This window comes from Echiichthys vipera (assembly GCF_963691815.1).
Source record: "Echiichthys vipera genome assembly, chromosome: 5".
NCBI classification, from domain to species: Eukaryota; Metazoa; Chordata; class Actinopteri; order Perciformes; family Trachinidae; genus Echiichthys; species Echiichthys vipera.
Genome location: NC_139830.1, coordinates 15,590,036 through 15,716,885, shown reverse-complemented (window position 1 = coordinate 15,716,885; position 126,850 = coordinate 15,590,036). Strand labels below are relative to the sequence as shown.

At 39.7% G+C, this 126,850-nt stretch overlaps 5 protein-coding genes across 5 annotated transcripts; 4 read left to right on the top strand and 1 right to left on the bottom strand.

Moving 5' to 3' along the window:
• The first annotated feature begins 242 nt into the window (after positions 1–242).
• chchd2 (coiled-coil-helix-coiled-coil-helix domain containing 2) lies at positions 243–3,713 on the top strand. Its single transcript, XM_083914336.1, has 4 exons — positions 243–384; positions 1,431–1,689; positions 2,688–2,892; positions 3,330–3,713. The coding sequence occupies exons 1-4, from the start codon at positions 335–337 to the stop codon at positions 3,338–3,340; spliced, it is 525 nt and encodes a 174-aa protein (XP_083770462.1). The 5' UTR covers positions 243–334; the 3' UTR covers positions 3,341–3,713.
• Positions 3,714–4,019: 306 nt separating this feature from the next.
• LOC310947060 (phosphorylase b kinase gamma catalytic chain, skeletal muscle/heart isoform-like) lies at positions 4,020–14,864 on the top strand. Its single transcript, XM_083913700.1, has 10 exons — positions 4,020–4,242; positions 5,715–5,862; positions 8,843–9,021; positions 9,689–9,743; positions 9,835–9,900; positions 9,997–10,160; positions 11,697–11,787; positions 11,995–12,148; positions 12,273–12,398; positions 13,615–14,864. The coding sequence occupies exons 2-10, from the start codon at positions 5,780–5,782 to the stop codon at positions 13,879–13,881; spliced, it is 1,185 nt and encodes a 394-aa protein (XP_083769826.1). The 5' UTR covers positions 4,020–4,242; positions 5,715–5,779; the 3' UTR covers positions 13,882–14,864.
• A 4,685-nt stretch (positions 14,865–19,549) lies between these two features.
• psph (phosphoserine phosphatase) lies at positions 19,550–22,420 on the top strand. Its single transcript, XM_083914543.1, has 6 exons — positions 19,550–19,607; positions 20,623–20,766; positions 20,879–21,013; positions 21,453–21,598; positions 21,823–21,971; positions 22,081–22,420. The coding sequence occupies exons 1-6, from the start codon at positions 19,564–19,566 to the stop codon at positions 22,189–22,191; spliced, it is 729 nt and encodes a 242-aa protein (XP_083770669.1). The 5' UTR covers positions 19,550–19,563; the 3' UTR covers positions 22,192–22,420.
• Positions 22,421–22,613: 193 nt separating this feature from the next.
• Positions 22,614–30,564, bottom strand: LOC310947659 (protein NipSnap homolog 2-like). Its single transcript, XM_083914542.1, has 10 exons — positions 30,430–30,564; positions 29,271–29,410; positions 29,135–29,180; positions 28,639–28,733; positions 28,353–28,423; positions 28,087–28,227; positions 25,939–25,970; positions 24,703–24,797; positions 23,875–23,958; positions 22,614–23,696 (listed from the first exon to the last, which is right to left on the bottom strand). Exons 1-10 carry the CDS (start codon positions 30,519–30,521, stop codon positions 23,632–23,634), a joined length of 861 nt encoding a protein of 286 aa, XP_083770668.1. The 5' UTR covers positions 30,522–30,564; the 3' UTR covers positions 22,614–23,631.
• A 36,985-nt stretch (positions 30,565–67,549) lies between these two features.
• elna (elastin a) lies at positions 67,550–124,322 on the top strand. Its single transcript, XM_083914208.1, has 62 exons — positions 67,550–67,792; positions 81,447–81,515; positions 82,317–82,364; positions 83,514–83,612; positions 83,927–83,953; positions 95,711–95,776; positions 95,938–96,009; positions 96,878–96,907; positions 97,902–97,943; positions 98,243–98,317; positions 99,046–99,093; positions 99,207–99,269; positions 99,716–99,742; positions 99,843–99,917; positions 100,823–100,864; positions 100,959–101,042; positions 101,134–101,184; positions 101,316–101,390; positions 101,777–101,827; positions 101,966–102,037; positions 103,715–103,765; positions 103,897–103,971; positions 104,358–104,408; positions 104,547–104,636; positions 105,716–105,766; positions 105,898–105,972; positions 106,359–106,409; positions 106,548–106,664; positions 107,765–107,815; positions 107,947–108,021; positions 108,504–108,554; positions 108,686–108,769; positions 108,880–108,915; positions 109,039–109,221; positions 109,345–109,440; positions 109,937–110,065; positions 110,191–110,277; positions 110,394–110,426; positions 110,651–110,731; positions 110,866–110,904; positions 111,332–111,439; positions 111,537–111,656; positions 111,879–111,971; positions 112,106–112,138; positions 113,324–113,413; positions 113,505–113,540; positions 113,843–113,943; positions 114,769–114,844; positions 114,942–114,956; positions 115,085–115,114; positions 115,489–115,518; positions 115,853–115,879; positions 116,057–116,104; positions 117,389–117,448; positions 117,923–117,979; positions 118,610–118,645; positions 118,947–119,015; positions 119,710–119,748; positions 120,248–120,304; positions 121,855–121,890; positions 122,479–122,544; positions 122,645–124,322. The coding sequence occupies exons 1-62, from the start codon at positions 67,714–67,716 to the stop codon at positions 122,689–122,691; spliced, it is 3,975 nt and encodes a 1,324-aa protein (XP_083770334.1). The 5' UTR covers positions 67,550–67,713; the 3' UTR covers positions 122,692–124,322.
• The last annotated feature ends 2,528 nt before the right edge of the window (positions 124,323–126,850 follow it).

The following is a 126,850-nucleotide window of genomic DNA, read 5'->3' as shown; positions in this document are numbered from 1 at the left end:
ATAGAAACATCTCATGTAACATTATATGACCTTCATTGTTAAAAAAGATCCTTTAAAAGTATTGAGTTTTTTCCACCCAGTTTTGACAATTGATGGACTTATTTCCTTTAGTAGTACACAAATTATCCAGATTATAGTTGTATGTGGAGAAAAAGATACATAACCATGTAGCTGATGAAAGCATTCCTGTTTCCGTCATGCCGGAAGTCACCCGAGAGGCATATGATGTAACACACAGAAAGTTCCGGGCTACCAAAGGTCGAAACACACACATATATAACGTTATTATCTTACTTGCGTCTGTTTGGATCAGAAACACACTAATACTTTAAAAATGCCGAGGGGAAGCAGAAGCCGAACATCCAGGATGGCGCCTCCGGCCAGGTAACATCATTTAATGTCTAACATGTGATGTAAAAGACGTTAAAACCGTTGGTGAGGAGGGTCTGTAGCATACGTTAGCTCGCGTTAGCCCCGGACATTACACTAGGTAATATCACAGCTGGAGCTAAGTTACACTGTTTACTCTGTACATCTGAATGTCTCCCTTTGAGTACCAGGAAACCGGTGTTTGTTAAAGTCATTGATAAAAGTAATGAAGGTCATCTAACTAATCTGCATCATGGTCTGTTAATGTCGGCCGTTTAATGACGTCAAAACGTCACAATTAAACGTTTACAACCAGATGTCTACATAAAAGTACAATACAATGCAAGTACGTGTATTTGATATAGCACCTTTTAGTTGTACTTCGCGTGATAAAATTGTTTAATTAAGACCCAAACAGAAAAATGTGCAGGCAGGGATAAATACCAACGGAAATTAAATTAAAAACACCAAATTACAAACATGAGACAAAAGCCATTTTGAACAAGTGATACAAGCAGCCGGGATCGGTTTGCCTTTAATTTTCAGCCGAAATGAGACTTTATTTTTGTTGAGACACACGCACATACGGATAACTACGTGATACCATATGTTCAGTGTAACATCGAGATAAATCTAAAATGTTTTCCCCATTTCTGTGTGTTCTGACTGTCACATCGTGTCGGTGTTATTAGCTCTAATGCCAAACTCTCCAGGGGGATCCTCATGTCGTGACCTCAAGTGACACCGTGTTCCAGTGCCACATACTCAATACACCCATGTTTTCTACTGTTATATCACTCTGATGCAAACTTTAAATAGCATTTGTATGAGATTAATCTAGTGCGTAGATGTGTTCTTATTGTATATGTATATGCTCAGAGGTTTCTCATTGTCAAACTTGCCCTGATTAAGGTCTAAACACACAAAGCTTTTTTTTATATATATATTTAATTTGTAAAAGTGTGCAGTGAATCTCAGCGTTAGCAGTTAATTCAAACTAATTCTAAAGTATTGATACCAACATGTATGCATCCCTTTTTGAAATGACTTTCTCTTTACAGCCGGGCTCCTCCATCACCACCACCTATGGCCCGGGCTGCACCTCCTCCCTCCTACGCCCCTGCTCCAATGCACGCTCCTCCGTCTGCTGTGGGTGCTCCGGCCGCAGCGCCTAGGCAGCCTGGTATGTTCGCCCAGATGGCGACTACAGCTGCCGGAGTGGCAGTGGGCTCTGCAGTAGGACACACCATCGGCCACGCCATGACTGGAGGCTTCGGTGGAGGAACCTCTGAGCCTGCCAAGCCTGACGTCACATATCAGGTAAACAATTGTGGTTTAGCCGGTCACAAGACAGGAATAGCCTCGGGCAGATTAGGATGTCTGACTTGTGGTAGGTTTTAAGTTCAATTCTTCCTTGTCAAAAAGAACATTTCAGATATCCACAATGACATTCTTACTGGTACAAATTACTTTTGCCATTCATGTTTATTGGGCTTTCAATAATCTAGATCTAGGAAGAACATTCTGGATATCTGTAATTTAATTCTTTTTAGGAAAAATTCATCTCAGATATCTACAATCAAAATGTTACTATAGCCATACTTTTAATTTCAGATATCCATAATGTGATTTTTACTAAAATGTCCTTACGGATATGTACAACTGCAATTTTCCTAGAACGAATTACATTACAGATATCCAGAATGTTCATCATAGAAATCTAAAATGTAATTGTGGATATCTAGAATTATGATTCTGAGATGTAGGAAGTCAATTTTGACTTGGAGAAGTGGTATTAAGGATATATAAATGTAATTACAGATAGGAGTGTGATTCTTTTAAATGTTTAAACCGCTTACCGTAGTGTGTTTGTGTTCGGGGTTCAGTGGAGTAAGCAAAGTAGTGAAGAACAAACGAGATGTTTGCTCACAGGCGACCATTTTATGTCTGGATGTGTGATTACGGTGAATCATGAACGTAATCACACTATTAGCTTTACCTGGGTAAATCCACAGTTGGTGTTAAGTTCTCTCTGTCTTGCCTGTGTTTGAATGAAAACTCTCAAGTGAAATGTAAAGCATGTCGTATATATTGGCACGTGAGACGTCTTCAGACGTTTTTATGCTTGCATGACATCACTGTTAGACGGTTCAATACTTGGACGCATAAGGGTGTTATAACTTTCTGGTGGTATTGACAAGATGACACTTTTTAGCATTGTGTTACAATTTGAAACAAACAGAAAAATCAAGAATCTGAAACTACCACGCGTTCAATAGATGTGTGAATGATCCCGTTGTCTACCTTGTGTCTTTCAGGAGCCGTACCAGCAGCAGCCCATGTATCAGCAGCAGCCCATGTACCAGCAGCAGCCCCAGTCCATGTTCCAGCAGGAGGCCCCTCAGCAGCAACAGGCCTGCTCCTATGAGCTCAAACAGTTCATCGAGTGTGCCCAAAACCAGAGCGACCTCAAGCTCTGTGAGGGCTTCAGCGAGGTGCTGAAACAGTGCAAGTTCTCTAATGGTGAGTGTAAAGAGGAGCTCTATGAAATAAGATTACACATGGATTTATAGTTTCTTGATAGATGCATCTGGGAGACCAACAGTAGCAGTCTTGGACCACTAATGTAACTGTCACTTTATAATTTTTACCTATTCGTAAGAATGTCTCACACACTTCTATTTTATAACAGAACATTGCAGTTTTGTTGTTTTCTGTTCTACTTATTCTTGATTAACAAATGAGGAGACTTGGTCATCCAGACTTCATAGCCACGTGACTTTGCACGTCAAGGATCTTGTGTTGCATTACACCATTTGGCCACAAGGAGGCGCAACTCTCAAGGCTTTCTGAATGCTCCATAAACAGCTCTTCTTCTTGCACTGTAGGGTTTTTAAATGTGCCAAATCCTTTGTTATGAAAGAAAAAGCAACTTAAAGAAACCTTTCTTTCCTCCACAGGTCTGTCATGAGACTGAGACAAAAACCTGGGGAATGAAGAGCGCACACCAACCGTAATAAGCAACCACGCTGGAGGAATAGTAAGAGGGAGTTAATTCACCGGAGATAAACATGCTTTATTTATCAGACGGCATCATTCATTGTGTTTCATTCTCAGGACAGAGCTGCAGAGTTTGTAATAATAGTAAATAATGTTTATATATTTTGCTGCATGTCGATTTCAGCTGTTGTCAGTGTGTTTTTCATTAGTGCTTTTCATTTCAGTTGAACTGCATTTGTAGATCACGATAACTTGTAGAAAACACCAGTTTCCACATTCTGGATTATGGACGTCCGCAGTTTGTTTGCAACATGTTTAGATTTCAAAATAATAAAGCACTTGTAATTGAAAAAACAATGTGAAGTGTGATGTTTTATTTCACTTCCTGTTCATTATCACACTGGGCTTTCTAAGAAGTTTTCTATTTTTACATCCAGTTTCTTTAACTATTTGCCACAGGGGCTCCAGCACCTGTCATGTCACTCCAGACTCCAGTGCAAATCCACCAGTTAAATGTTGCATGTGGTGTCTCTTTGGCGAAAGGACAACCCTCCCTCTCCCTCCCTCCCTTTTTCTCTATTGCTCTCTCTCTCTCTAAATGTCTAATGGCAAGTGCAGGAGCAGCAGGGTGTTATTTCATGGATCTGTTATTTGTGCGCCCACGCATACAGGGTGTGCTCCTGCTGTGGAAGCAACTATTTATTTTTGGCATCTGACATTAAAGCTCGCCCTTTGCAATGGCAGCGGCCCCACAGAGTTGCAGCAGCAGCAGCTTGGTTTGAACTCTTTGTCCGTCCTCTTGACACTCTGTGAACAGACCAAGTGAATGTGATGGACACTCTTTATAACAGGGACTGACCAGCACGGGACACGGTGAGTGACAGAACATTGTCTTCTTTAATGGCGCTTTATCTTTAAAGGGAACTAGTTATAAAGGTCAACAAGTGACAGGGGATCACAGGAGATCAAGTTCACACGCTGCTACTACCTGTTATATGTCGGCTACGACATTAAGACTAGATTAAGATAGATCTGTTACTGGTTGGATGTTTGCACAGCTCCAAATTTTCTCTGTTGCATGTTACCAGGCTGATCTGCAAGTAAAATACAGTGGACGTCATGAGCTCAGGGTGGTCTCACGAGGCCACAGGTCTCCTTCTGTCACTGTTGTAGTTTTAAGTTTGTCAGCCCTCGGGGGTCCTCCTGCTGGCCTGGGGCCCCAAGCAGTTGCCTTGCCTGCTATTTTACATGTAAGCCGTACGATCGGTTCATAAACTTGATGTGTTGTTAGAGATTAATCAGACCAACAGCATATGAAGTACTTCATTAGGAGGATAATCAGTGGTGGAAGAAGTACTCACTGAAAATACTTTCAAGTAAAAGTCATGCATTCAAAATAATACTTGGATAAAAGTACAAAGGTATTAGCATCAAATGCACAAAGTGTACAAATATATAAAGTGCTTAAAGTACTCATTTTGCGGATTGGTACTTACTCGTCTATAAATCTGAATCTGCAAAGTAACTTGTAACTAATACTTTAGGGGAGAAGTATGATGTCACATAAAATGGAAATACTTAAGTAAAAGTACTTTTGAATTAGTAATTTATTTACATAATCAATAAGTCTAATGTATTTTCTGAATCACTAATTAGTCATCTATAAATATCAAATAATTATCTAAAAAAAATGTTAAACACAATTTCTCAAATCTACAAATTGCTTGTTTTTTTCCAAATGTAGAAATATTTAATTTACAACAATATAAATATTAAAGAAATAAAGATTTGAGAAGCTGCAACCAGCAACATTTAGCATTTCTGCATTGAATATGACTGAAACACTTAATTGCTTATCAGTACAATTGGTTATTTAATGTCTATCAATGAACTAACTCAGGTTCACATACAGGAAAAACACATGGAGCACATATCACACGTCACCCAACTTAAGACAGTGGAAATTAAAAGAAAATGGCACATTAAATTCATAAAGTTCTTACAGGTCCAGAAGTATCTTAAACCATATCATGTTACGATATGAAAACTAATAGTAAAAATAGAATAAAACGTAATGGGTAAAAATGAGAAATACAGTAAAAATGTAAAAAGACAAATACAGCACTGAGTTTATAGATAAATAAAAAAAACAGCAATAAATAAACACCTGTGAAAATACAGCTCTGACTGATTAATCCACAGCTCAGTTGTTAAATAAGCTTCACCATCACCTGCTGCAACATTAAAGTGCTGCTTCATGCATCAGCAGCAGGAAACATAATGACATTAAGGCTCCTGCTGCACAAGAACAATTATTACGTCTAAAATCAAAGTGTTTCTGTCAGCGACCTGTGGAGAGCTGAGAGGAGCGCAGCTGCAGCCTCGGAGGTGAACCAGCATCACAGCCATCATGACCAAAGAGGAGGAGGTCCCTGACTGTGTGGGGGCGCAGGAGTTCTACGACAAGTACGAGACCAAGGAGGTTCTGGGCAGGTGGGTTCATAAAGTCTTAGATCAGCCAACAGTAGGGGTTCCCAACCCGAGGGTCGGGGCACCACAAGGGATCACTACATTCCTCTATTATTTGCTCTTTTTTTTTTGAGTTACTGGACAATTTTATTTCTTTGGAAGTTCAAAATTATTCAAATAAAAACACTTAGATGAGGAGAATCCTAATTATTATGTTGCTTCTCTGTAAATCATAAATAAGTCAGTGTGGTCTATACCTACTCTGTAAAGTGTCCTGAGATTATATTTGTTATGATTTGGCACTATAAATAAAATTGAATTGCTTCATACTTAAGGAATAGTTCACTTTCTTGAGATGATGAGAAGATTGGGCCTCATTCACTAACATATTTTTTTTCCCCCGTAAATTTGTTCTTAAAGTGTAATTCCGGCGTATTTGCAACCCATGGATGAAATGATCAAATTAGCCCTTGATCACCTATTAACAGAGAAATCCGGGACAGTCGCTAACAGCCAGACGTGGCTAACACTTATTAGCTCCGGCAGGGCGCTGAATCATCCAAAACAGCTTTTCAACCACTAATATTGCTAAAATGACATCACACCTCTTCAGTAGCATGATTACAGTCCCTACACATAAAACAAAGCACCAACAATGTAGTTCATTAAAAAAGACAATGCTACAAGCTTTAGCAGAAGGCTCTGTTCATATTGAGAGGCAGCCCGTACAAGTCAGACTCTCATCATGCTCCTGCAGAGGTTTGGTGTTATTTTGAGCAGTATTAGTGGTTAAAAACTAGCCGTTTTGGATGGTTCAGCGCTCCGATCTAAGAAGTGTTAGCCACGTCTGGTTGTTAGCGACTCTCCAGGATTTCTCTGTTAAACTCTACGTCGGATTCATGGTGGGTTCTTAAACCGCAGAATTGTTCGTTCCTCTGTTCTTATAAATGATGAATCCCATTTCCTTGTAAATTGAAAATGCGTGCTATCTCATCTCATCTTCAACCGCTTATCCAGGGTGGGGTCACAGGGACAGCAGATTTAGCAGGGGACCCCAAACTTCCCTTTCCCGGGCCACATAGTTGATCCTAATTAGCAGGTCAACGCCCCGCCAATCACCATTAAAGGGCATGAGACTGCAGGGCCGTGTGCAAACAGCTACATGCAAAAATGTTAAATTTGAATCCCTTTGTATTCAAGTTTAGAAAAAGGCTTTGACTCTAATATTCTCCTTGAAAAATGCTTGATTTTCAATACATTCTGGTGATTCATCCATTATTCTGGGAGCCCTGCTCCTGGAGAGCCACTGTCCTGCATGTTTCAGGTTTCTCTCGGCTCTAACACACCTGACTCTAATGCTCTGCTCCTTATCAAGCAGCTGAAGCTTGTCAGGGGTTTAATAATCGGTAAACTCAGGAGTGTTAGAGCAGGGAGAAACCTAAAACATGCAGGGCAGTGGCCCTCCAGGAGCAGGGTTTCCCACCCCTGATCTACACAATAGCTCGAAATCTGGAGCCTGGAGCCTGTCAGATCTGTGGTTAGCATAGTTAGAGAACAGCACAGTATCAAACAGCTCAACACTTTAGTAAGGTTTATTTGATTCAGACACTGTTGGATGGTACAGAGACAAGCCGATTGGTTGCCAGGAAGATTCCCAAAAGTCCCTGAGAAATGTGAGCAGTGCCAGAGCTTTGGCCGTCCTCATTTTCATTCTCCTCCATCTGTCAGACGGTGGTGCTGTTACGTAAAGCACACAGTGGTCAAAAAGGCTGCATTCATTAACTTCAGTGTGTTTCGGACAAAGGTTTAGTGTTGAGAGCTGCCCAGGGATTGGACGACACGCTGATAGATTACGTAATTTCACTCCCTTTGTCACATGCAGGTCATGGGGTCAATGCATTTGGACAATGGGCTCTAGTACTCCTCATGGCTCAGTCAGCTTCACCAACAGCGGACAGAGTTTAGATTCCTCTACATGATCCTCTGAAATGGATTTCAAACCTAGAAATTACAACGTTACTCTTCCATAGATTAGATCAGAGAAGCACATCCCACTAAACATTGGACGCCCGATAGACGAGCAGATCATGGGTCTGTCGGTCCATGACCAATTCTGGACATCTATTCTACGTCCAAACTAGGTCCACTAATTTGGACGTCCAACCATGACCTAACTTGGATGTTATATTGATGTTCATCATTTGTCCTTTGAACTGGGTACATTATTTGAACGTCAACGACAGCTGCAGGATATGTTGTTTTTTTTTACATTTTCCTCTTTTTCTTTTACTGGCTTATTTTGAAAAATCAAGTTATTTATTAATGCATATATGTATTTTTGCATTTATCTGTGTTTTAAGTTTTTTTATTTGGAAATGTAATTAGTGGAAAATAGTTTCATGGTAGCCTATCTAGCTTATTATGACAGTACTCTCCGACAGTCAATTACTACCGAGCCTAATGCAGATCAGGAGCAACAAGCTCATGTTAGCGCCTCAGCAACAGCAGCTACAACCTGTTGCTATAGCTGCTATTGCTGAGCTGTGGCTCAGGTGGTAGAGCAGGAGACACTTCACGCACTTGGCCTTGTCTGAATGCTGTATGTTTGAGGTGGTGGTCTGAGGGCCCGTAGGCGCTGAATAGCGGCCATAGGTCTGTGACTCTAGAAAAGTGCCATGATATTATTATTATAGAAGTAGTCTAACATGAGTCTAAATTTGATGTTGAAAAGACTTCCACAGACGACCACATTTGGACTATAAATAGCCCTTACTTGATCCGGAGGTCCCACGGATGATATCACTCAGACGTCACATTGCGCAGTTGGATAGTATGGACATGAAAAAAAACATGTGATTATTGTGAGAACTTACCACCCAACCGTTATCACAGAAACTCTCAGCACACAAACATTTTATCTTTGAGTCCAGCTGTACAAACACAAACCATCTGGAGAAATAAGTAACTTCACAGAGCTGTAGATAACGTGTTTTCTCTTCCTCAGGGGAGTTAGCAGTGTGGTGCGCCGCTGCATCAACAAGCGGACGTCTCAGGAGTACGCTGTGAAGATCATCGACATCACGCCCTCAGACAAGACGACCCCGCAGGAGATAGAGGAGATCAGAGAGGCGACGGTGAAGGAGATCGACATCCTGAAGAAAGTCTGCGGACAGGACAACATCAGTAAGAACATTTGAATTTGGAGGTCCCACATTATGCTCACTCATTTTTTGGTTTGTACTTGTAATTTGGGTTGCCACTAGAACATGTTCACATGCTTTATTGTTCAATTATTTTCCTCATACTCTGTCTGAATAAACCTGTATTCACGCTCCGTCTGAAACGCTCCGTTTAAGCGCCTGTCTCTTTAAGACCCCCTCCTGAAAAAGCTCTAATGCTCTTATTGGTCTCCAGATCTTTCACATCTGCACTCTTGGCATCTTTTCACCATCATTGCATTCAGGGAATGACTGTAGCGGCACTTTCTACCTATATCTAGTATAGTTGTGACATCACAACTGTACAAAGGTCCTGACGGCTCGTTTACAGGCAAAGTTTCTGAATAAGGACTGTGTATTTCTCTGTCGAATGAGCTTTTTCATAACTGTATTTATATAACAACCTAACTTGTTTTAGTTTAAAAATAAAAAAGACATGGAAATCTCCCCTTTGACAATATGGGACCTTTAAAACGGTAGCTGTATTGGATCTACAATAATAGCCTTAGAGTTCAGTTGTGGTCAGCGTTTTCTCTCATGTGATCCACCAGTCAAGTGATTTCAAGTCCTCTTTGGTTTTGTCCCTCTCCTTTTAATGCTGAATGTCCCTCAAATGTGTCTCTCCTCTCTAGTACAGCTCAAAGACTGCTACGAGTCCAACGCCTTCTTCTTCCTGGTTTTTGACCTGTGAGTGTCAAATCTCAATTTTAACACGACCGAGGTCCAAACAGAGATTCCAGCAAGTAGCTGTTCAAATGTTTTATTTTCTTCTCCGCAGGATGAAGAGGGGTGAACTTTTCGACTACCTCACAGAGAAAGTTACTCTGAGTGAGAAGGAAACCAGGTCAGCGAGAGCGTTCTATACACCACTATTTGAACTATCCACCAAGACCAAAAGTGTTAAATGTAAGTGAAAGAGTTTGATGTGTGTTGTTTTTAGGAACATCATGCGTGCTCTGCTGGAGGTGGTCCAGTTTCTCCACGACCAGAACATCGTCCACCGGGACCTGAAGCCTGAGAACATCCTTTTAGACGACCAGATGAAGATCAAACTCACCGACTTTGGCTTCGCTGTCCAAGTCCAGCAGGGACAGAGGCTCAAAGGTCAGTGAGAGCTTGAACCAACCAGCAAACATCATCAAAATAATGGAACAAATTTCACTGTAACAAGTTTACGTTTACATGGTCCAAAAGTGATTTTGATGAGTGATATTCAGAGCAGTCAACAATGTCAGGCATGAACACATTATAAGTCCGCCTTAAAACGAAACCCCGGTCTTTTTCGATTACCGAATGCACTGGCGTTCAGTTCTATTAAAGTTCAATTGAACTGAACTCGGTAATCGACTTGTATGGGCTGCCTCTCAATATGGACATAGTCGGCTGCTAAGGCTTGTAGCATTGTAAACTACAATAACTACGTTGTCGGTGGATCATTTTATGTGTAGGGACTGTTATCATGCTACTGAAGAGGTTTAGTGCTAATTTGAGCAGTATTAGTGGTAAAAAAAACAGTTTCTGACGATTCAGCGCTCTGCCCCGAGCTAATCACGTCCGGCTGCTAGCGACTGTCCCGGATTTCTCTGTTAATAGGTGATCAACTTATTTGGTGTATGTTCATGCTGAAAAAGACCATTGGGTCCAATTTTGCCGAAGTTACACTTTAACACAGCAGAAATTCATATTCAGCTGAAGATATACAAGTGTCCTTATCTAATAAAGTTACTATGTTTACAACCTACAGTGCAGTTACAGCAGCTGCTAGCGGTTCGGAGGAGAACCTGGGTCTGGTTTCACAACATGTATCTCCCTTCGCTGCTCTTACAAAGGTTAAGATGCAACAGGACACTCGGATTACACCGACCTTTCAAATAAGGCTTCTCAGAAAGCATCCCATCATTAGCAGTGGGAACACACAAGTCAACTGTCTGTCAAATGTGCATCCTTGTATAGTTTAGTTTAGCTGGTAAATATGTAATGTTCTGTAGCCTGTAGATAACACATAATCTGATAGATCAAAATGGGAAAACAAATGAATGAGTTCAGTACATTTTCTCAGATGTAGGTAAAGTATAAGTACTCATGTTGAGTGGGTCAAGTTGACTGTAACGTATTCTATTAGTTGATAAATAATGCATTTATTATAATGTGTTGCTTGGATAGGAATGACAGAATAGCCTACAGTTATGCTTTTATGGCTTTTAAGTTTGCTTATCCCAAATGAAACGATCATTGAGATACCCTTTGTTTTGAATGCATTGCTCTCTCGTGAAGCGCTTTGCTAACTATATAAATATGATAATTATTATGTAATGAGGTTGGTTACAGTCAGGGGGGTGCAACATTAACCTGCTACTTGAAGTGATCCTCAACACAGCGACTACTGCCATTTGAGTAGTTTTCAAAATGTAATTCCACAGTACTTCTACTGTATTATAATATACCTGATTTGGACATCCCAGCACTCCTTCCACCCATACCCATCAGATAAAGTGCTCTCTCTTTCTCTACACAGTCTGCGTAACATGATGACACCCCCTTTTTAGGATTTTCTGCTGGGGCTCATGTAGTGAAACAGTTTTTCAAGCTTTGTAAATTTGGGTTTTAAAGTTCTCAACTTTGACGTGTCCTGTCCTGCAGAGGTGTGTGGGACCCCTGGTTACCTCGCTCCTGAGATCATCGAGTGCTCCATGGACAAAGGGCATGAAGGCTACAACACCGCTGTGGACATGTGAGTGTGCAGAGACAAGAATCACACAACGACACAGCAGAAAGTTATCAGAATGTCAGAAATATATATTAAGCAGTAAAAGCCACAAAGGTGTTGCAGACATTTACAAACGACTCATAAAAAATGCCAATGTGCAAACACTTTCCAGGTTATTATGAGGACAACGAATGAGGATGATAATGATTTTGTCCTGCTTTATATGTACAGATGGAGTTCAGGGGTGATCATGTACACGCTGCTCGCAGGCTCTCCACCCTTCTGGCACAGGAAACAGATGCTGATGCTGCGTATGATCTTGACCGGGAGCTACGACTTCTCGTCTCCAGAGTGGGAGGACCGCTCGGACACCGTTAAAGATTTGGTAAGCTCTTGTTCACCTCTACTTTTTGCTGTTTTGATCATGTAACAATAGTTATTTTGACTAAGTAATGATATGTTTAAATATGAAGAATGAAAAAAAACAACTCTGTGTGCGGTTTCCTCAGATCTCTCGGATGCTGGTGGTGGACCCAAAGAATCGATTCACAGCTAAGGACGTCCTCAACCACTCGTTCTTCTCACAGTATGTGGTGAATGAAGTCAGACAGTTCAGTCCGTACAGGCGGTTCAAGGTGAGACGTGAAAGATTATCACCCAAATTCTCCATTACATTCACACACGCACAGACATCCTACCGTACATGTTTACATCTATTTCATCCCGTCCAATGTGTCCAACACGTCCTTTTTATAACCGAAGGCTTGGCTGGAAACAGAGTCAAAAGTGTAAAGATCTTTGAGAGATGGCCTTGAGTGAACAGGAATGATGGGAAACTGACTAAAATATAAGTAAAGGAATTTTTTACTAAGATCTCAAATCAGACTGCAAAATGGCCTGACAGAGTTAAGTTTAAGATTTAAGACTATTTAATTATTATATAATTTTAATGGTTCAGTTACATACAGCGTTCTCCTGTAGTTCTTCACTTGATTAGATATTTTCTAATGTCTGATTTAATTTTGGGAAAAGATCTTTGTAGGTCATTTTCAAGTACATTTAATTTAATTGTGAACTGAAATGAATGAAAAACAAATGGTTGCCTGGAAGACACGAAACGTTTAGTGTTTAAGAATGATAAAGCCGGTGCAACAAAACCAATAGAAAGACTTACTGCGCTTCAAATCACATACTTTTTATTTTTACTTTAGTATCTACTGCAGCTGCCCTTATATAATACGTACTGTCACATGCAGTATGCATGCTTGGGAGTATTACTTCTTTGTAACATTGCTACTTGAACTTTGACCCTCTGGTTCATATGCTGCACAAAGGATTGTGGGTCAGAATAGCAAGAAAAGCGTGCAGGCTTGCATACTGCAAAATCCGGCCAGATTTAGAGGACATCCTGGTATTTTTGGTGGGAGCGTACCTATGACCCCCGGGTCCTATGTTCCCCGCTTTGTATGTGACAAGGGTCCTATGTTCCCCTCTTTTCCCAAATAAGGTCCTTTGTTCCCCAGTCTGTTATTTTTTTCCACAATCAGTGCCAGTGAATTCCCTGGCAAATAGGCCTATGTAGACCCTGACACTACCCCCTAACTAAATTATTAATTAAATCAGCAGAGGCAGAGGCTTTTGTGACTGGGGAACATAGGACCCTTTTGGGGTAAAGGGGTCGAGAACATAGGGATGACCCCTTTTTGGCATACAGCATTTGACATGCTATGTATTGGGACATACTACATCTTATTTTAGCATAGTAATAGTATGTAACACCTGCTTCTGATTCTTCAAATGCATGTGAATGTACAGAAAAAGTGAACTTTCCCCAAACTTTCGCCCCTTCAGGTTATTTGCATGACTGTTCTCGCCACGATGCGAATCTACTGCAACTACCGCCGCGCCAAGCCCGTCACCAAGGAGGTGATCAAGAGCGACCCCTACGCCGTCAAGCCCATCCGCAAGCTCATCGACGCCTGCGCGTTCAAGATCTACGGCCACTGGGTCAAGAAGGGCCAAACTCAGAACAGAGCAGCACTTTTCGAGAACACTCCCAAGACCATCCTGCTGTCGATGGCTGCCGAGGCCGACGAGCCGGTCCACCACATCTGGTAATAAGCACTCGTCCCCTCAGGACAGATCTGCTGGAGACGAACGGGGATGGTACTCTGCTGCTCAGCTTTTGCATTTTGTACTTTTATGTTGTATAAAAGAAATGATGTGGTGACACGTAATAGACCACCAGCCAAGGTTAATTCAATAATTTATTTAATGCTGAAGCATATTTTGCTTATGAATTTTGAAATGCAGTTTATTACAGTGGGATTGATTCACCTGGTGTTTGAAACAAAACACCTGCAACAATAAACAAAACCACTGTTCAACACTTAACCTGATTTCTGAACTAAGTGTTATTACATTAACAGATTTATTGGTAAAATGTCAGTGTATAATGTACGAAATATGAACAAACCTTTGCTTTATTTCAGTATTTTCATTCAAGGTTAGAATATATATTTCAGTTTTGAATTAAATGTTTGTTTAAATGCTGCACTGGAGCATTACGTTACTCTCTTCCTAGACATGTTTGGTCCGAACTGTGAAAGCCAAAGCAAAACTTAAAATAAAAAAAACAATTTCACAGACTGGAATATGAAACAGTGAACCTGCGTACTTGAACTGGCCTGGACTTGTATATTTGTGTACCGTGTGGCTGTTTGATCGTCATGCAGGATGAACTGTACTGAACTACTGTACAGCTTAAAGGGAAGTTTTAATTATATAGCACTTTAAAATGTATATTATGGATATATTTATTAAACTGCTTTTAATTAAATCTGGGTAAAGTCGCAACTTTTTGTGATGCTTTTGAATGTTAAGAGTTCTTGATTGTATTTAAGAATGTAGAAATATAATACACAAGACCCATTTTGAACACAATTACATGTTTATTACAACAGAAAAGTACATCTTTCAAAGTATAAACCTTTATCAGAGGTGGTGCACGTCTCTGCCTTCCCCCGTGGAGCTGTGGGGGAAAACAAAGCATTTAGATCATAGCCAGCATTTTCTCATGTTCAAAATAAATCAATAACTAACAGGAATTTTGGCAGAGCGACGTCTTTCATTTCATTATCAGTATCAATGTACTCATTCCCGTTCAGTTGGATGAGGCTGAGGGAAGCACTCACCGGTCATTAACAGAAACGAGACCTGACTGTTGCATGGTGTCTGACTGTATCCACCACAGACCGGCTGGAACAGAATTCGGCCATGCCTCAAGTGGAGACTTTTTCAGTGCTAGGAATGCTAATTATTCTGAAAGTCAGAGCGTAACAGCGCGTGCAAACATACCATCGTCGGGCCTTCACAGTCTGGAGGTCGACCGTAGCAACCGTGGTTCTTTGAGCCAGTGTGTGACGAGCAACATTATTGTACGTCTCCGTAACAACATATTTCAACAAGTGCTGCTGCTGCAAAAACAAATAAAAATACAATTAGAATAAGACTTCTCTTTATTGATCCTTTGGGATGACTCCCGCAAGGAAATTGAATTTCCAGCAGCTTACAAAAACACGAGGGAGGTATAAAAGAAATACAGTATCTATAGGATGACCAATGAACTTTTAGTCAAATATATATGAGGTAGATGTAAGAATACAGGCACAAATAAATCCATGGAAAATGATATCAGATAAGTTAAATGTAGAGAAAATGTCTAAGATAAAATATTTATGACAGAAATGAGCAGTAAGATTAAATTATTCCACTTAAGTGGGGGATAAAGTTATTGCACAAAAAAAGAAGTGTTACAATAGATGATTTTGAGATGGATCTGGTGGCGTGCTGATTGGAGTTTCAAAAAGGGATTAGAGCTCAATAATGTTTTTGTTTAAGTAATGAATCAAGTACATATCAGACGGTGGTTACAGCTTCATAAATGAAAGTATTTTCCATTTTCAGTCGTTTATAAAGTGTGGTTTTTGCTTCAAATATGAAATGAATACAAATGCATGACTAATCAAAGCTGGCGATAGGGTCACACATGTTTCTGTACTCACTCACTGACATAAGAATGAGGCACATAATTGGCACGCATCCTGTTGTTGAGTCAGTGTGTGAAAACAATAATTTAGCACGGTGTCTGACTGCATTTACTATTTCAAGAGTAAAACAGAATTCGGCCATGCATTCAAACACAAGGTAATATCATGGAAGTCTGAGTTACCTCTGTGGTTTTTCACTGCTGGCCATGTGAGGATCAGCAATCCCATCTTCAGACAAGGCGTCTGTGGGAGAGAAGAGATGTGTCTCCTTTACATGTGCACCATATTCTGAGCTTGAGGCCCTGACACATAAATTAAATATAGTAAAGTATAGTAAAAATAAGTGCCTTTGTCGTGGCATTGACTTTTGTCTGACTTTACAAGGTAACTTTGAATGGTAACTCGCTGCTTCTCCTCACCTCCTGCCACATGGTGCGTTTGAGGCCCGGAGGCTCCACCATGATGATGAGTCAGGTCAGGCCTTCATCTCCTTCAGTGAATCCTCCTGTGTGCAATGATCACAAAACATAGAGACACGTTCACATCACTCTGAGCGTAATTATGCAAGTTATTTGTAAACACAACAGCTGGTTATTTTAAAGTCATATGCCAGTTTCAAGCCTGGTAACACAACTAAACTATCTCTGGGCCCACGTTTGACCAATCACATCACACTTTATGCGAATAATGGTGTTCTCGTGGTGTGTTACACGGAAAAGGCCGAATTACTATCTGACTATACAGCACTTTCACCCTCATCGTCACCACGTGGACCTCGTGCTTTCCATATCCAACACCGTTAACCGGTTAAATTAGCTCACATTACCTGTGCTGAGTCGCATCCTCACATTTGTATTCAGCGAACCTCGACGACTGAATGCAACATTTCATATTTCTAAAGGCCATCGTGGCTGTGGAGCGGTAGTTTGACTTTTCTCCGTGCTCGTTTAACATTTTACCGGTTGAAACCAGGAAAGATGTCACGTCCCGCCCTCCTCTGCCTCTGATTGGCTTACTCTGACGTCCTTACCCCGACCTCAACCAATCATAACCCTCATGCCGCAACCTCAACCAATCAGAGCTTCGCTGTAAACCAACAGCTTTTTTTTACTTTATTGAAAATGCACAAAATAGACACGGCAACATTTATTGTCAAACTTTCTATAACAGGAATGAATAAATAAATAGATAAATTAATACAGGATTTAATAAATTAATAAATAAATACAGGAATTAAAAATAAATACATAAATAAATACAGAAATGAATAAATACATTAATACAGAAATAAATAAATAAATAAATAAACACAAGTCAAAAAATAAATACAGAAATAAATACAGGAATAAATATAGAAAAACAGAAATTAATAAATACAGGAATAAAAAATAATAATGAATGAATTAATACAGAATGAATAAATGTATAAATACAGAAATAAATTATTAAATAAAATAAAAAATGCTTTACATTTATTTATACATTTGTGTTCATCTACATTCATTTAGTAATATATTACTGCGTCCATATGTTAATGAGGAAGGAGGTCCCATTTATTTATGCATTTGCCAATTGGCACAAGATCATTGTGAACAAAGATTGATTGTTTTACTTTTGGATTTCTAAAACGGGTCTTTCTTAACCATGTCCTACAGCTTCCTGTTGGTTATAACCATATTTACAATCAGAATGATTCTTCATTAAACTGTTACTCTTTGAACCTGTGCACTCAAATCACTTTATTTATTTTTTTCAAATGTACATTCTCTTGTTAAATATATTAAAATTGTCAAAATGTTGGCACATGAAACAACAGGAAGAATACAGGACATTAGTTCAATCATACAAATCATAAAATAAGATTAAATATAGACACATTTTAATACAATAATGAACACACACAAGGATTTGCACAATTAAGTAGTTTTAAATTTGATATTTTTTCAAAATATGTATTTAGATCTGAGATCAGATTAGATCTTTTCTGAAAGAGTTATAGGAGGGCCATTTCCTTGGAACTTTAATTTTATAATTGCACTCTAATCACTTTTATTACTTGTTATATATCCATGTTGATTAGCCTCCACTGCAATATCAGCTTCTATATAAATAAACTTTAGAACAATTCTTGTATAAATTCAGTATTTTTGTGTGCATTTTTTAACCATCTCCACCAATGTTTCAGATCATTTAAATACTGTAATATGGCAACTAATTCATATATACTTATATGAGGCATTTTCCTTTCATTGAACAAAACATAAATACATTGAAGAAGAGAGAATACTTAAATACACAATACATTAAATAAAAGGAAGTTAAAAAAATACAATAATAATCTTGTAGTCACATAGACATTTTCAAAGATGTAAACATAAACATTCTAAATGTGTCTCAGTTTGGTTCCTGTTGCAGCGAACGTGAACGACATCAGCTGACAGGAAGTTAACAAGGACCAAGGCTGTTGCCTAGTAATGGAATTCCGTAAAGGTCTTTATCAGCTGTTTAAATAATCTCGTTATTATTAAATAAATAAATTATTAAGAATTTGGATAGACTAAAATGATTCAGTAATTCAATGAATTATTATCATTATTTTATGATAATAACTAAAGGTTGGCCGAGATTTTGAAAAATTTGCTTTATGGATGTGAAATTTTCCTTGTTTAATTAAAGGTTGAATATGGAGAATGAGCAGAACACCGCCATCTAGTGTCTCGAGATCGTAGTCGCAACAACAGAAAATAAATCCACCACTCAGGCTGCCAGGTTCGTCAGACCGGGCCCAGTAGCCTACAGGAGACCAGAGTCTGTTTGAGCCTGTTTGAACCCGTCCCCTCTGGCAAATCACACCATAAAAACAATTACTGCAGAGGAGTTTGACTGACAGTTACCGTTTGCCGTTACCGTTAAGTAAACATGAAAGTTAGCTTACCGATCAAGGAGAAACGTAATGGTTTCAGTGTGCGTTTTAATGCGGTTAAACTCCTTTCTCTCAGTCCATGGAGTGAATCTTCGGCCTATATTGACTCTAGTTTTTGCCCGTCTCCTGTGACTCAGCTGCCAGGACAAAGAACACAGCTGCAGGATTGGCAAACTCCATTTCACCCAGTGCCAGACTACAGTAGCTGCACCCAACAACAGACAACCTGGCAACCAGAAATGCCCAACACTTATTGGCTGGTACCATAGAAACAGAGCATAAGAGAAAATCATTGTCAAACTCGTTAAAAAAAATTAAATATTAATTCAGACTAAATAAATATTTTTATGGAAAGGCACTACTTTCATTCTGTACCCCTCAAAACGGCCCTGTGGGTGTAATATATATTTTTTTAATATAGCTTTTAATGAAAATCTACATATTCAACCTTTAAATATACACTACATTAAATAAAATTAAGAAAAAATAAAACAATAAATACAAAGTAAATAAATAAATTAGATAACAATATTGTATATCAGCTGTACACATAATGTTCTTATTATTAAATAAATAGATTATTTGTAATTTGGATAGACTAAAAATAATTAATTATTATTATACAATTATATAATCATTAAAGGTTGGGTCGAGATCGTGAACGTGTCTTTGTTTAATGTTGACAAAAAAAATAACCGTTAGCTGAGGTCGCCGTCGTCATGGAGCCGAGTGACTGGGTAGGGGGCGGGCCCTCATCGTCTTTGCTCTGATTGGTCCGGCCTTCACCGGTTCTCTTCCTCATCGGTGAGCCCATTGAAGAGTCGGTTAATGCTGAAGCTGCTGTTAGTGCCTTACAGACGCATCTCTCACCGGTAAGTACCACGACACAACGTTATAAAACTTCTCTGTTCTCACGAGGACATGAGCGCGGGCCGCATCTTTAGCAGTTTACAGCTGAAACAGACGGGTCTCAAGTCTTGTCAGCCGGTCATCTGCAGCAGCCGGGGGTGACGCAATACGTGCAGAGGATGTCCACCGGCCTCTCATGTAGTTTGTGTAGGGCACTATGTTTTATGCAACGCGTCTTTGTAACACACCACCGGCCCCGGGACACGTTTTTATTTGAGACCCGTCGATGCAGAAACGTTTGCACGTAGGTATTTCAGACAATGGATGCATTTGCTGCCACACTGGAGACAAGACATCCGCTGCACACATACAGGACTGAGTGTATTTAACAATGAAACCATGCTGGAGGAAAATCACAGACCTCACGTTTACGCAACACGTCCAGCACGGGACTAGATTTACCCGGCGCTGGAAGAAGTACTCAGGGCTTTTACTGAAATAAAAGTAGTAACATCACACCGTAGAAATAGTAAAAATCCTGCATTCACAATGTAACTCAAATAAAAGTAAACACAAAATGTAAGAAGTACTTATTGTGCCGAATATTATACTTATTGATAGATTAATGTCAGTATCACTTTAATGTTGCAGCTGGTAAAGGTGATGCAGATTTGATTTACTTTGTATACTGCTGTGTAGCTTAATCTTGATAATATTTTGTATGATAATCTGAACATGTAAAGTAACCACATTGGCTAAATAAATCTAGTGGAGTAAAAAGTACAATAATGCCTCTGAGATGTACAGGCGCAGAAGTATAAAGTAGATTAAACGGGATTACTCAAGTAAATAAAGTAGGTACCACAAAATTGTATGTAATACAGCACTTGAGTAAATGTACTTAGTTGCTTTCCACCACTGGATTTCCCCTCAGATGACATATAAAGCCTGATATTCATGTCATCCTGCTGTACGTCCTTTTGAAAAGCTGCTTTTGTTTGAGTGTCTAACTTAATGTGTACTTTTTCTTTTTTCCAGCACGATGGCATCACAGTTACAGACAAAGGAAGACTTCCGGAGAGCAGAAGCTGTCTGTTTCGACGTGGACAGCACAGTCATCAAAGAAGAAGGCATAGATGAGCTCGCCAAATTCTGCGGTGTGGGGGATGCGGTCACTGAAATGTATGTGTTTTAGGCTAAATGTTGTCGTAATCACATTAACGTGCACTGAAAAGTTCACCTTTTATAGTTTTAATATATATAATCTTTTTGCTGTTTTTTCCTTTTTATTCAGGACGCGCAAAGCGATGGGCGGCTCGATGACATTTAAAACAGCCCTGACCGAGCGTCTCTCTATCATCCGATGCTCCAGAGAACAAGTGAACAAACTGATAACAGACCACCCACCTCAGCTGACTCCAGGCATCAGGTGAGTGTGAAGACGCCACTTTATTTGGGAAATGTCAGTAGCTCAGTCGACCTTCAGTTCCACCCCACAACAATATTGGTATGCACAGGAAATTTAAATGTTATGTGTTAATAAATCACTTCATCTGCCCAATTAACAACAGTACAGTATAGTGATTGATGTGGCAGATCGTCTATGGGGCTGTATTCAGCTTCTTTATTGGGCAAATAAGACCGTTTGCATGACGATTTCAAGTCGTCCTTCCTCGTTTTGTGCTCAAAGGTGCTCATTGACACTAAATTGACTGTAAATGTGCACGGTTTATGCGTGAATCTGCCTGGCCAGGGCTAGGTCCAGGTGATATTTTGCTACTGCCCTACTCTACAAAACTGGAAGAAAAAAACTGTGTTTCTCTGAAGGCGAGTGTTGTTAAATGTAGTTTAAATTTCTCTTTATCCAGGGAGCTTGTGGACCGCCTGCACCAGCGCAACATAAAGGTGTTCCTCATCTCAGGGGGCTTCCGCTGCATCGTTGAACACGTGGCCACTCAGCTAAACATTCCTCTGCATCACGTCTATGCCAACCGGCTCAAGTTCTACTTCAATGGTGAGAGCTAAAGGGGACGTCTCACTGGTTTCAGTGCGTTTGTCTCAAAATAGAAATGTGCATAATAAGGTGTGGAGTGGAGTGACTTCTAGTATCAAAAACAGCCTCTCAGATCTCACTTCTAATTATTTGTTTCGCTTCATCTAACGTGTCACAACGCGCCCGTCAGCTTGTTGTAGGAGAATCGTTCTAACATCTCTAAATTAAGTCAATGCGTTTCCCAGGAGAGTACGCTGGTTTCGACGAGAGTCAGCCCACGGCAGAGAGCGGCGGAAAAGGAAAGGTCATCAGCATGTTGAAGGAGCAATACGGCTTCAAGACTGTGGTGATGATTGGAGACGGAGCCACTGATCTAGAGGCGTGCCCTCCTGCTGTAAGTGTTCCCACCGCGTCTCGCGTTCTTTGCAGTTTTCAGTTTCATGTTTGATACGTCTTCTTGAAAAACACATGTGTGAATGCAGCGTTATCTCTTTTGCCCTCAGAGCGCATTCATTGGGTTTGGTGGGAACGTCGTCAGGCAGCAGGTGAAGGAGAGGTCTTTGTGGTACGTCACAAGTTTTGGGGAGCTGCTAAAGGAACTGGAAAAGATTTAAAGAAGCTGAACGAGTACTGTTACTAATTTTAACATTTTATATTTGCACCTAAGGGTGTGCCTCTGATGGTTTGATCACCATGCACATTTTTCCTTCTGCTCAATAGATTTTTATAATGAATGAAACTGTTTACACTAGTGAGACCAATTCTATCTTCACGGGGACGTTGCCCTGTTGATTTTTATACTAGAAGTTACTAAACGAAAAACCGAGTACTGTTTATGTGGCGGGTAAGAAGACTTTAGTGTTTTTGCACTTTTTCATCACAGCCTTTAGTTAAGCTAATAGAACTGCATATTATGACATGTGCAATAGAAATGTTTTATTTCTGTACGGGCACAAACAGCTGTAACCACACATGTCAATGAGTTAAGTCCTGTAAAGAGCATCAGCATTAAAAATAAGAACATGCTGTGTAAGACGTTGTTTGAACTGCTTTAATCTGTGTTGGTGTTCTTGTCCGTCCCTCTACATTGCTCCCGATGAACAAAAAGACAAGATAAACATGCTTCCTTTAACAAAGAAATCTGACATTACAATATGCAGCAACTTTGCTGCCCACTTTAGTGCCAGATTCACTCAGCCACTGAACGATAACATTTGTTTTCAGTTGATCATACACGAGTTATGCTCCGGTAAAAACATGTAGGATAAAAAATGTCTTTAAAACCAGGCATGCCGTCTTCCCAAGAAAAAAGTAGAAGCCAAAGTTACAAACACAGCACCATGAAACCGCAACATTACCGTGACAGGGAAACTAGGAACACCCAGAAAAAGCAACTAAAGGAGTGTTTGAGTTATAATGGACCTCAATCAAATATAAAATTATGAAGTTTTACATTATACACCGTGTACTTTATCTTGATTAGCTACAGAAATACAGTTTTCATGAATATACAGAGGCGTTCTCTCACTCAGCAATGGCATGTTTTGCATCAAAGTGCTGCTCCTCCGCACTCTTAAAATATGTTTTCCAAATTTACATTAAATAAATAAACGGCTACTGCAGCGAGCTCCAGCAGCACTATCCTATCTATCCTCACAGTAACACACCACGCAGCTGCTCGTCTTTTCAAGTAACTTTGGTTCTAAACTTATGAGATGAGCTCTCTTCGTGGACCAGTTTTAATGTGGCACCAGACGTTGAACGTAACGATCGTCAGGAGGTTCAAATTGGCCAAATTTACTCGTCCTGCATCACTGATAAAGAAGTCGTGATCGCCAAGGCTTGTAAGTTTAGTGCACTATTTTAATTGCTGATACATGGCCTCCTCTGCCCTGGTGACGTCTTGAAGTAATAAAGCAAGGACAAGAAAAGAGAAGGGGTGTTGTTTGGCGGCACTGACGGGAGGTTGAAACCATGATAGAGATGCTCCGGATGGATGTAACATTCAAAAACGGGGGTGCCACTCTATTTCAGCTTCCGCCTCGGTGCTCACTTCACTTGAGCGGGGAAGCCTTTGTCGGGATCATAATCCTTGAATCCATGTGTTGAATGAGAGGAACTGGAGAAAAAGATAATAGAGTTGATTAAGTGTGTCCTCACAGTTTAAAGTCCTTGTGATATTGATGAGGTTCAGCAAGCTCTAAAAAAGTCAATATGTTGTTACCCAAGACAAATTAAAGGCCTTTAAAAAGTGTCACACAGCTGTGGGTTTGCAGGGCATGACTTTTTTTGCTCACCTGTGTAATACACCACCTCGTCCCAGCCCTCCTGCTGCCAGGCGCCATTCCTTGTGTCTTCTCTGGACTGAAGGTCTTTGTAAGCTGCAATCAACAAATCACACTTTACAGCTCTGCTTATAGTTAAGGGAGTCACTGCAAAAGTCTGTAGCAGTTTTGCTTAATTTAGGGCTACAAGTAACTATTTTCTTTACAAATTTGCTAACTATTTTTCACTGTGACTCATTTTAACTCTGTTTTAGTCTCCACCAACTCCTGAGGCAAAAAGCTTTCTACAGGTGCGAAATGCTCCACGATGTTCACTAGCTCTGATCTGCTGTATGACGCTGGGCCGGTAGTCAGTTTATCAGAGCTTTCTCACAGACAACAGCCGTCTGCCGCAGCTGGAAACGCAGATTTGAGCGGTTAGACCGGACCAAAACAAAGTTCTGTGCCAGAAAAAAATCAAATCAAAGAAGTGAAAGTGCTAAAACCCTCCATAGATCTGAAAGGAGCTGATCATTATAAGTGGGTTCTTCACTACAAGTGACCCAGTTCAAATTACACAGTCAGCGGCTCCATTGTTTGTTTAAAAACATTCATTAGTGCAGCTGTAAGCTCAAAAGAATGAAAATAATGGCATGTTTTGTCTAAACAACAGTCTAAAACCTCAAATATATTTACAATAATATAGAACAGAGAAAATCTTCTGAATATTTTGCTTCATAAATAACTTAAACAGTTGATTATCAAAGCTGTTGTTGACTGACTTTCTGCGGAACAGCGTGCTCATCTACACTGTGACGCTGTCAGTGTGTAATTTTCCATAAAGCTGGTATTTGACCGTACCCCAGAGGTGATGAACCATGTAGAGGTTGCCGATCTGTGAGAAAAACCCTCCCACAGCTTCTCTGTTGTGCTGGCGGTATCCAATGGCTCGGGCCCTGCAGACAAGAACAACTTCAGTCCCAGCACAGGCTTCATCTGGCAAAACAAGACCGGGCCTCCACACAAGATATTTGAGTCTTCAAACAAGGAGTTCAACATCATCTTTGAATTTATTCTGGACCGTTTTTATGTACACAATTGGATTTAGTTTAACTTACTGCATACATGTTTATGAATCGTAACATCAGCCAAGTCCACGTGAAATGAGTGAACTGGTGTGAGTGGAAATCCATTATGTTTCCCCCCCAAAGCAGACAATGTACTCATTCAAATGTTAAGCACTGTCTGGATACAAAACTATAAAAGCTCCAGTTCTTTGTGTTGTTGTAACTTGAAGAAGACATTTAAGCCTCCAACATCACAAATTATATTAAAATTGCTTTAAATTGCTTTGCTGGCATAATCTAGATTTTTTAAAATACAGGCTGGTAAGTAAAGCCGAAATGGAAACAGAAGAAAATAACTGGAAAAAAATGACCTTGTCCTAGCTCGATCTCTTCATCAAAAGGGTTTTTTAAAAATTCAAATCATGTCTCTTTTAATTGGGAATGAGAAACCTCTAGGCAGAAAAACTTGGATGATATTCAAGTGTTTAAAGTTAAATTTACCTCAAGATCGTTATGTTTTCAGCTTGGTTTGTCTGCTTCTTTGTCTATGTGTCTGTTTGTCAGCAGGACTGTGGAAAACCTACTGACCTCGCCTTTCTGTTCATTTTCCAGTGGATTTAGAAACAAGTGAAAACTTGCAATCAGGACGAGTACAAAGACCAAGACAGAAATCCACTACAGGGCAATCAGAGAGAAAAAACCACGATGGAAAACTTGGGCGTGTTCAGACAGCTCACGTCTTCGACTAAATCAATTGCAATCAACCGCATTGCACACACACTGATAAATGTTGACCTGTCAGCTCCACATAATGATCATACCACTGAACTGGTATGCACACACATTTGTACTGTGCACATTATTCCTCTTGTATTTAAAACGTGGCTTGAGAACATGACAGTTCAGCTTCAAAATAGTGCCTCTCTGTGGAATAGCTCTTATTAATGAGAGCACGGTGAGGAAGGTTTCAAGTAGTGCAACTGTTCTGTAACTACAGTTCAGTGAATCAAATGACTTCAGGCTGCCTTACCAGTAATTACCCCACTCGATCATGGTTCCTGGCTGGAAGAAAGAAAACACAATATGCTTTATTACGATAAAAAAAAAAAAAAACAGCTTTCCAAACTACAGATTGATATAAACACCTTCTTCATCTTCTCTCCACAGAAGACACATCTAACACAAATAAATGATGCAACACAGGTATTTTGTCATTGTGAATGTGAAGATAAGATAGAATAACAACTACACCCAGAGGATTCTTCAATCATCCTCTGGTGCTTAAGACAACAAACGCCCTGCTGGTTCTGAGCAGTAATCTCAGTCCAAGTTGAGGGATAATAGCTGGCGTTCATCATACGTCACGGAGAGATCTGGAAAAACGAGTTAATCTGCAGATCGTGATGTGTATCAAGCATTATGAAGGACTAAGACTGCTTGCAACTGACTATTGAGCCACTGGATTGCTGATTTAATCTCAGTCATTCAGTCGTTTATGGAGATGGAGAAAAAGAAAAAGCAAAAGTGGGGACTGTTTGAGGACTGCTCTCATGAAAGCTGAAGACACAGGGTCACTTCATGTCTTACAGTAGTTTTTTTGTTTTTTTTAGGGCTGAGTTAATATGAGGTCACAGAAGCAAAGCATGTGACTTGAATACCATCAGTTTAAACGAGAAGAACGTGAGTGAGGTAAATAGAAAGAGTAACGCTTTCACTTTTTGTAACAAATGCTGTGGAGGTCAACTTCAGCTCTGAAGCTCCGGCTGCTGCAGAGGAGCTGCTCACAAGTTCACAACATAAGTACCAATACAAAATATTTGTTGCTGTCTGTTGTTTGTTGCTAGTTAGCCAAGACCTTACTACTTACTTACTACTATCTTCAAAGGTCTTTCACGAACATGTTGCTGTTTTACATATTCTTTAACTTAGGGAACACTCACTGTCCTTTCGTACCTAACATGGCTAAAGTCTAGCTTGGCGCGGCACGCTTGCCGGCCGCGGCCCAGTTGAGAGAGGTGGGCTTTTGTAAAGGCGGTGGTCTGATGCAGAGGGGGAGTGTTTACTGCAGATTTGGTCAAATAAAATGTTCAAAAACAGCCAGACAAAAACAAAATCTCTGAGGGGCGATGACGTGTAAGCAAGAAGCAATGGAGCCGTGGCTCAGATCATTTCAAGTAATGTGAGTACAAGTGAGCCTGGGCACGGATCATCTGGGCCTAGTGTGAGTGCGCCCTTAGGTTGAATGTGTTTTGGATGTCTATGGTACAGGCCGTCTCTACTCTTTTACCATTTCCCTTGTGTTGCTTTGATGTATTTTATGTCTTCTTACATGTGAAATAGTTTTTATGTGAAACTGCTTATGCTGCCATCTTGACCAGCGCTCCCCGAAAGAAGCGATCTTGTGTCTCAATGGGACCTTCCTGGCTATATAAAGGGTTAATAAAAAATAAAAATTTGTACTGGGGTAGCTCCTAGTGGTTATGATGAAAAAAGGTGACTTTCTCTGGACCAAAATGTAAATGAAGATATTGGTTATTAGTTCACTCATGTATATCATAATGAAGAAGTAACCAACACAAAGAGCAATCGTGCATTTCAGTGTTTAACAAACTCTTGTCTACGCTGTACACACCCAGCCGCTGTATTACCCTGGAGGAGCTCTCCTCAGTTGCTCTGCCTGCAGGTGTTACTGTAAATCCCTTTTAGGATTTAAGCTATACAAATAAGATGAACTTTAAAAGAAAGAGTGAGTAACTCAACATAAGCTGTAAGACGTTGAATAGAAGTTTGGACTGCAAAAGTGCTGATTATGTTCAAAACAGACGTATAATCCTACCACATCAGCCATCAGCCATCAGTCGGGCTGGGCTCACACTTTCAAACTCGCTGCATTACTATCACATTTATTTTTATTTATTCATTTTATCGTCTTTTTACCTAGTCATCTGTTAAATTCATTTTCCTATGATTCATTTGTCACTTTCACTGTTCATAAAAGCATCCCATCGTTTATATTGCCTTGTTGTTGTGTAAATATGTTTATGTGTATTGATTTCTATGTGCTTTTGTCTTTGCTCTGTCTGTCAAAGCACTTTGTAAACATTTGTTTTTAAAGGGTCTATATAAATAGTTATTTTTATTATTATTACAATTATCAACTCTGTGGTCTGTTACCCACCCTGAGCTGGTAGGACCTGAGTTCGTAGATGTTGGGGCCCTCTCTGGGAACAGGCTCGTTCCAGAAGCTGAACTCCAGCAGCAGCTGGTTTCTGCGAGACATCAGCATCTTACCCCGCTCCTTCCTGTACGCCGTGAACTCCTGCCAACAGACGGACACCGGTCAATAAGCTTTACTTCGACTGATGGCTATATCCAGTTATTAGAAAGCTACTAAAGAACTAAACAGGGGAGACGCAAACAAGATGCACCTGAAGGAGTCCATACCTTGTTCTGCTTGAGCTTGTTCATCACCTCGGTTAGAGCCGGGTATCCTCCTCTGTAACGCCACAGATGAACTGGAAAAAATGGAATAAATATATCATAGATGCAAAAATCACAGAAAGGTCAGCTGATTCAAAAGCAAGAGCATTGAAAGGAGCTGCACTCGACGTTCAGAACATTAATATTGCGGCAAACAAATATTTGCTATATAAAGATAGAGTGGAGTAATGACGCTCTGAGCAGAGAGTAACGTCACTCTCCCTCTGTGTGTTGATATTAGTGATCTCACCAGCCTGGTCTTGTTCTCCATACCAGGTGTTCCAGGTGCCCACCAGCTCACAGGGGTAGTACTTATCAGCGTGGATGGAGGGCAAAACATCCTCACTGTGACGAACGAGAAACACCGTTATACACTTTAATCACACGTGAGTTAAATCTGCATTCAAGTCTCATGAAGGAATTGAGTTTGAAAACAATGAAATTCAAATAACCGTCACATTTTTACGGTCATGTGTCTTCCGTCTAATGTTGCAAGTCCAAAATTAGACCCCGACTATGAGTGGACGGCCTCCAGTCATCTTAGGTATGAGCAACGTTGGTCTGTGAAGGACTGAAGTCATGCCAGCTTTGCAACCACTTCACAGAAATAGACTGCTCGGATTATTTTTACAACAGTGCACTAGGTTGTCCTGGTCTCATACCACTACTGCTGCTGTCACTTCTTTAGCTTTACCACAAGTTAACATCAGCATGCAGCTTAGACAGTGATAGGAACCAACACTCACCAGAGTTTGTTGTAATCCTCCAGGCACTCTGGCTTGACATTATGGACTGAAAAAGAAGATTATACTTAAACAACCTCACCATTACTACAGGATTAATGGTATACTTTTAAGAACAAATATTGTGCAGTGAACTTACATTGAATTTTGTACAGGTTACTTTCCTCGTTTTTGGTCAGTAGGTTGGCGTGCGTATCTTTCCTGGGGTCAACTTTCCTCACGAACAGCGACTTGAACCAGCTGTCCTGTCCGTTTCTGCTGCTCGATGTCGTGAATCCCCTGCAAACACAGATAAGACTCATGAGGAACAACGGATAAGATAAGGAATCATTTTACATCCAGGATGCATCTAACAGCGAGACTGGCCTTTTCATGTCCTATCTGGACACCTGATTAGATTTGCACTCAGTCAAACTTTATCATCTTTATATGAGCCAACATATGACGCTTCATTGACAGAAAATATAATAACACTTCATTTCAGGTTTATCCATAAATAATAATAAATAAATTCAAAATAAACCCTGGCATCCTCAGACTGTTTCCATGCATCACATTGTGATACAGCAGGTCACAGTATTTAACAGTCTGTACATTACCTTTTAAATACTAGTTACTTTTCAGATTCAGATATATAATACAACATATAGTCAACAAATGTGTCGCATTATTATAAGATAGGACTTAACTGCAGCATATAAAGTAATAAATATTAGCTCCACCTTCACCATCTGCAACATTAAAGTGATGGACACATTAATGCATCAATAATTATAATCAAAATATATGATACTATTCTGAAACGGGTCATTGTCATTGTGGACATGTGAGAATATCCACTGTGTATTTTGATGCTATTCAAAATGTAATTAATTGCTTTTGATTGTAAGAGAGTATTTATAGTGCTTCCTCCTGCACTGATATAATGTTTATGTTTCTGAATTATTCACTGTTTTTGACACAGAAGCAAATTCATCATGTTTTACAGTAAACTATCAAATTGACCTTGAGCGTTTGCGATGCTTAGTAACAAAAGATGACAGAAACTTGTGTTATTACACCTTCAGCAGCAAATACACGCGGCTTTAGTCTAAAACATACCGTAATAAAGTATGTTAAGGTGCAGTTAAAGCAGTCAGTTTAAGCTGAAGGCCACTAAAGGACTGGCTAGTTCAGGGGCTAGCTCGCCCAAGCTCACCGTCGCCACCACAGAAACCTACTGAATAAAAACACACAACAGCGGACTACAAACACTACAGAGATGATTACTGAACACACACACTGAAGACTGCCCCCACCTGCTCCACACGACGAGCTGTCCGGCCGACTGGGCCCTGCTTTTAGCCCGACCCAGACCACCGCTGACTCTGTGAAGGACTCCAGTCGCCATCTTCAACGGTTCTCATGCGCCCGGAGCAGTGACCTCCTGTGACCACCAGGGGCCGCTGCTGCAGCGCCGCTGCTGCGCCGGAACATCCGTTGACCGGGTCACCGCAGTCCCCTGTTACCATGGACACGGACCTACTAATGCACACATGTCCACATTTTCTTCAGTAAAAAAAAGATAGAGAAAGTATCATACAATTATTTATATCCATTTTCCATTTTTGTATCATGTTCCAGAGTTATACACAAACCAAAAATTTATTTCTGAATGTAGAAAGAATAAAAACGTAAATTAAAATGTATAAAGACAGTAAAACATAAAAAAAAAAGGAAGAACAAAAACAAAAACGAATGGGGTCTGCTAAACTAAGGAAGTAAATTTGAAATATCTAATATCACTTTAGGTTTCCATAGTGTTCAAATATAAGTTTAAATCCGAATCTTTAAAAATATAAAAGGAGGGTGGTTTGTTAAGTCAGATCATTGATCATCATCAGGTCACCGCAGTCCGCTGTAACCATGGACCTACTAATGCACACATGTCCACATTTTCTTCAGTAAAAAAAAAGAAAGTATCATACATTTATTTATATCCATTTTCTATCACATTTTGGAAAGATTTGGAAAATTTTCTTTTTGATAAAACTATAGTTAGGTATCATTTTGATGAGAAAATTATTATTTTTGGCTCCTTCTCTCACAATAATATCACAATTGATGTCATCATATTACGAGGTAAATTCCACATACATGAAGTCATTCACACTATTTGAAATTGAATTAAACATATGAGTCTCTGTCATATGTTGAATCCAACAAAAAATGCTTATCAGCGATTGAATTTTATTCAAATTACATTCAGTGAACTTGTCGGCCATTGTAACTTGCCATTGTCTGTCCCTTTGTTTGTTTTTTTATTCCTTTTTTAATTGTTCATGCTATTTAATGACAAATAAAGTTTTAAAAAGTATTAAAATAAAGGTCTGATACCGCACTGTAAAAATTGTCATGTTAGGACCAATGCTGTTGCCTAGCAATGGAATTGGAACTGTTTAATGGAATTCCATTGCTAGGCAACAGCCTTGGTCTTGTGTACTTCCTGTCAGTTGATGCAATTCACATTCACTGCAACAGGAACCAAACTTGGACACATTAACAGTAGGATGATTATAATTATTGATGCATTAAAGTTTGAATATGTAGAATCTTCATTAAAAGCTATATTTTTTTTAAAAATCCACCCACAGGGCGTTTTGAGGGGTACAGAATGAAAGTATTGCTTTTCCTTGAAAAAATATATTTAGTCTGAATTAATATTTTAAACATTTTTTTACTTTCTGTCATGTTCTGTTTACATTTTACCAGCCAATGGCGGCCAGCGTTGAATCATTTTGAGTTGAGAGCTTGATCCTATACGGAAGTGCCTAAAACTGCAGTTTTCAGAGTGTCCAGTAGGAGTACTTTGCACAATAGAGCAGTTTCTCATTGACCCCCATGTTAAACAGGCCGTTTTCACAGCATAATTAAACCTAATTAAGGCCTGGTATAAAAAAAAACATTCTAGTCTGTATGTTTAGATCATATCTCCATGACAACACTGAGGGAGTGAATGTTTTTGTACCAGGCTAGTTCTTATTTTATTCTTGGTTAAAGTTTATGAATAATTAGGGGCACGACCTCTTGAGTGACAGCTAGCTGCTGGCCCTCACTTCCCCTCGGAGGTATACGTCAGACAGATGGACGTATCTTTGGCTAGACCCTGTAACAGCCTCTTAAAGACGACCCCATGGGGCTCTGACTGGGGTGGCACTGGGGTTTTCAGGGCTGGTTATGATCTAGTTTTGGAAATATCCTGTTTATGTTTTGCACATTTAAACAGATGTTTAGAGTATCATCATCAGAATACTCCCATCCAGGCTCCCCAATAAAAACCAGGATACTCTTGCATGTAAACACAGTTTTATCACGTTCTTAGTTGGTACAGAACATAGCCGCTGTAGTGGTGAGAAATCAAGACACATCTGACAAATATTTCATGTATTTCTGTCTGAAGACTTTATATTTGAGACATGTCATCTTATAAATAAGACAAAATCTGTTTATAGTTGATAACATTGTGAAGATTTGCAACGATTAGAACATAGAAGAATAAAATATATCCTCCACGCACTGTGTATTGAGTTTCTCTGACAAATAGTTTTTTCGAAATCTTTACATTAAAGTTCCATCCATCCATCTTCAACTGCTTGTCTCTGTCGGGGTCGCAGGGGGGCTGGAGCCGATCCCAGCTGACATCAGGTGTGAGGCGGGGTACACCTTGGACAGGACAGCAGTCTATCGCAGGGCACATAGAGACAAACAGAGACAGACAACCATTCACACTCACAGCCACACATATGGGCAGTTTAGAGTCATCAATTAACCTAACGCGTGCATGTTTTTGGACTGTGGGAGGAAGCCGGGGGACCCGGAGAAAACCCACGCAGACACAGGGAGAACATGCAAACTCCACACAGAAGGGCCCCAGCCGGGATTTGAACCAGGAACCCTCTTATTGTGAGGCGACCTTAAAGTTGTTAAATTGTTTTCTGACATCAGGAAAGTACTGGGAGTTTAGGTCATTGCAAGGGGAGAATCTATGCATATAATAGTGAAAGTGACCTCTTTTATTACCCTGAAGAAAATCAGTTACGTTGCTATTGACTTCTTTTTCTTTTGTTTTTTTTAGAGCAGATGTTTTAACTTGTCACAGCAGGGGGACAAGAGTAATTGATATAGATAATGATTGCTATGTTTTATTCATAAAGTCATGCCAATGAGCCAGCACAAAGCCAGGGCCCTGGAGCTAGAACACATGACTTTAGTTATTAATAACACCTGTGCTTTTCCTATGACATGATGAAATGTCTGCGGTGACAAAAGGCCTATTGTCTCTTGTAGTGGATGTCAGCCCAGTCAGAGGCTGGTCCAACACTGTTATGTCTGCAGTGCATCATAACCAACAGTTAAATCGTCCTCAGCTGGCATATCTAGAAAATAAACTGTCTCTGGCAGATATGGGGGCCCTGGTTATGATGACGGTTGGGAATCCCTCCCAAATACAATATACTTTAACACAACTGGAACTCAGTGGGTATTTGTCTTTAAACACACTGCAACATTAAGAAATGGAACAGTAGAAATAATGGCAACATATAAAACAATTGTAGCATAACCTTAAGTGTAAATGATATCAAATACCAAACTGTATGAACAGCCAAACAAAAATCACTGGTTTGCAAACTTCAGTGCCCTTTCCGGGTAAGAAGAAACAGTATTAGTGAGGATTTAAGCGAGAACAAAAACACAATTATCCATAATAACTCTCAACTTAAGTATCCATCTTGGTGTGTATGTTGTTTAAATACTTCCCAGAACATGCTACACCCGTTAAACAGGTGGGGGCGCTATAATTCAATCCATAGCCTGTCAACAGAACTTTTATTGCACTGCAAAGACCACTGTCCAGTTAGATGAAAGGACGGACACTATCAGACTCAAGGACTTTATCCAGTCTTGTCTGAAATATATATTAGCCCATGTTCAACCTGTAGATAGATTCAGCTGTCTTTACCTCACAAACTCTCCTCTTGGAACACCAAAGTCTACCGTATTTGGTTTGGCAGGTGGCATGGGTGTGACTTCTGCAATACAGACGTATACCTCATAAAACATGATAGTAAGATGTTGATTCTTGTGGGGAACTTTGGTTCTTATAGTCTTAAATACTGGTTTGCTGTGAGTAATGGATGAAATGTTTTGTGTGCTGTAAGGCCTTCAGAAAGAGCACGTCACAACCTGTAGATCCAGTTGTTCCTGGATGATGGAGAGGTTAATGGGGTTGCAACCATGAAGGAATTTAGTCCAGTTGAGATTGATTTATTTGACAGAGTGACCATGAAGCTAACAGGGACCACATTGCAAAAGCCTACTTGGCTTTAGGAGAAAGACTACTTACCACCAGTGGAATTCAGAAACTTTGGAGGGATTTGTTTTAAGTTCAAAGACATGAATCACGAGGGAGTGTTTTCTCTGTGAAACATTTTTGAGGAACAAAAAGCAAAATGTGCATATGTCTGGGAATGAGACTGGGAATCCAAAGTATGATTGTATCCACTGAAATGTTGTTCTTTTAGTTAGGAAACGCATCACCATTTTGGTGATTTTGAATGTATTCTCTGTTTTATTAGACTGTATATTCAATTAAAAGGACACCTCACCAGTAGCCATGGACATCAATACAAACATGATGTCAATGCTTGTCCACTTTGAAATCAATGCAGTATAGTTCCTGTAATGCCAGTATGTAGAGCTACTTTCACAAAGGGCAGGTTTTATTAATGGGAGAAATGAGATCAGCTATTTTTTCTAACTAAGAACTCCAGTTTCACAGCTCCAGCAGCACATATATTTACTTCATTACTGCTTTAGTAAAACATATTGTTTGGGGTCTTACTGAACCTTTGATAAACTTGTTTTTTGTTTAGTTTTACATCAGATGCAGGAGATCTCTCAGTTAGTCTTTGCAGAAATTAGTAGGGTTTGACAGAGTAGATCTGGTAAGGATGTAAGGAATTAACCGGCTTACATCCTCATTTAAAAGAGTCTAGTGAGTCACAAGCTTGCCTTCTCCTTCATCAGTGGCCCCATGGCTCATTTCTACAGCCCATCTTTTCCTCCTGTTGTATGCTTCACCACAGCAACATCATTCTAAAATACCACTAACATAATTTCCAAGGTTGCTGTATGCTGCCTGTGCTGCACGTGTGATGCCTCTGTACATATTTGAATAGATTTGAATGAATATGTCCTCTGGTATGCACTTTACCCTTGATATCTATGTTTTCTTTGTTTTGTACTGATGTTGATGTAAAGCCTGTTGCACCTTGTGTTTAAAACGGTTTAGTAAAGTTTGACTTATTTACCATGAATACCAAATAATGTCATTAATACCTTTTAGTATATCCCAACAGTAGTTTTAGCAAAATGTATCCAATTAACTGGAAACTGAGTGTATTGTGTGCTGTCTTCATTAATTAATACAGCAAACTGAAAGCAAATCTTAGGTACATCTCAAGTCAAAGTCCACTTAGTAGAATTTTACAGAGCTTTCAACTGTATCACATCGTTTTCATCAGCGTGCGGAGTTTAATTCAATTCAATTCTATATTATTTACAGTGCCAAATAATAACATAACTTTTCTCAAGACACTTTACATGTCTAGACCACGCTATGGCTTATTTATGATTTACAGAGACCCAGCAATTCCCCCATGAGCAGAAACAAGTCGCGCTATCTTTAATAAAAGTAGTAATAATTATTATTAGAGATGCACTGGTCCAGTTTTTTTCTGATCCAATCCGATGCCGATACCTGGGCTGAGCGTATCGGCCGAAAACCGATACCGATCCAATACCACTGTTGGATGAATGAACCTTATACCTTTCCATGTGAGTGAAGGCACCAGGCTTGACGTAAACATTTACCCTTGTTATAAAAAATGTAACAAATGAATACAGATATAATGTACTTAATACTATTTATTAAATAATAAGTGTACATTAGCAGCAAAACTAAATAAATAACACTTTCATGTAAAGTGCACTGCAAACAGAGATATTTTTAAATGTAATATAAAACCATAATCAGTGTTGAAAACATAGAACTGAAGTGACTAGATTGCTGTACCTGTATTGCTGTGTATGATATTAATAAAAAAAAGGATTGGAAAGTTGGATCGGCCCTTATTATCTGATATTTGATCCTGGTGTCACTGCATCTCTATTTGTTATAGTTATCATATACAGTGTTAAATCGTCAGTCTTGTGCACAGAGTGGCAACGAACCCTTCCCTTTAACAGGCAGGAACGTCGAACAGACCCAGCTCTACGGAGGACATCGGACTTGACCGGTTGGGGAGGAACAAAAAGGAGAGAGAAAGAGAGAAAAGACGGACACAAAGACAGCCAAAGAGAGACAACAGACAGTTCAGTTGTCATGGAGATGGATATGTTAACATGCAAACTCATCAGCTGTTGTGATATCAAAGGACATTTAGGACTTCTTGTTTCAAATCTTGCCTCAATATTGGTTCCTGTTGAACTTTGCACAAGAGTGAAGATAAACGTTATTTTGCCATCAAGCCCCCTATGTACTATGTAACATCCTGCCTTGGAGCTAGGAAGGCAGATAGGAAAACAAATGTCCTGTTATTTTCAAATTCAATTAAAATTAAGGCTTTGTAGTTTTATTTCACTGCTATAAATCCTGTTTTGTTTCTTGACAGTGTGGTTTCTGACCTTCACACAGGACTTTGTAAAGTCCGCCATTGAACAGCTGCTGCATTTTTCACATTTTTTTAATGCATGTTCTTCATTTCTTTGGTATAAAACCATGCTAGTGCCACTCAGATTTTGCGTTTGGATACAATGAGTTTCTCTAATCCAAGGTTTCGAGAAGAACAGCTGTGAAAACAGCTGATATGAATCCTCCTTTAATGCACCACAAAACCATGGATGCCATTATCAGGGAGTTTAGAAATAAAAATGGTCTTTGCTTAACTCTCTTAACCCACAGTGTTAAATCTCTCACTCCAGCCTCTCGTATAGTATGTCCTGGGTGGATCTTCAGAAAATTTAATATATCCAAACCAAATTATCTTATCGGCTGTCTGCCGTTTCTGTCTCCCTCTTTGTGTTATCATTGGCTTTATTATGGACATGCTTGCTGTGAAAAGCTCTCTGAGAAATGCAGTTGAAATTGTGAGAAAACCCTCCGGACATTTTGTTTATAGCTTTCACTCCTTATCCTGTCTGGGTGCAGCAGCGAGTGAATGCAGCACTACTACTGCACACAGTGGCACCGAAACATTTATAATGTGATAATAATAATGGAATATGTCTGTGTTTTTATTTAAACAATGTAATATAGATAAGAAAATGACTGTGGCCAAGAATGACCAGAGTCTGCCTAATCTAAAGTTATGGAGTGATACATGGATTGCTTACAGACCACTGTGGCACTGCTTAGAACAAAAAGTTATATTTTTAAGGACCACTGAGTCCAGATCAAACAAAAAACACTGCAGACAATAAGAGTCTCTACATCCATCAATGTCTCATGGCCCTACAGATGGTGCCTCGCCTTTATTTTAAATGATAAAGTTAATTAAGACATATTCCCACCATTTACCGCATATTACAGCTGCTGTGCTACCGCCCTTTAGGCCAGCTACACAAATTCCCTAGTTCCCATACGTGTTTTCACAGCCATGCAACTTCATGAGGCTGAAATTATTCAACTTGATAAGTGAGGGAAAGAGCCATTATTCATGAAGGCAGAGTCGCTGACACAAATAAAAAGTTAAGCACACATGGACAAATCTAATGTGAACTAACATCAAAGTGGACAGTGTGAACTTACGCAAAACAAAGATCAATTGCTTAATGATGATCAGTACCATTGTGAAAGGGTGCATATGAGGTTAAACCTTTGTATTGGGCACTCGAGTCTCCTCCGGAGGGTCTAGGCTTGAGCTCTCTGGCTTGATGATGTATTTTTAAATAATCCCTCAATCAGCTTTTGAGAATGGACAGAATGGGGTCCTGGGAAATAAAGAAATCCTCTGTGCTTACTGTGGTATTTCATGACGTCGGACTCTGTCTGTCCTTTCTGTCTCAGCTGCTGCGGCCTTGCACTCCTTCTCTACACAGTAATACTTACAGTAGACATAAGGTCAGAGGTGTGAATGAAAAATTAAGTGGCCATTGCTGAAGGCCAAAAATAAGATTTTGTAGAGGGCGGGAACAACCTCAGTGAGCCAGGTCTTCTTTAACTTCTTTAAGAGATGTTAGTCTGGAAGCAATTTAGCCTTTACATCTTAAGACACAAAGATTGGTGTTCATCACAGGCACACTGATTTTATTTTTTATAAAATGGCAGAAAAAGAGCATGGGCTGCCTTCCCACTGCGCAACAGTGGGCAGGATTTAAGAGAACGTGCTTTTAATGGATGAATGGTAGGCCTAAATATTTTCTCTCCCTTGTCCTGATCAAAAGAATTGGTGGTATTTAAGACCACATGTTTTCTCGTGATTATCATCGGGTACATTACAAATGGGAAAACTAAATCAGTATCTGTTTAGACATATTTTAATGCTTCTCATCAGAACAAAACATGCAAAGGCTTTGTATTCCTTCTAACCTTATTATGCAAACTATAACACAAAACTACAGGGATGTGAAAGATACTCCTCACGGAAAGACGTGCCATTGATTGCAACTTTATCCGTTGTCGTGTCTGTCGAATAATTCATTCATTTTCCATATTATTTGTTCCTCTTGAGGGTCACAGAGGGATAAAGACTATTACTTTTATTACGGCAATGACATAATCCCCATGTGGAGGAGTTTCTATCTGAACAAATAATTTATCCAGAAAAAGTTTGGTTTTGCATATGGATGGGTCATTGTGCGACATTGATGCTGTAATTTAATTCCCCTTCTTAACCCCTACAACATTTAATATGATGCTCAAAGTCATATTTACAGTGACTGTTTTGTTTAGCTCTATGCACAGGGATGGTCAAAGCTACCTTAGGCTGTCATATTATTTATGAAAAACTAAAAACGCTTTTTTCGCTTTGAAAGATAAATACAAGCAAAACTTTAGAAAAACCAAACTTTGCCCAAACTCTCCCTGCTGTTTTGAAAATCATTCCTCAAAGACGCTCTAAATATTTTGACTCATTCCCAAAGTTAAGACTGTTGTTTTTTTTATTGCTTGTTTTGTAGAAAAATATTAACTTGTCAAAGCATATGAATAAATATAATTGTGAATAGGTTTTGTGGTTTTACATTGATAAGTGGGCCCACTACACCATATAATATGTATTTATTTATTTATTTATTTATTTATTTTGGAGAGAAATGACATCCTTTTCCGGTTGCCATTTTTGGGTCAAGTCTGAACTAATTGTTAGTGAGGTCGGGGTGAGATAAATATTATATTATAGCTGTATTTTTATTTTATTTTATGCTGGAAATAAAGGTTTGGGGAGTTTTGAAATGTCTTCCAAATCAGCGGTGAGCTTGTTTAGTATTTTTCTTGTAGATAAATACTTTTTACATGACGTGACATGGTTACGTTAGCTAACGTGACATGATGGCTAACGTTAACGGCAGAGCACGGCTAGCCTAGCTTGATACGTTAACTAACGCCAAACGTTACCTAATGTTAGGCACTTAATAACGGTGTAAATAACGTATAGGTTAGCTGCACATAACTAGTTAGTGTGCCGTGTAAAGTAGTGCTGTTAAAGGTATAGTTCGGCTTTTTTATGAGGTGTTTATACGTTTTCAGTGTTACCATCGTTACCTAGGTTACAGTAGGTGACGGTTGACGTGAGCACGACGCTAGTTTGGAGAAGCACAGGAGGACTGAAACGGAAGCTAATCAATATAGCTACTGCTGGACGGGGACAGCACACTAAATGTATTTTAGCCACTTACAGAAAGGCACTCCTAAAAATATTAAATTTTAGTTTAAATGTACGCTATATTTAGAATATTTTCGCTGCTTTACCTTGCTGTCAGGAAGCGTCCCCGTCCCCCCCTCTCTCTCTCTTTTCGGCCAGTCTCTCTCTGCAAAAGTTCTTCTGTGTAACTTGCTCCGGCTCATAAAGGGATCCTCGTGTCTCCAAAGTGCACAGCTTTTCACATCACTCATTCTGATTTTCTTGGATGTGTTTACTCCATAAACTTGTCACTGTGCGTGGCACGCAGCTGTGCTTTAAACCTAAAACAATCCATATCAGTTAAAGTGCATGGGTGCACAGCTTTATGAATATTGCATTTTTTTTAGGGTCATCCTGTTGTTGGCTATTAAACTGATCTTATTTGTTTTTCCTCAGAAATGCGAACATCCTGGTGCCAGCAACGAGCACAATGATCCTGAGAGGTAGGAATAAGTGGGTAAACTCGATAGCAGCATATTTTACTAATGCACCCAGCTGGTCACTGTGTAATTTTAGTCAAATTGTCTAAATGAGGAACATCCTGAAGTCAGCCACAGTTAGCCTCACTCTGAAAAAACAAATGGTCCTGTTGTACAATCCATTTCCATGTGTTATTCAGAAGTCTGTCCTGGAGGTACGAGTCTTCTTTTGCTTCCGTTGACCATCCTTCATCTTCTAGTTGAATACCTGTGAAAAGAGGGCAACCCTTGGTGCTGGATATAGGGTGGGTGGATGAAATGGGTTAGCCTGTTTCAGACAGTGAGCCTTACATTTATATAAAATAACAAGCATGTCCTAAGTGTGTTGTGTTAACAGACGTTTTACTGCAAAACAAAAACATTGATGTCCCTTGTCATTATCCGGACATCCTTCTGAACTTTCCCCAAATGCATTAGAAATCAGCTTTAGAAAGGATCTAATTACTAAATCGTCATACTGGGCGTGTTTTTTTTTTTGCCATGTTCCTTAGGATGCAGATATAAATGGGGTAGATTATGATTTGACTTTAACTTTTAATTAAAGTGAATTACCTGTTTAATAGTTTAAGGAATAAAGTTATGTATAATATATCTTCCAATGACCTCATATGGGTATGGTATCTTGCATGTTTAGTTATTTTTTAACCTTTTTCCCAGCAGTAGCTATTTAAAAGCAATACATTGAAGCTATAGATGCAGTGTAAAGGTAAAGCTTATTATGTGAAATACACTGTACTCGAGATTCAGAACATTAATATCGCAGCAAACAACATTTTCCTATGTAAAGATATAGTGGAGTAATGGCGTCCTGGGCAGAGAATGACGTCTCTCTCCCTGTGTGTGTTATAAGCCAAGTTGCTCTGTTGTTCGTTGTGATAGATGGTGTGGTCGCACTTCCAAGTTAGGTGTGTGGTTTTTTTGTGTGTGTGTTTTTGTTTTGTCCACTTTTTTCAGTATTTAGAGTAGAGCACCTGAAGTTGGTAATTTTCTTCATATTTGCTTTAATTGTCACTCTTCTGACGGCACAATGAGACAGATGATCTGTGAAATCGTAATTTATCTCTACCTCTCTCTGTCTGCTCCTGATGGCATCTGCTCGATCCATCGCGCCTGGCCATCAACTAGGGTTGGGTTGTATTGAAATGACGATTTTGCTTAAAAAAAAAAACAACGATACGATATTAGAGTCCCAAAAAAAGATGAGAGAGATGCACGTATAAGTAAAATCACACAGATTCAATTTTTTTATCCAACACAAGAAAGCTGAGGACGAAAAATGTGGTTAATCTTCAAGTTATTTTCCATCTGCAAAATATTTTATAATACTGAGTGATCTTCTGTGAACTCCATGTGTAATGGCATTGCATCAACCTCTATTGAGGACCTCAGTTTTGTACCATATGTGTCCATGAATGACATAACCAGTAGCTCACAGAGTGATTAGGATAAAAAAGGAGAAACCCAACCTGCATCTGTTAATGATACCCCAGTCAATACAGTTTGTGTGGAATAATTTGCACCTGTGCATGATTTTAATGCCGGAAGAAGGCATGAAAATATCATCAGTCTTTCCTGCGATAAAATGATCACTTTATACTTGGTTAAGTATGGTATTCCTTATTGCAAGTACCCGTGACATTCACCAACCTTTTATAAGACACCAAGTTACCTTTCACTCAGCCAAATGTTTGCAGTATTAGGTCACATGCAGTAGGCTGTTCAAAAGCATTGAGCCAGACTGCACATCTGAATATTATTATAATGAAACACTATTTCCATAAGTGAAACTGAGATGTATGGACATAGAGTGGTATGGTTAATAAAAAAAACAAAATAAGGTAGATGTGTATCCTTACTTATTTGAAGTAGAGTCGACTTTTATTCACAAATAAAAGGGATATCACACATTTATGTTGTTATAGCAACTTAAGTTCATACTGATACCTGACACAATGTTGTATTATGTCAAAGAAAGATGTCAAAGATCAGTCTGGATTTAAGCGAGTGTATTTGGCAAAGATGCAAGAGTCCAAAATGTCACTAATAGATACTGAACGATTTAAGGATGTTGTCAGAGGGTCTATTCATTTTAGAGGATAACAACAGATGGTTTTACTTGAAGGGGAAATCCTGTAGGGTTTATTTTTCTATGGCTTTTGCTTGTTCGATAATATTCTCATGTGGTTAGTGTTTATTATGCAGATACACGCATCTCCAAACCAGCAGGGTGTTCCAGTAAGATTATGAGAAGTTTCTCCAAAAAAGATGATTCTGTCAATATCATGGAAAGATATTCTGACAGAATGTGGCAAACATTGCTTCCATATGAGAGTGATTTCCTGCTTATGTTCAAAGTCAACAACGTCAGAAAGGAAAAATGCCCTGAAAAGTCAATGAAGCATGTTTTCCCTTTATGTTAGCGGAGTCTAGATTGATAGAAATATGTCAAATTGTGTCCTCTGATTTTAAGCAGGTAAGACAAACCTATGACGTAACATTTCTCTGTGAAATGCACTGATTTTGTTGGACTCAAGCTTGTGAGAAACGGAAAACAGTGTTGGATGACTACATTGTTTGGAACGGCTCTAGGTTGTGCTTAGATTTTACCTCATTGTTACCAAAGAGTAATCGATAAAATGTGATGTGTATGAGATGTCCAAGAGTCTATGTCCTGAACAGAGGTTTGTAACTGTAAACCTAGAGGTTACAGTCAACCTGCATTAACTACACCTCTACAACCCAAGAGGGGCTTTCCTATAAGTCACTATAGGTGCTGCAAAGCTGGTGAACTTAATTGACGCGTGCCATATGGCATCAGCTGTTTAACACACAATGTAGAGATGCATAAGTTGTAACGCACAAACAAGGTCCAGGCGTCTACTTGAGTTGCTATTTGTTGTTTAATTTATTGCTTACATATATAATCTTGTGCATCAAGGCACATCATAATAGACGTTAGGTGAGTTAACCACCTTTAGTGGTTTCCTTTACTGGCATAGAAAACAACCAGCCGCGATTAGCCATCCTCTATACATACAGTCACATTGTAGGTGACTGCCACCCGGAGTGCAAACAAATGAATTACATCAAAATAAACACAACGGCAAACAAAGTGAGAAATGTCTCTTACAACACTTACCTTTGTTCGTATCTTCGATCCAGCTGATTTTAACCTTATTAACACACTATAATCATTTATTTTCTAGCTATTGCAAACAATAATTCCATGTTGGTGTATCGTGGAAAAGATAAAACATTGACGATGATATACAACATGTGTGAAATTGGCCTGCACCATAAATCAGCAAAGCTAGAACTTGGAAAAGCTCAGTAAGTAAAGTGGGATTTAAGCTCTTTATGGCTGAAGTTTTGAAAGAATTTGTAATATTTGTTTCCAAAATTGAAATTTATTGGGGGGAAAAGATTTTTATTATACCCAAAGGTTAGCAGCTCTGTTTAGTCTTCACGGATTGTTCATATTCCCGAGGCATAATGAATTGTGGCAACCGCCAAGCCATGTTTTCATTTACAGTAATCTCCTCAAGTCACTGTTACGCTCATCTGACTGACGCCTTGTCCTGTGGCTCCGAAGAGACTTGTCTTCTATGTTTTTATCGAGGAGATTTTCTTCCATTTTGGATAAAAAGCCATTTGATCCTTTCTCTTCCTGAAACCAGATTCCATTGTAAATAATGGCCTGTTTGTCCATAAGTGCTGTTGAACCGTTCTGTTACCACTTTAACAGTCATCAAAACAGCTAATAGAGTGCGTGTAGTGTAGTCAAGTTGTGCTGTAATACTATCTATCTTTAATCCTACCATGTCCTTCCACAATTGCAATCATGAACACAATGTTGCAGTCCAGTTTGTCAACACATGACATTCTTTAGCAATACTGTTGCTGGATGTTATTTCACTGTGTATCGGGCATTCGACTCTGCCAACCCAGCTTTGATGTCTCCAATGCAATTTCAACGTCTGAAAGTCCAAACATACTCAAACAGATGTAATCATTTGGTGTACTTTGTGCCAATATGACCTTGAAATTAAGGAGGATTGATTCAGTCTTTTGAGTTTTGATGCTATCCAGATGGGAATCATTTTTGTGTCAACAGCGCTTTACTGTTCACTAGAAAATCCAGCTTGACACGAGCATGTTTGTCGGTTTTGTCATAAACATGATTAATGTTTTTTTGTGGGGGGTGTCATAGAAAAAGGCTGGATTAGGTATTGTGTTTGGTATCGACATTTATTTTCATCACATCTAGTTTGGTCCAGCTGCTGAATTTATTGTCAACATTTAGATCTTTTTGTAATTTTGTTTATTTATGTTTTTTTACGTGTATTTAATCCAGATTAGCTCCTTTTCATGGTTGAAATGTAGTCAAAGTCAAAATACAGTCAGTGAATAGCATGTTGTACTGCAGATTGATTAGGGTTTCATATTTTCTTGATTGCATGCAGTAAGTTCTTTAATAGCAACTCAAAAAGCATTAATCTACAGGCACTTCACTTGACACCTTGTTTGCATTTTGGTTTCTCTGTCAAATACTTACAGAGGAAGTCTCCATCTACAGTATGTAAACACAATTAAGACTTGTTCGGAAAGGTTAATCATTTCTTCTTGAATCGATAACCCGAGGCACAAGAGTTCAAATGCCTTTTGTCAGGCATTTGGGAGTTTTAAATGAATGGCAAGCTGCTGATGATCTGTGTAATTGAAATGTATACTTGGCATTTGCCGTAGAGCACCATCTCCTTTAATTCCTCCCACAACACTTCCACAGCTGAACCAACAACCTGAGGCCTTTACAAACTGTCGGGAGGATCATCAATTTATGTAGCCGAAAAGCAGTCACACCTTACTTATCAAAGCAGACTTCACACTTTATGTGGAATTATATTTTTCTTAGGTATGTTATTCAGGGAAAAATGAAAGCAATGAAATATATGCCATAACAAATATGTGACCCGATTAGTGATTTATAGCAAAGAAGTGAAACAAGCACATATTTTGTACAGTCCCATTGTGCATTTGTGACAGTGACATATAGCATGGGAAGTTTATTTTAATGCTATATTTCTGGCCCTCTAGTTCATCAGCTGCCCTAATGTTATTCCTGGAATATACGTTATGTGTCCTGGTTGACAAAAGTTATCATCGGTTATTATTAACACCTCAAATATTACAAGTAGATTGCACATTATATACATACACTGTTGGAACAATCTTCTCTTAAGCACTGGAGTATTATCATCTAGAGCGGTTAGGTACAATTCTATGTATGAAAATGCCATTAACCTCGGTTGGATAAAGGTTATTAACGCAGGTGTTTGGAAGTGTTTCACCTTGACTGAACTTAGCATTTCGACCAGGACACTGGTATTAACTGTGGGGTAAAAATAAGGGGAAACACTGTTTTTTTTTTTACTAATCTACTCAGCCAATGATGAAGTCAAAAACATCTAATCGCGAAAATAAAAAACTATTTAGAATACTGTTGAGTACTTTCTATTGGAGTGTTTGTTACATCTCTTGCGTGTAAAACTAGCAAATTCAACTTTACAGACATTGATGGTGTCCCTTGAGCTCTGGTTATTTAGACTAGTTTTGATTAGAGTCGATAACTGTCTTAACTAGTTCACACGTAATTAAATAATTAACTTCATTCTTACACACATAGTTCAGTTTCAGTGTAACATAACATACACTGATAGTTTGACGTTGTCTCATCCATACGATTACCATTGAGACATAATGTGACATACTGTGCCTGCCTAAAAGCCCATTTAATCTAGAATTGAATTTATGTTGAGTAATATTCCCCAACATCTTCTGAAGCCCTTCATACAGTAGGCTGTGTGTGTGCCTCCCACCTTGCCAGTACCTGGTGTCTGATGTTTTAATGGTGACTCGAGAGCAGAGGCATGAACAGAACCTGAGAGGTTTCCATCTGGTGATGTAAACACAGAAAACAGGTGGCAAAAATTAGACCGCAAACTTTCCACGTGTACTGTTATTTCCCACTCTGTTCGTTGTGTTGACAGAGCTTGACAGAATCTAACACAGCACCTATTTTTTTCTCAAGTGTTGATACTGTAATAAGGTAGAACGGTTTTACAGATTATTTTAAATGCTTATAGATATCAGTGTCAGAAAATATAAGGAAAGATGTAAATGTTTTGTTGTTTTGAAGAATGAATGTGACTTTGAGGTCTCGGCTTTAATTTGGGATCAGATCGTCTTTTTAGAAACTGTAACACTTTTGATACAAAGCCCCCTTCTTTTAAGAGACCGAAAAAAACGACTCACGTTAACATGAACTTAATCTCATCATGTATCAGTGGACACTTGGTCGACTCTAGAAATGCTGTTACAGGACACATTCCCCTCTCATTAGTTTTGTTCTGTCTAGTCTAGTTTTGTTGTTTTGTTCTGTGAAGTTCGATTCCAGTTGAATTCTCATTACGTTTGATTAAATGACATTGTTTGTCCACCCAGTGGTGGTCCACGGGGTGAAATCACATGAAGAAGTTGATGTTGAGGCATAACCTCTCTATATGGATGTGAACACCCTCAAATACCCTTCAAGGCACTCTTCTTGGAAAACTGATAAAAAGTGGTTGAGATGGCCTCCACAGCTTTCACCCCAATATGTGAAATAACGATTTTTTCATGGCCACATGCAGTAACATGCGTATGCAGCTGGACTGTCTATCACAACCAACAACTGAGAAGCTTAGATTACATAACACACACAGAGGGAGAGTGAATCTGACTGTCTGACCTATTCTCTGGATGCCATTTCTTCACTATATCTTTACATCCAAAATAGTTGTTTGCTACGATATTAATGTTCTGAATATCTGGGATTAGTGCATTTAAAGTATACATTGTAAAGTGCATGACAAAGATGTCCCCCTGTCTCCCATACTATTCTTCATCCATGCTTTACAAATAATAAAATACAGTAAAATATTTGGCAATGTATGAATTATATTGAAGACATCTTTTTTAGTTACAACGCATCTGCATTAGTGTGAGTTTAGAAATTTCTAGGGAAAGCTACTCATCCAGCGTGGTGACAGACGAGAGACACTGCAGCATAGCTAAAAGCTTATTGCGCGATTGTTTTTATTGTGTTTAGCTTTCCCGGGATAGCTTAATTCCATTGAGAGCGGATGATTAACTTCTACACCAGAGGTCATGTGAAATGACATGCTGTCCACTTCCTTTCTCATTCATACGTATATAGTGAAGCAAAATGGTTTATATGGTAATCCTATACAATGAACATAGAATGATGTAGAACTTCTAACCCAAAATAACTCTAATAATGTGTTCTGAATAAGACTTATTGATTAACATATCAGGGATCTCTTTAAATGGACTGAGCACTGGTCTCTTAGTGGATAAGAGTCCTTTGAATATTTCGGAAAAAGGGATAAAGCTGTGTGGTTACTTGTTTAAAATGTGTTTAACAAGCCAAATTCAGTGATAATGACAACTTGTTAGACCTTATGCCCAGACAAAAAAAGCACCTAGCAATATTCCAATATCAAGTAATGTCTCCACACAATTCTTCAGGGACTTATATTTGTCTGTTTGACAATGGATCAATTGAAGTCAAATCTTCCTTCTTTACCTCCAAAAATATAATATTAATATCACATTTTGATACATGAAACCCCTGGGAACGATGACAGTTCTATATTTCTTGTTATTTGCCCTTTTATTTCACTTCTTCACCTCATGACTGAATAAATACTTGCTTTATGGCTTCCCCGATTCGTTTTGGAACATTGAGCGAAAAACACTTCAAACACCGTACCACATCAACTCATTAGAAACAGGCATGTGCATGCAGCCCACTGATCTCTATTCAAAAAAACATGTTGCAGTCCAAATTATTTGATTCACCAAGACTAGGTTCCCTTTGAAAGGGTCAAAAGTCTAGCCGTTGCTAAGAAAGCATCACAATGAAAACAAAAAACATCACCTCTGTGGCCGTCTCATGCTCCAAGTTAGCAGTATGACAGCACTGCCTCACTTTCTTGGTCTGCTCGTGTTTGTCCCTGACGAAAAGAAAAACATCCACTGTTACTTGTCTCCATGCCTTATGGTTGTGTCTCATGTTGACTTATTATATTACATTATCTAGCTATTTTTTAACTGTATTTATATTTATTGCTACTCTAATTGGAAGTGGTCCCACGTCATCATATTTATTACTCTAGTTACACTTTGGCCCTGCTCAGTGAGTAACTTCTGATGTCACAATATGATATTAAAATGTACTAAAAAGTCTAACACAAAATTAGAGTTTTTTGGGCCAAAAAACTCCCTGTTGGAGCCTTCTAACCGACATTAAGTTAAACGTGGCCAACCACTAAATGAATGGACAGCCAGGTTATTATTTGTATAAAATAAGCTGTTTCACATGTTTTCTCTTGAGCTCTGTGCTCCTATTAAATATTTAGATAGGGCATATGAAGGAGCCAATGTTTGACTACATTGGCGATGGTGTAGATTTTATGTTTAGACAAGGCTGCTGTACTTTGCTATACTCTACAGTTGATGTGTCATTACTGAAAAGCAGTATTAAATTGTCTAATGTCAGAAGGTGCTCTCTTTTCATTTAAACTTAAATTTCCTTGTAATGTCCATTATCAGACACAGTCTTCTTTTAAAGACGCAACCACATTGATATTTATGTATACCTCATGAAGGATTCTGGCGTCTACCTTATATTGATTTTTGAAACTACCTCTACCACATTGCTGATTATACAAGATTATACAGGAGTCAGTAGACGGCTTAGTGAGCAGTCCAAACCAGCAATGACTTTGTGTTCAATCAGTTGTAATAGAACACGTGAGGTTACGGGAGGTGACGTAAGACAATGCAGTTGTTGTTTTTTGTGGTGCAAAAAGCGGGTAAGAGGTCCTACTGGTTGGTCATGGTGTGTAAAGGGGGGGAGAGGGACTTTGGGGAGTACTGTTAACACTTATATATTGGTGGTCACATGTGTAAAGAAGTAGCCATGCTACTCATGCCATGAGTTAAACCTATTACAGGTTTGGTTTAAAGGTGCATTGTGGTTGGGAGGGGTACATAATAGTGCTTTTAAAGTTTTAAAGTGCTATTATAGTAACTCTATATGGTACTGCCCCTGCAACAAGATTTTATGCTCTTTAATATACAATTCTGCTCTACTTTTAACTTTCTGATTTAAAGACTGTGTTCTCTTACACTTACACAATCACCAAAGTCATAAATTATGATTGAATAACTCATGCTGTTTACACCCTCTTTCTCGCTATTGCTCTTTCATCACGCTCTTTCATCACGTTTTCACTTTTTAAACTGAACCAAATGTTGAGATGCTAGCTCCATCCAAATACATACATTTGGTTCTATTTCTGTCAGTACACGTGGCAAAAATACATTTTTGTTCATATATTAAAAGAGGAACGCATCCATCCGTCCTCGACTACACTGTATTATTACTTGATTGTGAATCGGGAGCTCTCAGAACTGTCAAGTCTCATCAAACCCTTTACCTGCATGCCAGCAGTTTGATCTAACAAAGGGTAAAATTGGTGTGTACCATGCCATAGTTTCACAAAAAAAACAACGTTATTTGTGTTATTTTCCTGGCAAAGTCTGTGGAAAATATCTGTTCTGGGCTTTTACGGCTTTCTTTTAGTAACACAGTTTGTGCTGCCTTTCAAAACTCGGAAGTCATTCTACGCTGATTATTATTATTTCTCATCTTATTTTGTCTCCATTTTGACAGAAAGCGTTATTTAGCTTTGATGTCACATCCCTGAGGTTGTAATGGCCAGCCGAAGTGAGCCTTACTTTATGATTTATGAGTTTAAAGTGTAGTCAACCTGAGGCAGATATAATACCACATGATAATAAGCAGTTATTGCTTTTTACAGCATATGGACATAGTATATCATGAAACTAAATGAGTTGTGTTAGTTTGTTAACATTTATGGCATTTTTAATTGATTTCTTATGATCATATTAGAAACACCAAGCAGTTTATGGTAGAGAGCTTGTCTTATTCTTTTGCTATAAATACTGGCAGGTGAGCAAACAGGCTGTTGTAAGAGTTTGCACTGATCATCCACCATGTGTAGTCATCTGTCAGCCAACAACCCTTCACTGTCTCAAGCATCCACTGCCTCTCAGAGCTGAGCCGTCCTGATAGATTAAGCCACAGAGGGCACTGATTACAAAAGATGAAAAGCAGTTGTGCATCAGTGATAACATAGTGAGTACTGTTTGAGAGTCGCATGGCAGGAGCACCAGAGCAAGACAAAAAATTAGGTCAACAAGCCTGACAAAGTGGCTCATAACAATTGACAATAACCCAAGTTTGGAGTATTTTGTGAACCTGTTTATTGAAAGCCTTGAGTTCCTCTGGGACTACTTCGTCTTGCCTCACACACATAGGCTTATGGAGAATCTTATGTGTGCTACATTTCATTTAAGGATAATACTATTATAGTATACTATTGCTTAAACGTGGTTACAAATGCCTGTGAGAATATATGGGGGATAAACACCAGGATATTGTGATTACTTTATTCATTAACTTCCACGGTTTATTCAATTGTTATGTTGTTTAAGTCCAAATTTGGAGCTTTAGGCTTTTTTGGTTTCAGATTGTTCTTGAAATGGAGTTTAAGTGTTGACATGGATTGTATAGTTTAATTTATTTAAAAGTGAAGTTCCAGGTGCTCTGGTTTCCTGCCATAGTCCAAATGTATAAATATCAATATCAGATGGAGATTCATAATTGCCCAAAGGTAATGTTGTCTGTGTCTGTCTACCCCTGTTGGCGCAGCTTGAGGTATTTCCATGTCTTCTCCTTAGTGAGATACTATAGGCAGAGGACAAGGTCATCTTGTATCACAAAAAAATCTGTGTGCCCATGGATATTAAAGTAAATATAACTTGTGAGCACTGTATATTTGTCCTCATCTGTACCAGGCTCATGTTCAAATCAGGGGAAATCCTATTGAGTACAAAAATGCAATCTATTTTTGTTTGTGATTTCTTCATAGTTAATTGTTTCCTGAATAGTTTTCCTGTTTCATTCTTTAATTGCATGCAAGGAGTGTTGTCTCGTCTTTAAGGTTTATTTCACAACATGCCAGAGAAGATTTTATTTTATGCATAATATGGCTGTCAGACAGTATTTGTTGAGCGAGGCACTGCCAGGAAATGAGTCAGTTGTGTTCCACTAGTGACTCTTGAGACGAGCTATTAAATGATTTACTGACCCTCTGGTAGATATTAAGTTGACATAAAATCTATGTTCTTACTTCAAAATATGGCACTGTTCAGACAACATGAATATCACGCAAGGTTCACAGGGAACTATCATCTAAAGACACACATTATTTACAAAGGTGTTTTATTACAAGAGGCAACGAGAGGCAGCACTTCTTAGTTCGAGTCTTTGTCAACACATCTTTTTAACTGATTAACAAATATCTATATAACTTTAAATATCAAAACAGATGATAAAGGAACAACGCACATGCACAGATTAACAGATTCACAGATGATTAAAAACGATTATACCTTTATAGGTAGAAAATATTCAAACAAGCATTATCATGGATGTTGTTTGGTTTACAGACGTGCATTAACATGGAAAATACAGATCAGGAAGATCATTGTTTTATCTTGCACATATGTTAAAGTCCCTGTCCTTGTACAGTAGATAGATATTATAATATTAAAGTCCTCCTGGTGTAAGTGTGGGTACAAATGACTTAAACTGGCTTGTTCTTTCCAAATGCCAGTAAGTTGCAACCTCTGGGGCTGAAAATCAAGCCAACAGGAAAGAGCCACTGAGACTACGTCCATGTTTTTGTCATGATCCTGTTTTATTTTGTATGTTCTGAGTCTGGTTTCCTGGTTTATTTTGAAGTTCTCTCCTCTGTGCCCTGTCTGTGACTGTATGCCCTGCCCACCTGTGGTGATTGCCCTCTCCAGCTGTGTCTTTTATGTAATCAGACTTAATTAGACCAGTCTATATGTGACCTGGGGCCTGTTTCACAAAGCAGGTTTAGTGAAAACTCTGAGTCTGTTAACCCTGAAATGAGGGAAACTCTGAGTTCTCCGTTTCACAAAGGGAGGTAACTCAAACCAGAGACAGAGGGGTAACTCTAGCCTGTTTCACAAAGAGAGGTAACTTAACCTCTCGGTCAGTTACCATGGTAACATGCTCTCTGAACCTAATCTGGTCAGGACCAGGTTTTTCTCAGCAAACCTTGAGTTTCTCTCTGTCTCCGCCCTCTTTCAGCCACACACGGTGTTTGATTTCCTCATTCATTCAGTCAGCGGGCGAGTTTTAACGTAGTATAGTTCCGTCTGTTTTTTCAGAAAATCACTGCAAAGTAAGTAGGCCTACATTAGAAGTTATATTAGGTCGCAACTATTTCACTACCATGGCGTGTCCTTTTGATAACGATCCCGTGGATGAAGGTGCAGCATTACTGCACAGAAAATTAAATATTCGTTGTAAGATGATTATCCAACTATTGATTATAGATGTTCTTGCATTTCCAGGCAATTCTCTTTTTGAGCGGTACCGTTTCACGCCACAGTCCATCATTTGCATACACAACCTCATCCGTCCTTACATTAACAACATAAACAACCAAAGTCATGCTCTCACATCCCAGCAGATATTGTGTGTTGCGCTGCGTTTTTTGCAAATGGGAGTTTTTTATACAACATATAAAACAGCCACTTACGGTAATATTTACTTTATAATGTAAAACATGCTCAAAATGAGGCGTCACCATGAGATTGTGCCGATGTTTTACCTGTTTGAACAATGTTTTTATGTTTCATCTAATGCTGCTGCCAAGTGCGCTTCTCCCCCGCGGGGTTGCACTTAAATTAAATAAATTAATTAAGCAGTTCCCTCCGTGATATTACTGTGATTGCAAAGGACTACATTTAAACTTACGCATTGACCCGAGCAGCAATGTTCTCCCGCGCCGTCTCCCTCTCTTTTGCTGCTGCAGCGGTGTTACACTTACGGTGAAAAACCTGCTCAAACTCACTGTATGAGTGCATTAATATTTCCAATTCCAGTTGTAGCGTAGCATGCCTCTTCCCCGTTGCCATGGTGACTCGTCGAATCAGGGCTCCATTGATGCTGTCTTTTTTTACTTGTGGTGCACAGGCTTAACTCCAGGTCAAACTACTCCGAGTTGATCAAACTAACGCAAATCTGCTGTTCTGGAACTGAAAACTCAGTTTCCTATCTCAGAGTAGATCAACTCAGAGTTCAGGGTTAAACTCAGTGTTTTTTGAACCTGCTTTGTGAAACGGACCCCAGGTCTCCCTTTGTACCCTCTCAGTTTGTTGTAGTGATTATGGTTTGTAGCTCTGTTTGTTTCTCCTTTTGTCTGTTTTGGGGGCTTGAATTAATCAAATCATTATTTTCCTTAAGTTCTCTTGTCCTGCCTGTTGTCTGCATTTGGGTCCTGCTCTCCACTAAAACTTGATAGTTTTGTATAATCTATGGTTTTAACTTCTTTAACTGAGGTAAATAGTTTCCAAAAGTGCAGTTTGAGCAGTAGTTAATGAGGAAATGACTGAGTGGAGGAATTGAGAAGTGGCTTAGTCCATAGGGACCTGGTTTGGGAACCGAAGGGTCGCCAGTTGAAGTCCCCATACGGACCAAGAGAGGAGGGTGGACTGGTGGCTGGAGAGCTGCCATTTCACCCCCTGGGCACTGCCGAGGTGTCCTTGAGCAAGGCACTGAACCCTGAACCGCTCTGGGCGCTTCTCATGGGGCAGCCCTCTCGCTCTGACATCTGTCGATTTGTGTGTGTGTGTGTGTGTATGTCCCATGCTTTGTTTCTTCTTTTAACTTACATTGAGCTAGTTGCACCGTCTGTTTTAAAGAATGAAATAAGAGTAAGTACTTGTTCTCATTTATTTAGAATAATTCTTTACTTAAGTGGGTGCTGATACTTTCCTAATCCTGACCCTTTGCATGCTAACAACCTATGAGAATAGCCAGACACAAGCTCGGGCCCAGCAGTCCTCCAGGCCACCCAGTACTCATATTAGATGAAGCGAACAGGAGCAGCACCCACTGCAGAGGTGCCGTGCTGGCCTGGCTAAAGCTTTATTACAAGCGCAGATGATTGTGTTCACGCTGCATACCTGCTGAAGATGGATGATTCAAAAGCTGGTGTCCATTAATATTGCATTCTTGCTGCTGATTGGTTTAGGGTGATGTCAAACAGGACTATTGCCAGTTGTCAAAAATCACAGACAGGAATAATCCAGCTGGAAAGACACAGTGATGAAAAGAATAATCACATCTTCGCTGCAAACCCTCCATCTGCATATCTGGATATGATTTTGGAAATGACTTAAGTTAGCGTGATGCTACCACAGCATATCTAGCAGTGGTCCTGTTTAATAACTTGTCTTGTGCTTCATCCATCTCACTGCCATAGTTTGAGTGCACTTTGACTGATGCACATTCATTTAGATTTAAGCTGAGATAACATCCAAATGTTTTTAGTTTTGTCATTTCTTTCTCAACTGATGTGGCAGTCTGGATCTATTAAGTCTACCACATCTTGAATTACAGCCGTCTGCAATACTGTTTTTATTTCTTGTTGAAAAGAACTGAAAACAGCATCAAGAAATTAATTCCTGATGCAGTCTCAAAATATATTGTGCCTTTACTCAGATTTTCTAACTATAAAGTCCCTTTGAGTGCAATGAAGTTCTAAAACATGAGTTGTGGTAAAAGTGAACACATTCCCAGTAACATATCTGCATGGGGCCATAGGATTCAAGCCCCTGTGATGCGTTTTAAAAAGGTCACTTTTGCTGACATTCGTGTACTTACTGAGACTCCTGAGAGGATCTGACCTCGATTCAGTGATTTACACTTTGATGAAATATGGGGGCAAATTATACTGTCTTTTGGCACAATGTACAGCGATGGAAAAACTAAATTCCTAAAGCAGAGTGGGAATTGTCTAGGTCTCAATTATGTAGTTGTTTTAATGGTCAGCTGTGTAATACTTTCACTGTCGTTTTACTGAACCCAAGCACATAAAACGTGTGTAGCAATATAGTCCTGATCTATTTGAAATCACAAACAGATTGTTGGTAATTGAAGTTGGTTTCAACATGTTTTTAATCACTTGCCACACAAATGCACCTCTAAAACAGATTTGGGTGTTTTGTGTTAATGTGTGCCACCTGTTCCATCAGTCTATGGTGGTGCTCACAACACATAACATGACAGTAAACATTTTTTAGATTATGGAGGAGATTGCAACGACGGACACCAGTTACTTCAGAAAACAAAAAGGAAAAAAACTGGCACATCCTGGGCACATCTTAGTTCACATTTTCCTCTCGTCATTCCCTCCCAGGCGAGCACAGCTGCTGGAAAACAAGAACAAGAGGCACTTTAGGAAAACTGGAGAAACAGAGAATGGGGGGTGTTTTTGTTTCTCTACTGTCTACATTCTGATGAAGTTGGCAGTGCTTACTTAATTAGCCTGCATACAGAACAACAATGACAAACCCTTCCTGAGCATGTTCAGTGGATATATCACAGACATTACGCAGTGGCTTAGCCCCATTAAGCATCGATATCTTCATGCCAAGAACCATATCCAGAAATTAACAGGCCAGCTTATAGCTATATGAATGTGAGACAACTGCAACAATGTGCCAGAGGGATTGTCAGGAAAAGGCCTCTTCTATTGAATAGTGCATCTGTTTCATGAGGAAATGTTCACTCTTAAGCTTTTTTCTTTTACTGCCACGCCTGGTGAACAGAAACAACAGTGCCAGTAAGTATTGGCTGAATTGTGTGCTTGGAAAATAAATTAATTTGAAAAAATTGTAAACCTGGCCTCACAGTGTTGTTCTCCTGTTACGCCACAAATTTGATTATGAGGTACCACAGGTCAGATTTCATCCAACAAGCTTGCCTCTGTGTTAACAAATGAAATACAAAAGTATGGTTCCCCTGAAATCAATGGAAAATGTGACTTGAGTACAAAAGGTGAGAAAACTGTTCTTGGCACATTACAAAAACAGTAAATTGTAGAAGTTGCCTTGTGAAAAGCAATGTTGTGATCGATTGGTTTGACAATGGCTTTCATGTTTCATAACCAGAAGATTCCTCCTTTGAAACAATTACTAAACTTTTCCATTTTATGTGGCTAGTATTTGCTAAGCTGATCAGGCAATCCCTACATCAGGCACGGGTTTAACAGAGACTCCAGATGTGGGCCCCAAGGTTTTTGATAGAGAAGAAATTGTTCAGTATGCATGGCCCCTCCTTGCAAATCCAGTACGGTGTGGTTGTTAACTGGGATCTGTCTCCAGGTTAGTCGAGCTGTATGCACCATTTTAAGCTTTACCAGAGGAAAAAATGTAAGTGTGGCATTTGTGTTGCTTCTGTTTATTTGCATCCAAACATGATTTGCTACTCCCCTAATTATACCTGTTAGTTGCTAATAAATGGAAGTTAATGACACATTTAACACAATATCAGTCGCGACAGTGATGCTGGTATTGTTTTCAACTTGTAAGTCTATGTGTTTCATCATCCTGTCCTGGAGACACCTACTGTAGCAGGAACTACCACAGAGGCGGTTTTGAGTATTTCACTTGGTGTTTATGTATATGTCTGTCTTCCTGTTGACAGATCTGTCACCGTGAAAGCGTTGCAACCGTGCTAGATACAGTCAGTCAGTTACAGGTGTCTAATAAAGGCTGAGTTCAGAAATAGATGTGATCTGAGGAAGGGGTCTGGAACTAGGGAAGGGCCTCTTTATTCCCTTGGCCAGATTACTGTGCAAGATGCAGTCAGGCAGTTTTAAATTGAGATCACAATGAAAGCTGAATTTCGGGACGCCTCTAGCTCACCAGGTAGAGCGCATGCCCCATATAGGATCAGACCTTGGAAGTGATGCAGGATTAAATTCGACCTGTGGCTTTTTACTGCATGTCATCCCCTCTCTCCCCTTTCCTGTCAGTCTCCAGCTGCACAAATAAAATTGAAATAAAATCCCTAAAAATCCCTCAAAAAAAAAAAGAAAAAAAAGAAGGCTGACTTCAAAGATGGGTGTGTTCATAGCATGGTGCCGAAGTATGGGTGTAGCAAGTAGGGAAGGGGCTGTTGCCTACCAGTTTGGTGATGTGGCTGTTGTGACTCTGTCACAAGATGATCTCTACTTTGTGCTGAAACCAATTGAACAAAAATGATTTAATGTTGTAATGATGTTACAATAATGAGCAGCTACTGATAATTTAGCTAATCTGTCATATGAAAAGAGAGGGGAAGGAAGGTGAAATTAATATTTTCTGAATGAAACTGTACGCCACAGCTGTCGTTGTTTTTAATTAAAAGGGAAGCACTAGATTAATTGTCTAATACATAATCTGTTGGAGACTTAATTTACAACTTAGCTGGTTGTTCGGAGTCCATGCTTATTCGGACACTGAGCATGTTAAATGATCAACAGCACGCTCTTCATCGTGAACGTGGTGTAAATTATGCACAGCATCTCTTGGGACGAATCGGGACAGGGTCATAATTAATAACAGGGCTGCAGAATGAGTTTTAGGCTACATACTGTATTTCGCAATGTGAGTCCTGTTCTCATTGGAATTATTGGAATTATTACAAGACTGGAAGGCTGGAATGAAATTTGTGGCGCCTTTGAGGATTATGGCGGATGATCAAACAGCTGTTTCCTGACCTGACCATTCTCAATGAATTTCCAACATTTAGAAAGCAGGTAGTCACTATTTCCTTTGGCTTTGTTGGGGGTATTAATCAACAGAATATGATTGTTAAAGCAGTGGCATCCTTAGATATGAAATGTTTTGGATATGTGATCAGAATTGTGTTTGATCTAGTTTTAGTTAGATATCCTCTGCTGCACTGTGTTAAAGGATCTTAATTACCAACATTACTTGCATGCCATATGTACATTGAAACAATTACTAGTCACTTTAATCACCCCTCCTTTCCATACTGGCTCTAAAGACATCCTGTTGTGCTACAACTACATTATAAGAAGTCCAGCCAAAGATAAAATAAGGCTTCAGCAGTCTGAGTGAGCCAAATTAAACATCTATCTTCCAAAGTTGCGCCCTTTTTTTGTATTAAATTTCCTTTATGCGTTTCCACGGATAGTGTTTCCTTGTTCAGCCTCATGTCCTGGATTTTGCATTGGCAATCAATGAAACCATACACAATTATCATGTCAAAGAAAATTACTTAATTCGGCTTACTCAGACTGCTGAATCCTAATGTTTGTTTCAAAACTGAGAATGCATCTTTTCACAGAACAAGATTCCACTTTGTAATCTAATAGCTCTCTCTCTCTCTCTTTCTCTCTCTCAATAAACTATATATGGTGTGTGATTAATGAATTAGGATATATTTGTATAAATCTAAACATATTTAAATATATATATATATATATATATTTTTTTTTTTTTTTCAGACTAAAGAAATAAGCATGTATGTACATGGGCTTTAGATGTAGTCAGTGACACTAGAGAAGTTCTGTCACTCAGTCTTCATGTTTAAGGACTTAGTCATCACTCCCTAAGGTAGAATTCAATTGCTGGCACAAAACATGTTAGCCAGAGATGTATCAGTTACATAACTATTTAATAACGCTATTTATTGCAGCAGTTATTTCATGTCTCCTGGGGCTTTCAGACAGTTTAAAAGAACCCTCATCAAGTGAAGCTGGGGGTTAGGTTTTGTGGGATGGATGTTTTGAGCCAAGACAAAGTTCAGAGCCATGCTTCTCTTGTCAGCCACTTGTCGTCTGAACTGTCGACTTAATGTTTCCTTTCTTACAGTTTACCAGATATTACCTTTAGATCCTCAAATAGTATACATCTGATGCAGTACAACTGACTTTAGTGTCCTTTTTGAGGAGTTCATTATAGGAAGGGTGTTGCGTGTGTATGTAAGTGACAGTCAAAGGAAACATTTTCAGGGTGAGCACACAGTTGAAAAAAACGATCGTAAAGGTTAGCAAACAAGGTTGCTGGTTCCTAAGTGAACTCTGCAGCCGTTGAGCACTTCTAATCGTCTAATCTAATTGTCAATATTTGGTTTGTGTTACATAAAGCCCATTAATACCTTAGAAATTGCTAAATCGCTGTCACTATGAGATACAAATAATTTGCTTCATGGTGAAATACAGAAACGAGATTATTTGATATTGATGACAGGCCTTTTGCCTTTTGTGTTATCGTAATATTATAGTATTATCGTGCCATAGAAGGAGACAATATTTCAGTTGATTTTTTTCTTCCCTTTCAAAACATGTCTTATTCAACGTTCATTGCCATCATTTGCTGTGTTGATACTGGAGTCTAGCTGCTATGATTTGGTATCATGTAATCAGTCATTAAGAGCCATTAAGTTTAAGTTATTTTTATTTTTTTTATGCTTTTTGTTGCAAACATTGTGGTGCAAAGCAATACCTTTAATGTGCAGTAAAATTAGTTCAGTTCAAAATCCTTGAACTTTATATCTCAAATTCTATAAACCTGTCCTCTTCACAGTACTTAAAACTTATTAAAGTAGTGTTCTAATATTTTGATTATCATTAAACAAATAACTTGCTGCAGTGTGGAACGAATGGACGATCCCTGTGTGTGAAGTGTGCAACTCTTCGCTGTCTCTATAAGTTACAAACAAAGCAATGGACAGCCACTCTAAGAGCACATCACACAGAAAAATGGTTGCACTGTACCTGTCCAGCATGAAATGGTTGTGAGCTGAACTAAACAAGTAATAGTTAAGAAAGTTACATACATCAACACTCGCAAGCCAAATATATTAAGATATCAGGAATTACAACTAAACCAGGGACGGGATAAGAGTTAGCCGCAATACTGGATTTACATTGGACAGAAAGTAGAAAATGGGACTTCCTTGGGATATCCATGTTGCTCTGTTTCTTCTGGATGTGCAAGTGTTCAGATGTTTGCTAACACATTATCCATAAGATGCTCTGTTGCTGTGGCTTTGTTTTAGATTAGTTCTTCCCTCTAGTGGCCAAATATTTTTTTTTTTTCCAAATATTTTTTATTGAATTTTGCAGATCAGAACACAGAAACGGGTGAAACACATGAACAGTACATCTGCTTTAAGGTGAAAAAAAGAAAACACAGACAAAAACAGAAAAACCCCAACATGAATCCCGCTATCCCTCCCAACAACCCACGTCAGACACGGTCACAATAATAATAAAAAAACAAAACAACAAGTAACCGAATAACAAGTAACAAAAGTAGATAGAGGCCAAAGAGTTTGTTGTAATGGTTGTTACTTGGGAACTACTGTCAGATCTTTTAACAGAACATACAGAAACTTTGTACTTTTTGTCATACCTGTAACTGAAGCTACTTGGCACGCATGTCCCAGTTACACAGCTATTCCCTTCTCTTTTGAAACACACACACACACCCACACACACACACACACACACACACACACACACACACACACACACACACACACACACACACACACACACACACACACACACACACACACACACACACACACACACACATCCAGGCGTACTTGCACAGTATGTTCTTGTAAACCCTGACAAGCTTTTATACTCTGCTTCTCCAAGCACTCAACATAGTTTCAGATGAGGAGAGTACAGAGAATGAGAGACAGAAACAGAAACAGAGAGAGCTGCATTTGGTTACAAACGTAAATTTATTGAGTCATTAAGGCCTCAGTAAGTTCCCGAAACGGATGTCGTGGTTCCTTTCAGTTGTTGTGAGCAAGGAAAGTGTCTCCTTTGAGGGTGTAACCCTCTTTGACTTGGTGTGAGAACTTGCTTGCTTATCTTTGGATTGGGTCAGTTTGTCACAGTCTTTCTACAGTCTGTCATTAATACATTCTTACACACAACGAACACACACACTGAGTAAACTAAGTATTTAGCACTTATCACATGTGGTAACTCCCTTCTGTTGGCCACAGAGCTCGCCCCAAGAGTTCTGGTATGGGGGACATAAGGAAGTTATAACAATGTCAAGGAAGTGTGTTAGTGTGCCTGTCGGAAATGAGTGTCGCTGCACTTAACTGAGCCCTGAAAAATGGGGTTCAACTATTCTCAACAGAGTGTCACTTAGGTATTTTTTTTAATAAGTATCTTTAATGTGTGGAAGCAGGAAATTATCATTTTGCAGGTCCTTTTTGATCTTTATAAGTTGAGAAATGTTGGTGAAATGCATGGGAATGCCCATAAATTTGACCTCACTTAATCGTTTTACCCATGTCTTAGGTTCAACCACGACCGCATGTTGTTAACATCTCACTTAATCATTGCTACCCTAAGCATGTCTGTTACTGGACGCTTTCTAGCATGATGAAAAGTTGTTTCATCAGCATTTTATACTGTCCATGAATTCTGCGGCAGACACTCTATCTTACTCTTCAGTGGCACGCTGCCGGACCTCCCTGCCCCTGAGTCCCAAAGAAAGCCTGAGAAACACTCTGATAAGCTGAAAATCAAACATTCTACAAATATTTGAGCATCATGTTTCACTGTGGAGTATGTCACTGCTTTACCCTGCCAACACTGCTTCTCTTTTTTACAAAGGCGATTGAGAACTTTGGGTGGGACATGCATCACTAACTTTGTAATTGACTGATGTGATGGAAACCATTGGGCAAATTCAGAAATTGCATTTGATACAATAATGACGAAGGTTTAGTAACTTTTTACTGAAACCTCTTAGTCACTCACTTTTAGCAAGTGAAATGTTTCTAAACTCCTTTTATGTATTTGTCTTATTCTATTTTAAAAGTATTATTTTAAAGTGAACACATCGTAGTTTGGTGCACTAAAATGACCACTTGTCAATACCAAAGTCCTGTAATGGTAAAGGGTTGTTTTGATTTGTAACAGTTACTTTTGACACTATTGGAGTTGTTGACGAACTATTTGGCATTGATCTTCCCACTACAGATAGAATTGACCGAGCTACTTCTTGTTGTGTGAACGTACCACCACATTGATTGAACCAAGAGCACATACACAGATTTCATAGTGGTGCTTTTCCCAAACTAATAATAATGAAAACAACTCAGAAAACTAGTCTTGCGTTGGTGTGATGAATTGTATTATTATTATTTTAATCCTAATGATATTTTTTAAACTGAAACCCCATAATACCTCAGAAGCTGCACACGGATAAACTCAGTAATAATGGTCATTATAGCAAAGCCTACATTCCTAATCTGTGCTTTTTTTCTCTATTATTATTCATTTATTACTCTTCTGTATATGTAACCAAACTCTTAGTCTGGCTTCACTGTGGATGTGAAACCCAATTAGTGAATTTAATGATCACTGCAAAGGTTGAAGTAGAATGGAGAGATGAAAGAGACTTGGATGTTTTACTTGTGTGCATGCAAAGCCCTTTAAAAGTTGGAGTGTTGAAGATTTTAATGCCAACCATGAGTCACCACGCTGCCTGGTCTGGCTCTTACCAGAACTCATCAGTTTTCCCTGTGCCTGCGCTTGGGTCTGATGTTCACTGGAACCTGCTTTGTACACGGAACAATGTTAACTGCAGAGAAACTACATCTGGAGTGACGTCTGGATGTGTGTATCACACTTTGGAGGTAGGCCAGCCTACTTGGCTGTGTGGGTTGGTGACACCACTGGCCATTTAAAGAATGATGTTCGTACTGTACCAGGGTACTCTTCATCTACCTTGGTTTTTTCTCTGCAGTGTCCCACTGTACAAAAATGAAGAATTTCAACCATTGTGGTTACATTTTTGCATGTTCTTTGGTAGCTGAAAACATGCAGCTTGGAAGGACCTCAAGGCAATCTGTACAGTGTCAGCTTTACATCATAAGAAGATCCAAGAATCTTTCACATGCCATGATGCACATTATGCTAGAACCACCCAACACGGCTCACCAACTTCACTCTGTGATTATTGCGCGATAACAATCTCAGAGCTGATCCAGTGCAGCACCCCACAACAAGATGTGAACACTTACCTGGTGAACAATGGTTCATTGTACCAATAGCAGTCCATGTGTAGAGTGTTTAACAGCAATTTCCCCTCCTGCTACAAGAAATACACATGAAAATAACACCATCTGTGTCAGCATACTATTTGTTTGAACCTCAGACCTTCACAGGCCGCAAAATCAGTTCACCCTAGATGTCACCAATAAAGGTAATATGTTTCAGCTCAGGGAACAGATGTAAAACTTATCACGTGACATCATGCCAATATCATGTGAGACGTTTGGAAAGGGAGAGTGGGTGGGTTGGAGCCATGGTCTATACAATTTACATGTAATTGAATGAAGTTGCATGGTGTAAACATGTTGAATATTTAAATCACCTTCTTTATGCAGAGGTGCCAGCAACTCAAAGTAATGATTGGCCCATTATCCCGGCACCTGAACAATCAACACACATTTTTTGAAAGTCACTGTCAAAGTGACTTGATCCTGAAACAAAGTGCCTCCCCACGTATTTTTATCACTTCCAAATTGAGACAAAGGGAGAACAAAATTGGAATACTGCAACTGACTTGAGTTGTATGCCACTGTAATTTAAAAACAAAAGGTACAGTTAGATAAATTATATAGAAGTACACAATTAACATTACATTACACAAAATTAAGGTGAAAAAAAATTACTTACCACTTTTTTCAATGGTGATATATAAGTTTCTCATCTTGAAGAAGTGAACACAATAACACTTTGTAAAGCCATTACATAACCCTGTGTTATAAGTGTTATAAAGAACCCAGAGTTCACGGCATAATTAATAATAGTAAGTTATGTGTGTCCCCTCATCATCCCTCACCTAAGTCTATGTTCAGTCTGAGACTTTTTGGCAAAAACACCATTCAACTAAGCCAACTTAGGAGTACCAGACATGAGCTAAAATAGACATTTAGACTCGCAAATAAATGGAGAAAAACACTACTCTCATCCAGAATACACTTTTGCTTCCCAAACAAACTAGTCAGCTGCTGCTTTTGGTCTTAAATCAAACATGGAAAGAATAGTATACCATGCAGGATACAGCATTAGGTCAGTGTCCTCCAGATGTTTATATTGTAACTAATTAATTGCTGTAATCATAAGAGCTGAGAGCAGTTCAAATGTTTCATTGTTATTGACTATAATAGATTTGTTGGACTATTCAGTGTGTTTTTTTGTCGTATATCTGATGAGTTCACTGAGAAAAGCAGATGTTTCACTCACTGAAATCCTCTTTCCAGTGTTATTAAAGGAATATTGTAAGCGGTTACACATTGCCATTGGCTATGAATGAAGTGGCAGGGCACACTACTGCAATGGGATCTCAGGTGTGCCCTGAGTAAAGCAATGAATATGAAATTGTTTAATCAAATCTAAACAATTCAATTAACTCTTAAAACAAAGCTTTTGCACTAAGTTAATGACCAAGTCTGGCAGCTCACTGTATTTACTTGCTGGCCCACTACAATTGTTTACATGCCCATCAACTATGTGTACCAGACTACTTTTTGAGAGTAACAAGAATAATTAATACAGCTGGCGGCTGACATTACGGTCACATAATCTTGTATTTTCATTCATTTAGGTTTAATCCAATAATAATGCTTGGCTTTCAATGTAACAGTATCTCAGTAAGCGGTAGAAACAATAAAGATTTCTCACACTCATTTTTGATTAACTTAAGTAATGGTTCTAAAATATGGTTATGTGCTGTACATCGGATTCAAAAGTGTTTACACTAAATGTAAAGAGAAAATGACAACATGACAACTGTACAACAGAAACAGATTTGTTCACTGCTGCACAAGTTGCGGATAAGATGCGTCAGCTTTAAAAGGGATGGTTTTTACTTAAGTGAAAAATGCTATATGACTTCATAATTCAAGAGAAAATATGCTCTGTCTGAACAAACCTTTAACAGCTGATATTGAAAGGATGCCTGACCTAACTTTAAGGAAATCAGCATGAGGAAATATGAACACTAATGGTGTACGTCACAAGTATGAAGGATACTGTGTGTCTTGGAAAGCAGAACCCATTAGCATGCGTGCAACAGGCCGGTCTGTCAGGTTTGTGTCTGAGAGACTAACGACTTTGGCTGCAGCTCTTGCCAGTAAAAAGTACTTCTGCTCAACCTCTTCTACTTGAAATCCCAAAAATGTCCCTGGACAGAACAAAAAGATGGACAGTGTCAGCCTTGTCTCTGGTGAGGTGTTTCTTAACTAATGGCTAGACATGTTAAGCCAAGATGAATCTGCACACAGGTGTCTGGAGAGGATGTGTCCTGTTAGTGATTGAACTCCAATGCAAAACAGCTTTCGGCACAAGATCCGTGAAACAGTTAATCAGTGAGGAGTTTACGATATTGTTTTAGGGTGATTTGTTGTTACTATGCAGTTGTAAAACATACTTTAGAAAATACAGTGAGGCTTTTTGTGGCAGCTATTTTTTCTCACCAATCCACTGCTAAAGGCATTTGCCAAAAGTGGATTACGCACTGCCAAAAGTGTTTATTTCATATAGAAATAAAAGTTCTGCCTGCCTTTGGGCATGTATATACAGTATGTCTGATTTTTTTTGACAACCGTCCAACTTATCGATCTTGGTGGGTGTATTACTGAGGACCATGGAAGTGCAGAGCACAAGCTGATGTAATCTACAGGATATAATACTAATGCATTTTGTAAACAGCGTAGTGTATTGAGAGGGGACCCCTATTAGCTGTTACACCACCGAACAGTATGCTGGGTACAGAACTTCAACAACTTCAATGTTTCAAGCATCAGCAATGTAACTTTCGTAATGAATGCTTTTGTTCCTGGAAGTAGTAAATGCATATACTCCAGCTGGGAGGGGACGCAACTATGTTTCGGCAGATGTGTTGCTCAGGACCCAGACGAAGCGCAGTGTCCACTGTGAAGTTGTTTGGTTGTGCGATTCTCGAGAAAACTTCAGGCTATAGCCAATATATTGATTGACTTTGGAAACCCATAACATAAATATTTAAGATATATGCAGGACTTGATGATGTCTACTTGAAGTTACTGTTAAAAGCTCTTAGGTAGGAGTGATATTGAAGAAACTGTACAGTACAAGCATCGAGGGCCCAGGGGTCCAGTCTTCTGCACTTTTGTTCATTAAAAAAGAGTTCTAGCTGTCACTTGAGACCCTAAAGTTGAGATTAGACTGAGGTTGGTCCTCGCTCTACTTCTGATCTCTGTTACAGTACTGACAATGACAATTTATCCTGATGAATCTGCTGAGAGGCTGCACAGACTAGGGGGCTTAGCTTTCTTGGGTTCTTTGCTCTCTGTCGTTTTGAGGCAGACAGTTTTCTCATTTTGTTACCAGAGCCACTGTTACTGGCTTCCACACATGGACCGCCAGGCACACCGACACTACTGTTTCCAGCTTATTCCTACAGCTAGTGAGTTTGTAATGTCTTGTTCTGATATTTTGTAGCACATGTGATGGTGGTTGCTGTGTACTTTTCCCTCTGCCTCAAAGTTTTCTGGACCTCTTGCTTAAGTAAAACAACAAAAACTAAGTAGCTAATGTTACTGCTTGTGTTGAAAACCAACCAGCTGAAAATTAGAGCCACAGAGAACAGTTAATTATCTTGTATAAATATATAGTATATGGTCCACTCTTCTCCAGTCTCTCTCTTGACTCTGATAGATAAGTACGCTCAGTATCCATGCAAATACTTGGCAGACAATTCAATTCCTTCTGGATGAAGGGGTGTGTGGGGAGGGGGGTCTCTCTCCCTGTGTGAGTGTGTGTCTCTTTCCCCTCTCTCTCTCTTTCCTTGCTGGCAGCAGCATCTGTACTGTTGGCAGGAGTGTCCAGAATAAAAACAGCAACACCAGACATAGAGGAGGGAAAAAAAGCAAAGTGATCCATTGAAACAGAGTCTTTGCCCTCTCTTAATTACGTCGAGACCCATATCTCTTCCCTTTTTTCACCTTTTTCCTCACTCTTTTCTCTTGGTAATTACTTAGAAGAGAATAAAACCAGCTGATCGAGACAGGGGTGGTGCATTTTCGAGCGAGATGGCTCACAACAGAATCATTCTGTTGCTCTTCTGTGGAGTCTTCCTCTTAGCACTGATTCATCCCTCTCTTCAAGGAGGTAAGTGTGAGCTGCTACAGGTGTACTGAGCCTTTATATTTGCTGCTTAAAATCACAGACTTGGAACAGGTGCAATTTGTTTTATCTGTGCCTCTCACACAATCTATTTTAAGTAATCAAAAGTTTGCTGATCTTTATCAGCTATAAGGTATCAATGAGGTATCACTTATTTTGATTGAAACATGATAGAATATATTGTATACTTATGATCTATGTCTTGCAGTGTAATTTAGTGTAAATTTATATGAAATGTGAAATAAAAGTGTTCTGTTTATTGCTAACTTTAACTGTTTTATTGTTTCTTTAGGCTTTGTCCTAGTAATAACTTCAAATAATTTGGTGATTTAAATACATTAATAATACAAAGCCCCATGCTTCACTCATAAAAAATATAGCTGTATAGCCTAGTCTGGCTGATCTTCTGCACATTTTCTGAAGCTCTACGTAGTGGTGTTCAACACATCGTTGTTGAAAACAACGCCATAATAGATAGAGAGGAAGTTTATCTTTACAGCATCTTATATTTCCATAGCTGCCAACTGCCGAGTTAATGGTGAGGTTCAACACTGTGCCATATGGCTGCAGACCCTGTCCTAGGTGGTTTTCAAACTGCCTCTTTGGCCTTAGCAAAACCACTTGGGTTTTAGTGCTCGGCTTTAATGTCTGGTATAATATGAAGTTTGCACATGCACTTTAATGGCGGCACAATACATATACTGTGTGTGTATATATATATATATATATATTTATATATAAATATATACAGTATATGTTTCGCTGGGTGAGCTGAGTATTGAAAAGAAGCATTATTAACTTTTAACACAATAAATAACCAGCAATTAACTCTCCTTAACCGGGCGAAACGCCATGGCACGCAATAATTTGGGGGACCAACTGTACATATACAAAATTACACTGCCGAACGGCATGTTTTTATATTCCATGTACTGACAGTAGAAAAAGCCACTATGCACCTATATTAAGGCCCATATACTGATATACTGTGACCCGCCAGAATCTTAAAAATTAACGTGATACAAATTTCTAGTCATACCTCCGAGCACTACTTTCGCCCATGATGAACTCCCAGGTAGAAAGGCAGTTTTGAGGAGTTAGAGGCTTGTTCTGGCCAGAATATATATATGAAGCAACAACCTGCACAATTAAGGGGTTGGCTCTAAGTGCTATTTAAAGTTTCAGGTTATCTGTTTCAGACAGAGGGAGAGGTTCCTTCCAGTGTCATTCAACCTCCAAGTTTGCTTTTTCTCCCCTTTTCGCAATGCTTCGATTTGGGTCTTGGTCTGTGGTTTTGATGAGATTCTCTGGGTTATTAAGTCCCCAACGAGAATGTTAAGCATCTTGGGCTAAGTATGCTTCAGTAGCTTTTTTGTTGTGTTTGTTTGCCTAAGCATCACAGATGTTTATGTTCCTTATCTTCCAGTGTCCTTTCAGATGCATTATGTTTAGATTGTTAGATTCCTAAAAGAAACATTTTGTCCATACAAGTCTTGTTTTTCCTAGCTATGATAGTATTTAGTATTTACTTCCCCTTCTTCTCTTTGCCTTGTAGCATGTTTATCCTGCGTTATACCAGTCCTATTTCAGTTAAGATTTTGAGGTGCATTTAGGTAGCAAATGTAGCATGTAAAGGAGCCAACAAATATCAATATTGGCTTTGCAGCACAACTTTGATCTCCAGTGAGGGTTGAATTTATCCATATCAAACCTTTCTGTGGCACTCAAACTAGCCCCATCTGTGTCTGTGCACTCCAACTTGTAAAAAAAAAAAAGAAAAAGCTCCAAGGGTCAATTATCTGTGAGTAAGATGAACTTCATTAACACCCAGTCGGCTCTTGAATGCCTCTGCACAGAAAACAACTTTTGTGCTTGCAAAAAATCAGCCCTTGAATTATGGTGTACTGCAAGGCTTGTCTGAATATTTTCCATGGACAAGTATAAATTAATTATTACGGTCCTAGAGGACACATCTGGAAAGGGATGCCCGTGTCATGTTACCATTTAACCGTGAGCACTGCAGTGTGTTTGCTGGTTCTCCCTCCTAGATGGCCAAGGCAGACTTTACAATCTACATACAAACATCTGTCACATGGATACAGTGACTTGGATGTTATTCTTATTAAAAATAAATTTGAGCTGATGCAGCTTTGGCTCAGTGGCCTCTATTTTTATTGCTACATTTGACAACCGAGTCAGTCCCAGACCTTGACGGTTGAAACTATTCTTCGAAAACATTCTTGAGCTTAGGAATTTAATCAAGTTAATTTTTTCACTGTCCTAATTAAGGGAAGAGTGAACAGCTCATAGCGTATTTGCAAATTCTTTGTGACACATGCACTGCCAACTTGACTTTATCTAGATATACCCAGAGGAGCTGTATGTGAGCACAAATATCTTAATCATTTGGGTTGAACATGAAACAGACTTTACCCTGCCAGCTCCTTTAACTTTGTAATGTTTGACTGAGGCCAAAGTGTTAGAATTCACAGTGAGAAAGTGGGCATGTTGATCATTTTTCTATCATGTGGCTTGTTGAAGAAGAAGGGGGATTTAAAAGGGTGCTAAGAAAGATGTCTAGCTGGAGAAACTACGAGTTTCTGGAACTTCTTTTGGTACGGGCTGATGCGAAATCATCAGACAAATTCAATGAAGGCAAGAGACTCGGTTATTTATTACAATCTGGCTATGCGATGTAATCTGCATCATGTCCTGCCTCCTGCACGCTCTACCCACCCCTTGTCTAAACCAACCAAAGTATTTCCAGTAATTCAGAACGTGTCACTGGAAATCTCTTATTGTGTGCTGTATGTGAATAAGGGAAAACCAGACAATGTCTGACGAATCAGTTGTCGACTTTGTCCGGAGTTCATGAGAAAATGGCTTCTATTGCTTACCTTAACATATGTTGTATTCCTGCAGACAACCTCAACAAGCAACTAGTGGACTTGAAGACCACACTCTAGGACTTATTCATGGTTTAAAGAGACCCAACAATAAACATGATGCTAAGTGTTGATATGGCCATCATACATTGCAGGAATTAAGAAACCTGGTTCCACACAATCTTGAAGCTGGTCTCACTGCAAAGCTTGGGTAAGCCCTAAGTCTACCAATAATACTGGCTGATCTGCTGCATTTACGTTTCCTCTCTTGGCGTCTCTGGTGTCCGGCGGTGTGAGAGGAAACGTAACCACAGCAGACAAGCCAGGTAGACTAACGATTTCCATAGTGGAGATTGATAGAGCACTTTGAGCCCCGCTACAGCCTTCCAAGTTGCTACTACTTTTCCGTCCACTGCTGTATCGGAGACATGTCCCGCTTCCCTGCCCTAGCTGAAGCGCAACACGGGTACTTCTCAGCTCCATGTACACCTGAAATAGGATCCTATGCCTAAAAGCAGAAATGCTTCTCTTTGTAAAAAAAAAAACCTGCCATGGGGCACCTGGTGGCTTAGTGGTCAGAACAGGCACCCCATACACAGAGGCCTAAGGTCCTCACCGCAGCGGCCAAGTTCAGCTCTGACTCGCGGCCCTTTGCTGTATGTCGCCCCCTCTCTCTATCTTTCTCTCTTCCATTTACTGTCACTAAAGGCCAAAAAAGTTGGAAAATGGGCAGGCTTCAGTGTCTATTATACATATTGTCAAGTTACAGTCAGAAGACTTCTGATATTTTATTTTTAGCTATTTCAGATGGAATTCAAAATGGACTTAGTGTAAATAGTTAGACTAGTGTTGTTTCTGCTTGCCTGGTGGAAACACTGAATCTGTTATAAACAATATTTAGTTTGATAAATTAGGAAATAGTCAGGATATGATTGGATATTTTGAATTCAGTCTTGAGTTATAACTCACTTATAACTTATAACTTAATTAGTCATAAAAGGATAAAAAGTCAGGATATTTAGTTTATGATTCTTAGTTATGGATTTATGATCCAAACTTTTTCACAGATGTGAGTTAAACTGGACTTTTCATTATGTTACATTATGTTCATTATGCCACTACTTTTACACTTGCTACAAGTTGTAAAAGTAGTGGAAAAACTAACATTTTTAGTTACTTGTGTTTTTCATTTTGGCATTGTAACTTCTTGAGAGAAAACATTGCTGTATAATTCTGATTTATGGGCTTTTCCAAATGTTTTGAAAATAAAAGACTTCACCGTGTGTACACCTTTTTCAGTATGTACAGAATATGATTATGATAGAAACTATTTTAATTCAGATCAATTTCAGTCTATTGTGAATGTAGCTGTCAAATGCATATTTTTGTCCTTTTGGTCTACGTCTCCCTGATATTTCACGATCATTGTTCCATAAATTTGCTGTTATTTACATAGGAATATCTCTCGCTGATATTGTTGAACACGTAATATTGACATGCCGTGTGCGAAACCTTGCCAGGCCTAGCAAAAGTAACCAAGGGAAGCAAAACATAGTGGAGGGTGATTTTCATTCCTCTGTCTAATATACTACAATGTAGATAGATGATAAAGATAATAATAGAAACTATCTGCAGCCGTTATGCTTTGGCTACAGCAGCAGAACTTTGACTGAAGTGACGTGCATGCACATCTGCATTTGCAGAGCAGGCAATAAGAACTTCTCTCTCACTAAAATGATTTGTGATTGGCATGGACTATATAGTCATGGCCTTTATTTTCAAAGCCTAGAAAGGAGGTGCAGAAGTCTAGTTTTCTCTCAGACCACTTGAATTGCAATATATGATTTTTTCTGCCCAAAAATCTCAAAAATAAACTTCCTACCCCAGCTTTAATTGCACAATCCTGACGGGCCGGTGGTAAATGAAAAGGGAAAATGGCTACTATATTCCTTCACAGTCTCCTAAGAAATAGAGGGATGTTTTCTTCAGTGCTGCTGGAAGCCAGTTTACCTCATTTGACATTGGCCAAGTTCAGCTCAGAGACTTCAGAAGAATTTAATACATTAATCTTTGAAGTTAAAATAGTGCAGATTGGTTGGCGTGCCTTAGCTGTCACCAAACTCTAGTGAATTGCAGCATTACTGCAGCATTGCTGCAGCATTGCTGGTAGATAACCAAACTGATTGTCTTGATTCCCCAAGCATGTGGTGCTTCAGGCTTTGCTGGTAGTGTGTGTTGCGGACACCTTTCTGGCATTAATCCCTCTTCTGGCAAGGTTGAGTGCCAACCACATCATACTGGATTAACGTTTCAAAGTAGGCATCCCAGCACTCAACAACTATACTCTGTAATTATAGAAATAGACCATCTGAAGTACTCTTAAAGCGAGACATAGAGGATTTTTTTAGTGAGGTTTTTGTGCTTCTTCTATGCCGGACCCACAAAGGCATTTCAGTTTGTTGATGTTGAGTGGTTTGATGTAACTTGTAGTGAGGTGATCTCATGCAGTACTCACTTGGGAAGGAACGTTTTGGTTACAAGCACTGACTGACCAAGGTTTGCTATTGTGAAAGAACTGTTATTCCATGTATTCATGTTTTACTCTGGCACTCTTCCTGGGAAATTGTTAGGATATTAAACAATTCCATCAACGGTTTGCAGTTTTACATCAAAGCATGTTGTTTGGCTGAAGGTAACTTTCTGCATCAAAGCTTCTTGCCAGAAATGATTACTAAAATTTTTCCTACCTCCATTTTTACTGTAACTACTGTTAAGAGTGTTGAATGGATCAGACCAGAGGTTTGAGATGAATGGGTTGTTTTAATAGACATGTTATTCAAATAGACTGCACTGTAAATGTCTAGGGTGCAACTGCTTTGCACTGTATTCATAATCTGTAGTTTTACTTTTGTAAACCTGATAGTCTGTTTGATGCAATCCAATTCCTTCATAAATGGATGGCTGAGTTGTAAGAATGTTAGACAAACCAGTGAGTCAAACGCCTACATGTTTCTCACAAAGGCATCACTTTTGCTTATGTAGATATACGGCATGTGCTCTTGCCAATTCCCATGGTATTGAGTCTTTACTATTGGTAGAAAAACATATCAGTTAATAGTTTGTTTAGCTTCTACTCTTTGGTTGTGCATAAAAATGAGTCCCAGCATCTCCCGGTTAGATGTTTGGTCTGCTATCAAGCACTGCCAAATGTTCAACAAAGAAGCACATTAACTCATATGATTCATTCCAGCCACTCTGCAAGCAGCCCTCACCAGGTCGTCAGCTTCAAGAAGCAATCTCACTGGGCCAGCAATCTGTACATGCTCCTGTCAGGAACGTTTCATCTTGACCCACCACTGCCTGCTGATGCTCAAGTTCTTTTAGGTTCACAAGCACTATAAACACAGAGGTAGAACAAGAAATTAAAAAAAATAAAAACATCCCTGCATCATGATTAATTAATGCAGCTATGAAACCAGACAAATCTGCCAAACTCATGTTTCATTTGTTCTGGCAGGTACGTCTGGTCCCTCTACTATACGGACAGATTTTGCTGTCCAGTCACAATCGTTTATCTCATGTGGGGTGTGTTCAAGACGATGACTGACAGTGTCCAGTCTACAGGTCCGTTTAGCGCAGTTTTTCAGGTTAACAAAGCTGTCAAACTAGGCAGCGTCGATCAAATATGAATCCATATTCTGTTCCTGTATTACCTATTTATTGCATAAAATGTTTTCAGAAACGCATTTTTATTGTGCTGTTTAGCTGTAATTTGAGAACATTTCTTAACCGCCACTTTGCTGCTGTGATTGGTCGTAGTCTATCCAATTGCGTCCAGATGCATTTTGCCTTTTACTGTTGATAACTCCCCTTGGAAATTGAAAATGAACTGAGAATACCCAGATAATGAGCATTTGCAATTAGTCTAGTGATGTCAGGTTAGAACTGATGAAAAAAGAAGGTAATAAAATGAAATTCAGTTTAAACACATTACGTCAATATAATCAAAATCCTCTGGTATGGAGACATTGAATGCTTTGTTGTTTTAGTTTCAGTGTGCTTTTTTGTTGGAGAGGTTGGAAGTAAATATGGCACCTTTAGGCAATTGGCATCAGTAAGTTTGTCTAAACCCAACCAAACTGTTTTGTTGGACTTAAGCAACACAACTATTGGGAAACATGTCCAGATCACACGCACACTATAAAATGTCTGCAGACTGGACTGGATGATCATTGATTTAGTTCTCTTTCACATAAATCGTTGATTTAATGCTTTCCCTGTTTAAGAGTGTAAACTACTTTGTCCTTGCCAGGATAAAAGTGGAACTGTCAATATATTGTACATAAATCTGATGGTTCCTAACTCAGTCATGTTTCTCTCACACTTCAGATGTTGGGCCACAATTTTTCATTCCAAATCGCAATTTCAGTTTTAAAAACAAGTGCTTGCTTTATGTCCTATACCCAGTATTTCAGCAGCGTATACAACCCAGCAACTTAACAATTGCTGCTATCTTCAGGTGTCACATCAGTTAATTTCATATTTTTATTTTTTGTAAAAGCGAAAAATAGAGGAGACAAAAAAACATGGCACATTTTCTTTTGGTCTGACATTTCAGATCTTTCACAATAGTGAATGTAGCCCTTTATAGTGCTTTTGACTTTGCACCCCTTAGTGCCGTGTCAGTTCTACTGTATGGTCACATAAATCAGTTTCTGGAATGGAGTCGTATGTGAAATGATTGCTCCACTAGCTTTGTGTGATTTCACATGACTGATGGTTATCTTCAACCATGGCTTATTCTTTTGTCGTGTTCAGCTCTAAAATACTTATACAGGAGGATACACAGCTGTTACAAACCCCTGTTAGATTCAAAGGCATGTCTTTCCTAATTCTGTAATGGTTTTCTATCAGCTTCCAGTGGGAAGACTTCACCCAAGGCACCCTAAGGCTAGAAGACGAACAATGACAAGATTAGAACCAGGTCTTCTTAGCCGTTAAAATATTGCCATCTGTGGACCGTCAGATTGTTGCCAGTTCATACCTCAAACTCTTATTCTACAGTACTTCAGAGGATTTTCACTGAGACAAGTTTGGATAAGTGTAAAAAGCAAAGGTGGTGTCTGCTTAAGGTGGGTGAAAGAAAAAGCTGGAGTTCTCCAATTTTCAATTTAACTTTCTTTGATGCTCCTCACACTTTCCTCCCCCACCCTCCAGCATGCTATGGAAAATAGACAGTGCAAGGGTCACTGATAGTGGGCCAGCTGTCACATGTCTGATAAGGGGAGACGTACGGGTGCCAGCAACCACAGTGTTTGCTTCACTGCGCCGTTGCTCTGGGTTGCATTATGAGAGCTTTCCATAACAAGTGAATCAAGCCTCTTCTTCTGGGACAGTGGTTTTGGATATGTCTGAACACAGCAAACAGTTGCTACATTTATTTTTATTTTATCGAATGGGATGGAAATAGTGGTGCATAATTGTATAAATGTCAGGTGGTCCAATTGGTGTAAACACATTACAGAGTAGTGAATGCTGTAGGGGAAAGCTGAGATTGCATGAGTGAGTGTTTTGTGTACATGTGAGTTCGTTTTGCATGCCTTAGAACTCTACCATGCAAATTGTTCCATCAACTCTTAGGCATTTAATTATTTAGCAAAAGACCAATTATTAAACAACCACTGCGCAGGGTCATGGCAATGTCACATTACTCACCAGCTGGTGTAAATGAAGTAAAACTAAACTCATTCAAGACACAAAGAGCAATTGTAAAAACTGTCATTAACATGGGAGGTAGTATGGAAAAACACGTCATTGGCTTTGGTTTTCTCCAATAACAAAACAAGTTTTAACTTACAATTCCCTAACTTCTCCTCTGTCATGTCATTATTTGTGTGCCCAATAACCCATACCCCCCCCCCCCACCCCCACCCCCACCCCCCATTAAATGAAGTGTTTTAAGACTGTATACATTTTCCAAGACTGTAATTTGTAGATAAATTCGTGAATCACATTGATTTTTTTTTCTGTTGGCTGTGTCACCAGTGTTAATGCTCAGCCAATATATCTTGCCAGCGAAATGGTTGATAAACATGTCACTTCCTACTCTCTAGGCCGACACTTTGAACATGACATGACGCAAAACCAAACAAAAGGCCCTTTCCACCTGTTAGCTTGTCTGGTGGACTACGTCATTTCATCAAAATTCAAAACAAGGGAATTGGAGAAATCAAAACACTTGCAAATACATATGTTGTCCATGAAAGTGATTTTTATCTAAGCCTTTGAGCTTTTCACACATTGTCCTTTTTGTGCTGTACAATTACAAGTTTGAATACTCTGGAAAGTGAATTCTGATTATGGAATTTCCCAGCAATTGTGCTGCCTTGTTAAATCTGGGATAAATAACCATGTGAAAGTATTAAGAGGTGACAGGGTTTTCCCTCCTAAAGGAAAAATCCCCCCTAAAAAACTCTCTGTTATAAATATTACTGGGGTTTGCTAAGGGATTTTAAGAAGTGTTGAAAATCAAAAGACAACAACACACAGTCGCGAACACAGTCAATAATGTGGGTTAAACCTGCCACCCTGTCCCTGTGGGCAACCCAAGTGGACACCATAAAATGTGAGCTGTCCCCATCTTCAGACCGCTTGGATACCTCTACATGTGGCACACATGTTAGCAATCATTCTTAAGGTCACTTCAGAATGTATAAAAGTGGACTTTTCTTTCTTTCTTCATCTTTACTTACAGGTCACTCTCTCTGTCTCTCTCTCTCTCTGTCTCTCTCTCTCTCTCTGTCTCTCTCTCTCTCTCTCTCTGTCTCTCTCTCTCTCTCTCTCTCTCTCTCTCTCTCTCTCTCTCTGTCTCTCTCTCTCTCTCTGTCTCTCTCTCTCTCTCTCTCTCTCTCTCTCTCTCTCTCTCTGTCTCTCTCTCTCTCTCTGAGTGGTGGTCGAGTGAGCTAGAGGGTAAATGAAGAGAGGGAGCACCGTTATCAAGAACAAAGCAGTGAATCAGAGAAATTTTATTTTATCTTTGCAGATTCATCACTACGGTAGAAAGTACCTCACTATAACTCACCTCGTTCACATTTTAAAGGGATACTGTAGTTTTTTTTAAAATGGGGTCGTATGAGGTACTTATCCATAGTCAGTTTGTTACAGTAGATGATGGTTAGCAAGCCAGCAGTTTGGAGAAGCAGACAGGAGTCCGGACACAGATGGTGGGCAGCACTCAAAACGTATTTTAGCCACCTATAAATAGGCACACCTAAAAAAAATCTGTTTCAGTTTAAATGTATTTAATGTTATTTTTCTGTATACTCTGGCTAAGAAAGGTTTCCTTTCGTTGCCACAGTGAACAGATATTCATTTCAGCTGTTATTCATTTTAATTTTCTAGTATTTGATCATTCCATAAACGATGGACAATGGCCCCTTCTTTCTACCCCCTCATTTCCTGCACCAGTGCTTTGACCACACGCATCTTTCAACTCAACTTTCATTTTGATCTCACCTGTAAAGTTTCGTGACTGCATCCTGCATGGTTGGAAAATCTCTGTTTACAAACATACTGTACAAAACACATGGAAAAATACTCAAAACCTCTTCTGTGATAGTTTCCGCTACAATAGGTGTGGTCTTGACCACATTTTGGTTAAAAAAAAATCTTCACTAGCCTATGATAACCCATGTTTAACCCCGCATGGTCACAGACAGGTATTGCACATAGGACTAAGAGATGTCCATATGAGTCCCACTTTATATCCCACATGACAGTGTATTTGAGTTACCAAAAAGGAAGACCAAGACCTTTTCTAGATACACATTGTTATGGGCATTTAAAAAAAGCACTGCAGGAAGTGTCAGTATCTCACTCCCAGACAGTGTTCCTTTCATATCTGTTTGACTGATGACTGGCTACATTCCTAGTTAACTAAAACCCAGTCCACTGTGAGTCCTGCAGTTGGACCACATTCAAGTCCAAAGTGGAGTGATAAAAATTCAGATCACTGTCAGGATCCCTGTGAGTGCACATATATCAGTGCTCAGATCAACTCAGGGCTCAAACTGCAACAGTAAGAAATGCCTACTCATTACTCATTTATTGATGCTTCCCTTTTTTTTTCCTTTTCACATTTAATAATAATAGTCTATCTTAACGACTTATACAATTCTCTTGTATATTGCTTTGTTCCAGTGTAATGAACCTTCCCCAAGCTGAGTAATATATAGTTTTAAGAAATGGCTTTTAACTCATCCTCCAGTTTGCTTGGCCTGTACGTATTAGGCTGTATTTGACATTCTTACTTTCTTATCTTTAAAAAGATAAGCCATTGTGTTGGCAAGATCAGATCACTAATAAAGGTCTCTCATGGTAATACATTTTCAAATATTTTTTCCCAGGGTTTTTTATTCACCGCCATCAATCACATCACAAACACTCAGGGCAAACTCTCGACTGGAGTCAACTATGTAATAAATTTTGCCTCATCTAATCCCTTGCGCTCTACAAGTCAATCTTGTCCTTCACTTACATGCCAGCACATTCCCATGACCTGGCTGAGTCCACAAGGAATGTAAGCGAATTATGATGATGTTGACGATAATTCGGACAATCATGAAGAAATCTTCGAATTTATTGGGGTAGGTTGGGTCATTTGGCAGAGGTCAGTATGCAACCTATTTTGGATGCACGGTCTCAGTGAACCTAATGCACTCTGTAACAGTGGTACAGTAGCATGATGGGATTCTAAGCAAGAGGAAAACTGGAGCAGACGAACTCCGTCTTGCCTCGCTTGCAGTACCGAGACAGGAAATCCTCCTTTTGATTGTGAAATGAAGGAGCAGATTTGAGAACAATCACTCCAGCCCGGTTGTGTGGTGCCTGCATCTGAGATCTCTGCCATGGAACCGATGGCCTGGGCAAACTGACACAAACACATGCACAAGCACACACACTTTACTTGCATTGACTCAGCTTAGTTTGATAATCAAATGCAGAACCCTGGGCATTATTATTTCTTCCTCATTTTTATTTGATCCTGCAGGATTTCGAGTTCTCTCCAGTCAATAGAACGGATTAGTTCTACCATCATCCAGTTCCCAGATCTCAATAAGTCAGGATGATTTAAAAGTTAACCTCCCTTCCATCTCTACATTTATTCATTCATGGAGTCATTTTGTGTCCAAAGCCACAGCTGTCACCATAACTGTTCCCATTTATACTGCTGTTAAAAAAAATAAAAGTTATAACATATTTGACTACATTGCACATGGCCAAACTCTGTAAATCCCTGTTGGTGCACAACTTTTTTGCTTGAGAAAATAATGTTTCTCTTAAACAAAAACAGATAAATGTTTTGTAGTCCTGTCTGATGAGATTTTTAATACGCGTTTGGATTAGAATTTGATTATGACAATGCTGTCCTTGCTCACCGTTATATTAAGACTTTCAGATTGTGCAGATCTAGTTTCAGATATTCCTAACTCTAATTCCAAAGTGAAGGTATACTCCCTCGCTCAGTTTCTTTCCCACACTCGTTTGTTCTCAGTAATCTGTTGATGCTATAATATCTTAAAAAGACATTCCACAGTTGACACTGAGAGTGTGTTTCTGGATAATGCCCTTCACTGGTTTCTTCCGATGATCGGCACTGACTGCTCATTTTCTTAACCTTGGCAGTACAATTGAAAGAATACTGATGTTATTGGGAACAAAAACATTTAATATGTCACTGCTTATTAGTGAAATGGTCAAAGACTTCTTCAGTGCAGTGGAGCCGGATGCAGGCATACATAATAAACGCAGTAGAGTTGTACTTTTTGGCGTATGTCAGTGGCATATGTCACAAATTTTCATTCGGCTGAATCGGACAGTAATACCCTGTAACGTTCTTCCCCTAATGGCCGCACTCAGTGGATGGAACTCCAAGCACTGTGTACTGTGTTCACACAGTATTCGCTAATAAAAAGATGACGGCCTTTGACATGTGGCTTAAATTAATTGGCCTCCCAACACATGTAAGAGCTATTAAACATAATCATTGTGGTCCTGCAGCCCCATCATCTCCATATCGTTTGGTTTCTAGTGATATAAACCAGGTTTTTCCCTAAAAAAATCTAACTTTTTAATTTTTGGCCCCAACTCATTGGTCTCCTTGGATTTAGCCGTTCCAGAACAACTGAAAGGTGGTTTTTTTTTCATCCTCAATTTCTTTTTTACTTCTGTTGCTGTTCCTTGTACACATGAGGCCACCATGTCCAGAATCCAGAACGACCATCTCAGGAGCTACTCTGGGTTGCAGCCAAAAATCATTTGAGAAATGATGCAAGGGGATGTGGGGAGGTGGGGGTTGAGGGTGTCCACAGTGCTGCAGCAGCTTTCTAACAGGTCTCCAACTGCAATACCTCATCAGAATGAAAACAATTGGAATTTTCTCCTAATCAAGCCTATAAAGTTCTTCTCCTTTTTTGCTTTCACTTTGGCACATTTCATTGTGCTCCCCATCAATGCTTTGACCTGGGGGCTGATGTGTATGCCAAGGACATATTTCCATTTTGATGTCTGTTTGTGTCACAGATGATGGAAGTGTCTGAGAATGTAATTAAATGTGTTCACTGCTCAGAAATGCTGTAACAAGCATTGCAACAACAACAAACGACATTGATCATTTAGAACTGTTTGGCCACACTTCTAGCTAGTATCACACATACTGGCGATGGAGAGTGACCTTTTTCTTTTGCGTGTTCCAGGTGTGTATGTACCAGCTGGTGCTGGGATTGGACAAGGAGGTACTGGACCAGGAACTGGATTCTTTCCAGGTAATGGAGCCTCTGATGATTTTCTGGACAGTTTTGAACAAACATAATCCAGAAAACAGCCACAACAACCAATGTTGGTTTGTCTTCAGCAAAGTTATAATGGTCATTTATACTACTTTATAGCAGAGGTTTTACTAAAAAAGAAACACTAGAATAAAAAATATCTGAATGTGAATCCAAAATTGAACTGTAGGAAGATTAGATAAGTCAAATTCAGTTCAGTTAATGGTTGAAATGCATGCCTTTAGGATCATGTGATATTAATGCTTCAAATGGTTTAAAATAACTCACTCGCTCACAGTTGTGCTTCTGTCTTCTGCAAAACCCCTAAGTCATTACTGCTCTTTGTCTTCACCTCATGGGATACAGTATCATATTAAAGCCTGATGTTCACAGTAAAGCAAACTCATAAACTGTAATAAAATGGTAATGAAATGTATGCATTCATTATATATATATATATATATATATATATATATATATATATATATATATATATATATATATATATATGTATCGTTTACCTTGCACAAATGAAAAGCATCATAGCGTGATACCTCCCACATTGCAAAGCTGTCAGATTTCCATTAAAGTTTAAGTAAACGTAAAAGTCTTTTTTAATACTGTTGTGTTTAATCAAATAAAACAACATAAAAGATGCCACAACACGCTCTCCCATGGTGTCCTGAGAGAAAGTAAGACGAACGTCAGCTAGTGTAATGATAAATTACTGAGCCAAACTGCCCATTACATCACTACATATAGGCAAACCATAACTTTGTATGATTGTTGCTTTACAAGGGTCTGCTGGAGGAGTCCCTGCGGGCTATAAACCAGCTAAAGCTGCAGGTGAGTAGTAGAGACATTGGATTTATGTTTTTCTTTCCCCGTCTACTGCATAAAATATATAAGAATCACATCTGGTTTGTCTTGAACTGGTGCACTACTGTTTCCATGATTTAAGGTATTTTTTAGAAATCAGTTTTGAATACCTTTTTTTTGGGGGGGGGGATGTTTTAGCCTTATGATCTTGTGATTCCTGGTGGATTTTATGATGGATCAAATGTTTAACTTGTTCCTTCATGGTTATTCAATAGTTCAACTGCTTTCTTATTTTGTAAGTTTATTCTTTTAATCATTTATTGAACATTACTTCAGGTTGACTTGAAACTACCTGTAGATGTCCATATGTTCATATGTGAATCTGTTTGCTTTAACGCATTCTAAATCAAATATTTTCCACATGGTAATCCCTTAGTTGCGAAAGCTGTTTTACTTTCCCAGGGTTCTTATAGTCCAAATGGCCATTCCCCTCTTTTTACTTAATTCACAACCACACGTATTCTAGCTTGTATTTGTCATTTCACACATCCATAGCGGACACTCAGTCCACTTTAGCAACAGTTCATCAACCAAAGGCCTGGCGTGGCTTCAGCTCCTATTTGCTGAGCATGTTTCTATGCAACTATTATTTATTTATTTATTTTAGCAAGGTGTATGAAAAGCTGTGACTGCAGAAAGAACTGTTGTGAGACAGCTTTGTCATTTTGATATTTCTATACTGTGAGTTTAAATGTATTGCATGGATATTTGTAACATGTTCCTGTTGGTGCATCCAAGAGTGTTACATTTACAGCACGTTAACTGAAACAAGAAGACCTAGATCTTCAGACAAATCCCTGTTAATGTGCAGCTTTGGTTTTGGTCAGATCTGAAGGAAACACATTACACCACCTCAAGCAAATAATGATTAAATCCTAACGATATTGCCGTGGCAATAAACACTGTGTGAGGGAACCGACCACTCATGTTTAGCCAGTTTATTGGGAGACATTATGAGGCGTGCAAATTTTCTCTTGGCAACACTAAATATTGACGATAATTATATGACGGCATGACATGAACATTGTTGGCAGATGGCAGTGATACATATTGACAACAGCAATGACGATGACACTATTGATCACGGTCACAAGTGTTTGTGTTTGACCCTGACAGCAGGAGGTTATGGAGGTGGAGGGCGTGGTGTGGGGCCAGGGGGTCTCGTGCCAGGAGGTGTTGGGCATGGTGGCTTGGGAATTGGAGGACTGGGAGCAGGTATGAGTATCAAATTAAAATAAACATCTTGCAGACATTTTTGTTTTGTTTTAGCAGTGGAGCTGCCTTGAGGAGCTGCTGTCATTTCCCATATCCAGGCCTTTATTTTTTGTAGCTCTCTATTTCGCAATCTGTGAAAAATTTAAAACAACTCCTTTTTAAAACAGTGCCTGTAATCTGTAAGTCTTTTGAACTGACATTTAAATCTTGACTCATTAAAATCATAATAAGAAAAATTGATTTTTAAAAATTGTCTATGGAAAATGTTTTGATATTATAGCCTCACATACATTTTACTTGTTTTGACCCAACAGGTCAAGGAGGAAAGCCCCCTAAGCCAGGTAAGTTGGAGCATTTACACATGGTTTTATGTTTTGTGGAAAGTAAATTTATTAGAATATTATAAATTTGTGTTGTGAAAAATGTGAACAGTTGACAGTTTTCAGAAATACTTTAAGATGGAGTTAGAGTAGTTAGAACTAAGTTTTCTTCCAGTACAGTGCTGTAACAGAGGTGAACAGATTTCTTTGTATATGGAAAATTCCTCTGCACTACATATGTACTTTTTAACTGCCTTGAAAGGAAGGAAATGGATTTTACTGGATAAAGTAGGTTCATGTATAGACTACATCATGTTCACATACCATTAGAATGGGGGAGAACTGCACAGATGCAGGCCACAGTTTAAAGAGAAACAGTCTTTTGATTTGTTGTCACCAAGCTTTTCTTATCACCTCTGTGTTTTCGTCGGTATTGGTTTACACTGGCTCGGGGCGTCCTGACTGGGTGGGGCCAAACAGAGATTCCACGACTGCTATATCTCTGCTGTATTAGGGTGTGATGATTGGCAGAGTGCAAACAGCCATCAACATCTGCCGAACAATGGTGCCAGAGCACTGATTACTGTTATTGTAATGTTAGACCCTTACAATATCTGGAAACCTCCGTGTTGAAATTTACCACGGCCCTTCTCCCCGATACCATACAGTAAATATTTTCCTTTGCTGTATCACAGTCTGTGCTTTAGCAATGTTTAGCCATCATTCGACTTCCTTAAGCATTGCTGATACAATCTCAGCCTACCTCTATGTGTTTAGAAAGATAAGGAACCAAGCAATCATCTCATAGTCCAGGGTTACAAAAGGGTCCCCCTGGAGGGCCACACCCCCGCCCAGAGAATCGCAGGAGAGCCTTTTATGAAAATGACCTGATATCCAGTATTTGGTGGAGGCTTATTTTGGCTGAGAACAGCGAAGCCTTACTTGGGAAGTATTGCCTTATTGATTTTTTTTATGCCTTTTACTTAGTGCACGGCATACTAGCTCCTATTTTTGTAATTAGTGCACTTTGGGCCTGGGCGCTCCCTCCCATAATAACCTCTAATCTGGTAGGGGAAAGAAAAGAACACCTCTAACACAGACCTCAGGGGCAGCTGCGGTTTTACACATTTTTGCAATAAAAGGAGAGACTTAAATTCGCTAAGGGGTAGTAAAATGTTCCGCTTGGTTGCACTTGTGTTCTGAAGGTTGGTTTCCATCAGTGGGGACTTTTTTATTTTCGCAATTTCCATTCCATCAACAATGAAGGTATCCAAATTTGGAAATGGCAACTTTTTACATACCTTACAAGTATAAAGTTCCCATTAGCATACATCTACAGTTCACCAGCAGGTAAGCCTCTCACAATGGCAGGTTGAATCCATCTGCATCAGTCAGTCGTGGTTTGGCTTGTGTTGCAGAAAACATGCCATAAGAAATTATAGGCTATCCAGCGTATAAAAAATCGTTGACCCTTTTTTTATTAGCCATTAATAAATAAAGCATGATTATGTTACTAAAGAGACACAAATGCAAACAACAGTAAACCTATCTTAGATGCACGCTCACTCGCACATGCACGCGCACACACACACACACATACACACACACACACACACATACACGCACACATCAGGAAAGCTTCCATTCATTCATATGTGGAAGCTAAGCAGTGACATTACATTCCACTGATACGCACCTACCCTGGCCAATAATGGGGAACAGCAGCTGGCTATTTGAGTAGCGTGACTGCAGTGAATTGCAGCGTAGCTCATGCAAGACCTTGTAAATGTTACACTAATTGTGAGGCCTGTCAGCATCCAGCTTTGACAATACACTGGAAGCTGGAAGCAGGAACTTTCTCTTTATGAACAGCTGTTGGACACCGTCTGTTTTCCTCTGTTCCCTCAAGCAAAGGTGGATTCAAGCCTTGTGGTGTTTTTGCCAAAACTTGGCTTTGGTAGGCTCTTGTCATTTTCAGACCGTGTTAAAGCAGTTAAAAAGAAACACGGTGGTTACGGTTGTTGCTGTTGGTGTAGTTTTAGTGTAACCTTGCAATGGTCTGTTTTAGGTTGAGAGAGGATGTGTCTGGGTGGGATATCTACAGTATGTGTTCATGCTTAGGCTGCCAGGTGACTCCCTGAAAGCAGTACAAACTTTCTGTCCTTTCTCTCACTGTCTGAAAACTGACACGCAACACTACACCAATCTCAGAGCAATGACACATTATATGAGCAGTCAGGATCTGTAAGTAATTTCATTATTTATCTGCCTAGATTATATATATATATATATATATATATATATATATAACATAGAGGTACAACATAGGTTGGATGAAACACTACAGCCACCATTGTGTTTTTAACATTTTGTCCATCCCCATTATCAACGGGTGTCTCCATGACTACAACTAAGAAACATCTCTCAGGAATGGTATGCTATTTATTAGTGTTTAGGCACTAAACAAGCGGAGACCCACAAGCGACCAGTTCAAGCTGTGTGTGTCATTAACGTATGTACTAATTTAATTTTGTTTTCTTGCATTTGGTCCGAAACGGATATTGACAATGTAAGCCTGATATGAATCTTACGCACAACCTAATGCAATACAACTCAGCACCACCACAAACACAGGACTGTTGTATTAGAATGTATTAGTTTTAGAGAAGTACACCAAATAAACTAGATGCTAAGTGTATGTGAGGTATGAGTGTATGAAGTAATGGAATAGTATGTGCAAGTGCATGCTTAGAAAAACTGCAATACATATATGATTTAAGACTATGGATTACACTGGTCAAGGCTTCAACATCTCTCTGAGGTCTGAAATCTTGGATTCTTTGACTTCTGTGACGGCAGTATTGCTGATTTTACCACCCACCAACTTTTTTAAAGTACAAACTTAGATCACCATTAATTCACCTGTGTCTTTTTTCCTTTTTACCCTTCAAACCCCCTGGTTCATGTCAGGGACATTGATTGAAGAAGCACTGACTCGTCTGCTTTACAACAGGAAGAGCGAGAAAAGGCAGAGAAACGGAAAGCTAGAGTATGGCTAATGGGAGGACAGAGAAGAGACAGGCTGAAGCAAGGAGGACAGAAAGGAACAATAACTCTTGCGGGTCTCTGTATATGTCATACGCACACACACACACACACACACACACAGACACACACACACGCTTGCTGAACCAAAGGAGACTGATAGATTGAGGTGCGGATGAAAGTGTTTAGCCAAAAGAAGATGAGCCTGGAGGAGGTTTAGTCTCCTGGAGCACACATGCTTTTCATTACTGGAGCTCAGACCTGTCCTCTGAGCTGAGACTGGAAGCATCTGCATGTGAATGCACGTATATGACTGTGAGTGTATGATAATATGTTAACGGTCTTCATATATATGTGTGTGTTTGTGTGTGTGTGTGTGTGTGTGTGTGTGTGTGTGTGTGTGTGTGTGTGTGTGTGTGTGTGTGTGTGTGTCATTACAAGTGTGAGCACATGAATACTGAATATGTATCCTCCTGACACTGTTTTGGGGGCACACATGCACACATTTCCCTCTTTTATCCACTTATCTTTCCTCTACCTCTTCTCAGTCTGTTCTACACATACATAGTGTCAGTCTAAGCTTTCATCTTGGAACCTGGACCGTCAGCAGAGGAGACTTTTTTAATATATATATATCAGAGCTACACCGGCCCTACACTTGACTCAGCCCACCCAAGATGCACACAGCCATCACAGCTTGTTTGTTCACATTGGAAATGCCTGTAGCTTCCCAGACACATTTTTCTTGGATGATGTGTCAGCGTCTTCAATAATCTCACTAAACCATCGTAAGAAGTACAATTGTATTGGAGTAAAGCATTATAAGGATAATGGCTTTATTAGGTTTTATTGCTGTCTAATCAGTCGGGCATTCCCCCACACTGAGCCGATACTTTCACAATGACTCAACAACAGCTCCCCAGCCTTTCACCAGCCTGTTCTGTGTCATATTTGCATGGTAGTTCTCTAGTGAGTATGTTAACCATCATTTTCATTTCTTTCCATGTTCACTGTGTTAGTTGATGAGCCATCCCCTGGCATGCTCGCACGACCTCTCCCTCGCTCCGTTTGCCAGCAGGTCTGGAGCGTGTACCACTATTGTGGTCCAACAGCGATTGAGAAAGAGTCCGTGAAGACAGATCACAGGTTGAACGACCTTCGGTTGTTGTAGTAACTGGTAGAAGTAGACTGAAATCTGCTAAATCCGAGGGCCTACTTCGTGAATTTGTGTCCGAGTAAGTAATTACAATGATGCTTTCTGAGTTAGTCGAGGGAGCTGGGAGTTTAATGCACTGTCGATGTTTCGCCATGCAAGTCTATTATATGTGTTACATACTGGGCAAGTACAGTATAGCTGCAGCTGATCAAAATGTAAATCTTGTGTTCCCAGTGCAGTTTTGTCATTTTTAAAAGTCTAGTATTTTGAGTAGTTCTAGTTAAAATGAGTCACTAGTCATGTTTCCATTCACATATTTTGATGTGCATTTTGAAGTATCTCAGTGGAAGAGCTGTATGGAAACGGCAAAATTCAATAAGACCTCCCCAAATGCACAAAAAGGTTTTTACATTTGAGGTGGTTTTTGCCTTTGTTGTAAAAGAGTTGATGCGCTGGGATATGAACACTGACGCAGTGAACATTCACCTCACATGGCTGATCAGGTGTTTCCACTTTCCATCGTCGGTGTCTCTGGAGAGCATTACCAATATTTGCTGATATGAAAGAACAAATATAACTTGCCCAATTGAACCAAATTCCTAAAGCCCTATCTTTATTTCTGTCTCATAGATCATAGATGGGTTAGATGTCGAAGGCGACTTGTTTTGTTTGTGGTTAGTGACCTCTGTGTCTTCTACTACTCTACATACCATTTAGTACCAACTTCTGACAAAACTATGCTGTTGTCTAGTTTATTCGCTCCAAACCAGTTGATTGAAATCTGCCTAATTCACTTCTTTTTTTTTTGTTGCAACATTTCAAAAGGTTTCTTAAAATGTATTGACAAATGAATGGAAACACTGATACTAACATTATCTCAACTCAAGTGAAATGTCTGGATTTATTAATACTTATCTAGATGCAACGTTGGACTAAATGACTTGTGAAGATGTGTATTTTTTTAATTATTTCAGCTTTAGCCTTGTATAGTAGGAATCCTGATGTGTTGGCTTACTGTTTGTTGCCATGCCTACATAAATGTAATGAACAATTTGATAAACAGCGTTTCCACTGTCATAACAATTTATCTTTAGATTGTGTTCCTTTGTAGAGCATCCCATATGTTTATCATAGTGAAATGCCTCAGATGGCTGCACACTGATCATATCCTTTATAATGACAAAGGAACTTAAAAAACGCTTTTGAGGCAGATGAATCCAACATCAGTGTTTCAATGTGTATGGTTTCAGCTGAGCCGATCTGCTGAAACCCTGAGTTGTCAAAAAATAATGCAGTAGAGTAGCAGTTAGATGCATATGTGGACCATCTGGAAAGAGGAAACACACTTGGCCAACTCAACATACCATGGCCATGGCTGCGTTCGTTGACTGGTTTTCTCGCCCTTTGCAATTACGCTATTGAACTTCTCTAGACAAGAAACTTTGCTAGAAATTAGTGTGTTTACCAAATTGGATTCTATAAGTGGTCATGTACTCTGCGTACTACTGTATACTCTAATTCTTGCAGCGTGTTTCTGCCTTGTCTGCATGGATTTACAGTACATACTGCATTTTTTGTGTCAAGCTAAAATGGGCAATGGTATGAGCCCTGGGTTAGGGATACTCTTCAGACATAGTCAGGGGCTAAGCGCTGGCATTGCAACTGTGACATTCCTTTAGAAGTGGGTAAAAAGTAGAACAGCAGAAGCTCTCAACTCTCAGAAACTGGGAAAATGGGAGAAATGTAATGATTACCTGAAAGCTTATAGTATAGCTTGGTCTGCACTGTAGACTTGTAATATAAAAATGACATCACAAACTCAGTGGGTATAGGGACAGGAGTAATGGTTTTTGCAGAGATGTGTTTGAAATTAAGCATGTGTCTGTGAAGGGGAGAGATTCACAAGGACTCGGGCTGGTGATGTCAGGCAGCCACAGACGTCACTGGGCAAAGCAGCCTAGTTTGGCACGGTGGCAATGCATGTAATCCACATAGTGTGTAATGGTGACTTTTACAGTTAATGTTAATTTGGTGCCATTTGTAAGACGCCTCAGAGATTATGTGTGTGTTCTGATGCCAAAGTGCGTGGGGTTGATGAGACCCTCCAAAGTTGCTTCATCATACTGAGTGCTTACAACATAACGAAGCAGAGCACATTCTCTTCTTTGGTATGATGCAATTGTCCCCTATTAAAAAAAACAGACCACCCATAAAAACAATGACTACACTGATTTTGAGCTGGACGCTGCCCCAAAAGCAAAGATGTTACAAAATGAGACAACCTTAGACCCTTTCCCTGTTCGTCTGGAGCTCTGACAGTTGTGCACTTGGGGTTATCTGGCAAAGAGGGAGGCTGAGGCTTTGGGACCGCTCATTGATAATGTCAGTGACTCCATGGAAAAGGAAAGTAAAAACAATACAAGGCTTGCTGCCAAAGTCGGAGAGTTTGTGTGTAGCGGTGTGACTGTGTGAATGCTAAATTAGTCCAACATGCGACCAGTCCAGCGTCTCGCAGATCGGTGCCTGTGACTGACAGCACAGAGAACCTGGAAGTGACAGGGGGCAGTGGAGGTCACAGGGGAGGGCGGGGGAGAGGAAGCAAGGGGGAGCTTGAGTGTGTCCACTTGTCTCACGCGATCTGGAATCACTACAGCACCTCACATCGTTCTGCTTTCATCCAGCTTGTCCTGCGTCACCTCTTGAGAATGCAATCTATCCACCAACTTGGAACTGGAACAGTGTGATAATTTGATACTGATAAAACCGGTTTCAAGACAGTGACGGACATAACGATGGGCTTTGCTTTCAAAGTTATAATGTTTATGGGACCATAGCCGAAGACCAGCATCTTCCTGTAAGTCACAGTAAAATACTCCAAAGAGCCAGGTTATCATAAAGTTCATAATATTACTGTACAACTGTGTCATTTTGTCATCATTACAGCATCTAATTATCCGCTTCACATTAAAACTTATAGTTGCGCTATTCGCTTCTGTTAAATACTTTAGCTTAAGCTTATCTGCTCTCTGTTGCTCGACTTGTCAAATGTTTCACTATTCCTTATATAATGTTATATTTAATAAATGTAGATTATTTGGGGGAAGCCGGGAAGCTGGGGAGGCTAGATGACTGTCCGAAAGAAGCATCCATGGAAAGAGACGGCAAACTAGTTTGTAATCAAGGATTTAAAATTCACTTGTCACTCGTGCTGATTAAAGTGTAACTCACAAAATTGGACTCCACGGCCTTTTTCAGCGCAAACCGAGCTGAAGACTAATAATTTATCACTCTTCTGTGACCCTCAGACCCTCTTTTTTCACACTGACATGGGTTTCCAACTCAGACAAAGTATTAATGAGACAATTGAGTTGTGATTTTGTCCTCGTGGCTTTTCAGTAAACAATCACTGTTCTTAAACAATCTTTCTAATTAAATACTAGTTAAAACAACTATCACGGTGAGAAACAAGTCCCAAAAATTTCCTGGACATTCCAGAGCTCCGAAGTCTGCTTTCCGTGGCTCTGCTGTCAGTTACAGTGGATCTCTGCCATGGAATTCTTTTCTCTCCTAAATTAAACCCTTCACTAGGTCCAGCTGGTTCACAAAGTAGAGAGAAGGAGAGAGTGGGAGGAGATGGAGAGAAGCGAGTAAACTCATCTTTCACTTCTCACGTTTGGCTTCCTCCGGTTGTCGCTATTAACACCTCACGTCTGGTCAGCGCAGCCCTTTAGACTCTTGGATAGGAACGAGCAGGAGAAAAGAGAAAGGGATGGAGAAAAGGGGAGAACAAGGGAAAGAGACTGAGACCCGAAGACAATGTTTTGATTAATGTCTCTTGTATTCCTCTGGTGCTGAAACAGAGGATTACCTTACCTAACCCCATGACATTTCAGTTTTGAGATTGAAACCAGATATTTCTGTTCACACTGGCTCACATCCATCACTTGTACTGGACCCGAGTTTGAGAACATGACTGGTGACTGAAAGAACTGGTCATGCTGTCTGGCCAGTTTTATTCCCGCGTCAGTCTGCAGTTTAAATACCAATGCACATGACAGGGTACAGCGTGAGTATGGCAGCCTGTCCCTCGTCACATTTTCATTCCTTTGAAAACAAGACTCCCTTTTTTGTCAGACTTTGTCTAGACTTGTGTTTACTTGTGTTCCCTCGCTGAGATCATTCTTCAAACAGCCGCCACAAATAAATCACTCCTTTTGGGCCATGCTCAATTATACAATACAACACTATCCTAAATTCCACCGCAACAACCTGCAGGTGCACTTGTCACTGCGCAGCTGTACAAAACAGTGGTCTTTTCTCAATGGAAACTGGCTGGTAAACTATGTGTCTGTCACACTTTTTAAAAATCCAAATTGAGGAAACTATGATGTATTGAAGTACTGAATCACTTACCTTCCCATTTCCTTGGCCCCCAGTCCTCCCTCCTGTGTAGTATTGGGTTTCTGTCCCCTCCATCTTGTATTCAGAGTATATTGACCTTTTGGAGGGTTCATTTGTCCAAGGTCCAAGCCAGTTGGGGTTTCAAGTGGTCTCCCTGGCTTCCTACGCTTTTTTACCTTGAGGGTCACTGAGAAAATAAGCCACTACATTAGTGTTCAGATATCCTTCAGCTTGGCAGCAATCAACGAAATACTGGAAGCAGCACTAAAAGAACAGCGATGATATCATATCAGGGTCACTTTCCATGTGTGTGGTTCCTGACAACAAACAACATTGGTGTAGACTTCCAATAATGTGTGAGCTAAGACAGGCCTATTTGTGTGAGCTGACGTGCTGTAATAATAGTAGTCCAAGAAAAGCATGCTTGTTTGAGTTGAAGGGATGGTGTAAATATCGCTAAACAGAGAGCTTTTGTATCAAAAAGTCTACCCTCCTCCCAGATATACAATCAATGGATGGATGCCAAACCAACACTTTGACCCTGAAAATACACAACCTCTAGGGTAGTATTTGTTACATGATGACAGTGTTTTATTTTCCTAGCGTCTAGTGATGTCAGAATTACATACTGTAAAGTTTGTCTTTCCTGTAATCCTTGTCTAAACCTTGCGTCTGTCCCAAGGCCTGCACTCATGGTCACATACACAGACACTCCCCCTCTCAGGCTGACTTCTGCGTGTCTGCATCTCGTCTCCTGATCTCAAATCGAGAGTTGAGCTCAACGTGGCAGGTGCTGGTCGACCCTGAGCACAACTGCCAGAGCCAGGTTGGGTCATGCACATGTGAGCACAGGTGGGCCAGATGATGGATGAGAAAGCTGAGTCTCCTCAGCCTGTCTTGGCGCTGTCTTCATGTTTCTCCTCTTGACACGCATAATCTCTGTTGCACAGACTGTGCTGTGTTTTTCCAACACTCACAATGACAAACAACACTTTAGACTGGCCAATGAGACATTCTGTAATCTGGAGGCTAGACCAGTCAGAACTCTTTTAAAGCAACATTTCAAGCCAGACACTTGTTTTTTTTGCATTGTAGCATTTGGTTTGTGGAGTGCACTGATAAAAATGAGACAAAGAGACAGATTCCTTGTTTCAACCAAAGAGACACTGGAATAGATCAGTCTGATTTATACAAGAATTGATTACTGTTGTTGTTACTTCGAGGTGTGTCTGGGGATGGCTGAGCAATCGAGAAGAATCAAACTGAAAGCTTTGAAGGAGATGGATTAAAGCGAGGACTCTTAACTTAACGTCTGGGCTCGCGTTGCATCCTCAGTCTGTTTGCCAAGTCCTTGGCAACACCAGTGCCCACATTTGTTTTGACTAGGTCATGAAACTTCACACTTCCAACTTTCTCTCTGTCTCTCCCAGCACATTCCTCCTCCTCATCGGTATCATTACCTGCACCCTGCAGATTCCTGGACTCCAAGCTCTCACCCTCCAGTCTGATCAGTCCCCCCACCCCCTGGTTCAGCTTGTTTCCCATGCTTAGTTGCTCTCAGTCCAGATTTTTTGGCTAAGGAGTATTGATGAAAACAAGTTCCTTGGTGAACTAGATTTCTGGCAGCATTCAAATTTCTTCTTTCAAAAACATTCATTACTCCAACGTGTTTATCTCTGATTAGGGAACGTGTTCAGCTCACAGCTTTTTTTAATACAATTCTGGGAACTATGTGCCTGGCAGCTTCTAAAACATGGAGTGCAGTACGTTGAGCCCCTGAAAAAAGGAATATATCACTTTGACAGTTTTATGAAAATTAAGTTCAACCTAATGGATCTAGATTTGAATAATATCCCAACTTCACTGTATATACACTGAAAAATATTGCATGTACATTTGTTTATAGTATTTTTATTGGTTTGGAATCTAATGAAAGGTAAACAATGTTACCTTTGAGTTTCCTTTTTTATTTTGATTTAAACATTTGGTAGCACTTCCTATGAAGACCACATTTATAGTCAATAATAATTATAATACATTTATAATGCTTCGCTAGTAAACTAATAAACACACATGATGCTTTCTGATGCACGTTATCGCCAGTCAAACATTATAGGTGTGACCTATAATGATGATTAAGTTATTATGGGTCTTATAATACATTATGACTACATATACTTACCTCAACAATCAGATGTAGTAAAGACTCATAGTTTTCTACGATGCTATACTTGTGATTCTCTGCACCATAATAAGTGCACAAACAAATTATTTTAAATGTGTGAAAATGCATTACACTTATATACTTAGCACCAACAATGAAACATTATGATAAAGCATGCATTATTATATTGATGTATCAACATGCACTTTATTTAACACATGCAGTAATAACTTATGATACTGCATGGGCTATTATAGCACTTGTTGCTATGTATTGTTCAAAATGTATGGCTGAGATACATTGGCACAGTGGGTTCCTACTTTTAAGGATCTTCGTCTCTTTCAATCCATGAGCAGGTGATGGGCTTTTATTGTCCGTTCCTTCATTCCACACTTTTTCCATTTGTCTATCTTCTTTTCACATTTTTTTCGTTCTCATCAGAAAGCAGAAATCCAAGCTGGGATATAACTTTATTCATGCGTCGAGTCGGGCCAAAAGCTTTTGCCGCTCATAAATTAGTTTGGGGCTTTTGGTCTCGGAAAGAACATATTGCTCCCTCCAGTGTTTAGAATACAGCATAACCAGATGGTCCGCCATTTTTTATGTTTTGTCTATCATGTTTCTTACTCAGTGGGAGTCAACTCTTTCCCCAGAGCCCAAGGTGCAGTCCTTGGCTCCAGAAACGTAAATGTTTTCAATCAAACTTAATGAAGCACACATGACACTGTGTCATATGTTATGTGCTTTTTATTAAAATACGTTTATAATTTACAGTATGTAGTACTTGAAGGATCTTGAACATGTTTTGATGAAAGATGAGTGATGGGTTTTATTTACTCAAGGATAATGACTTGAATAAATCACCTCATCGACTCATCATAGCCACAGTAAAGGAAGTGTGCTTCTTTTCCTTGACTCCACTTGCCCTCCTCTACAGTTTGAAGTACAGTAATTCTTACTCTATTTCTTTCTCTTACTCTACTGCCTGTCTATCATTTTCTTCCCCATCCAGGTTATGGCAATCTAGGAGCCGGTGGTCTTGGAGGTGGAGGCCTGGGAGCTGGAGGCTACGGAGGAGGTGAGCACTTGTAGTCTGAAAGTGAACCTCGAATTGGTGGTGTGTGAGCCCAAGTTTAACATTTAGTTTACAGTAGTTAGAATAGGTTAGAGGTTATATCCTCTGTGTAATGATGACGTACATTTTAAACCTCGCTCACCTTTGCTCTTTGTTTCATTTAGGTGGTTATGGTGGATATGGTGCAGGCACCGGGGGCTTTTTCCCAGGAGCTGGACAGAAGGCTGCCAAAAGAGGTACAGCAGATGGCAGAAAATGTGTGGACAGAAATGTTTCCTGTAAAGGAAGTAAAGGGACCAATTCATTGGTACCATGAATTCAATGATTGGTTTATACTTATTGGTTCATATTCTATATTTAAACCCATAATGGCATCATTTTCCTCCCAAAGATATATTAGTCAGATAGGCAAGTGTTACGGGCCTCGTTAGGCAAGGCAAGTTTATTTGTGTAGCACAATTCAACAACAAGGCAATTCAAAGTGCTTCACATGAAACATTAAAAGCATTGGGAGAAATAGCATAACAATTTAAAACAAATAAAAGGTCATCTAAAACATAAAAGATGGTTACAGTAACAGAAGTACAGTGAGCTCCAAGATGAGAACCAGGCTGACTTATACTGAGGTTCTGCATTTAGCATCACACACAATGTGGCAGTCTCCTGGTGTACTTGTGGCTCTGGTAGACTGGACAAGTGAATACTTTTTCTTGACTTTTAACATGCAACAAGCTTTTTTTCAAAAATGTGTTATCAGCGTTCAAGTATGTACAGCTGACACTGTACTACAACTTGCTTTTTAGAATTTATTTTCAGAACCAGAAAGGTTATCTCTTGTTTTAAACAACCTTTTGCGTGGTTTATTGCAAACTCCAACACTTGAAGGTTCAAATCCGGGCATGAGTTAACTTAGTATACTGTAGGTGTCACCCACAGTAACTGTAATACTACTACTTTCACCATTGTTTCACTCTTGCATTGGTGGTTTATAAGGTTATCAGCTGGTTCTCACATTGTCACACATTAACATCTGTTGCTCAGACAACAACATAAAGGTTGTTCCCTGGTTCTGTTATACTGAAGTTCTGGTTCTTCTGATCACAGGTGCAGGAGGCCCTCTGCTACCACATGGAGGTAAGCTGATTCTTGGCCGACAGACTACTGAACTTGAACTGTTCTGTATGAACTCTGAAACGTCTGCATGCTTGCAAGTTATGGGGAAGCCAAAATGAATGTTTCGCATTAATGGTAACTCAACATAAAAAACACTGTTTGGCAAACAAGTACATTTTTATGGTACCTGCAAACCTTGCTCTGTTTGAACTTCAGTAGAGTCTAGCATAACTTTAAAGTCTGTGCCGTGTATGTGCACATGATTTGCTAGAAATTAGGCCGGCTGATTAATCCTGGACTCTGGAGGGCCCAATCATGGCCAGGACCGTACTATGGCAAACAGCCTACTCTTAAGTATCGGTTGGCGATGACAAAACTGCAATCCCTAGAATCAGTCTGTACTTTTTTCATGACACTGAAAATAACAATTAATTCCCATCAAAGAGCACGGATGAAACAAAACATTTCCTCGCCAAACTTTTCCTCACCGAATCTCCCAGGCCACATACTTACAGGCAGTGCGCAATGTCTGTCCGGCAAAGTATGGGGTATTTGAGATTATAAATGTCAAAAATAAAGTTTAAACAAACAAACCAGTGTTTTATCCTACTGCCAAGCTCCCTTACAAGTGAAACTGACAGCTCATTTCCTGCACGGGGGGATAGGGATAGCCAAATAAATGAGGCATTTGATGAGGCAAGGCAAATGCCATGCATGCTGGCTGCATCTTCTGATTAGATTAAAACTCAGACATGTTGCTTTTGATCATGGGGTAATGACAGACTTGCTGAGCCAGATTAGCTGCTCTCAATACCAACGCTCAAGTCTAAGGATCTGGCTCCCTGTTGAAGAGGTCAAGTGTGGCACACAATCATGAGCTCATTACTCCTTCAGTAACACATGACCCCCTTGTGGTCGTGGGATGTAACTATAGAATATTTGTGTTGAAAGGTTTTCATTATTCGGATGTTCGCAAATGTGTTAGTGACTCTAACCTCAAATCTGCTTGGTACAGGAGGAGGAGGCACAGGACCTGGAGCTGCAGTGCCAGCTGGAGGCAAGACACACAACATCTTTGATTTTGCACAGTTGATGTTTGTCATATTGAGATTTCTGCCTCCAGAGGACTTGCAGCACTGTTCCCATTCCCTTTAGAGTTTGTTTTTTTTACTTTGATGCCCCTTTGTGCTTTTCCTAATATAATTAATACAACAATTTGAAAAAAGATAGTGGTTAACAGTGTGGAGAGTCCTTGGGATGCAGGAATCACAGTTACACTGAAAGAAAGATGTGAGTATGTCTCTCACATTATGTATTTGTTTGATCAGCCAAGTAACATTTTATCTTTTTTTTCAGTACCTGTTATTCCTCAGACAGGACTTCCAGGAGGAGGTGCTGCTGGTGCTGGAAAAAAAGCTGCCAAAGTGCCAGGTTTTGTAGACTCAATAATAAACTCAAAAGGCTGAAGGCAGACAGGATGCAGCTCACTCTACAACTGAGCCACATCAAATGTATTTTTCCATTGCATGTGGCTTGTGAATCTTTTGTTTTAAACATGCAAAATATTGGCAAAAATAATGTTACCATGCATTTTAAATACAGCAGTTGATCCAATGTGCTTTACAGAGCAAGGACAAATAGTACAAAAGAAACATACGTACATCCTTGAAGGTGTGTGTGTGTGTGTGTGTATACACATTAAGACGTTAAATGCAATGACTATCTTCTTGTTATATGTGGTTTAATGTTTTCCTTCAGAACATCATCTCTTCTGTGTTAGTGAAAAGCTTTGAAAAAGAAGTCTAGTTTTAAAAAAATCCAACATCCAATATTATGATCTCTTTTCAATAGAGAATTTCTCTGATAAATATATAAACAGCTCATATTTCATACAAGTGAGCCACAGCATCACCTCTGTAGATACAGTAAGTAGTTGCATTAATCCCAGAAAGATTACAGGCAATAAACTAAGCTAACAAGGAGCTTGTTTAGTAAGATGTCAGCAGCACCTGCCTGACTGTGCTGCGTCCTGTCTGGCTCTTTGTGTGGTAGTGTGTTGCTTATGTATGCCTAAAATATGCTCATGCATGTTTGTTCCCTCTGACAATTCTGAATGAGGGTGCATAAGTGCAGTACTATGATCTCATTGGCTGTGGCAGGTGTGGGTGTGCCTGGACTTTACCAAGGTGGACTGGTGCCAGGACAAGGTTTGTCACTGAATAATCTCGGGCACTATTTGTCGAGTTTTTGACCATGTGAACGTCAAGTACTGTACATGGCTTTAATGTGGTTTCTTTATGGTTGCTTATGGCCTCTTCAGGGTTTGGTGGTCGTGGAGTTCTGCCCGGGGTGGCGACAGGCACCGACCTGAATTCCAAGTCAAGTAAGATTTAGTTTTTCTTTTTTTTACTCATGAGTGTCGACTGATTTGGAATTTATTTCATCGCCATTGAATGTCGGTGGTATTTTCTATTTTGATCACTACTTTTTATTGCCAAAGTAAAATCATATGGAAACACTGCAGTTCTACAAAGATAAAACAATAGAAAACTATTATACACAATATACACGATACTTCAATAGACAATACAAAGTGATCTTCAACAGAACACATGCAAAACTCAAAAACATTAAATAAATAAAAATAAATTAAGTTAAACGTATATCCAAACATGTTTATTGGTCTGTACGCAGTAATGTTGTCAGACCACAGTGGTATGGGTCTATTAAGTTTCAAGGCCAGTGTTCAGTTTATTGTTTGTTTCACTGCTGAAATTCTGTCTCATATCTGCGTGTCTGACCGGATTATGTGATTTTTTTTATATGCAGTTGGAGGCGGAGGACAAGGAGGGCAAGGTAACTGCATTTATGATTATTGTTGCGTTACTTTTGTGTTATTTTTGACAGCATATTGGTAGTAGCTGATCAGGATTTAAATTGATTTCTTCTGTCACAGGAGGCCGTGGGTATGGTGGACCGATGCAGCCAGGAGTGTTCCACGGATATCCCCTCACATCACCCAAAGTGCAAGGTGTGATCTCAATCTATACAGTAATTGATGCTATGATGACCACTTCTATAATTCTGCTCGTGGAGGAATTGTTGAGTCTCTAAATCTTAAATAAGTCATAGTGTGGTCTAGACCTACTCTTGAGACAACTTTTGTTATGATTTGGCACTATAAATTGAATTGAATTAAGCTTTTCTATTGTGGGTTTATCACTGGTTGTCTTGGGGGCCCTAGAAAGGTTCTCTTGATTTTGTCCAGAACATTGGCCTCATCGGCTGCTTTGTAGAGATTCCTTTGATGATACAACGCTGCTTCTAAACTTTTCTACAGTAAAGTAAGCTTGCCAACTCACCAATGTCCATCAAGGTGCTGCAAAATTCCATCAATGGAAGGATGACAGGTTTACAAACCTTAATTTAATTGATCTTTATCTAGATTTAAAGCTGCAGTAGGTAAAGAGCAATAAAACCCTGCCAGAATTAAAGCAGAGTGAGACCTCTTCCTGCAGCTCTCCCTCTTCCCTTTGTCCTGAGCCAATAGGAACGCTCTCGCTCTCTCTTTGAAGTGACCTGTGATTGGCCAAAGTCTCCCATCACAGGCTAAATTTTCTGATGCCTGAAAACAGCCAAGAGGGGGTGCAGAAGTCTTTTTTTTTTCTCAGAACACTTGAAGTACAATATGCTGAAATATTGTTGTGGATTTTTTGCCCAATAAAGCCAAAAATCAACTGCCTACCCGAGGTTTAAGGGCTCTTCACAAGGAAAGGTGTCGTGTATTACCTCGTAGAATTAAGATTTATAAGGGAATTTAGATTTTTTTTTTTGTGGCCAGAAGACACGAGGACTGTCTTTGAGCAGTCAAGTCAAATTAATGGCATTCAAAGCAGTTATACTGTATTCAAAAATATGAGTTTTTTTTTTCTTCAGGTGGCTATGGAGCAAAACCTGGGGGTGGCAAACTACCTTTTGGTAAAAATACATTTTATTTACAGTTTTGCAAATGTTTGGTATAACTGTGGCATCATTTCATCGGTTAATGGTGTTTCACATTACAATAATTCAGGTTATGGCTTTGGAAATGGTGGTGCTGGACTTCCAGGAGGACAAGGTGGCCCTGGGTCAATTCCTGGATATCCGGTTGGAACTGGTGTGTGCTTTTATGAATGTACTGTTCATTTATAGTAGAATGGTAGAAACGACCAAAGAATATCTTATGTATTGTTTCTTTCTCTCTGCAGGCGTGGGGCTCGGGGGCATCTCACCTGCTCAGGCTAAAGCTGCTAAATATGGTAGCCTACCACATTTATACCATATTCATGACCCAGTCAATGTTTTCTATCAAGAAAAACATGATACAAGTTGTGTCACATCAGTACAGAACATATTTAAAACTTACTAAAGTCTGTGCTCTCTGATCCAGGATTGGGTGGTGTTGGTGGTGTTGGAGGTGTTGGTGGTGGCACTGGTGGACTGTATCCAGGGCAGGTGCCAGGAGGTATGATATCTGTCAAAAAACAAAATAAAAGTCTAGAGCCATGTTTGCGGCGTCATGACTGAAAGGTTCAGTGCACACCAGAAAACAGAATTAGTGGATAGTGGAAAATTTAAAACATGTCTTTCTTTCACGAGGTTCTGCTTCACTGCCGTGTACACTTTACCGTGATGCAGGTTAATCATGATTAAGTGAAAAAATTAATGAAAAACACAGTGAATAAATGAGAGACTCTGGATCCACCAGAAATACATAATACAAAAAATGCAGGTGACACTGAACCCACTGAAAAGCATAATTCTACTGAAACTACAAACTCCTTGTCTTCAATCTGTTTTCTGTATTCACAAACCTCTTTGATGGTGAAATGTGTTGTTTTCTCTCTTCAGGAGTGGGGCCCGGGGGCATCTCCCCTGCTCAGGCTAAAGCTGCTAAATATGGTAGCCTACCACATTTAAACCATATTTATTACTTAGACAATACCTTTCTATCAAGAAAAACATGATACAAGTCGTTTAACATCAGTACAGAACATATACCTGTATGAATCTTACTAAAGTTTGTGCTCTCTGATCCAGGATTGGGTGGTGTCGGTGGTGTTGGTGGTGTTGGTGGCACTGGTGGACTGTATCCAGGGCAGGTGCCAGGAGGTATGATATCTAGCAAAATAAAAATGTTAGTGGCCTCATGACAGAAAAGTAAGGACTAGGTAATAGTGGCAAAACAAGCTGCACAAGTTTAGCAGCACTGAGACTGCTGCTGATTGCTAATGAATAACACAATGAATATGTGAGAAACTTTGGATTCACCAGAAATACATAATACAAAAAATGCCGGTGTTACTGAATTCTGTTGGGACCTTGTGTAAAACGTAAATTAAAACAGAAAACAAATCCTTTTCAACCTAAATTCAATTGAATACACTACAAAGACAAGATATTTAATGTTCAAACTGATAAACTTTATTGTTTTGTTACAAATATTCACTCATTTTGAATTTGATGCCTGCAACACGTTCTAAAAAACAAAAGATTTGGAAAGTTAAGGAATGCTCAAAAAACTCCCGTTTCCACAGGTGAACAGGTTAAATAAAAACAGGTGAGTGTCATGATTGGGTGTAAAAGGAGCATCCCTGAAAGTCTCAGTCGTTCAAAAGCAAGGATGGAGCGACGTTCATCACTTTGTGAACAACTGCGTGAGTAAATAGTCCAACAATTTAAGAACAGCGTTTCTCAACCTACAATTGCAAGGAATTCGGGGATTTCATCAACTACAGTCCATAATATCATCAAAGGATTCAAATAATCTGGAGAAATCTCTACACGTAAGCGACAAGGCCGAAAACCAACATTGAATGCCTGTGACCTTCGATCCGACAGGTGACACTGCATTAAACAGCAACATCACTCTGTAAAGGATATTACCACGTGGGCTCAGGAACACGTCTGAAATCCGTTGTCAGTTTACACAGTTCATCCCTACATCCACAAGTGCAAGTTAATACCATGCAAAGTGAAAGCCATATATCAACAACACCCAGAAACACCGCCGGCTTCTCCGGGCTGAGCTCATCTGAGAAGGACCGACGCAAAATCTAAAAGTGTGCTGTGGTCTGACAAGTCCACATTTCACATTGTTTTTGGAAATTATTAATGCTGAGAGGTACATACAGGTTTTGGAGCAACATATGCTGCCATCCAACCACCGTCTTTTCAGAGACGTCCCTGCTTATTTCAGCAAGACAATGCCAACCCACGTTCTGCACGTTACAACAGCGTGGCTTCATTATAAAAAATTACAGGTAATAGACTAGCCTGCCTGTAGACCAGACCTTTCTCCCACTGAAAATGTGTGGCGCATTATGAGTGCAGAATCAGACAACATAGACCCCGGACTGTTGAGCAGCTGAAGCCGTACATCAAGACAGAATTGGAAAGAATTCCACCTACAAAACTTCAACAATTAGTGTCCTCAGTTCCCAAATGCTTATTAAGTGTTGTTAAAAGGAAAGGTGATGAACACAGTGTTAAACATGCCCCTGTCCCAGCTTTTTTGAAACGTGTTGCAGGCATCAAATTCAAAATGAGTGAATATTTGCAACAAAACAATAAAGTTTATCAGTTTGAACATTAAATATCTTGTCTTTTTAGAGTATTTAATTGAATTTAGATTGAAAGGATTTGCAAATCATTGTATTCTGTTTTTATTTACGTTTTACGTCCCAACTTCATTGGAATTGGGGTTGTACAAACTCCTTGTCTTCAATCTTTTTTCTTGACACTCCATCCTCTTCTATAGTTAAATGAATTGTTTCTTTCTTTCTGCAGGAGTGGGTCCAGGGGGCATCTCACCTGCTCAGGCTAAAGCTGCTAAATATGGTAGCCTACCACATTTAAACCATATTCATGACCCAGTCAATGTTTTCTATCAAGAAAATCACGATACAAGTTGTGTAACATCAATACAGAACATATTTAAATCTTACTAAAGTCTGTGCTCTCTGATCCAGGATTGGGTGGTGTTGGTGGTGTCGGAGGTGTTGGTGGTGGCACTGGTGGACTGTATCCAGGGCAGGTGCCAGGAGGTATGATATCTGTCAAAAAACCAAATAAAGGTCTATGGCCATGTTAGCAGCGTCATGACTAAAAAGTTCAGTGCACACCAGAAAACAGAATTAGTGGATAGTGGAAAATTTAAAACATGTCTTTCTTTCACAAGGTTCTGCTTCACTGCCGTGTACACTTTGCCGTGATGCAGGTTAATCATGATTAAGTGAAAAAATTAATGAAAAACACAGTGAATAAATGAGAGACTCTGGATCCACCAGAAATACATAATACAAAACATGCAGGTGTTACTGAACCCACTGAAAAGCATAATTCTGCTGAAACTACAAACTCCTTGTCTTCAATCTGTTTTCTGTATTCACAAACCTCTTTGATGGTTAAATGTGTTGTTTTCTCTCTGCAGGAGTGGGGCCCGGGGGCATCTCCCCTGCTCAGGCTAAAGCTGCTAAATATGGTAGTCTACCACATTTAAACCACATTTATTACTAAGATAATACCTTTCTATCAAGAAAATCATGATACAAGTCGTGTAACATCAGTACAGAACATATACCTGTATGAATCTTACTAAAGTTTGTGCTCTCTGATCCAGGATTGGGGGGTGTTAGTGGTGTCGGTGGTGTTGGTGGTGTCGGTGGTGTTGGTGGCACTGGTGGACTGTATCCAGGGCAGGTGCCAGGAGGTACGATATCTAGCAAAATAAAAATGGTAGTGGCCTCATGACAGAAAAGTAAGGACTACGTTATAGTGGCAAAACAAGCTGCACAAGTTCAGCAGCACTGAGACTGGAGGCAAATTATTGATCCTGCTTCACTGTCGTCTATACACTTTGCCATGATGCAGACTAATCCAGTTAAGCAAACATAAATGAATAACACAATGAATATGTGAGAAACTTTGGATTCACCAGAAATATATAATACAAAGTTTACACAGTTCATCCCTACATCTACAAGTGCAAGTTAATACCATGCAAAGCGAAAGGCATATATCCATAACACCCAGAAACACCTCCGGCTTCTCCGGGCCGAGCTCATCTAAGATGGACCGACGCAAAATCTAAAAGTGTGCTGTGGTCTGACAAGTCCACATTTCACATTGTTTTTGGAAATTATTAATGCTGAGAGGTACATACAGGTTTTGGAGCAACAGATGCTGCCATCCAACCAAAGTCTTTTTGAGAGACGTCCCTGCTTATTTCAGCAAGACAATGCCAACCCACGTTCTGCACGTCACAACAGCGTGGCTTCATTATAAAAAATTGCAGGTAATAGACTAGCCTGCCTGTAGTCCAGACCTTTCTCCCACTGAAAATGTGTGGCGCATTATGAGTGCAGAATCAGACAACATAGACCCCGGACTGTTGAGCAGCTGAAGCCGTACATCAAGACAGAATTGGAAAGAATTCCACCTACAAAACTTCAACAATTAGTGTCCTCAGTTCCCAAACACTTAATGAGTGCTGTTAAAAGGAAAGGTGATGTAACACAGTGGTAAACATGCCCCTGTCCCAGCTTTTTCGAAACGTGTTGCTGGCATCAAATTCAAAATGAGTGAATATTTGCAACAAAACAATAAAGTTTATCAGCTTGAACATTAAATATCTTGTCTTTTTTGTGTATTTAATTGAATTTAGGTTTAAAGGATTTGCAAATCATTGTATTCTGTTTTTATTTACGTTTTACAAACTCCTTGTCTTTAATCTTTCTTCTGTATTCACAAACCTCTTTAATGGTTAAATGTGTTGTTTTCTCTCTGCAGGAGTGGGGCCCGGGGGCATCTCCCCTGCTCAGGCTAAAGCTGCTAAATATGGTAGTCTACCACATTTAAACCATATTCATGACCCAGTCAATGTTTTCTATCAAGAAAATCATGATACAAGTTGTGTAACATCAGTACACAACAAATTTAAATCTTACTAAAGTCTGTGCTCTCTGATCCAGGATTGGGTGGTGTTGGTGGGGTTGGAGGTGTTGGTGGTGGCACTGGTGGACTGTATCCAGGGCAGGTGCCAGGAGGTAGGATATCTGTCAAAAAACAAAATAAAAGTCTAGAGCCATGTTAGCGGCGTCATGACTGAAAGGTTCAGTGCACACCAGAAAACAGAATTAGTGGATAGTGGAAAATTTAAAACATGTCTTTCTTTCACGAGGTTCTGCTTCACTGCCGTGTACACTTTGCTTTGATGCAGGTTAATCATGATTAAGTGAAAAAATTAATGAAAAACACAGTGAATAAATGAGAGACTTTGGATCCACCAGAAATACATAATACAAAACATGCAGGTGTTACTGAACCCACTGAAAAGCATAATTCTACTGAAACTACAAACTCCTTGTCTTCAATCTTTCTTCTGTATTCACAAACCTCTTTAATGGTTAAATGTGTTGTTCTCTCTCTGCAGGAGTGGGGCCCGGGGGCATCTCCCCTGCTCAGGCTAAAGCTGCTAAATATGGTAGCCTACCACATTTAAACCACATTTATTACTTAGACGATACCTTTCTATCAAGAAAAACATGATACAAGTCGTGTAACATCAGTACAGAACATATACCCGTATGAATCTTACTAAAGTTTGTGCTCTCTGATCCAGGATTGGGTGCTGTCGGTGGTGTCGGTGGTGTCGGTGGTGTTGGTGGTGTCGGTGGTGTCGGTGGTGTCGGTGGTGTCGGTGGCACTGGTGGACTGTATCCAGGGCAGGTGCCAGGAGGTACGATATCTAGCAAAATAAAAATGTTAGTGGCCTCATGACAGAAAAGTAAGGACTACGTTATAGTGGCAAAACAAGCTGCACAAGTTCAGCAGCACTGAGACTGGAGGCAAATTATTGATCCCGCTTCACTGTCGTCTATACACTTTGCCATGATGGAGACTAATCCAGTTAAGCAAACATAAATGAATAACCGAATGAATATGTGAGAAACTTTGGATTCACCAGAAATATATAATACAAAGTTTACACAGTTCATCCCTACATCTACAAGTGCAAGTTTATACCATGCAAAGCGAAAGCCATATATCCATAACACCCAGAAACACCTCCGGCTTCTCCGGGCCGAGCTCATCTAAGATGGACCGACGCAAAATCTAAAAGTGTGCTGTGGTCTGACAAGTCCACATTTCACATTGTTTTTGGAAATTATTAATGCTGAGAGGTACATACAGGTTTTGGAGCAACATATGCTGCCATCCAACCAAAGTCTTTTTGAGAGAGGTCCCTGCTTATTTCAGCAAGACAATGCCAGCCCACGTTCTGCACGTCACAACAGCGTGGCTTCATTATAAAAAATTGCAGGTAATAGACTAGCCTGCCTGTAGTCCAGACCTTTCTCCCACTGAAAATGTGTGGCGCATTATGAGTGCAGAATCAGACAACATAGACCCCGGACTGTTGAGCAGCTGAAGTCGTACATCAAGACAGAATTGGAAAGAATTCAAACCACAAACCTTCAACAATTAGTGTCCTCAGTTCCCAAACACTTAATGAGTGTTGTTAAAAGGAATGGTGATGTAACACAGTGGTAAACATGCCCCTGTCCCAGCTTTTTTGAAACGTGTTGCAGGCATCAAATTCAAAATGCAACAAAACAATAAAGTTTATCAGCTTGAACATTAAATATCTTGTCTTTTTAGTGTATTTAATTGAATTTAGGTTTAAAGGATTTGCAAATCATTGTATTCTGTTTTTATTTACGTTTTACGTCCCAACTTCATTTGAATTGGGGCTGTACAAACTCCTTGTCTTCAATCTTTTTTCTTGACTCTCCATCCTCTTCTATAGTTAAATGAATTGTTTCTTTCTTTCTGCAGGAGTGGGTCCAGGGGGCATCTCACCTGCTCAGGCTAAAGCTGCTAAATATGGTAGCCTACCACATTTAAACCATATTCATGACCCAGTCAATGTTTTCTATCAAGAAAATCATGATACAAGTTGTGTAACATCAATACACAGCAAGTTTAAATCTTACTAAAGTCTGTGCTCTCTGATCCAGGATTGGGTGGTGTTGGTGGTGTTGGTGGTGTTGGAGGTGGCACTGGTGGACTGTATCCAGGGCAGGTGCCAGGAGGTATGATATCTGTCAAAAAACAAAATAAGAGCCATGTTAGCGGCGTCATGACTAAAAAGTTCAGTGCACACCAGAAAACAGAAATAGTGGATAGTGGAAAACTAAAAAAATGAACCTGTATTTGATGGTTAAGAGGAGATAAAGATGGTAAAAATGGAAAGACAGAGTGGCCAAACGTTTGACCAGTTTTCGGCCATACTCACATCAGAGGTTTTATGGGAACATGAGGAAAATTAATGATTCTGCTTCACTGCCGTCTACACTTTGCCGTGATGCAGGTTAATCATGATTAAGTGAAACAATTAATGAAAAACACAGTGAATATATGAGAGACTCTGGATCCACCAGAAATACATAATACAAAACATGCAGGTGTTACTGAACCCACTGAAAAGCATAATTCTACAAACACCTTGTCTTCAATCTGTTTTCTGTAGTCACAAACCTCTTTAATGGTTAAATGTGTTGTTTTCTCTCTGCAGGAGTGGGGCCCGGGGGCATCTCCCCTGCTCAGGCTAAAGCTGCTAAATATGGTAGCCTACCACATTTAAACCATATTCATGACCCAGTGAATGTTTTCTATCAAGAAAATCATGATACAAGTCGTGTAACATCAGTACAGAACTTGTTTAAATCTTACTAAAGTCTGTGCTCTCTGATTCAGGAGTGGGTGGTTTTGGTGGTGTCGGTGGTGTCGGTGGTGTTGGAGGTGGCACTGGTGGACTGTATCCAGGGCAGGTGCCAGGAGGTATGATATCTGTCAAAATAAAAATGTCTCGGCCTCATGACCGAAAAGTTCATTGCATAATTTTTTTGTTGTTGTAAAACTTTTATGATATGCTGCCGTATCTTTTACAGCGGGATATGGAGCTGGGTCCAAGGCTGCAAAATACGGTGAGAGCTTAGTATTGTTATCTATTGACCTTTATTATCCTGTAGGTAGCTAAAAAGCATATCTTGAGTACTTGATATTACCTTAAGTTTAGTAAGAACCTCTCCATTTATATTGACCTGGAGGAGTACCAGGAGGGGTACCAGGAGGGGTACCAGGAGGGGTACCAGGAGGAGTACCAGGAGGAGTACCTGGAGGAGTACCAGGAGGGGTACCAGGGTTTATACCAGGAGGAGTACCAGGAGGGGTACCAGGGGGTGCACCAGTGTTTGGTGGATATTCACCAGCATCCAAAGCTGCTAAATATGGTATGGTCTACAGTATAAATGGTATCATGTGCACGTTTTTTCACTTTTTGTTGCACTATGAGCTCTAAATAAACAACATAAATTATGTTTTGTCTTGCCCTCCCTTGGGCATGCACACTGAAGGGCTGGGAGGACGGGGAGGCACAGGAGGACATTTAGGGGCCGGAGGACTTGGAGGAGCTGGAGGATATTCTGCTGCTGCCAAAGCTGCTAAATATGGTATGGGACTTCTTTTGGTCAGCTAAAAATAAAAGCCAATTAAGATGTTTTTTTGTTTTACTCAAGTTTCTCTTGCGAACGAGATCTTGATGTCCGTCACTTCACCTGATTAAGTAAAGGTTATACACGTACTATGTATACTACTGTACGTACATGGAGAACTTTCCACACAGCCAATAAAAACACTACACATTAAATGATTTGCATGAAAAAATAGTAATGTTGGCATTATTTTTGACTGCATAAGGGATGACGAAATGTGAATACGGTCAGCTCTTAGATAGTACAGATGGACTGTGGACTCACCAAGTTCTAATCTCTACAATGCACATACAGCTGACAGTAACACCACATTACACACTAGGTTCTGTCACCGTACTCACAAAATCATCTTGTTCCTGTTTGCACTTTATATACTAGGCTATACTAGACTATATTTAGCCATGCAGATGGCTTTATATGAAAAGGCTCATTAGATTAACTTTGTTTTCCACAGGAACAGGGGGACTGGGAGGCGCAGGAGGATTAGGTGGAGCAGGAGGACTGGGTGCAACAGGAGGCCTGGGAGGTGCAGGAGGCCTGGGAGGTGCAGGATACTCTGCTGCTGCTAAAGCTGCTAAATATGGTAACTGGAGTTAAATCTATGGGGGGAAAACAGTGGAAGTGATATGTTGCAGGCCAAAACCATTACATTTAATGTGGTATTTTAAGTGAGACAGCATTAGTACATGATTCATTTTTGCATTAAAGGTCCAGGGGGTGCAGGGGTCGTTCCAGGTGGTGGTGCAGGTGGAGGAGGAATTCCAGGAAGAGTCCCATTTTTACCAGGATATGGATGTAAGCATGGCCCACAGGTCTTTGATCTGCATAAGTAATAAAAGAGACATTTATTACTTTGGCACAGTCTGAAATCAGTTTTTAATCTAACCTCTTCTGGGCATGGTGTGTTACAGCTTTGGCGGCTGGTGCTAAACCTCCTAAATATGGTGAGATCTTTATTTGACATTCACTCACTGGTTTTGATGTACAACACATTGTTACTGTACATAAATCCAATGTTACAATAACACGTTTTGGAAAAATGGACCTTAAATGCATTAATACATTTTTGTTTGCCAAAATTATAATGGCACTAGCTAACAAATCAATTCTGTTATTTTTTTCATTTGTAACATTGTGAGAGATTAGTTCTTTATTGATTCTCCAACAGGAGTCCCAGGAGCAGGCCTAGGAGGAGGTGGAGTTCCCGGGGGAGCAGGACAGTTTGTTCCTGGTGGTGGCGGCTATGGTGGTAAGTTGTTAAACTGATATATCAGTGTAGAGAAAAAGGTTTGTCCAACCAAAGTGTTTCAGCTATTTCCTTTATGACATTTCAATATGATCTAATCAAGTCTCATTCACCAACATTCTGTTGCCTACCGACAGGTTATGGAGCTGGTGCTGGAGTCAAACCCCCAAAGTATGGTAAGATTTTTTCTTTTTTTGTGATTATCTTTAGACTCATTTGAACAATCATCTGAATCTGTATGCTTTCTGGACCCTAAACCGTATGTTACTATGTGGTAGAGATGGTTAAGTCTAGAAAAAAGGTAAATGTTTAGCAGCATTAGTTAGCGTGCATGTGAAGTATAATATTTTGTTAAAGTTGGTTCAGTAGGATAAGGGCCCGGTGCAGGATTTGGACTGCAGGGTACAGGAGAAGCAGGAGAACCTGGTGTGGAACTAGGAGTAGGAGGAAACCGCAGCAGAAATAAGCATACAATTATATGAATACTACACAATCAGAGACATTATACAGTTTTTAGTCATAATTACTGTAACGTATCCTACTTATCATTATATTTTATTAACTGTTAACTAATGATGGAACCTGCTCCTGTCCCTTACATAGGAGTTTCAGGAGGAGCTGGAGCCGGTTTGGGTACAGGAGGACTGGGAGGAGCAGGAGGAGTCCCTGGAGGTGGACAGTACTCTGCTGCCGCAAAAGCTGCTAAATACGGTAAACGGTGAAATAAAGATTACTACCCATTCAGAGACATTTTCTTGTGAATAAAGTAATTCTGATAGAAAGGACACAATTGTCAAATTGAATTTAGGGGTTTCAGGAGGAGCTGGAACAGGGTTTGGAACAGGAGGACTGGGAGGAGCAGGAGGAGTTCCTGGACAAGGACTAGGAGGTGGACAATACTCTGCAGCTGCTAAAGCTGCTAAATATGGTATAACAAAGAAGCACACAAATACAAATGTAACACATACAGTAACATATAATTTGATATTTATCTGAACTTGATTCTTTATCCTCTCCCACTTTTTATTATATTTTATTAATGTAACTATACTTTTTATTAATTAAACTATACATTTATACTGATTTAAGCACGAAGGGTACTATTTTAGGTTATTCTTCAACTGATTCAACCTCTATTTCCCTTATTGAGGTGTAACAGGAGGAGCTGGAGCAGGGTTGGGAACAGGAGGACTGGGAGGGTCAGCAGGAGCTGGAGTTGGACACGGAGGGACTGGAGCTGAAGGTACTGCATGTGTATGTGAATGTGTACGTGCATGTGTATGTGAATGACAAAAAAGTAATATTATTTTTGCCATCGTCATTATACAAAGTGAAAGTTTGCAATAACGATATTGATGAGGGTATGTTTTTCTGCAGGATATCCAGGCGGTGTGAAACCCCCAAAATATGGTAAGGAGAACCTGGAAACTCTTGTGATCATTTAGTCATGTTATACTATTGAAAGAGTCCTGTTTCCTAAACCATCTGCTGACAGTTTCCAGCCAACCTTAGTAAGGTAGCCCATACGTAACTCCCCCTAGCTGTATTCTGAGTCTGACCTGTGAAAACGCAAGTCCTCCCACTCATTTTGAATGAGAGAAGTACATTTAGGCTGCGTAAGTAACACAACCCGAAGCTGTGGCCAATCATGTAACTGGTGATCAGACTTGTCAGTGCGTTTTGAGGCGATGTGAAAGTCCCATACAGTCATCAGTAAACATCCTGCCTCTATCACTGCATCAAGAAAGTTTAAAATAATCTATGAGGGTAAAACAATAAAACGCAAGAACTTAACTGCCTGGGAGTTTGTGTAACAGCTGATTGTTTCCTTCTTTCAAGGGTGGTCAGAAATGTTAAGATTATAACAATTGTGAACTTTAAAGTCTACTTGTGCTACATTAGAGGGTTAAAGGACACAACAGGACATCACACAAACGGGCCATTTTTTTTAAAATTTCCACCGTCACACAACACTGCAGCGATTCGCCAGAGCTGCCAGAGACAATGTGAATGATTTACACTTGACCCTTACGGTACCTCTTTCATAACAAATAATGGGCCCTTAAGGCGGTGTCGGCTGACATGGCCCCCGGGTGCAGGCTTGGCCATCAGGCTCTCACTGGCAAGCTCCCCTCTCAGGCCTGGTTCCGCAAAAGGGCCCTGGGGTTTCAATTCTGGGTAGAAGTCACCATTTTATAAGGGAATTTTACCTGACGTCGCTCCGTCAAGCCTTGCCAGACAAATTTTTGCCTTGAGTGACCCGATCACGGGTTATTGCCAAAGCAAAACCCACCACTATGTTAAGATAGTCATTATCACCTGCTGATAAGTTATGCTGTTTAATTGTTTGTGTTACTTTTGTCATTCACAGACAAATAGTGAGTTACTGCACCATAAACATGCAAAGTTGAGAAATAAAAAACACAGGCGATAGGCTCCCTCCCTGACAAACAAAGAGAAACTTTGTATTTTGATATTCAGAGAGAAATACACTGTCAAGGAAACTCAAGCCAGTTAGTCGAAGACAATCTTTCAGAAAAGCTGTTGGTTTTGTAATGTGGCGTCATTTGCTGACCGCGTGTGTGCCTCTCGCAGGCGTCACCGGAACAGGACTTGCCGTGCCTGGAGCGACTCCAGGTACAGCTCCCAGTGGTGGCCCAGATGGTTCGGCTGTTTTGGTGCCAGGTAAAGCTTAGAATTGTCTTATTTCTCTTAGATGAGCATTTTTTTTAAAATAAGTTTTGCATTGTGAATTATCTTTTTATTGCTTTTACAGCAAAGGATGTAGGTCCTGCAGGAACTCCTAAACCAGGTACAGTGAAATGCCAACACTCTGCAACATCCACACATGTATGTTTGTGCAGTAGCTAAATACAGCGTATGAAAAAAAAGAAAGAAGTATCCCCTTTACATTTTTTCCTCCCATTTCCTGCCCATGAAAACACACGTTTGTACTGCTAGAGCTACCAGCTATTGACCACCTCTAGCTTACAGCCTCACAGCTGTGGCAGTATCACACTGTTGTCCACCTCAGCTTCTGCCTTTCTAGTCTCTCTCACTCTACGCCTGTCTAAAGTACAATGGATGAACCTGGAATCTGTTGTCTTTTGGCAGAGCCCACGCCTATTGCCGCAATTGGCCAGACCACAGAGGTCCCACGGCCCAGTAAGAACTGCTGTTTGCATGAAACCTTTGACCATAAAGTGAATTCTGTGGTACTTAAAATACATATATATATATATATATATATATATATATATCAAATTGCAGTTGAGCTGTAATGTATTTATCACTGTGACACAGTCCACTCAGTATTTATGAGGGAGAAATTTCAACATGGGTCTTAAAATATCAGATATTTTACTTTAAACTCAAATACCGTTTGGACAGACTGTAGAAAACCCTGCTCTAAGTCTTGAGCATACATTAATTAATTCAGTAATTTAAGTAATTGTTTGCTTAATTTTGGGACTGTTAAGTCAGGCACTATTAAATCACTTCTTCCTTTCAGCATTACACCTGATTTATGAGCTAATAAGTGAATTCTGTGTCGTGGTGCTGAATGAGAGGATGATTTAACCTTTAGTCTGGTCCCTGCCACTCCCTCTCCATTGTTATGTCATTTGTGACCACAGGTTGTCTCTTTTTCTCACTCTTGTCCTTTTTACTAACTCTAACGCTGCTCGATGGTTTACTTTCATGCATGGTATGCAGTAGCTGTAGTTTCTGTATAAAGACATATCTAATTCATTTGATTGTCTCATCATGTTAAAGGTTTGTTTTATATTGTTTCTGTTGTTCCTGTTTGTTTTTCCCATACCTTCATTTTTGGACCAGTGGTTCTATTTGTAGTTGCGTCATTAACACTGTATATTACATTATTATTGATGTAACAAAAAAGGAGAAAAGTATTGACAGTTTGACTGATTTTGCTTTATTTATTCTTTTTTGCTCTTCATACTCTTGTGGTGGATGTGTGAAAACAGGCGGTGGGTTCAAATTAATACACATTTTTGCAGTTACTTCATTTTATTCTGTAGTATGTCTTCACCTGTTTTAATGTGATTTTATTACCGGCTGTTTTCACAGTTTCTGGTGGAATTATTCAGCCCAGTGGTAAGTTTTACATATGCAATTGTTTTTAATTAATCATTGTACTGAAAATATACTTACATTAGCGAGCTGAACTTGATGATGCTTTTTTATTTCACAGCTGGCTCAAGTATTGGTAAATATCTAAAAATTCCCTTATATTGAAATTTACCAAATATTACTCAACACTATTATTTTGCACAGCTTATATTCAGACATTAGATGAGTGACACTATGATATGTCAACTTGTGTTTGTGTCACAGGTGGAGCAGGTGTTGCAGCGCCCTCTGGTGGTAAGTCCTTCTCTTTTCTATGTGCATTGATTATGAGATGTTCATCAATTTACAATATTCTGTTTGATTTGTAGCAAACATTGTGTTTTGTTTCATCTAAGCTTTATTTATTCCGTTAGATTCAAGATTCAAGATTCAAGATTCAAGAAGCTTTATTTATCCCGAGGGAAATTATTTTGCAACAGTTTCAATACAAGGTGGAAAAGGGTCAGAGTAACAATAAGCATAAACATAAATCAAATCAAAACAAAGCTAACATCAGATAAATCAAGCAATGAACTAAGTGTGACAGAGTGCAACAGACGGCTCCCTCTTTGTCAGTTGAGATATTTGATGCAGGATGTTGACTGATGTAACCTCTGCCTGTGTTTCAGTTGGTCCAACAGGCCACGGTCAGCAGCCTGGTGAGTGTAAACAACCTCTGTTTGTATCTGAAAATTACTGATAAGTAACAAATATAAAGATGCCACTGTGATATCAAACCAGCCTCACTGTTTACCTGGTCATGTGACTTTCCTAGTTCAAAGAAATGAACAATGAATAAACTAAATAACTAAGTTATTGTATGTCTTAACAACAATCTATATTTCATAATAGTAATCAAAGTAATTTAGCTGCAGTTGATTCTCAGAAATATCCTTCAGTCTCTTGGTAAACTCTTAGACACTTCAGATATGTGCTTTATGATCAGATGTTGTGATATTGACCGTAATAGTTCAAGTCTCTTCTCTCCTTTAGTTGCAACCGGAGTGCAACAACCTGGAGGTAGGCCAATATTTATACTTTTATTGGTTTAAGAACTCCATGTTTTGTCAGTGAAAAGTTAAATATAGGTAATGCGCTACATCCGTCTTCCCACATGGTGGAGACAAAGATAGATGGTTGTTTGTCTGTGCTGCAGTCTGTGACTATAATAATAATAATAAACACTGCTGTTTTCAGGTGTTGGTGTTGGCACAGGAGGCAAAGCACCTAAACCATTCTTTCCAGGTAAAGATGGATAAAAAATAATGAATCTGAAATTATTTGTTCATGATCTATATGTCGCAACATAACCTACTTTTTCTGATTCTTCTGCTTGCGGCCCAAAATGCATTAAGTTGATTTTGCTTGTTTCATTGCCACAAATATATACAGTAATTTTACTGAATATTCAGCATTACCATAAAAATAAAGATCCATTATCTACTGTGTGTGACACAGCAGCAGAAAAAGAGTACAGTTGTGAGACTGAAGATTATCCGTTAAATAATGCACAATGTTAATTTTTCCTAAAAGGTCCTGATCTTGACAGAACTTCAACATGCAGCTCAGTGTTTGCAAACATCCACATACATTTACACATCTGGATTTAAATGCATTTAAGTTTTTATTCAGTTTCTAATGTAGAACATCATACAAAAGACATCCAACTTCAATGCAAACAGATCAACCATATTAAAACCAAAATACACATAACAAAATGTGCACATAGTGTACATATAAATATACATACATGGATTTAATAAGACATACCAGTGGAGGGGGACAGATTTACTAAATGTTGTGAATGAAAACAACAAACTAATAATCTAGCATTGTGATGATACACTTCTTCAACATTCTTACTGTCAAAAACTGGGTCAAACTCACACGTGTCACAAACACAGCTGCCAAACAATTGCTTTCCCCACACTGTCAGAGCTCAATCTCAAGGCCACCTCACGCACTTCATCTACTATAGCGCAGGACAACACACACCCACTCAACCGCCACTTCACCATTTTGCCTTCTGGATGCAGGTACAGGTCCCTGGTGTGCAGGAGGGCTCGTTATGACAAGCTTGGTGCCTGCAGCCATAGCAGCCCTCAACCAAAAAAAACACTCCAGCTCCACTTTATACATTTGTCTGTATGTTATCGTGTTGTGCTTGTCCATGTGTTATTAACTGTCAACGTGCTGCCCATAAATCTGTACTGTGAAGTGGAAAAGAAATTATTTTGGGGACAATAAAGAACTAAAGTCAAAGTCTAAAGTCTATATCCCTAAAGTCGATTTGACATTTGTATTTTAGGCGCAATCAGAAGATTTTTTTTTCCACGTGACAAGACGATTTAAGAAACAATTCCCTTATTGAACTCCATCACTAGGGCAGTTTGTTTTAAAGAAGTTATTGAATCTAATCTAATACTAAGAGGTAGCCGGAGGGGATGAAGCCAGAATAGATGATTTTACAGTAATATGTTAAACCTCCAGACTTCACATCTCCTCTCCTCTTACACTTTTACTCCACAGGTGCAGGAGCAGGTGTTGGTCCAGCCGGAGGAGGATATCCTTATGGTGGAACCTACGGAGGCAAGTCCTCAATAATTTCCATAAACATGTAAAGGCTTGGTTTGGATTGTAGACACTGTTACGTCTATCCTTTCTGCAAGTTTATCTAAAGGGCAGGGTTCGTACAAGTGCTTGAAATTTAATGTTGTGTATTCAAGGTTTGAAAAGATCTTGAATTTTGGATAAAATGCTTGACAATGTTTCTGCATTTCCTTCACAAAAAAATAGCTATAGAGTAGAAATAAAATCAGTCAGTGCCTGAAATGAAAATGGTAAATAATCGCTTTCAGTACGTATGTATTCGTAGATATACATTATTTTACAACACTGGAAAAGCTTGAAAATGGACCTTGAATGTGCTGGAAAAGTGCTCAAATTTGACTTTTGAAAAGGTGTACGAAACATGAAAGGGTCACTTCTTATTCCACGTTGCATTGAACATTTTTGTATGTGAAAGCTCATTCACTGTGCTGCTGTGGTTTTTTTTTTTAATAGCTGCTGGTGGAACAGGAGGAGGAGCAGGAATCCCACTGGCAGCCGGAGGTCATCAAGGTCAGAACCCACCTACATTTAGTGTGTGAACCGTCAGAACAATATACACAGGTGTTGGGGAAGTAGATAACTTTCTATGAAAAACATCGGTAAGATTCCACTGTGCCCGACCTACAACAACCAATCAGAGCAGAGGAGAGAGACAGTTTTGTGACCAAGTCGAGCCAGACTTTCATTTACAGAAAAACGGATTGATATTTGATCAGCACTGCTTTGTTTCACAGTTTGATCGGAGGTCATGAGCAGTCATTGACACTGCGTCAGAGACTCTTCGGCTCTGATTCGTTGTTGTCAGTTTGGCGCGGTGGAAACTAGCAGATGTTATTAGGAGCACACATAAAAGAGCAGGTGTGCAGAGCTACACATAGTGCTGTCACCAGAAAAAAAAAAACATATTTTACATAGAAATTTACCGACTTCAGCTTTAATGGGCAATCATAAAGCATTGTCTAGGCTTATTTCCCCTTTCAATGTATATTTTTTTCTTTTAAGTTGTATTTTTTCATAACTGATTGGAAAGATTGGTTTAATAACTTCCATTTCTTGGATGAGCCGGCCCCTGACACAAACTGCAGAGAGGAGTTTTCCAAGCAGACAATAATGCTACTTTTCTCTGTCATCATGATTCAGGGGGATACAGGCCATATCATCATGGTTATGGCCAGGGTATGTATGAGAGGAGAGGAGGATACAGCACCAATACACAAAAAGAAAAGAAAACAAACTAAAAGGTTTTGCCCAGGGCTCAAAGTGACAGTTGGTCGGGAGCTGCCATCGTACCGCACTTCCTGTGCAGGAAACTGACCAACATGCTGATAAGTTTCTGTCTGGGGCGTTAGTGTCATGAGGGAGAAGCCAGCTGGGTATTTCCAGTCTTTCTGGAGCTGGCTTACATTCCTGATGACAGATGAACCATGTAAGAGTCTTAATCGACACATCTAAGCCTGTCTTCTGTCTCTTGTGACAGGTGGGTTGACGTATCCCTCTGCATTTGGACAGGGAGGTGCTGGTGCTGGTGCTAAACCGCCCAAACCAGGTAACAGGCCTCTTACTGTTACAGCACATAGAAACATAACTATATGAGTTGTTGAATGGGGCAGATGTTGGCCGACACTGTATACGAAGATCAATATGTATCTGTACTCAATATTCCACCCTACTTCCTCCTACGTAAGTGCTGTATCTTATAAATCTTATTTTGTTTGTACAGTTAGAATTGAGTGTCTAGAAACAAAGCACTTGACTTTCATTGTGATAAAAATCCTTCTGAATGAATGTATTGGAATTCACTGTAGTAAAGGATCATATAAGCATAAACTATTCAGTATTCTGTCTGGGAAATGCATGTATTAGTGAAGTTAGTTTAATAATAGTATTATACAGTCTGCCACGCTAGTTGCCAGCTCCACCAGAGGCAGTTATCTCTGAAGACTGCATTACAGGACCGTTGTAAATGGAGCAAGTCAACAGCATAACATTTCCTGATGAGACTGATTGCTGTTAGTAATACTGTGTGCAACATCAAAGTGGAACTGTTTGAAGATAATACAGACCCCCGGAGAGTTCTGCCCTGAAACAGCAAAGCTCTGCCAGAGGACGTTTCAGATGAGGTTGTTACTGCGACCTCAGCCGAGCCCCTGGTTACTTAAGGGGGAGAAACGAGAATAAGTGATACGCATTGCACGCAAAAGCATATTAATAGACACAATGTCATGATTTGTTTTGAACAGGTTACGGCAATCTTGGAGGTGTTGGCGTATATCAGCCAGGTGAGGCGCGCCACATGTTTGCTCTGCTGCGTTTCCTCCTGTATTATCTTTTTTGTAAACACTTTGTGCAGAGTAGCTTCTGGTCCTGCTCCTCCTCTGCACTTCAGTGAGGGATGAGCGTAATCACACAGCAGCAGCCGACAGCGCGGCCTCCTCTCGCTGCCCTATCGTTCAGGCTACTCATTAAACCTCATGACCGTGATCCTTCTCCCAATGGCCACAGAGATATTTGGCTGTGTGAAATGATGCCACAGATGGTTTCATAGCTTTCCTCATTTGCCAGTACTTTTTTTTTCTTAACAGAGGGGGCTTGTCAAATGGTGAATTGATTGGCTTGTTGAAAAATAGGTCGTATTCACTGCAAATACTGAAGGATCACTTGGGATGTTTATTCAAAATGTACCTGATGATGTTTATTGCCACACTAATTATCATATTGTCAGTTTACACACCAATGACATTGATGACTCTCCGTTGTAACTGCTTTTTGATTTTACAGGTGCGGCTGCTCTGGCTCCTGGTTTTGGAGGCGGTTACCCCCAACAGTACTACCCAGGTACCTAACTGCTCCCTGTGCAAGTAAATATTTAAACCTTCACTTGTTGGGATTTGACATAGAGACACTAAACAACAAACATTACACTGTGTTGGTGGTAAACAGGCTGCTGTGTGGTGAGCTGTGAGGGCCATCGGTTGTGTCATAAATCAGTGGAAAGGAACCAACAGACGACAGAATAGGGTCATTTATCTTATGGAGGGGAGGCAAAAGAAGAAGACAGTAGTCGGACTGTGTGTGTGTGTTTGTGTGTCTGTGTGTGTCTGTGTGTGAACAAAGCTATGGTTTGATCAAAATAAATGTCACATCATTTTGGTTGGTTCTATATAGAATTTGATTTATTTTCTTATCTATACTTTAAGCCCCCTGTAAGTAGCCATCTGCAGCTATTTTCATTCATAATTTGTCATCATTGTTTTTGCTTCTACTGAAATGCATCCCAAAAACCGTTATAGACACATAGACAAGGATTTAGAGCGCGGACGATTCTTTAACTTTTCATCCCTGTTTCTGGATCAGGAGGTGGATTAATGCCCAACTGCCAGCAGCCAGGTAACAGCTGGATGGATGAAAGGACAGGAAAACCCTTCGCTTCCCCCTTAGAGCTGAGAGCATAAAGGAAGGGAGCGGAGAACTACTGCAGGATGACAGGAAATGTCACAGTCCCATATTTATTAAAACTCATCCAATTAAGAAAACCACATGTTGGAAAACATTAGTTTATGGTTCTTTATTCCTGCGAGTTTCTCTCCTTCCCTTTATGCAGCTTCTGCACACTTCCACTCTTATGTGGGTTTCCATGTAATCTCCATTACAAAAACATGAATTTTTACCATTTTACGAGGTGACATCCAGCAGAGAGATTGCAACCTCAATTAATCTCCAATTAAATTTGAAAAGTCCTGCATTTTTCTGATGACGTGATTAAATTTGATCATGAAAACACCTCATTACATACAAGTGTTATAGAAATGATTTAAGCAAAAAGGGCTTTTCACTTTTAACATAAAATTTTAACAGTTTTATCTCTAATATCTCACACCCAACTTGTTAACACACATGGGAGGCCGACTTTGCATTAGGGAATTAAATGGTGTTTCAATAATGACGACTAATTGCAGAGATATTAATTGGATTGCTACCAACACTGACAGTGGAGTAAATTTTAATTATACTGATGTTTGATGTAATTTCCCTCCCATTTGCAAAATACATCAGAATAAAATTAATCAGAGCTCCTTTAATTCAAATTTCAGCAGCTTGAAAACCCACAAGTTCCTTCCCTCTGCCAAGTTTTAGTTAAGATTACTTCTCTGTGCCGTTTAAATGCAAAACACTGACAGGAAAAGCAAAGTCTGGCTGCTCAGACACACAGAGAGCGTGTCTGCAGATTTAAGTGCCTCCCATGTGATCTCCCGCTAATGTCAAGTTTTTCCTCACCACACCCCGGCCAGGACAAATAAATCAACCACTGCGACAGATCCAAAGTGGTTTCACCTTAGCATTAGTCTAATTGCACTTATCTCTCTTTTCTCTTTGATGCTGTCTAGGTGGATATGTACCAGCCCCACTGACTCCTCAGCAAGGTACCGAACACACGCCTCCTCACATCACCCAAAAACACCACATTAGGAATGACAATAGGACCATAAATTTCAATCGGACAAGCGCCCCCTGCACCTCAACCCATTTTTTGATTTCTCACTCTGCTCGTCGGCTCTGTGTCACATTGTTTGGCTGACTCTGGAAGAGGTACTGTTTGTGTTTATCAGCGCAGACGACACAGTACAACCAGTACGTTGAACTCATGATAATCTGTATTCTCCTGAGCGTCTGAGATTAGGTCTGGTGGGATTATTTCAAGGAAAGCACGTCTTGTTTCTTTGATAACTGCGGTGACCGGTTTGATCTCTCACAGCATCTGAAGCGCAGTCAGCTTACGAGGGCACTTGGTTCAGTGAACATCAATAAATCTTCCGTCTTTAGTGTATAACAGCTTCTCTGGGAGGCTGGTGGTACGGTATAATTGCTGCTGGATGGATGCTGCGGTGAAACGCCGCACGTCCACTAGTTGTTAACTTCACTTAACAGTAAAGCAAGGACCTCATGAAACATTAGGCCATGTTTAATTAAAGAAGTTAGATGATTTGTTTGTTCTTTTTGTTGTTTTGCAGCCAAAGCAGCAAAGTACGGTCCACTGCAGGGCTTCCTCGGTGGTGCAGGAGGAGGAGTCTACAGAGGTAAAACATGGAGAACAGATGCCTGTGTGTGAACTTGCATTATCTCCAGTGCATATTCTTAGAAGAGACTAAACTGTAAACATGATGGTGTTTGCTGCAGGAGGAGCTGCAGGATGCGTGGGCAAATACTGTGGGAGGAGGAAGTAGCGCTCACCAGTGTGACCTCAAGAAACCTTGGTGCTACTGCATGATCTAGAATGTACATTTTATATGCAAACAAACCCCATTAGAAAACACGTAAAGATGTTTGTTTTTTGTTACTGACTTGACTTCAACGTCTGTTTTTATACAAACCCACCGACCCAGAATTTTGTACACGCTCTGATGTATGTTATCGATAATGTCAAGTTAATCAGCTTTAACTCCCTGTACTGCACCAGCCCACTTAAAATATAAAGAGTGTGTTTCTGTGTGTTGTTCTTGTGTGTGTGTGTGTGTGTGTGTGTGTGTGTGTGTGTGTGTGTGTGTGTGTGTGTGTGTGTGTGTGTGTGTGTGTGTGTGTGTGTGTGTGTGTGTGTGTGTGTGTGTGTGTGTGTGTGTGTGTGTGTGTGTGTGTGTGTGTGTGTGTGTGTGTGTGTGTGTGTGCGTGCGTGTGTGTGCGGTTGTATTGTTGTGCGAAAGATTGACTGAACCATCAGCTGCCAATGTGACCTATGAATGATTTCCCCTTCGGTTTGAATCCTAAAGCCAGGCGAAGGGTCCTCTGTGTTACGGCCCGCACTGCCTCACCTCGCTGTGCGGAGCTTCTCATCTCTCTGACACGACAGAGGGGTTGGGTTGGTCGAGGCTCCTCCAAAAAACTGATGAAATCTGGCCAATCTCAGCCTCGTCTCCGGCTCCCCGTCTTCTCTGCTGCTATTTTTAGGCCTGCTGGGTGTAAAGCAGCGGGAAATGGGGCTTCGGCCAACCCATCTGCTCTCAGTAACTTCTAGTTGCTATGCAGTTCAGTTTCCTCAGCATTTTTTAACGTTGCCAAACTTGTGATGTATGAAGAGCAGGTTCGTCTCTGAGGAACGGCGTGTCGCAGAAAATCAAAAAGTGTTTGATTTATCAGAGGATGTTTAAAAACATAAAAGAGGAAATCAGTGTTGCCTTTTAGTTTGGATTAAAATATAGCTCAGACACTACTCTGGCATGTACGTTATGTATGTGTGAATGTTTAATTACGTGTCTGGAATAGATCGCTTTGGTCTGCTTCAAATGTTTCGTTTTATTGCAGCAGTTATTTACATTTATGTAACTTGTCATTACAGGATTATTGCCCCATGCTTCGACTCATAGCTTTATTGTTATCAGGAATGTGTGAACATAGAACGAGAACAATCCTCTGCTTTTGCATTTATTCACTGTTTATAAGTGTAACACAGAATAAGACTTTTTGTTTAATGGGCGAGCCGAAGTGTTAATGTGAGGCACAAGCTCCCGTTGTTCTTCATTTACTTGAGCTGCTTTTAAAAAGGCTTACGGACCAAAGGTTCATGAGTGCTGTTGCCTAGTGACTCCATCTCTTTCTGTAACTGTGTACTGTATTTTGTACTAATTTGATATTCGCTGGCTTTGGTTCCTTCACTCAGGAACGAGTGGACGAACCGTCTTTGAGCCTCGCTGGGTCAGACCTTGTCTAATGTGCCGTGGGATGCTCTTCATCTTTATTTAAAACTGTTTTTATAAGGAGGAACAGTGTGGTTTTGCACTTTTTATATTTCCACGACACACGTGTGACTCGTTCTTGGAATCCAGCATTTAATTTGCTTCATAAATAACAAAATAAAATGTGTTAAAAGATCTTTGTGTCTCCCGTTGTGTTTTTCTTCTCTGCACGAGTGCGTTCCCCTGCAGCAGTTTGACCTGCAGGTTGATGAAAACCACATGGTCAGGGGTTCCTGGTGGATCAGTGAGACACAGTGAAAACATCTCGGGTTCAAGTTTCAGTTCTGCCAAATCTTTACTCTTACCCACACCGAGCAAAATGAATCAGGATCTAGCGGATTTTGAGTTGGCAGAGCTTTTCATTGTAATGACAACAAACAGATTAAGGGCCGACATTTTGCCCCACCACAAACTTTGTTCCTTTTGTGCCAGCTGGGAATAATGAACTCATGTTGTTGAAGATCTCCTGGGGAACCACTGACCCGTGACCTGTAGACGAGCTTACACTGTTGTTCCATCAGCAGAAGTCACTATGGGACTGCAATAAAAGCCTCTCTGCCAGTACAGAATATTTCAGCCAGAAACTCAATAATTGGGAAAATAGAGGCCAAGACTTGGGACTGTATATCAATAAGATTCATCTCTGAACTTCTACTTCTCTCATATTTGTTGAATTGTGTGTTTGCCTGTAACGTTTCTATATGTTCGGCAGACCTGCCTTGCACTCACATTTTACACTTTAACTGCTTTCAGTGCGCACTATTGATGAAATTTCACCAAATTTGACCACTTTGCTGCACACATCCACTGCTTTCTGCTCTCTGAAGCTGCGCTCACACCAGATGCGATGGCAAGAAAGCCGGCGTTGCATCGCTTCATCATATTTGGATCATCAGAGCGATGACGATGCAAACCCCTATAAAACAACATTTTCTCTCTCGGCTGAGATAACCACCATGTCCTCATTCTACGTGTACGTTTTTAAAGTCCCAGATACGTTGGAAAGCCAAACGCCAAACCAGCTAAATGGAAAGTTATGCAAGTGCTAACCAGTGCTAGCTCGGTTTATAGTGAAGCACAACTGCTACAAACAAGTATCAGACACATTCACACAACTTACCTGGAGTTTGAACATCCTCGCTGACTTGGACCCACAGCGTCCCGTGAAGTCGCCTGAAAAGTTCAAGGCAATATTTTGAATTTGTGCAATGAGGCGATGGACGCGACCACATGTTTCGCAACGAGTGTAACACGAGTTTCACGTCGCCAAGCTTGAAAAACTGCGTGGAATGGCTTCTGTACATTGACTTTATGTAGGATTTCAACTGCTTTCATCTTAGTTTCGTTTCACAAGACTCAACATGTTGTACATTTGTGTTTCAAATGGTTCAACGACTGTTTTATTCCCTCAGATTTGTTGGATTGTGTGTTTGTAGACGATCTCACTTTTCCCAACACGAACTTTAAGTGTTCAGCAGACCTGCCTCACACCAAAAGACTCAACTATACTTTCTGTTTACACTTCAACTGCTTTCAGTGCACTTGAAATGTCACTTCACTGCAGATATCCACTGCTTTCTGCTCTCTTTAACGTTTCAACTGCTTTCATCTTAGTTCCACAAACTATGAGATTTGAGATTGAAATTTTTATTTTGAACATGTAAAAACAAAAGAAAACAGAAATTGTGTCAGGAAATAACGATGTTTCACAAAATATAAAGCACAATTAGATACATGAATGACAAACGTTTGCTGAAAAGAAAAGCATGGTCAAAAAGGAGCGGGAAGAAGTTTGCACTTATCTAATCCCGCCCCTTCTCCATCACTTATTTTAATGAAGCTTCCTTATTCATAATAATTATCATTAACATGTATTATTACTTATTATATATTTTTTAACGTATCCAAATATTTAATTTTCCATAATTAAAATGTATTACTTATATGATAACTTAATATAAACTTAATATATATTAACTTAATATGTACCATAATAATTGTATTATAATACATAAATAATATAGTATAGCATAAATAATAGCTAAAAAAATAAAAACAAAAACTACAAAACTATGAAAAACATGTACATTGTTTAAAACACTTAACGTGTTATACATTTTTGTTTCAAATGGTTCAACAACTCAGCACATTTACATTTTCTCAAGACAATGTTGACATTTCTGGTTCAAGTGGCTGTAAAATTAAATAAATAAATAAAAAGGGGCTTAATTATTATGTCGTTATTTTGTAACTGCTAACCCCACCGTGGTGTTTACTGCACTTCTCGTCCCCGCCCCTGAAGAGACGCATTCATTACGCGGGGAGTGTTCCTGGTTGGCCGGCTCCTGTCTTCCTCTCCCCGGCGCAGCAGCTTCATTGGTCGGCGGCTCTCTTGAATGAAGCGCCGCAGAAACGCGCAGCAGCAGCAGGAGGAAGCTGCAGGGAGGGGACCGACACTCAGCCACACGACAGCCGGGCGGGCTGCTGCTGGTGGTCGGACACCGGTTAATCTGTCGACCAGAGGCGGCTGGCTCTCTCCTGGAGCTCGGTGTCGGAGAGTGAATGAGGTTGATGCTGCTCTGCTGCACCTGGAAGGACGAACGCATGGGAGAGGAGGAAGGTGAGGAGCCGCGGGGGGGTTCGGAGCCGCCGGCTG

Coding starts and splice junctions, on each gene's coding strand:
- LOC310947060 (XM_083913700.1), top strand. CDS start 5,780: ATGACCAAAGAGGAGGAGGTCCCTGACTGTGTGGGGGCGCAGGAGTTC. Junction 9,901..9,996: donor CTGAGTGAGAAGGAAACCAG/GTCAGCGAGAGC, acceptor TGTTGTTTTTAG/GAACATCATGCGTGCTCTGC. Junction 10,161..11,696: donor GCAGGGACAGAGGCTCAAAG/GTCAGTGAGAGC, acceptor CCTGTCCTGCAG/AGGTGTGTGGGACCCCTGGT.
- psph (XM_083914543.1), top strand. CDS start 19,564: ATGCTGAAGCTGCTGTTAGTGCCTTACAGACGCATCTCTCACCG. Junction 19,608..20,622: donor TACAGACGCATCTCTCACCG/GTAAGTACCACG, acceptor TCTTTTTTCCAG/CACGATGGCATCACAGTTAC. Junction 21,599..21,822: donor GCTCAAGTTCTACTTCAATG/GTGAGAGCTAAA, acceptor TGCGTTTCCCAG/GAGAGTACGCTGGTTTCGAC.
- chchd2 (XM_083914336.1), top strand. CDS start 335: ATGCCGAGGGGAAGCAGAAGCCGAACATCCAGGATGGCGCCTCCGGCC. Junction 385..1,430: donor AGGATGGCGCCTCCGGCCAG/GTAACATCATTT, acceptor TTCTCTTTACAG/CCGGGCTCCTCCATCACCAC. Junction 1,690..2,687: donor AGCCTGACGTCACATATCAG/GTAAACAATTGT, acceptor TGTGTCTTTCAG/GAGCCGTACCAGCAGCAGCC.
- elna (XM_083914208.1), top strand. CDS start 67,714: ATGGCTCACAACAGAATCATTCTGTTGCTCTTCTGTGGAGTCTTCCTC. Junction 96,010..96,877: donor ACAGAAGGCTGCCAAAAGAG/GTACAGCAGATG, acceptor TTCTGATCACAG/GTGCAGGAGGCCCTCTGCTA. Junction 111,657..111,878: donor TGCTAAAGCTGCTAAATATG/GTATAACAAAGA, acceptor TCCCTTATTGAG/GTGTAACAGGAGGAGCTGGA.
- LOC310947659 (XM_083914542.1), bottom strand. CDS start 30,521: ATGGCGACTGGAGTCCTTCACAGAGTCAGCGGTGGTCTGGGTCGGGCT. Junction 25,971..28,086: donor TCAGGTCCTACCAGCTCAGG/GTGGGTAACAGA, acceptor TCTTTCTTCCAG/CCAGGAACCATGATCGAGTG. Junction 23,959..24,702: donor CATGGTTCATCACCTCTGGG/GTACGGTCAAAT, acceptor TGTTGATTGCAG/CTTACAAAGACCTTCAGTCC.